The sequence below is a fragment of the Eucalyptus grandis genome, chromosome 9 (assembly GCF_016545825.1).
Source record: "Eucalyptus grandis isolate ANBG69807.140 chromosome 9, ASM1654582v1, whole genome shotgun sequence".
In the NCBI taxonomy this organism is placed as follows: Eukaryota; Viridiplantae; Streptophyta; class Magnoliopsida; order Myrtales; family Myrtaceae; genus Eucalyptus; species Eucalyptus grandis.
In genome coordinates, this window is record NC_052620.1 from 140,622 (window position 1) to 269,055 (window position 128,434).

Consider the following 128,434-nt stretch of genomic DNA (forward strand, 5'->3'; position numbering starts at 1 on the left):
GGTAGGATCCTTCAAGAAATGCAGCTTGGGTAGGTTAGAAACGTTTCCATCCTAGCATCTCTGAGTGTCTCTAGGCTCTGAACTAAAGGGCTGAGTGGTCTCCTACTAAAAGGCTGTCCTTGAAGGGCTTGAACGGAGTTGTTCGCCCACTGTGGGATGCATACCTGTAGGAAATTTACTCTCCTTCCCTAGTTCTAAGTCTAAGTCCATTCATGGTATCAGAGCAGGTGCGCAAACCACCAATTAAACACCCAAGTAAAGTAATAAATAAATTGCAAAACTTACCTAATGGCATCGAAAGTATCTACATTGTTAGCTTAGATTTCACATCGACGGTCTTAGATATGATTTCCAATTAACACGCAAACATTCAATTTTTGTTTTCACTTTATTTAATGAGAATCATGCGATGCATGCTAATAATCTAATATGACATGGTAACATAACCTAAGCTATATGACATGACAACACGACCTAAACTATATGACATTAGTAAAGTAAATCCTAAAGAAATGCAATAATTAAATGTAATCTAAATGACCTAATTCTATTGACAGACAATTTCAAATTAAATGGGCCTAAAGAAACTAAATGACGTGCATTTGATATTTCAATTCCTAAAAAATGCAAACTATCTTAGAGAATGAAATGAATTTATTCTAAGACAATTTCTTATGAAATTCGAAATTAAGAAAAATGCAAAAATTACCTAGCTAGATTAAAATTCTATCCAATTTAAACTAAGGATTAAGTCAGACTAAATCCCACTTTAAACTAAGATATTATCTTAACCTAGGAATCTCTAACTTAAGATGCAGTCTATCTAGAAAATCAATCTAAACTTAAAGTGAAACACATCCTAAGAATGCTTTAATTCTATACGATACATGCATGATGATTTTTTGTGTTTTTTTTATAAAATTCGAAATTAGACTTGCCAAATAATTAAGCGTGCCATTAAAAAACTAACGTCTTAAATGAATGCATTTTTTTGGATTTTTATTATTTTAAAAAATCGAAATAAACTTCTATTCTAAATATGCAAGATAACCCTAAGACGAGGAACATTCTAAAACAAACTTAATCCTAATTCGAATTTTTTTTTGGATTTTTTCTTTTACGAAAATAAAATTGATCCAAACACTACGACAGCAAATCAAACAAGATAAGATTAATATCCAAAAATCAACAATCCGATCTTATGCCCGAGATTCGACTCGCAATTTAATATCCAAACACTACGACAGCAAATCAAACAAGATAAGATTAATATCCAAAAATTGAAGAACCATTCTCACGCATGAGATCAGGTTGACTAATTTTAAAATTAAATTGCGAGTCGAATCTCGGGCATAAGATCGGATTGTTGATTTTTGCAAGAGATTGCGAGTCGAATTTCGGGCGCGAAACTCGGACTGTCAATCCCTAATTTGAGGGACTATTTCATGTTGGCATCTCAAAAATATATTAAGGAACAATTCCACTAAAACAGAATATTAAAAAATAAAATAAAATAAAATAAAAACTACCTAATCTGATTTTTCGTTTTTTCGTTTTTTTGTTTCATTTTCCCTGTTTCGAGCACGGCTTGCTCGCGGGTCTCCAAGGGGCAGCAGGTCGTCGATCCGGAGAAGGTGAACTCCGACAAAGGTGAACCGACAGCAGCAGCAACAGCACAAGGGCGGAGCTAGGAACGCTTAGGTCCTGTTCTGGCGATTTGCGTGCGGGCGGCATCCGGAGTCAAACAGGGCGTCACGGGTCCGCCTAGCTTGCGATCTAGGTCACTGATCGAAGATTACTGTGGACCAATCTAGCTGCAAGTGGCGTCGGCTCGGCGTCCGGTGGGGCAACAGCGGCTCGGCAGTAGGGGTGGCGAACGCACGAGCTTCGGATCTAGTGGCACAGCAACAGCATAGGGCGAAGTCGCAAGGGAAACTCACAGCCAACGCAGTGCAAGCGGTGGGCAGATCTGGCTTGGGTCCAGTCTCAGCAGAGCTTCGATGGGCCGTAGGAGTGGAAATGGTGACTCGTGCGATTGCAGATGCGGGGTCGTCAGCAGCAAACAAAAGGCAGAATTGGATCCGGCAAATGGAGGGCAAAGCGGAGACGATGAACATTAAGGTAGCGCATGGTAACGCTCCTGTTTCTCCCGATTCTGTTCTTTTGTTCTTCGAAAAAAAAAAAAAACAGAAAGCTATTTGGTAAAACATTTGTTTCTAGGAACAATTTCTCTAATTTTTTGTTCCGGAACAATTTTGAGAAGCAAAAAAAAAGTTGCTTCTTGTTCCCAAAACAATTTCTAGAAATAAGTTAATTTTTTTTTTTTATTTTTCTTTTATTTCTTTTTCTTGTCGCGCCACCGTCAACCACTCGGAGCCACCACCCACCGCCGGCCACCGCCGCCGCCATCGCCACCACCGCCGTCGGTGGTCGTCGGTCGCCGGTCGCCGCCGCCGGTCGATCGTCGGCCGCCGCCCGTCGCCGCCACCGCCGACCGCTAACCGTCATCGCCAACCGCCACTAGAAGCCCATCGGCCACCGAAAGGCAAGAGGCGGCCGAGTGGCCGATGGGCTTCTGGCGGCGATCGGTGGTGATGGTTAGCGGCCAACGGTCATGCAGCGACGGTGGTGATCTGTAAGCAAGAATAAAAAATGAATAAATACAAAAAAGAAATTGTTGCGATACCAAACGCATTTATATTCTTTTTCTATTCCAAGAGTAGAAATTTTATGTAGTTACCAAACAGGTTCTTTTACTTAAAAATTGTTCCTCGAAACAAAAATAGAAAAGAATTATTTCTAAAAAAAAAAAAAAAAAACTCTTCCCCGGAACAAAAGCATTGTTATGCGCAGCCTAAACGTCCCCTCACCTCTGTTGTTTTACTTTTTTACCTTTTGCCCTCTCTTTTTCTTTTTTTCGAAAACCCTCAAAAACCAAAAGAACCCCCAAACCTCTTGTACTTATATGGCTTTTATAGGTGAAGGACTAGGATTTTAATTTCTTATTTGAATCTACATCCGCAAAATTTCTTCACCAATTTATCCCATATTGATAAGGATCTAAGATTGCGATGGAGTTTTTCTTTAAATCCAAATCTTGCAAAGATAAATTGCAACATTTTATCACATCTGCCTTATCCAAAAAATTCATCATATCTCGGAAAAATTTTGAATTTCTAATTTCCCACAAGATAATTTCCGAAATGGGCTTGGGCCAATTTACTCATTTAATGGGCTTAGTCCAACTAATTTGAACCCATCCGCTACCGGTCCAATAAATAAAATGCAAAAAATGTAAATTAAAAATAAATGCACATAAATCTATATGCTATGCAATTAATTTGTTTTCAGGGATAACATTAACCCCTAATTTTCTATACAATTGAAAAAACGATTTTCTATGCAATTGAAAAAATGGGTTGCCAAAATTTAGGTGTCAACAGTAATTTATCTTTTTTTTATTTTTTGACAACTATAGTATTAACACGTTTAATAAGTTTAGAGAAGCCTTTCAAATCAAGTATCACTAAGTTCGAGCTTGATCAATTCCATACTTCAATTGCCTAAACTTGAGCCTCTCATGGCCATTGGTTTGTATCAATGTTCAATTCTAATCTATTTGAATTAGGAGTTCCATACTTTAGTGCATTTTCAAGGTTTTTGCTCTCAGGCCACATTCAGTCTAAAGCTATAAGTGCTACTCACACCTAGTGCTCCTCTTCTTAAGCAATGTCTGATATTAAAATGTGGGTACGTTATTTTTATGACGTCATCGATCATGTTTGTTTTTCCCCAAAAAATTAACAAGTTAAATAGAGAACAGAAAAGAGAGAGAGAGAGAACTTGTAAGATGCCTGAGAATGGTTTGTAATCCTCTCAGCGAAGTTGGTGTTGAGCAGAATGTCTTCCAATTAGTAGCCCAACTCATTAAAAAACAAACTTAGCCCAAACCAAATCATACTAAGCCAAGCCCAAGCTCACTTAAGACTGTTCAAGCCCAAAGTCCATTCAATCAAATTAAGCTCATCGTGAAGGACGACTGTACATAGCGGATGATGGATGAAGCCCTGAACCCACTCTAATTCTATTTTCCAATATAAAGCCCATCTTCTTATTCTCTATTCTTCCCCTTCGTTTTCTCCTTTAAACTCGATCAGTTCACAGAATCATTCCTAGGACATGAAGATATTATCTATTATTGATCAAACACGCGCATAATCTAAGGTGACAACTATGAACAACCATGATTCAACCAGAACCATTCATATACTACCAGCAACCGCCATTGACCGCCTTCCGGAATACCACTGCCATCTCCATTCACTGGCCTTCCAAGATTTGCAGAACATACTCAATATGTTGAGAAGACCACGGCCAATCCAAGCACTGAATGTACATTATTAGCGATTCGACAATATACATATCCGCGACTCTTGCTCATTTTCCTTGCCAATAATAAACCCTTGTTAATGGACCGAAACAAAACTGTGATTGGTAACTGTATCAGAAGCTTTAGTTGTTGTTGAGGATCAGAGTCACGGCCAACAAAAATATCTGACTTTCAGCAATGAACCCAAGCAGAGCGCGTTGGGCACCCTTTTGAAAATGCAAAATTGTCTAAAAAGTGCAATAGAAAAAGTTCTAAACCTATTGCACTTTTGCTAATTCAATCATAAACCTTTTGATTTTTCCAATTCAGTCCTAAACATTTTCCACTTCTTGTCAATTGAGTCCATTCAGCCAATTTTGGCCGGAAAATGCTGATGTGGACATCGATGGCGCAACACAGGATCACCGGCGCTAATGTGGACAAATTTTAATAATATTTTAATATTTTTTGAATTTTTATTATTGTTTTCTTTTTCCCCTTTTATTTTCCTTTATTTTCTTTCTTTTATTTTTGGCTTTCTTCTTTGCCTTTTCCGATCGGTTGGCCACTAGCCACAACTAACCGATTGGCCTTGCCCACCATAGGTGAGGCCCGGGGGAGCCCTCGCCCAAGCCAGGCGAGGCCAACTGCGCCCAAGCCAAGGCGAACTCACTGAGTGTCGGCCGGCCGGCACTCGCCTGGGCGAGGGCTCCCCTCGCCTAGGGCCATCACACAACCAATGCGTGGTGAGGCTGTCCTGGCCTAGGTGAGGGCCGACCTTGCCTAGGCGACCCTTGATGGGCCGCGCCTGGGCAAGGGCTCCCCTCCTTGGAGCTCCTCCTCACCTGTGACTGGCTAGCCACCAAAAAAGGCCAAGAAGAAAGCCAAAAAAAAAAAGAAGGAAAATTTTAAAATTAAAATATTATTAAATATAATCTATGTCAGCATCGGCAATCCTACGTGGCACCCCTAGCATTCACGTCATCATATTCCGATCAAAATTGATCGGATAGGCTCAATTGGTAAGAAGTGAAAATATTTATGACTAAATCAACAAAATTAAAATGCTTAAAATTGAATTGACAAAATTGTAATAGATTTAGAAGTTTTTGGACAATTCAATCTCATAGACAAATGGAGGACGTCGGGGACCGGTTTTGAGGAGGATTTCTCACGTGCTCTGAGAAAAGGTCTCACTTGGTTCTGTATTGGCCAGTGACTAGAGGCGTGTTGATCGGGGATGATGAACGGCGTACGGTGGCGTCGTTAGGTGGCTAACCCAAGGGAGGGAACTTTTTAAATGGGATTTCTTCTCACTTTTCTCTCTTACAAAAAAAAAAAAAAAATTGGCCTATTCGCCCACATGCTCATAAGAACCTCGACCAATAAAAGAGGGGTTGTTTACTTGTTTCTTCTTTTACACGTGCAGCTACCCCTCCAAAATGGGAAGAATGGATACATTTTATTTTTTCTTTAAGGTTTTGTGTGATCGCATCCAGTGGCTTGGAGTGTGAGATAATGGACATAATTTAAGTTTTTTCCGGTGATCTTAGACCCCCACACAGCGCTTTCAACTTAAAGTGAAAGTAAAAAATCTTTGTAATAATCAAAGCATGTTGAGTTAAAATGTTAATTTCGCAAACTCAAAAAAATGAAAATAGCAGTCCTTCCGTACGTCGGTTACTTCTTTATTCACCGACCATGTTCGGTAACCCTCACTTTCAGCCCACAATTACTATTGAAGTACTATTTTGGATATAGGGGTTATTTCAAGTGTAGTTTTTTTTTTTTAGGGTATTTGGATTTTGAGGTTAATTAGAGGTTAAGAGATTACTCAAGGTGTATTTACTAATCACGTATTACTTATGATATTGAGATTATTTAAGAGTTTCGTTGAGGACAATTCGGTGTCAATGAGTTATTAAGGGTTTAGGTATCATAATCGAGATTATTCGAGCTCATTTTTAAATCAATCAAGGTCTCTTTCAAGTTTAGAGGTTAATTCAAAAGTGGAGATTTTCACTTTGTGCCCTCTTTGCGGGCGTAGGTTAATTATCTCCTACCGAGAAGGTGGGGATTTGTTTTGAGTCATAGGTTAATTATCTCCTACCATTTTGAAGTCATATTTTTATTTTTTATTTCTTGAAGTTCAGGATTTTATTTGGTGCTCCTAGGTGGTATTTTGTATTTAGGGAATAATTGAAAATTATGTGGATTTTAGGGATAATTTCCCCACTGGCATGCGGGGTGGGGCATGTACGTGGTTATGGTTGGCCCCCGTCGCTATAAACACATGCCTCTACGCCATCGTACCTTTAAAATTTGCAAATTTCTTTGTATGAATTGTTTGACTTTAGTAACATATATCGTTGCGTTTGGCAACCACTTCACAAAGCCCTTTAGACCTCTAAAGGTCCTTGGACAAATACAAGTGTGTTTGGCAATTATTTTTAGGCTTACATTCCCCAAATGCCAGCCTTCACAAGGCTGAAGGGTGCGTTGGGGAAGACTTTTGGGAAAAGTCTTTAGGAAAATGCAAAGACCTTTGAGTTAAATGTGTTTTCTAAAATGCAAACTGTATTTGGTAAATTGTAATTTAAAAGGCCTTTGTGAAGTTTCTTTGAGTAAAATGGTGTTTGGGGGACAAAGGACTTTTGTGAAAAAAAAGAAATTATTAAAAGAAAATTAAAAAAATTAAAAAAATGAAAACCAAGAAGGGCAAGCGGCATCCGCGGCCGACGGCGACCTCCGGTGACCCCGGATCTGGGCCGGCGAGGTCGCGCTCGTCGTGCGACGCCGCCTCAACCTCCGAGAACCCCAATTGGCCGTCGCGAGACTACGCAACCCTCGCCTGAGATCGGGGGACCTCGGCGAGGGCCGCGCCTAAGGTCGGGGGACCTCGGCGAGGGCGCGCGCTGGGTCGCGCGACCCGTCGGCCGTCGCCGAGGCTATGCAACCCTCGCCCGAGGTCACGCGACCTCGGCGAGGGCGGCACTGGTCGCGCGACCTCGCCGGCGTCGCGCGACTCGAGCGGCGCCCGCCGGGGTCACCCTCGACAAAGAAGATGAATAGTACTCATCACAAGGGCAAAAACGGAAAAACAAAAAGTTCTTAAGGATAATTTCGGAAAAAAAAAAATGAACAGTACCCTCGAACTGCAGAAAGCTGAAATGCCCAAGGCAGGGTACCCCTTGCCTTGGGCTTTCGGCGTTCACAAGGGGCCTTCTCCAAAGGGGCTTCAAATGTTTTTGCCAAACACCCCGAAGCCCAAGGCAAGTGGGGAATTTGCCTTGGGCTTTCGGCCTTCTCAGCATGCCCCAGGAAGGTTTATTGTTCATTTTCTTCTTCGTGAGCGGTTGCCGACGAGAAGGGCAGGCAGTCACTAGCAATCGTCACGCCCGCCATGCCGAGACCACCGCGCAACCTACCGCCCCACAACCTCCGCCGCGGCCGCAGGACCCTTCAACGAGGGTCACATGACCCAAATCGAGAGGTCGTCGCGGAGGGTGTGACCTTCAAGCGACCTCCGCTAAGGTCGCGACCTTCGAGTGACTTGCGACCAGATGTGATCGTCGGCCGCGACCTTCGTCGCTGCGATCATATGGGTCGCCAGCCACCACCTTCAAGCGACCTCCGCGGAGGTTGGGACGCAGATCTGGTCGCGAAGGCCACGACCTTCGCGTTGCAACCAAATGGGTTGTCGGTCGCGACCTTCGCGGAGGTCGTGATACAAATTTGGTTGTGAAGGCCACGACTTTCGCGCGACCCATCTAGTTGCAGATCTGGTCGCGACCAGATGTGGTTGCCAACCGCGACCTTCGCGTTATGACCAGATGAGTCGCTGGCTGCGACCTTCAGGTGACCTCCGCGCAACCCATTTGGTCGTAGATCTGGTTGCCGCGACCCTTGTTGAAGGGTCGCACGCCCCTCGCCGAACTGGCTACCTACATTGGACCGCCCGCCGCCCTTCGCCAGATCGCTTGCTGCTCACTGGCGAATACTTGTTCTTGGCTGGCCAACTCTTATTTTTTCCAAATACTATTTTACTCAAAGCTACTTCATAATGGATTTTTACAATACAATTTACCAAATACAATTTGTATTTTGGAAAACACTTTTCACTCAATGGTCTTTACATTTCTCCCAGACTTTCCCCAAAAAGCTCTCCAAACGCACCCATAGTATTTCATTTTCTCCGCACTCTTCTATATTAATAATTAAAATAATACTCAAAATGTTTCATTCCCCTTTTATCATTAATTAACCAATGGGAATGTTTTTTCTAAATTGAATTCTTGCATTCAATTCTTCGTTCCTTGCTTCCTCTAATTTTCAGAGGAGTAATTTTACTCTTTTTGCGAAAAGGACTTTTTTGAAAAATGTTTCATTTCCACTGCACGGACTCTATATTAATAATTAACCTATATTAATAATTAGGTTAAGGTTACATGTCCTAAAGTCCCCGACTCTTTTCTTAGCCCACCGCGGGTCGCCGCCTCCGCCGCCGCCGCCCCCGCCCGCCCTCTCAACGCGAGGTCCGGTCGCCGTTTCTTCTCACCGTCCGGTTTGCTGTGGCAAATTCTCGTACTCTGAGAACCCATGTCTACAGTGATAAAGAACTCGGGCAATCCGAAACAGTAGAAGCAAGCGGCTCGTAGAACTTCGGTAAAAACCGCGGTGGTGTGTGAAGTGATGTCGCCTCGCCCTCGGTAGTAAAGTGGAAGGGCGAGGCATATTTTTGGCATTGCCACCCCCGGGCTAAACAGATGATGATACTGAGCTGGTCGGCTGCGAGTGCAAGGGTTCGCAGGCTTTCCTTGTCGCTGCTGAGTCTCAGTCGTCTTCCTCTGTCCGACGGCGATGCCGGCTGTTGCAGGAGGTTCTTGTCTCCTCCTCCTCCTCCTCCTCCTTCTAGTTCCGACCCTTATAGCTATTACCTCCGTGGTGTCGCCAACGCTGCCAATACCGCTTCGGGTCGGTTTTCTGCCTCGCGCTCCTTCTCGAGTGTTGCCAGTGTAGACGAGAGCACCGCATATTCGGGGATAGAAACGGCATTGGACTCGGTGGTCAAGATTTTCACTGTCTCCAGCAGCCCCAACTACTTGCTTCCCTGGCAGAACAAGCCCCCTCGCGATACTTGGGGTTCTGGTGGGTACTCCTCCTCATGTTCCCAATTGACCATTGTTGTCTCCCCTATCTAAAAATCTAATCTATTTCCCTGCTGACTGAACTGAAGGATTTGTCATTCCTGGCAGAAGAATTGTCACCAACGCTCATGTAGTTGCAGACCATACATTCGTTCTCGTGAGAAAGCACGGTTCGCCTAACAAGTATAGGGCACATGTCCTGTCTGTTGGTCATGAATGTGACTTGGCCATTCTGAGAGTGGACAGTGAAGAATTCTGGGCGGGCATGCGTTTCTTGGAGCTCGGAGACATTCCATTTCTACAAGAAGCTATAGCTGTTGTCGGGTATCCTCAAGGTACTTGCTGCTCAATTCCCAACCTATATTACACAATTAATGAGTGACAAATTAACGCTTATTTCTCTGTAGGTGGGGACAATATTTCCATAACCAAAGGCGTTGTCTCCAGAGTTGAGCCTACTCAATATGCGCATGGTGCGACTCAACTTATGGCAATCCAAATTGATGCAGCTATAAACCCGGGAAATAGTGGGGGCCCTGCTCTCATGGGTGATAAAGTTGTCGGTGTAGCTTTCCAGAACCTAACTGGTTCTGAGAATATTGGGTGAGTTCTTCTGTTCCTTTTATGATGAGAACATTGGTCACGCTCTACATACCAGACTTCTATTGCGCTGACCTTCTCATGTAGGCACTTATTCTGTTAGAACTTCCTCATACACTTAGAACTTAAAAATTATGCGAAACCTTTTTATCTTGTTAAATTCCAATCGACTCACTTCGTGTTCTCTGTAGAGCTATCATACATGAATAATTTCTTTTTGGACTTCCCCCTAGACACTATCAATTTAAGTTGAGTAGAATCAGCTGTTTGCTTATCGATGGATGTACTTACTCAAACCGGTCATTCCTCTTTGTCCAATTTGATTGTTATCTAGCATGTAGCAAGAATCCTAGTCAAAATGTGCTCGAGTTGTTGATTCAAGCTATTTTCTATCTTCAACGATCATGTGCATATCTGTCCTGTTTCATGGATGGAGAAAGCTATCACCTCAACAGCAAATCATCAACCTTCTTGTATCCTGCCAGTGTTCCTGTGGCTACTGTTCTGGCCAAAAAACCCTTCTCGGACTTCACTTAAGTAAAAAGTTCCGATACTGAGGCTTGGCTAGCAGGTCACTCTTTGCAACATTAAGGATGGTGCAACTTCTTAGCATGAGCTTCTTATAATATACCTGAGCGTTCAGATTTGCATTATAGAGTTGCCTTGGCCATTGCACTCCTTTTAGCTTCATATGCATGGTTGTGTACCTAGAAAGGCATCACATGGATACTTAATGAATTCCTTTCTTTTAATTGCCGTCACAAAACTATATCACTATCAGTACTTAATGCAGATCATCATCACTATATGCCATAGAATAAAGTATGCATATCTTCAAAATTGCATATTTATAGATTTCAACAATTGGATATGAGCGTGTTCAACAGATAATTCTTTCTGGCTTGGATTCATTTTGAAGTCACCATACTTCTAGAAGTCAATATAGTTAATTAAGGTGGTTGGAATTGCTAAGAAGTTGTAATCATTATTTGGAGGTATTTTCTCTTGTAATTCTCATAAATTATTTCTCTTAATTCTCCACTAATTTTTTATATATGGTTTGTAGATATATAATTCCGGTTCCAGTAATCAAACACTTCATATCTGGTGTTGAAGAAAGTGGAGAATACACAGGATTTTGCTCCCTTGGCTTGTCATGCCAGCCAACTGAAAATTCTCAACTGAGAAACCACTTCGGGATGCTACCAGAAATGACTGGAGTTCTTGTAAACAAAATCAACCCTCTTTCAGAGGCTTATAGGATCCTCAAGAAGGATGATATCATCCTTGCATTTGATGGTGTGCCCGTGGCAAATGATGGAACAAGTATGTTTATACAATTATAGCATTCAGCCGTAGTTTGCCATCATAGCAATAGCAGTGAATATATTCGTGTAAATATAATTCTTGCTAGTCAAAATACATGGATAGTACTAATTTCATAACCACCTTGGCTTTACTCGTAGCCACTCTCAATGGGTCATGCATTTTTTTGTCTTTGGCATCTCAGCAATTTCAGTGTTTTTGAGTTTGTAATAGTTAGGCACAAGTACCTGGCTTTCTGTCTGTGACGCTGGAATTTTCTAATGGTTTTGTTTTTGTACTTTTTCTGGCTTGTGTTTTGTTGAAACTAATGCTCTTTCTACGCTATGCATATTGCAGTTCCTTTCCGGAACAGAGAGCGCATTACATTTGATCATTTGGCATCCATGAAGAAGCCGAATGAAACGGCCTTAATCAGAGTCCTTCGGGATGGAGAAGTGAAAGAATTTAGCATAGCCCTCCGACCTGTGAGTCATTCTGACATTTGTTCTCTCTGATTTATGTCTCAGTTATGTTTGTATGATACCATAAATTTGTTAGCAGATATCGTTCTTGAATGGCAAAGAAGTTGCAATATCTCCTAACATGTAAAGCCAAATTGAAATATTTAATAGTTTCTTCACCTTAGAAGATTTCTCCAGCGAGAAATAACAAGCGGATTGATGATCCCCTATTTCATCTTCTGGATTGATGATTTTGAGTTGAGGATGGAGATCTAGTTTCTTTGATTGGCTAGGAGGTACAATTGTCAATGCTTATGATGGAATCATATCATTAACAAGTTTTATAAATAGAAATCATTCTTATGCAAATACTGAAAGGCAACTGTGAACGACAAGAGCACTATGCTTGGAACTAGAACATCGACAGATCTGGTACTTGCAAAATTTGTTACACTGCTGTTTAAAATGACCTTGGAGCACAGGCATGAATATGTTTAGTCGCATTATGGCATAATAAATAGCAAAGCTTTTACCACTGATGTGGTTGACTGAGGGGGACATGGCTTGCTTCTCCCAACTTGTCCTGTGGTGCACAGATGACGGCCTCACTCAAAATGAGGGAGAGTTATGACTCGCACTGAAAATTCTGATGGTGTTTTTCATGTTAAAGCCTCGTGATCTCTCTCTCCCTCTCTCACAGTGACAAAGGGTAGATGTTTGTTAAGCAACTATACTTGCATGTAGCATTCCCATTTTTCCAGTATTGATAAGGAAAGCTTTTGATATACAGCAGAAACCATTCGAAATAGAGTCAATCTCTTATTGGCTTGTATATTTGTGTTATGGGTCTTAGTAACGAGAGATTCAAAGGCACTAGTTAAGACCACTAAAAATAGTTATTATGTGTAAAAACACTTTAAAAATTGAGTATGTTTTCCAAGAACAACTGATGGCCTTAAGCAAGTGCCTTAGGGGCACTTTAAAACATTTTCCTTATGTTGTTATCTTGGCTGATTTTTCTTGCTCTAGAAATACATAGATGCTATTTTATCCTGGCAGCCTTAATGCTTATAGTTTATGAAGTTCTTGTTTCCATTCTTCTATAAAATTATATAATGTCACCCTGTGGATGGGTTCCACTATCCAGTTGCTCGACTAATTCAAAGCAGTTGCTTGTTGAAGAATTTTTAAGTTCTAGCCCTCATGCACCTTCAGGGTCACTTGAAACTTTGCACAAATATTTTGTTCTCACTTTCACGATATTTTCATCAATGTTTATAACAATTAGTGATCAGACATCAGTGAACTTGCATTTAACATCATCCTCTTTGATGTTTGAGAAGGATTCAATGTCAAGCCTGTTAATGGCAATTTGAACTCATCTAACTCTGGCCAAAAAAAATCATCAAACAATTGTCTGTAGAGTCTAGGGGAACTTATTTTCTTACTTGAAGCAAAAGATTAGGTACCCAATTCCCACAATTATTATTCGGTGATAAACCAGATGAGGCACAAACAACCATATTCCTACCTCCTTTTTAGGTGGGGGTAAATATGAGCCTACCTTCAACTAGATTCTAAAGTGTTTTACTGAGGACTTTTCTGGCTGGAAATTATGATAGGGCAAGCAAAGAATCTAGCTGTCACAAATTCTGAGTTGGTCAGAGAAAAAGATCAACTACCTTAATAAACGAAAAAGAAAAAATATATGAGCCATGTCTTTTTTTGTTGAGTAAGCGAGCATTCTTATTCACAAAATAGATTAGGGCAGTATGGCATTAGCTCGAACACAGCAACAACAAAATTACAACAACCTCCATCTACGACATAGTTGAGAGAAAGCAGCAGTATCACTTAATCTCTTATCACCCTATACATGACATCATGCTAAACAATAAAAAAAATATAACTATTTGAAACAACATAAGAGTCTTCATGTATCTATTAATTCCTCGCAGCCCATATGTGAGTAATTGTTGCACACCATGCTAACTTGAAAATCACAGTAGGAACGGTTGGCCTCTCCAATTCCTTTAAGCCCATTGCAGTTCTTAATTCCAACTCTGTAGAGATCTAACAACACATCTGCTATGAACTTGCTGCCGTTTAGATAACACACGTTCCATAATTGATGACCACTTGACTCAAAGTGAGATTCATAAAGAGCACGACACTCATTAATAGAAGAAAACACTTTTCTTATCCTATCCTTTGTGGATAGTGTGTGTTCAAAATGGCCAGTCAGCATATGAGGCTATGCTTTGGTACGTTAGTGGAGAACAAATCAGCTTGTACCATTCCACTTTCTTTGCTTCTTTGAAGATGACATAGTCTAATGGACCTTATCTGGCTGACCTTATCAGGCTGCCTTGATAGATAGAGTCACACAAAGATGATTGAATCAATACTGAATCATCTGATGTTGCAATAGGCTAGTTCCATATGCTATCTTCAATAACATCAGCAACTTTGGCTTGGAGAGGGAGACCAGAATCATGCACAATCCTTCTTCTGAAGATTTCCAACAAAGCGCCCAACGAATGCCATGGATCCTGTGACAGAAAAGTGCTCTTTCCACCCCAAACTACATACTGAATAAAAGGTCTAAACTTATGTCTAAGCTTAAGCAATTTCCTCCGAACATAAGAGGAATTAGCAGAAGAAGCAACCTGTCATATGCTATTATTCTTCAAGAAATAAACTTTAACACAAGCTGTCCAAAGGGATCCGGATTCAATCAATAGCAACCAAATTAACCTTGGCTACTGTTTTATTCCAGTGGTATATTTGCTTCAATCCCGATCCCCTTCTTTCGTTGGTAGATAAACAACCTCCCATTTCACTTTCAGTCCTCTCAACTTATCATCAGTACCAGTCCAAAGAACGAAATTACAATACCTGTCTATTGTTTTGATGACTTTTTTGGGCAAAATAAAGATAACACACCAATAAGAGACAGTGCCGTATAGGACTGAGCTTATGAGTTGTAACCTGCCAGCAAAAGACAACCTCCTAGCAGGCCAGCTTCTTAACTAAAAAGTCTCTCAATTAAGATCTCGCAATCAGCTTCAGATAGCTTCCATGGTATTAAAGGAAGCCCTAAATACTTAACAGGTGGAGAACCTCTTTTAAAACCACTCAGCTGAACCATCTCCTGCGGATACATTGCATTTTTCATTGGATTCAAAATTATGCTTGAAAGGTTATAGAAGCACTGAAATGTTTCCAATGTCTCCTTTGGAGCCCCAACAAGTCCATCAGTTAGTATCAAAATATCATCGGTAAAACAACGATGAGTGAGCTTTATTTTTAGCACAAATGATGAAACTTCAGATTTCCTTGCTTAGCAGCCTTACATAACACTTCAATCACCATAAGAAAAATTTGGGTCACCTTGCCTGAGATCCTTACCACCTTGAAATCAACAGTTAAGGCCACCATTAATAGTAACAGAGAAGCATGCAGAAGCAATGCAAAATTTTTAGGGTTTAGGAAACCCAACGCGGCCATGACATTGAAAATAAAAGGCTAATGCACTTAAGCAAAGGCCTTCATAAGATATGCCTTTATAAGACCCTTAGAAGACAACTTCTTTCTTGTGATAGTGCTTAACATCTTCAGGAGCAAGCAAGATATTATCAGCGATTTTCCTACCCTCGCCTCAATGAAATCTCATTGGTTCTTACTGACAAAATAACGGAGCACTATCGTCAATCAATTTGCCAGGATTTTACTTATGCATCTGAAGACAACGTCCAGTGGGAGATAGGCTTATAATCAGCCATCTCAGAGGTATTGTGGACTTTAGGGACCAAAGTGATACCAGTAATTCACCCATTCATTATCCTGAAAGAAGCTAAGTATAGCAACACTAAAATCCCTACCAGTGTTAGGCCGAGAATCTTTCAAAAAAAAAAAAAAAGTTGAGAGGAATACTCATCAGGTTTCAGACCAAAGAGATGCTTGGATTTCCTCAGCTGTAATATGAACACCCACGAGATCCTGTAGATCATGAGAAAGTTAATATTCAAGTAATCACTTCAGCTGAGAGATGATTCCACTGGAGCAATTAACATCTGGAGCACCCAATAAGTCTTAATGAAAGCCCGCAGTTTCTGCCACAATTTCATCATGCTTCTTATAAGATACTTCCATTACTTGCCACCGGAGATCTAATAGTGTTCCCCAAAGTTCTCACTTTCTCCACTTAATGAGAAAACAAGTATTTGGATCACCAAGCTTTAGCCAGGTAACTCTAGATTTTTGTTTATAGAAAGCTTCTCAGCTTGCCGCAGATGCCCCACTTACAAGTCTAATCGTCCGCTCTCCCTCAGTTAAACTCTCCAAGTGATTGCTCCTGAGAGCATGCTGGACAGCAGCAAGCTGAAGTTTTTTTGTTTCCACTTTCTCAGGCAAAGCACCAAAAAACCTCTTATATAATGAGCAATGAGCAATACATTGGATTTTCAGTCACTGCTTCGTTCCAACCAGAATGCACAATTCTCTTATACTCATCATGATCTGTCCAGAAGTACTTGAAATACTTCTTGCATTTAACTTCATCGATCTCTAGCTGAAGTAAAGCATAAGAATGATCAAAATAACTTGCTACCATCCAGGGCTCGCTTTCATGGGATAATTCTGTCATTCTTTGCCTTTCACTTGAGCCTGTTCTAACTGCATAGCATGGAGCAATGAAGGATGTATTCAGTGGCCCCTACATTTACCACCTGTTTGTGTACCAAGTATATGTTGTTTGATGTTAGTATATATGTGATTGCCTTGTCAGCAAAGAGAGAATTTTGGAAGACTGTTACCATTGTTAACATTTGAAAAATAATGGATTTTGCAGTTGCAACAGTTAGTTCCAGTACATCAGTTTGACAAGCTTCCTAGTTATTACATATTTGCGGGTCTGATATTCGTTCCACTCACCCAACCCTACCTTCATGAATATGGTGAAGACTGGTATAACACATCGCCTCGGCGGTTGTGTGAACGTTCACTAAGGGAACTCCCAAAAAATGCTGGCGAAGAACTCGTTATTCTTTCACAGGTTTGTATTCTTCCACATTCTACTAGAGACTATTGACTTCTTGTATCAGCAGTAAGTTTTTGTTGGATAGGATGATCAAGAACCTGTGTTTGATTAAAAGCTATGAGAGAGGTGTATGCTGAACTTAATGAATGTTGTAAGTGATATGAGAAGCCTTTCTTTGAGCCTGATACTTGGTCATTGTGACTGCAAGATGTGATATTGGTTGGGAACCATGCTTCTTTTCATCATGCGCAAGAGGTGTCAGAATAGCCAGATATCTCTAACTATTATGATGTCCCCAAAACTGAATCAGTTGAGATTATTATAGGACGTGAAAGAATTCTAAAAAGGTAAATCTAAAGGCTATATTCAAATTACTAACCAATTCTGACTGCTACAGGTCCTGATGGATGACATCAATGCGGGGTACGAACGTCTTGCAGAATTACAGGTACCTGCATCGCGGGATGGATGAATTTCATTATTGAACTTGTGTTTTAAAAAACAAAGAAAATTTCCAGGGGTCACTTCAAGAAATTGGAAGGATAGAATTCAACTATTATGGTTTCTTTGTAATGCATACAATCAATCTTGCCATTTTAATAGTTGCTACTGACGAATTGGAAAAAAATGAAGGTAGAAAGGAAAATCAAAACAAGCATTACGAAGTCAGTGCTGTCAATTTTTAGTCTGGCCAACTTACAAGCTGTCCCCGGCTATTAATTTTAAGCCAATATGCATCTGATCTCAGTGGGTTATGGCCGCTGGGTCTTTCTCCACTAGGAAGTTGTCCTGTTTTTTGTGGAACTAGAGTAATTAACTACTGCTCTTATTTTGTGATTGACAGGTGAGGAAGGTGAATGGAATTGAAATTGAAAATTTGAGGCATTTGTACCGGCTTGTGGAGCACTGCACTAGTGAAAGCGTACGATTTGATTTGGACGATGAAAGGGTAATTGTATTCAACTATCATACGGCTAAAATTGCCACCTCCACAATTTTGAAGCGCCATAGGATACCCTCTGTCGCATCGACTGATCTCATTGATGAACAGAACAGCCAGGAAGACTTGGCTTGCCCTGTCTAAACATTCTTTTAAGGCTTTATATAAGGCGGTAAAAGGCCTTCTGAGTCCTTTTATCCGAAAGCATTCACTTATGGTCCTGCTTGATATGTGATGAGCTAGTCAATTATTGAGTAAGCTAAAACTTTCCATTGCTTTCTTGTTTTTTGGCGCATGGACTGTTGATTGAATCACTTGAAAAGTTTAAGACTCAATTACATTCCTTGTGCAAATTTCCATCACTTTTCAAGATTACTAACTACTTGGCCAATAATTATTTATGAAGTTTAAGTTGTCAACTCCCATTTGAAATTACCAAATCTTATAGAAGTCCGTTATTGTCATTTGTTTGATTATTTTGGAATCATCAATTATAAAATTAAAAGGTTCAAATGTTGAAATATCTATCTTTATTTGGGATAATTGTAAAAAATATTATCAATTTCCTCTTCACAATTTGACATCCATATTCGCGCTTCTTTCCAATTTAAAAAGACGAATTTGCTCCCATGCGCACCAAAATTTACACCCAAAAAGCGAAATGCAAGTTTGAGGATGGGATAATTTGAGAATAATTGGTGACTTATAAATTATCTATGGATGAGAAATGCAATTTGAAATCTACTGCATAAAAGTGAGGAAGGTTATTATAAATTTTGAAATATGGAGAAGGGAATTCATATGCAACAAAGTGGGGACAGTAGCTCTAAGTTTCGAAACGTGGAGAAGGGAATTGATAGGGGGAGCAAAGTTATGGGTCATGTTTGTAATTTTCCCTATATAATTTCTTTGTTATGTTGTTTTATCAACATTATCTCTTCATCAAGCGTGTCTTGGTTTTATTTAATTGGTCAAATGTAAACTTTGTGTATTAATGCAACACGTGCGAATTTGCCAATTATTTCATGAATGAATCAAGAAAATATAAGTTAATCATAGATTGGAATAATGTACACAATCTATCTTAGATAACTAAAAAGATAAAAATATATCTCCACTACCACAATTTAAACAACCATATGCATTAGCCGATCATTTTAAGAATTGATCGGTGAGATAAAATAAATTGCCATTTCATTGTCATTTTGCGATATTCATGTAATAAACCCACAAATTAGCAACACTCATATTGGGAATCAAATTTTCCGTAAAAAATTTCAGTAAATGTAGGTAGAAAATAAAAGAACACTTGCTTCTCCAGTTAAAGGCACCGTTAAAGGTTCTCTACTGCTTTTATAAATCGCATTTTGATTTATTTGCCAATAAAATGTTAAATTTAATTTCATTCCTTGATATTGTAAAGGTTAAAGCTGCCTTCTGAGCAATTTATAAATGCAGTCATATGCTATCATTAGTTGGATGGGAATGGTGGAACTTTTGGTGGCAAGCAATTGACAGATATATCTTAAGGTGATACCATGTGCTTGTGATGTGTCTTATGCCTTCTCTTGGAAAATGTCACCAGCAACTCCGAGCCTGCGAAAGATATGACGAGCCTTTTTTATAGCTGCTAGACTTCATCAGATCTCAACACTTTCCCGTCTACTTCTAAATTTGAGGATACACTGCTATCGAGTTCAACTTTTTTCGAGACTATTTAGCTAATCTCTAGAGATCTTAATTCTTTGCCACAGCCATTTTATGCTGTTCAGCAGACCAAAATTTAGTAGTTTTATCAATAACTCGAAGGCTTCAATAGCTGACTTGGACAAGGAGAGTGAAATGAGTATTAAACAACCTGGAGGGGACACTCTCATTTCTGTAGTTCAAAAAGTAGCTCCTGCAGATGATACTTCGAATAGGTTCAAATCTTCTATGTATGTCCTCTAATTCCAATGATTAAATTGTTAGAAGTTACAATGCACTAAACTAAAAGCAAATGGCAAGTATTACGATATTTAAAGATCAGCAATATTCTTCTCCATCTCCTCCAGCCTTATAAAATTTCTTTTGATCAAACCTTTATTTTGTAATGAAAACTTCACTAAAAATATAAGTAATGTCTTTATTTGTAACTCGTCAATCAAAGGTATGGTTGGAAAAAGTTTCTTTCAACTAGGAACGAAGGAAATTGGGCCTGTTATTAGAGCAAATGAGATCTATACTTCATATATTTTGGTTTCTCAATCATATATTTCTACACTATGGTCTTAGCCAAAACTTCAATCTATGCATTGAGGAGAATGTTACAATATCTAAAAGTATTAAATTGTGCCCATTTTTAGCAATTTGGACTTTTAGAATAATTAGTAGTACTCTCACAAAATTACATAAAGTTAAACTTCATTCCTTTCATTTCTTGCTAACAACCTAGTTGTGATCCTAACCTATATACATTGGAATATTTCATGTTCCGCAATTGATGCGCAAGACCTTGCAATAATACTCATAAGTAAAGTCCCATCCAACTGGTCATTGCATTGGATGGTTATCTAAATACTCCCTTTGGGGGCTTAAAACATGTAAGCAGGTACAAATAGCATCAAAGCAGAAACCCCTTCTAATAAATGTACAGTTCAAGGATAGGTTAAGCTCAAGCCAATCTCTTGAGGTTGCAAACTAAAAGCACAAGAGTTTGGTTAAGGTGCGACTCACAATAAGCTTCTAGGAGGGTGAAGAGGTTAAGGTGCGACTCACAACAAGCTTCTAGGAGGGCAAAGAGGTGGGAATTGATCAAATGACCCATCCATTGGGGATCGATCTTAATGAATTGATCTATGGAGACTTAGCATGACTTTTAAAAAAGTGAACCTATGAAGGTCATTATGAATCTAGAGTAGAGAAGACCCTAGGAACCTTATGTAGATGCCTTCGGCTTGGAAAATAAGAGAATGGCGACAAATGGTTGATATGAAACTCCTTTGATACACACAAAAGAAAATAAAAAGGCAGCCTTTGATATAACACAGAGAAACTTCATTATGCTATCTTCCAATTCAAAATAGTGTCATCAAATCTTGCGATTTTCACATTTCCTTCTTCTTTCGCTAGTAATCTTCTTCAACCTTCGAACCAAAGCTCGGACACCAATTGCTATGAAACCAAGCTAATTGAACACAGTAAATAGGAAAAAAGAAAGGAAATTGACCAGACAGACATACAATATTTGATCATTTTGACATACGTCTATGAGAAGAATGAGAAAACACTTCACTAAAAATCAGGTGATACAAAAGATAGTAAAACCACTGTAATTACTCGAGCACAGTGTAATTGCATCTGATGAACTCATTTACAAGCTTTTCAGGCAATTCTCAAGAAACCTCCACTCTAGTCTGTTGAAGAGCCATCACAGACCCTCAACACAACTTAATCTCAATGTCATCTTTATCTTACATTATCCCGACACACAGCATCTATAATTATATAAGCCAGGCAGAAAACTATCACTTCCACTAATGTCCTGCCCTCAGTCAGACTTGAACTCGGGACATATTGATAACAGAACTAATATGATAACTATTCAACTAGAATCTAAGAATAAGATAACCCGCGTGAAGAGTAAACAATCATTGTTTCTGACTTTGCGCATGTTTAACTTACAATTAGTTATACCAATAAGCCAAAAGTATCGGAGAAAAATTACATAAAGCAATGTAAATAATCTATATACAACGCACATCAATCTCCTAATTGAATTGCTCGCATATTCATAATCGACCGTGTAAGCTAAAGTACAACCCCATGGCTTGGGGAAACATTCTGTATTGAACAGGGAAAAAAACAGACAGGAACCTACAAATCCGTATCTGCCTCTTCATCAGGTAATATCACGGTCAAAAGAGAATACTTGACTCGAAGTGATATCTTCCCTTTATCCACTTGGAGCCTTGCTCCTGATACAACCCAGTACCCGGGCGAATCCTGTGGCCCTCTGGTCATCTCTGTAGTGTCAACGAACCTCAACAATTTAGGCGTTTGAGCTGGCACAGGAGGACCTCCAGGATAGACTGCAGAGTTAATGTTCACATCAGATGGTTTGGGGGGAGGTTGTTTCTGACCATTCGAGAAACGAGTGCTAATCAAAGTCGAGATAATGCCAGATTTTTGGTGTGAGGCAGGGGAATCAGCCCATTCTGCTTGTCTCACAACTGTGGCACCGACAACTTTTGAGAAATGAAGCCTCAGGAACAAAACTTTCTTCAAGCCAGAATCTCCCACTTCAAAATGGGCCCCTGTGACGATTGAGAGATCTTCATCGGACTGAACAGGAGCTGTGCAAACATGTGAGAAGCTCTTCCATTGAACTTTCTCATAGTATCTACGGTCCGATGAAGGATTGGAGAAGTGACCGTTTGACTCATCCACTAGTTGGAAGGTCTGCGGCAACGATGAAAGGTGCTGCAAGTGGATCGCCAAGCAGTTGCCTCTTTTCCCCTCAAGATATAACCGAAGGCCAGTGACTGGCTTCATGCCTACATCAACCTGCACACACATCATATAGGATGGCATTATTTATTCGGCATTGATATTTGACACTCAGCTGGAACTGGGAAGATACGACTGCTGTGTAATAGAAGATTTGAAAGCAGCCACAGAAAGTGTAATTGCAGCTAAATCATCTATGCTGAATCTTCGATGAGTAGTCTGTCTATTGTATGAAGGATATCAAAGTCAATCTGCATCCCAAGCTCACCATTCTAGAATAAGATTTAGATGTTATTTCCAATCATTTTCTAATACAACAGAATTACTGTTCGGCTCTTATTCATTTCTTGCTGTGAATGAATTTTGAATAAGGACACTGATAAGCAAACAAAAATAAAAAGATTGCCCACTGCAACTTCGTTTACAATTTCACATGAGCTCAGGAAGAAAGCTTGAAACTGGCATTTTCATCCCTTTGGTCCTACCATTGCATGCAATATCAGCGGCGCCTGTCATCATGCTAAGATGTTGCTGATTTGACAATAATCATTGACAACTTTCAATTTCTTACCATATGATGTTCAGTGAGCTTGTTTTGAGGCAACTCTGATATGATTAATGTGAGAAGACACTCTCAGCCAAAATTCCAAATGGGACCGAAAAGATGGAGTTGCAAACTTCTAATGAGCCGATCAATGCTGCTTTTCCTAATAACTGATTACATTTGCATATCGTAATTATATTTTGTTGAAATATTATCTCACATTGATTGACAATAGGTCCTAAAATTCATGTGGTCTCCCTCCACCTATTAGCTTAAGCTTTTGGGTCGGACTTTCCAACATGGTATCAGAGCCATTTATCCCTTACACGAAGGTGCATGGTAAAAAATTCCACGTGAATGTGCATAGTCAAAATTCCACGTGCAGCTCGTAATCTAACTTGCACGTGAGGGAGTTTTGAAATATTATTCCACATCAATTGACAACGGGTCCTAAATGTTCTTTCTATTCATATGATCTCCCTCTACCTATTACCTTAAGCTTTTGGGTTTGACTTTCTAATATATTTACTTTGAAGCATCCAGTGCAAAGACATGTAAAAGCCTACTTCTTGAGGGTGTACTAGGAAATATTGATCCTGAAACAAGAAAAATCAAGTGGTAGTTTCAAAACAACTAGCCATTAAGCAACTATTCTCATTACTGGGCATTACCGGAGTTGTGTTAACATAGAGCTTTGGACCCATAAAGCTCAACTGAAGAGATGCACTGCTCTGTTGCTTCTTGTCAGGACCAAGGGCAAGCTCCCCAAATACAGGTGCCCACTGCTTCGGAAGTTGAAACTCTAAAAACTGATGTAGCTCTTCCATGGGTGGTTTATCTGCACTTAGAAGCACAAAGAGGATGATTTTTCTGCTCCTATCACAGACCAATTTCAGAGTACAGAGTATCAACAGTTTAGAAACTTCATCATAAAGAACTGCACAATAATTGGTTACAGAACAGACACTTAATTTCCAGTGACTCAGGTCATTCTAAAACCGGTGCTGAAATAACACTTATTTGTCATAACTTTCATTGATCACTTGAATGCCATAACTTGTTAATAGCGAGTACCCAAGTGCCAAAAATCCGATGTTAAATGGCACTTCTGGTAATTGATTTTAAAAATTTATGGCACTTCGGTGATCGGAAAAAAAAATTACGTCACTCGAGTGAGCTCCGTACACATATTATAGTATTCAAGTGATGAAAGAAAAAGTTATGATACTCAAGTGAGTGTCACACGAAAGTTATGGCACTTGAAATGACCTTTTTCCCAAAAACGCGTAACCAAGATTCATTGACAATGACAAGAGAAAAGCTAACCTCTGAGCAAAAAGGCAAAAGTAAGCCAAACCACTCAGAGCTGCATAAATATTAAGTGTCACTAGACAGGCAGCTCTTTTTCATCAAAATTCCACATTTTTCTAAGACGAGAGAATTTATTTTCTGATTGTTAGGTAGAGACCAGCCTTTCCACATCTTAATAGCATTGACACCATGTAGATCAGTGGATGAGGCCTTTAAAAGAGTCTTGCTTGTTAATAATTTACTAGGCTTAGATTGCCGTCCACCAAGTATCACATGGCCCAAGTCGTTCTCTGGACTGGGTCAAGTAGTTATGATTCAACCCGCGCATTTTGCAACAGATGTGGAACTCCTATGGTCCCTCCCCACCCTTCATCTCAAACCCCCATACGAAAAGGACTCTGTGTGGACCCTACACTGGTCTTATTTCCACATCTTCAGATTTCAGAAGTTAAGGTTGATTCTGTCAACCATGTCAATAATATTTGAGGCTTGTTCATTCATATTGTGGTTTGCCTTGTCATGGACACATGGTCATCAGAAGGAGCGCTAATACCATAATAACAAGTAATAGAAGCAATGCCAAAACTTGAGCTGCTAAATATTATTGAAGCATGTATCCTCTCATATTAACATTAGCAACGAACCCACTGCAAATCCGAAATCTCAAGGTCCCTCCAAATCAACATACCTCTTTCCCTACTCCATTTCACCTGAACCCCTACCATTAAGTCATATGTTTTAACTAGAGCATTGCAGGCATTTAATATGTCAACCACCTTTAAGAGGTCACACAAACATCTTCTTGCACCTAACAAATTTGTCCATATAGATTGAATACATGCAGAAAAGATAAAAGGAAAAGTAGAAATGATCTCTAATATTTCCTAGACCTTGCACACATCTATCCAAGCATTCCTATCCAAACTATAATGGCATTTTACAAAATTTGGTATTGAGCTACTCAGCCTCCAGCCAATAAAATGCCAACCTTACGACAGTGCCCTTCTCCAAATTCATGCATCCAAATAATATCCTCTCAGATGGCATCTTGATCTACTTCAACATGCAATGCAATATACAAAATTGCTAGCTTTTCATATTTCATTATCCAAAACTCCCACAAACATTTCCTTCATGCTTAGTCCTTCATTAATCTTGCACTACACCGGCTCCATCTTTTACCCGGTACAATGCATTTTCACCACCCATAAACTCAATTTAGAAGTTCCAAGCCACTTTCCAATAAGTCCAACCTAAAAGTCACTCAGGAGTAGAGAACCGATGGGAGATATTAAAGACTAGTACACACCATTGACATCAGTTTTTATCACTAAAATTCCAAGCAATTCCTAATTAGTGAGATTGTCCTTTCGCTATGCTTCAACCAGCCATGTTTAAGTGGTGGTTGGCAAACGTGTGTTTTCCACCAAAGGATTCTATAGGATGAGACTTAAAGTACCGAAAGGTAGAACTCAATAGTATAAGGACAACATCCTCCTTAGAAAAAGGCAAAATAAATTTTAGAAAAGTGGTTAACTAAGACATATGCCTCTCAAGAAAGCACCAAGACAATTCTGTGTCAAGGAGGAGATGTCAAATATCTATCTTAAATTGTCATGGTAAGGGAGGTCAGCATTAGCTAGGGAGAATTTGGAAATTCGATCATGAGACAATTTCTTATTGAAGCATGACATGCAATCGGCAGAAATTAGCTAATATATAATCCTCTGCATGTGGTTAGCTTGGAAATGTTCAAATAGGCAACTCTACATAGCATGCTGTTTCTGAATGCATCAATGTTTCAACAAAATGCAAGCTTTAAAGAAATAGAGGCAGGTCAATCCTTACAACGCAGATAGAGGTTAATCGCATGACTCAAATATCCACTTCCATGAATACCACTTAGCATTGATGCGATTGGGATCAATGTCATTGAGACAACATCAGGTTCGTATATAACAGTTTGACTCCACTCGCCATGAGGTAGATTTTTCTTAGTGCTTCCACCTCTACGTTTGCAATCAAATACGATGTCCTGCACCTGGAGATGACAAAGATTTTGGTGGCTCGAATTAATATCATATTTGACTTATCAGAAGTGCCAGCCCACAAACTTCAGAGGAAAAACTACACATTGGCCAGATACGAGGATGGATGCAAAGCTACTGCTAGCAACTATGCAGAACAGGTATGACATGATTTATGATAGGTTTAACAACTTAAAACTGACTTAGAGAGCTCCACAAAGGAGTTAAGAACATCACTGCCAACAAAAACAGATGACACTTCTCGCATTCATGCTTCAAGTAAAAAACACTGATCTGTACCTCCATTTGAGAGTAAGAACTGGATGGAAATGTATCCATGAGGTTTAGCCCACGTCCCTAGACAAAAAATCAAGATATACGAATAAAAGTTAGTATCATTTGACAGGACACTTCTCTTTCGACACTTAAGTGTTTCAAGAATAACAATATGACTTAGCAATCAAAGCCTGCAAACAGATGTATGAATTTTCAACTGAAGAAATCTGGCGTCTCAAGACCATGAAAAGAGCAAGAGGAACTTAGTTCACTTCTTCAAACAGCAGTTACTGCATCACATGCAAGAGGAATCCAAACTGCGCATTACCATAAAGTCTCCAACTTTACATAGATATCAAGGGATGCACAAACTGCATAATTTTCAGACATCCCCATAAAATTTATACCTTAAGTGAATCAGGATTCTAGATCAAGATGATAGTGATAAATTCTTAAAAATGAGAAATCTCTAATTAACAAGCCAAAAAAACAAGAAGGCTCAATATCCCTCTCATGTATCAAAAAAGATTGAATCTCCTTCGGATTGATCAAATGTTCTGCTTCAAATAGAGGTATCTTTTCCTTGATGATATCTTAAACCATACTTCTCCCAGTCTTTTCTGCACTGTTCTATTTCAAGCAATAGAATTCCAAAAATATGGCTCCACACATATAGAGAATCAAGTACTGTAATTGACAGTCAACATTATGTAGAAAGACATTCAAAGAGGGATTTCATCTGTGACTGAGAAAGAGGGAGCAGGGCCAGACTGGGAGATAGGCCATAGGTCATGCTGCAGTATGCGATAGCAATGGGTCCAGAAGATGCATAATTTATGTAAACGACATTCATCAATGAGGCCCTTTACTTATCACTTAATCATTCAAATGACATTGGGTCAGCATTTTCTACAACCATCAGGCCGAGTCGTCAACAGATTTGATATTCTTACGAGTACCATTGCATGTCCATATGGAAGCGAATAAAATGGATTTCACTTTTTTGTCTTTTTTCCAATGATTAAATCTCAGTGGAAAATCATCATCTCACCAATGTAGATCACTAATTGAAAGGTACCACCATTGCAGAACAATATCCCTCCCCCCTCCCCCCACCTTAAAGATGAAGAAAAACCTCCCTCTTCAGGTCTAGTAAAATTATGCATATCAATGAAAAAGCATATCAGAATAATTGTCAAACCTTTTCCCTGTACTGCACAGCTCCATCAATAAAAAGTTTGTCTGCCATTTCCTTCAATTTTTTTTGCACGTCTGCAGGTTGAAGAGGGGATGCATGCTGCTGCTTGGCATAAATTACATCCTTCCCACCCATTTTAACACCGACAATAACATGGGTACCATACTTTCGAATAAACCTGAAAATTAACCATCAATGAGAAACAATACCCTAAACGTTACGTATTGTCTCCAATAGTTTCAAATATATGCATCATACTTCAGATGATATCAGAAATAGTAAATAACCAATAACCTTCCAGTTTTGTAGGGTCACAAGAATAAGTGTCATGTTACTTACCCAGAATAACAAGCTTTTCTCCAGAACAATTCTCTTAAGCTAAGGAAAGTTGCAGAAAAAGCACACGAAGCTCAATGCAAATGAGTCAACTCACCTTTATCAATTCTCACTTGATGTTTCCATTGCCTTATTTATCAATCAACCAGACTAGCAAATTCAAAGGTAGAAATCCCACATTCCTACTGTGAAATATTTGCCGTATCTGAAATATCATTACTTCTACAGTTCAAATAATTCACAGAGTATCACTCTATTACTTTGTCTAATCAAGCGTTTCCAGATACATCACTTGATGTTTGCATTGCCTTCTTAACTAATCAACCAAACCAGCACATTTGAAGGTAGAAATCCCATATTCCTACTGTGAAATACTTGCTGTATCTGAAATATCATTGCCTCTACAATCCAAATAAGTCACAGGATATCACTGTATCACTACATTATTTTGTCTAATAAGTTGCAGGTGCTCTTTGGGGGTTTTAGAATAGGGAATACATGGGAAGTACTTCCATAAGTGTTTGAAGCTCAAAAGTCAGAATGGATTGATATTCCCAACTCTCTTCCTTCTAGCAGAGAAGATGGCCTGAGAGCTGATTTATTGGAACAACTAGACTAGATGGCAGACTAATCTGTAAGCTAACTTTTTGAGGAACTCCCTGGCCTGGAAAGAGGAGTTTTTGGAATAACAAGCCAAATGAATACCTTCAATTCAAAGTTTTATTAAATTTACCAAGAGTTTGGGGCAAAACAGAACGAAGAAAACACAAAGAAAGTGGAGATGAATTCAGCTTGCTTTGATCCGACAAACCAAAATCACTTATCTTTCTTACCAATTGTGACAAGATTAGTTTGGCTGATGTGTATAGATTGCAACAATATTTACTTTATTATGCCCTTTGCATTTGGACTAAGCGAAAGTTGTAGAAGAAGAGTATCCTCTTCTGCAGATGTAGAAATAGCAAATCAGCTCTTTTGGCCAAACGTCCTGATGTAAGATGGGATCATCCACCTCTTCTGGGGTTCTCATTCAGAGATTATTTGGCAAAGGGCACTGGAGGATGGGAGCATTGCCTAAGTTTACCTCCTGAGTGATTACGTCAACAGCCACTTGCGGTTGGATCCAACGACGGAAAGACTCATCAAATGCACTTGATGGTCATTATAGATGCAGCTGATGACGCAAATATCACTATCAACTTTGGTTTTTGTGGTAACTATGCAAAAGTTGCTAGGTCTCAGTTTGTTAAAGTTAGTACTAGAGAAACCCACCCGTTTCTTCCGGTCAAGACTTTTTAGAATACCACTCTTCATCACACAACGAGGTGTGGAGAGATAGAGGAAGTCCAAATTTGAGTTCCGGAAGTTACAACATTGTCTGCAAAGTGTATAAAAATGTGCAGAAGTTCCCCCTTTCTTATCCTTATTTTTTTGCCGTACCAACCAAATTGATATTTTCTTGCATATAGTCCAGATACCTCCTAATAACAAAATGCACATGCACTAATGGGACATGAAGACGGTGAGGGAAGGAACCAAATAACTGGAGATACCTGACAAGCTAAGGGAGTCATAGATCCACAGGAACAAATTAAGCTGCCGTCTATAGACATCCAACGCACTAATAATCCAAGAATTATGTGAGCTAAGGCTAATAAGGGAATGGGTACCGGGCGAGAGCTGCAGGATCCCAAGAAGAGGGGACGGCCTGTTTGACATGATCGGCGAGGAGGAGCTGAGACTTGCGCAACTGGATGTTGTAGAGGGTGATGAACACCCCATCGAAGGCCAGCGTCTTGGTGTTGGCCGCGTCTTTCTGCCATCCCTGCCTGAAGTCAAAGGCCGCGTTGAAATGGCCGGTGGGTATCTTCCCGGTCAGCGACAGCCCTTGGTTGAACTGCTCCGACATCTGCAAAGAAGATGTAGGCGGTGTTTCTCGGACGATCTCGATGGCGATGACTTTGTGAAGATCATCAGTAAAGAAGCAGAGGACCACACAGAAGAAGAACAAGTACCTGCTGGAACGAGAGGACGTCGGAGCTGAAGCGCATGCGCTCGCCCTTGTCGCAGTGGACGGTGGTGGGGACGTTGGGGATGGAGATGCCGACGCCGGGGATGGAGATGGTGTGGCGGCGGGCGGGGTCGTCGGTGATGCTGACCAGCCTCGACTTCTTGCAGTACCTGAGCCTGAGGTCGATGGCCAAGTCGCACCCCTGCCCCATCGCCTCCACGGCGGAGCGTGCGGCCTCCCTCGCCCCATCCAGCGCCTTGCTCCCCATCGCCTTACCCTATCAGGTGGTGGGACGCTTCTCGCTTCTCGCTTCTCGCTTCTGGGTAATCTCTGTTTCTCCGTCTCTCTCTGCCTCTCTCTGTTTTCGGCCTGCCCGCGTCAGTTGGTCATGTGCGAAAGCAAGAAAAGAAAGGCTTCCAAAAAGTCGCCGAGAAGAACGAGTCCAGCCTCCGCCTCTCTCGATGTATCAAAGTCAGCAGTCCCAATATCAAACGCTCAAATGCGGTGGTAAGCAGTAGAACCCTCCATTCTTTCTGCCCCTGCCTCGTCTTCTCCTTCTTCTTCTTCTTCTTCTTCTGCTGTTCTTTTATATTTTTTGTCGCATTAAAGAAAACGAAATTCTAGCTAACTGATGAGATGGGTGGGAGGTGTCCTCGCAATTTATTAGAATACAAACCTTACAAGGCCACCGGATGAGAATTATAAAGCAGAAGTGGGTGGAGGGCGGATGACAGATGGAAGAAGGGTCAAAACGTTTGACGGTCTTCGATTGGATGCTGCTCTCCGCCCCATTTATACAAGTCGTCCTTTTCCTCTCTAAAAAAAGGTTCTCGAATTCAAAGCCCGGACCAATTGATACTCTGAGACGTAAGGAAGAGGGGAGAGAGAGAGGGGTTAGGTGGGAAAGTGGGTCAGACTGGGTGGGAGCAACAGGAGGAGAGGACCGGGTGGAACGAGGGAAGTCAAAGCTTTGGTGCTCCTGCTTTGTTTCACGTTTCTTGGAAAGAACATGCCAAACGTGATTTGCAAACCCCACCTCCGCCTCCCCACCCCTGCCCTGTTTCTTTTCCCGCTCTCAACTCGAATCAAACAGACCCCGCCAGTCCCCCGCTGCGATCCATTCCGAGACCTCCAAAAATTTGAACCCAGCAAAGATGTTTTTCGACACGTCATCGTCAACTTTCTTGATGGCGATGGCTTTGCATCCTCCGCGGCAGCCGGGCAGAAGAACGGGCTCGGTCTTGCGTTGCCACCATCGTGCAAATGGCTATAGTGTGTGTCTTGCATCTTTTCCACCAATACGACACGACCCAACTACTCATTACTTTAAATTTTTGGCTTCTTTGTTTTTATCTCTCTCTCTCTCTCCACCCAAGCTGCCACGATGCCATGGATGGATGCGCTTCCATATCTTTCACGTTTCTTCAGAGTCTCTTGAAGGTAGGAATTTGCAGTCATCCGACTCCTCTCAACTGATCCTACACCGTATGCTATGCATCAGGCAACCCTTGCTTCCTCCCAAAATGAAAGCAACATTAAATGTGCAGATGGATCCCCCGTGAAGCGATGGCATTGTTGTTCCAACCAAGAAGAGTCTTCCCTCCGAAAATTAGAGAGAAATTTTACTGAAACAAGAACATCATGTTATGCCCCATGGCCTACAGCATTTACTCCTGTTGAAAGGGTACTGACAACATTAGTCATTTTCTGATTCAAATAGTTGATTTTGTCGACAAGATTTGAGTTATACCCATGCATTAAAGTGTATAAATGTAGACATAAATGACATGTTGACATCAAACGAAAAGTGTCGTAAATGAATTAAAAATGAAGGGTTAGAGAAAATGATTAATTTGGAAAATGTTTTTATAAAAAAATGATTGCTCATATTATTTGGAATAACGAATCAATGAAAAATATTTTCATTACCAACATTAATTTATGTTTTATCATTTTCGTTCAAGTGATTATTTTTTTAGGAAAATAATTTTCGAATGGGTTATTTTTCACAAAACAAATGGGAGGGTGTTGTTCTGTGCAGGCCCAAGCAGGAGGGCTAGAATGCAAAGCAGAGCCCAAATGTGGAAGAAGTAGGAAGCCCAAGCGGATGCAAATTCCCATAAAATATATAAATTATAAGTCCTTCCCCCAAGGCAGGAGGGGACGCAAGGAAGAGCGAGCGAAGAGAGAGAACGTGAGAACCTTCTCTCTCTCTCTCTCTTCCCCTTCTCTTTCGAAACAACACAACTCACCGCTCCCTCTCCCAACCCCCCCTCTCTCTCTCTCTAACTCTGCCCGCCGTCCTCTCCCTCCTTCTCCATCTCGCTCCCGCGTCGGCTCCTCCCCAGATTTCAACACCTCCACGCATTTCCGGCCGCCCCAGGTAACCGCCCTCTCGCCGCGTCTCCCACTGCAACCTCCTCCCGTTTTTTGGACTCCCATTCTGGCGGGAACGCCACGTTCTTGGACCGCCCCCCTCCCCTCGTCTTTTTGCTCCCGCTCCACCCGCCCCTCGCGCCTCGATCCTTCTCCTTTCGAATCTCTCCTCCCGGTTCGATGGGTCGCCGGCCGTTCCCATGCCCGATTCTCTGATTCCATGCCCGGTCGTCGGTTACGTGGCGCCGTCAATCGCGTGGTCTTGGGTCCAAAGTCTTCCGCTTTCGGGTTCCTCCCCCAAAAGGGGGGCCGCCTAGGGTTTCCGCCGTCGTCCTCCGTTTCTCGTCGTTGCTGGGTCTTTTCTTGATTGCGTCCATTGCGAACAAGTTTCCGTCTTTCGCCATTGCTTCTCTCGGGCGATCATCGAACTGGACATTGTTGGAAATGCTCTCCCAGTGGCGTTCTTGAAGCCAAACCCGTCGTTTCGCTCCTATATTGTTTCCCGGGTTCGAGTCGATTGTGAAATGTGTAGACAACTTAGCGTGACGTGTGCGAGACCGATATAGACTCCTGAAAGAACGTGGTTACGAGATTGTTACCACTTCTTGCGTTAGAGATTTTTTTTTTCCTTGCTTGCTTACTTGATGATGGTCGAGCAGATCTTTCTTTTGGGTCATATGGAACTCTCTGAGTTTTCTTTGACTGAATAATTTCATGAATTCAGCATCTCGTGGAAGTACCCCGTTATTCCTCTCCCGTTCGCGTGTTTTCATACTTGCAATTGAAGTGACAGCATTGGGGCTGATTTTTTGTGCATTTTCATCCCTGGGTTTTGTTAACTATTGTAATTACCCCTTTGCAGCGGTTTAAACTCGTCTTCACTAAATTTCCTTATGTTTTATTTGTTGCAGGATTCAATTTGCTTCCTTAATCATTGCCATTTCTGCTGCTTGTCACTATACTGGTGGGCTTGAATTCAAGAATGCCCCTCTACAAGAGAAAGCCTTTTTCCCTTGTAGAAGTGCCGAATGATTTGGATCCTAAGGAACTCGTATTCCAAATCCGTTTTACAAAGGAGATATTTCGTGATTATCAGTATCCTTCTTGGGAAATTTTTAGGAGTCCCTAGTTTTCTTAATATTTTATGGCAGAGATTTTAGTCTATGAAATGGCCAATGAAAGGAACCTGTTTGTGTGCCTGTTCTTCTTTTTTCATGCGGGTAGAGTGAATTGTTTATAATTTCCATCAACCAGGTTACTAGAATGTCTTTTCTTCTTTCCTTAACCTGATCAAGACAGTATTTGAACCGCATCAATTTGTATCGCCAAAGACTATGGAACTGTAAAGTCAGCGGAAAATCTAACTTGACCTACGAAGAGGCTCTGGTGTCCGAGAAACGTGCAATTGAGAAGGTTCAACAGTTCCCGCAAGAGCTAATGGCGCCTATGCTGACAAACATTCAATACAGTAAGTATTAGATCAGCATCCGGTTTTTAGGGCAACTGTCTTCCAGTTTAGAATGGCATCCTTCTATTTATCTTGGAGGCCTTGTAAACTTCTTGTTTCAAATACAAGGTTGTCTGGGAAACAAAGATGGTGGTACAGTTGAGCTGTGTATGTGCTCAATGGGCAAAATTTTTTGGAGTAGTGACTTATAAATTATGTCGAGTGGGGGCCCCGGCGGTGGGTTGCTAGGCCAGTCTCCCCCGAGGTATAGTCAGTGCTGTGCTCCCGTAAGGTGAGCTAGGCCGGATCCTCGGTATTGAAAAAATAAAAGAAAAAAAAACAACTATGTCAATGTATTGCTTTTTTATTTTTAACAGATTCTATCTTGTCATCATATAAAGGTGAAACATTAGAGTAGCTTTTAATCTTCTAATTGGGCAGAGTCCTCTTGTTTCTTCTTTCTCGGTGAACATCAAATTGGATGGATGGGTGTTGTGGGCCAGAGGGGAAGAGTGTACAAGCTATGGGTAGTATTTTTATGGATCTGGATTTGATAGTTTGAATGTGCATGTAATGCAAATTATTCTAAAAGTATGTACAATTTATGGGTGGTTTTTTATGAATCTGGATTGGAATTTTGAATGGGCATGTGCTGCAAATTATTCTAAAAGTTGGCTTCTTTTTCTTCATTCTAGCATTGATCGAAAAGTTTGCTCCTTACTCTTAGCTTGTGATAGATTCAATGTTTATCCAGCCTTTGGTGTGAAAGAATGAAACCTTGTTTTATTTTATTATTATTATTATTTTATTTATTTATTTATTTTATTTTTTTGTGGTGGGGGTGGGAAGAGGGGGAGCTAGAGATTTGAGATAAGGAAAACAGAAAAGCTAAACATTACTCCTTTTGTAATAAAAATTGGTGTGATTATCATAACTTGAATTCCAATTTTAGTTTTTAAGAGCTTGAGATTTGTGCTTGATTGCTTGAGTTTAAAAGGAAAATGATTGACAAAGAGAAGCATGCCATGGATGTGGGAAAAGCCCTGCTTATCAATCCCTTTCTATTCCCCTGCCCTAGGAGAATTTATTGCCATCTTGAAGGTTTAGTGCTCACAGTTAGTTCAAAACATTGCTTCTATAGCCCTCCACTAAAAGATTGATTCTCAATGAGATTGATCTCTAATGCACTAAGGTCTTTTTATTACACTAGGAATCAATTTGGCATATATCTGAAAGTTTCTTTGGTTATAATTTTTGCACACTCCTTTTGTTTGGGACCTTTTCATGTAGCATGTGCTGGAGTTCCATTATAAATTTATTTAGGAATAGATATATAAATGTATATGTATATAACCTGGCATTGATATTGAAAATATGACATTCAATGCTACATTGTTCTACTCTTTGGAGAATTAATCAAGATCATTGATAGATTGTAGTGAGTTAGGTTGTTAACATGGCCCGATTAGCAAAAGGTTAAAGTATAACTCAAATGTAAAACCCTATTGATTATGCCTTTATAGTTCATACATTATGTATTGATCTTCTCACTCCAGGTAAATCTCAAGTAAATTTCTTTCTAGTAAGAAAAGTTCAAGCAATGAAGGAGATCCCTGTATTTAGTAGAAATTGCAAGATATTATCGTATGGCACGAAACCTTTGGCTATATCGCCGATAGTTTCATAAATTTTATATTCCGTTGCTTAGTGGTTACAATTCTTGTGATAAAATATGCTCCCTAAAGGATGCTTGTTGCTATGAAATTGCTGTAGTTCATTACATTTGTTACAATCACGCCATACCTCATCTAATAACTTAAACTTATATAAGTGGTCCCATAAATAAAGCTCTACGTGGTATTAGAATAGGTGAGTGTAAGAGATATTCCAACCTATGCATATCAAACCATATATTTGTTTAATAGCTTAAACTTTCAGAACAATGGGTAGTGATCCTATTAAATATTACATTTTTATTGGTCATTGCTATGATGCAGCATCAGGTGCCTGAAGAAATCCAAAAGACCATTGATAATGAGGGAACTCGAACAATGTTTAAAAAATAAAACTGCTGGTCAATGGTAAAAAATTAAGTACGAATGCATTAGCAAACAAGAGAACGAGGCAGGGCTCAACAGAAAGAATGTACCATGTTTTGTGACCGTCCCTGGATCAAAGTATAACATTATCAGTCTGGCGACATTGCAAAGTTGACATTTGTTCAAGCCTGTTTGCTTTTTATCTTTTACAAATTTCAGGTCTCATTTGAAGCTAATTTGGGATGACATCGGGCTATGCTTCCTTTTGATTCCTTCATATGATGGGATAACTGTTTACATAGGGCAAACTGCAGCACTCCATGGTCATTGTTTTCTAGTTGCTGATGTTAACTAGATAGAGAAGCTGCAGTATGATTGAATCGCAACATCGTATGCTGAGAATGTTGAGATTTGCAAAATTAGAGTGGTGTGCACTGAAATGTTGATGTTTGATTTCTCTAAATTTTTTCATGACTTCTTGTAGACATAATGCTGTTGCATGGTGGTCAGTTGTATTGTACCATCTTGGCTTGTTGACTTTGATATAGACAATTGAAAAGAGTTGCCTTGTGTGTCTTTAGTACTGCGCACAAGGAATTGATTTATATAGCTGCTCTTGATGAGGTTACTACATTTTTTTATTTTTATGTGGCTTTTACTTATTACAACGTTTTGATCAGGCAGTAAATCTCCAGTTTGCATAATAACATTTACATTGGCAGGCATGCTTCCACTGAGAGATCTTGCAGACAAGATTGCTCTGAAATTGCAAGAGTGTTTGTTTGCTGGACAGGAATTATACGGACGAAAAGGAAATGAAGTGTTTCTATGCAGAATAATAAGGACATTGCATGATTCTGCTGGCAAAAAACAATACAAGATTGCTTGGTTGGGCAAAGATAAGGAAGTAGTGGGATGTGATGTAGTATATGATGAGGATCTAATTAACAGAAAACTCCCATTTAGTAGAAACATGGTGAAGTCTTTTATTCGAGAATCTACATACCGTAATGCACCTTGGGTGCTCCATGATAGGCTTGCAGAAAAGCATGGGATCTCGACCCATCTTCCAGATGAGTTGAAGAGCAAGTTTTACTTTCAGAATGGCACTCTCATCAGCTACAAGAAGAAAAGAAAAAATGGGGAAGAAGAAATGGTAATTGTCTAGTTTGGTATGGTCCTTCTTTGTCTGGATCCAGTAATGTCCTCCATATATTCACAACTCTTACATTCAGGAAGGGGAAGATGAATCTGGCAAGAACAAAGGAAAGAAGAGAACAGAGAGGGAGAAAGTCGGAGCTTCAGAGATGGAGGAGAGAAGTGAGAAAGGTAGTTTTAAGTACTGACGATTTACTTTTTCCTGATCATTTAATAACATATTCCCCTCAACATTTATCTGAGTTTGCAGAAGACGACCTAAAAAGGTTAGAAGCTATCAAGTATCCCATTGAAGACCTCTTAGTACAGCCTTGTCCAGACGATCCAGTATTTACTGAGAGACCTTCTCCATCAAGAGACTTTAAAGTTCCAATGGACTCTGTAGGGGAACTTTTGATGATTTGGGACTTCTGTTCATCCTTTAGCAGGCTGTTGCATTTGTCACCATTTTCTCTTGAGGATTTTGAAAATGCTGTCTGTCATAAAGACAGCAATTTGATTCTTATTGTTGAGTGTCATTCAGCCCTTCTTCGGTTGCTTATAAAAGAGAATGGTGAATATGCTTCAACGATAGAAAAAAGAAAGGGCAAGTCGAAGGTCAGTTCTGTGTGTCACATCTACTCCTTGTTTTAACCGGAAATTCTTTTTTCATTTGGTTGTATGGGATATTTTCTGCTGCTTCCATTTTAGCATTTTACTGATACAAATTTCCTTGCTTTTCTACTGCAGATAACATTAATCACTTGGACAGAGTACTTGTGTTCTTTCTTAGACTGGACTAACAGTTCCAAATTTCGCCCTTATATGGCTACAATTAAGCGAGGACACTATGGCCTTTTGGAAACGCGTGCTAAATTGGAAATCTTAGGGGAATTGCTGAATTGTGCCCTTGAGACTGATCTGGTCAGGGAGCAACTTGATGAGTTCATTGAACAGTGGCAGAAACTAGGAGCAACAAGAAGGGGCGAAGCATTGGAAGAAGCCAAGAGAAGGAGAGAAGAAAAGAAACGGTTGAAAGCTGAGTCCGACGTAAATGGATTCGTAAATGGCAACAGCTTGAACAGCTCAGGAAACAACCTAGGCGTGCAACAGAATGGCACTCACAATGAGCAGAATGGTGAAGCGGAATCGGAGAAAACAGACTCAAAGAAAAGGTTTGATTAAGGACACTAGAAGCTTAGATCTTATTTTTCAAATTACATGTGGTCTTTATTGTATTCTTTCCATTAGAGAGAGTAGCCAAACTGATGGTTCTTTCAGAAAGAGAACCAAGAAGCATAAGGGGGAAGATGAACACAAGCCCAAGGATGTACAGCGTGTATCTAAGAAGGAAGCACAGAAGATTGCCCTAAAACATGCGGAAACGGTTGAAAGGGAAGAAATTGAAAAGAGCAGCAAAGAACAAAGGGTTTGATCTCTCCTACTACTCTTTCAGTATTTGTTCATTAGTTGTATACTGTTGTTTCATAATAAGAGTCAATAAAAGGATCCTTTTGACACCTGCAGAAACGATATTATGAGACTGAAATGGAGAAAAGATTTATACGCACAAATCCGTTGGGGAAGGATAGGCATCATAATAGATACTGGTGGTTTCGGCGCGATGGGAGGATATTTATCGAGAGCTTGGACCACAAAATTTGGGGCTACTATAGTACCAAGGAAGAGGTATTTGAGTCATCATGCTTCTTATAATAATTATAACTGGACATGGTTGTGATCCCAGTTAATTTCTTGAGCAGCTTGATGCATTGATGGGTTCACTGAATCGCAAGGGTGAGAGGGAAAGGGCTCTTCAAACACAGCTAGACAAATTTTATGGCAAAATCTGGTAACTTGTTGAATCATTATCTTCTTTAAGGAATGAATGACTCTGGGAAACCTTCAGTGGTATATCCCTTGATAGCTTTTGGGAAATTTGCTTTGTTTTTTGTTATGCTTGGTTTGTGTAGATGTGACAACTGATAGGCATGACTTGTCTTTATATTTTTCGGAATTCCCTGATACTCTTTTTATCAAGACTTGACTGGCTAATACAATTTCACAGTTCTTGAGGTATCACCATGGTATGTTGAAATGCATGTGCACCTTCTGTGCATTAACTTGCATGGTTGGTATGTTTAAAAATGGACACAGAAATCAACATGCCATTTCTATTTTCCTTTTCTGTAGTTCCCTATTGGAAAGACAATCAGAAGGATTTCCTTTTCAACGTGGTAAATTGGAAATAAGTGTTGAGTCCATATCAAGTTGACTTTAGGAAACTTAATTTATACATTGCATACAGAAAGGGTTTCTTGTAAATATCAGGACTCTTTCTAGGACAGCCTCAAGCCTAATCAGATTAACTATTTTGCATGTATTTCATTTACCAGCATGGGGCTACAAAAAAGATCGAAGCTTTCAGCAGAGATTGCGATGGAGGAGGCAGTGCTTCGAAGATCAACACGTGTGCGGGCACCTCCTAGGGATAATCCTGCGGATGCTTTCCTTCGATATGTTAACAAATGGAAAGAAGATTAGTCGGTCTTAGTTTGCAATTGGAGGCTACCATAGAATTCTATTCATTATAGCTTCAGGCTTAGTCCTGCTATTTGCAGGTTTTTGGTGTATCCTTGATATTCTCAATGTCCTACCTTCATTTTGTTCTTCGGAGTTGGTGGGACCTAGCTTATGGGTGGCAGCAAGGATGAGGTACAGAATTATACGGCAACGGTGATGGTACATGATCTTTTCTTTCCGTTTAATTCATTAAAAGGCCAAGCATTTGTTTTGCTTGCTTTCTTGTAAATGACTAGGCATTTCCTGCCTCCGACAATTTTTCCCTTTTAGGGTCAATGACGCACTGTAAGTTTCAAGATAGCTGTGAATGAAATGTTCTCCCATTATTCTGTTTCTTTGGCTGTGTTTCGGAGGTTCCATTCCATCTTTTGTCTGGACATGGCATGCAACTGTCTCAGTCTCACTAGGGTCACTCCCTTCTAGCACCCAATTTTCATTAGGTTTTTGAGGGAATCACGATCGCTCTAACATGGAGGAATGGTTATGTTCCTCAATATCTGAAGTTCAACAATAAATCACTAAGACCAAAGTATTGACCTCATTTATACATGTTCCAAGATATAGGATAGAAATTTCTTTTTGCATGAGATTTTACGGACAATATCACAAAATCCTACTCTTCGCCTTTGATAAGAATCGGGTATGATGTAGAAGAAGCAATAAATTGTGATTTCTCAAGATCAAAGTATATGAGATCCGCTAGAAGGTTTTTTTAAGGTCGATAATGTCAAGATAGAACATTTTGTTTACAATGGCTCTGGTTGATTCTGATCAGTTTGCAAAATTCAGAACATTATAGCATTGGTGGATATCAAAATATGTTAGACAATAAAATTTTTGCCAGCTACTTTGTTAGTCGATAATGTGTTGGTAACTTACCAACACTTTTAGGGAATTACCAACAAGGACTTATTTACTTATAGTACTAACTATTTCAATAATTCACCAATATTTATTTACATAACTTTCGATAAGTTAAATTAAATAATGTTTATAGAAAATTATCAACCCTTATCTAAGTTCATTTACCAACGGTTTTATGATCATTTTTTAAACTACTAATTATTTCAACCGTATACCAATATTTATTTGTTAAAGTTACCAACGCATTAAAGTTACTAAGTCATACGAAATCATCAGCCTTGATTTGAGTGATTTAACAATTTTCACGGTTTAAACTATCAATTATTTTTAATTTTACTAACTCATATTTGAGTGTGTTATCAACATTTATTTGATGGTTCCGACATTACCAGCGAATATAATACTTTACCAACATTTTCTTGTGTACTTTGATAAGCTACACAAGTTACTATTGATACTTCAAAGAAATAGTAATGTAAAACCGTCAAATAAATTTTGGTACTTCCACAAAACTAGCAGTAACTCATTAAAATATGATGTATTGAATAAGGGTGCGTTTCTGTTTAAAAATTGTTCCAAGGAAGAAATAGAAAAAATGTTTCGTTCTAGAACAATTTCGAACAAAAAACACGTTTGGTAAACTTGTTCCAGGAACAAAAAATAAATAGAAACACGTTTGGTAAATTTGTATAATTTTTTTATTTCTTTTATTTTTCCTTTTTTATTTTTTTTTTTCTTTTTCCTTTTTCTTTTTCTTCTTTTGGCCGGTGTTGGCCTCGGCCATGGCCGATGGCCGACGAGGGGCCGGCCTCGCCCGTGCACGGCGAGGCTCGCCGGCCCCGCGAGGGTCGGCCTCGCCTTGGTCGGGCGTGCTCGGCCTCGCCGGATCGGGCGAGATCGAGCTCGCCCGGCCCGACGCGCCGACATCTCGCCGGCCGGGCGAGCTCGATCTCGCCCAGATCCGGCGAGGCCGAGCTCGCCCGGCCGGCCGGCGAGGCTCGGCGTCGCCCGGGCGGTGGCCCGATGAGGCCGAGCCTCGCCGGCCGCCGGGCGAGCTTGGCCTCGCCGTGCACGGGCGAGGCCGCCGGCCCTCGTCGGCAGTGGCCGCCGGCCATGGCCGAGGCCGGCGACCGGCGAAAGAAAAAAAGAAAGAAAATAAGAAGAAAAAGAAGAAAAATTTCAAAAGTGTTTTTGATTTGTGTTTCTTGTTTCTCTTTTGTTTCTGGGAACAAAAGAACAAAAAGGAACAAACGCGTCCAAACGTGTTTTGTTCCTTTTGTTCCGAGAACGAAGAAAAGTGTTTAAAAACAAAAAAAAGAAATACAAACAAACGCAGCCTAACTGTCCATAACTTACAACCTATTGCAGGTTAAATAACTTACCGGTCAAAAATTTAGTCACCATCAGACTTTTGAAGTTTACTTTGCGTTTTTTAGGAAATACCAACACTAACCGCATTTTCACACGCAGGATGCCAGAAATCTATCCATACTAAAGATATAAAAAGGGTGGGACATGTCATTGATTTTGTTTTTTATTTGAATCAGTAGCCAACCCAAGTTTCATGTGCGTTTTGGAAGAGTGAAGTTGCTCTGATCATTTAACTGCAAAAACCACAATTTGTAACAAGCATGGAGACCTGAGTGTAGAAGGGATGGACTACACTATCTCAACAACTGCTCTGCTGATGATTTTTCCTTGGTCAAGGTCTTGAAATGCTTTTGCAGCCTCTTCAAATGTGTATTTCCTTGATACTGCACTGGTGAGATTGAAGATCCCTGATTCCGCCAACTTGACCAACTTAGGAAGGTCCTGCCTTGTTCTTGCCCCGTATGAGCCAATGACTTTAATCTGATCGAGAACACATTGCTCAGAGTTAAATCGTCTCAATCTTAATGCAGCAAGTTGATACGAGACCATATTAATCCCTAATCATTCTTCACAATAGCCTAGGAATTAGAATAAATAGCTCTAGGTGCCACTTCAAAATTCATGATGATATGAACATCTGAACTCGGGTGTTGATGAGTGTACCTAAAGCACTTGTTGAGCAAGATGCAAGTATACTACAAGATTTCATTCCATTATAAGATGGGGGAATCACATCGATGCACTGTGTTTAGAGTGCCTTCAAATTCAAACATGCAGTTCAGAGATGATTACTTTAAGTAGTCCCGCCAACTTGGTCCAAAAAGGATGAAGGAACAGTCTGCTGTTACTTGCAAAACGTGTTTTACAGACTGTGCTCTTAAAACCATTTCTTCAGGAAGATTGAAGTCCCTAAAACTCAACAGCTTTTGAGTACAATGGCTGAACAAGTCAAACAGCTATTGTCCTTCAGTATACCTTCCCAATTTCCTAACTTTTCTACAAGAAAGTTTCAGTTAATAACAAGGGAACAGCAACTCAGAATGTCATTTAGTGACAACAAGATAACTCTGTAGCTACTGTCATGCAAATGGAAACATATACCACACATATGAGAAGTAGACTCAGATACTCACCTTTCTGCGGACAAGTCGATTTATGTCTACCTCCCCCACGGCACCAGATTTTGCAAGTCCTATCATCACGGCTTTTCCACCATCCTTAACACTTTGTACACACTGCAGGAACGTTTGTGGTTTTCCTAGGGCTTCTACAGCAATATCAACACCCATCCCTCCAGTTATTGTCTGCCAAGAGATGGGGAGAGCGCTTCGTCAAGAAAAGAGTATAATGATAATAACAATAATAGTAATAAGAAGAAAAGGAAGAAGAGATTGCACAGAGCAAATTGAGCCAATTCACAAAACACACTGAAAGTCAGTCACTAGACGAGCATGTCAAGGTCAAAGCAAAGAGCGGAAAGTGAAAATTGACGGGTATAAAGCATAAAATCATCCATGGGTTCAATGGCAATTTGCCTGCCAATCTATATCAAATCATCTAAAACACGCTATTTATCCATGTTAACCTCTTCCAGTAACCAAGTGCCAATAAATCTTCTTCCCCCTCCCCCCAGGATTAAGATGGTGTAGCCATGCAAAATAACAATCTAAAGTGCTGTAAAGAGGAGATGGTATGTCCAGGGCTGGTTTAAAGGATGGGTTACCCAAGAGACCATGGACAGACCTCTAAAAACGAATGTTTATTCTTTGAATAAATGGATCTTGCGGGCAGTGTATGAAATGAGCAATTATTACATGCTCCCAAATATTGCTCCGTGTGCGGTCAAACCATTGAATCTTGAGGATGCAATTAATGCATATCATGATCGTGCATCCAACTACTCAGATGCAATTTTCCTAGAGCACCAATAAGAAACCATATCAAATAGGACAACATGATGTGGAAAGATTCATACGGCAAACTTCATAGAGGGAGAAGACATATGCGGCTCATGCTTTTACAGCTCACTGTGACCCTGAAAGGGATAAGCACATACCTTAATCTTTTCAATAGCATCCTCTTTGATTGCATTCACGGTATGGGTGGCCCCAAAATTTTTAGCTTTCTCTAACTTTTCATCGCTGACATCCACAGCGATAATATCGGAGGCACCAAAAGCCTTAGCTATCTGCAAACAACTGAAACATCCAAAAGGTCATACTTATGTAGGGAGACAGGACTGTGGTATCAAAGGAGGTAAAGCATCAAGGATAGGATCGAACACCCAGCAGACCTCCCCTCATACCAAAATGACAAGTTCAGGTGACATAAATCTTGGTTGTTCTCACAATGCATAAAATGTCAGCCAAATAGGTTGAAGATATTGCACAATTTAACCATACCAGCTGAAGGAATATCTTTTATTTGTTAAAGGAGCTCCACTTTTCTTGGTTAGATTACATCTTAGAATGATACCTGGAAACCTTGTCTATAGAAATTTTAAACATGACATTTAGGGACTTTAGATGATGCCCAGAAAAATAATGTTGTTGGAAGTTATTGTTTGCAACAAGGACTTCCCCCAAAAAAAGAAAAAAAAATGTCAGTTCAATTGTGTTTTGAATCAGAGCATATTCAGATACTAAGATTGGTTTTTTTATGGGGCATATGCGGGGTCATCTAGGGACCCTTCAACAAGATTCAACAACAGCTGGCAAGGGAAGAAATTCTGAGAAAAGGGAAAGCATTTATTGTCCCAATTCCTCAATTCTATCTACTGATCGATGCCGAAAAGAAGAAATCAGAGAGCTCTCAAGGGCGAGAGATGAAAAGTTTTGAAATCAAATAAGAATGGCAAGAAAAGGTGAACTGTAGAAATTTCACAGATAGATATAACTGCCATGGAGTTCATCAATTACATTTCTAGCGCATGATTGAAGGGTGAAACTTTTTGCACAAATCAATGGAAAATATCATTCACCTTAGCTCCCAGGAGAGTTCAGATGATTCCATTCTACTAGTGCATATTCACCAGAAAAAAACATGTCCGTATTCAAGTGCAGTCGTATGCCATCCCATCTAAACTTATAGTCAGATCACTGTGCATTTTTCCATGCCATAACAAAATTCATGTTCATTTAGGCAAAGTCTATTCGGATGTGCGTAAGCGAAATACTAGATATCCATATGCATCATCAGCTGCAGCTTAGATGATGTAGGAGTGAGGTACCTTGATCCAACACCTCCAACACCGATAACGGCAATGGAATCCCCAGCACGCACCTCAGCCGCGTGGGTCATGGCACCATATGCAGTGAAAACCGCACAGCCCAGAATGGCAGATTCCGAGTAGGGCAACGAGCCAGGTAATACAGCTAATGCATTCGCGGGCACAACGCAGTATTCAGCCATCCCTCCCATACTATACATATAAACGGGTTCACCTGCAAACACATCCGAGATTCAGGCAGAGAGCGTCGGGCAAAAGAAGGAGAACCATCAAGCCAACAATACAGGGCGAATTCGAGATGAGAGTAACTCGCGCAACCATCAGGACATGAAACAGCATCAATAAAGAAGGGGCAAGGCCCAAGCGTGACATGCATCTCTACAAATATGGGGGAGGGCAGAAGAGAAGAACTTGCCGGAGCCGTGCAGGAAAAGGCGAGTCTTGCCGTCGTAAAGAGTGCCCTGCGCGCGGTTATAAGCGAAGAAATCCTCGCACAGATCATCATGACCCTGAAAAGTCAAATCAGCAAAAAAGCGAAGAATCGTGTTACGTAATCTCGAAAAGGACACGGTCCGAGGAAAGGCGCGGCGGCAACAAGAAAAGGAGGGGACCGACAGACCTTAGAGCAGTGGAAGCAGGAACCGCAGGGCATGATGAAGGCCCCGACGACGGCTGACCCGACGGGGAATCGGCGGACGATCTTGGGGTCGGAGAGGGGGTGGTGGTCGACGACCTCGCCGGTGATCTCGTGGCCGACGACGCAGGGGGAGGCGAAGGGGAGCTCGCCCTTGAGGACGTGGAGGTCGGAGTGGCAGACCCCGCAGGCCTTGGTGCGGATGAGGACCTCCCCGGGCTCGGGGCGGGGGATCTGGAGGAGCTCCAGGGAGAGGGGGCGGGCGGGGTCCCGGAACACCGCCCCCTTCATCGACGACGACGGGCTGACGTGGTACCCGGCGGCGGAGGAGGAGTAGCGTCGCCTGCCGATCTCCGCATCGGGGCGGGCGGGTTCAACGACGGGATGATGAGATAGCCATCTCCCGGAGAAGGAGGAGGAGGGACGAGGAGGAGGAGGAGGAGCGGCGGCGGCAGAATACGACCGGGAGAGCAACGCCACCCTCTTTGCCAGTCTGCTCATTCCTGCTTTTCTTGCTTGCAATTCGAGAGTTTACGGCAGCTTAAAGAACTGATCTTTCGGATTTCTCGGACGAGGACGACCAGCTCCCACTCAGACCAAGTAGCACTGGGATTACTAAAATACTAAATAGGACGATGATGAGGGTGACGCCTGACTGACTGACTCTTTGTCCCCATCCCACCCCGCCCCCGCCTCTCATCTCATCTCATCCCTGCCGTTGATTCTGGATTTACATTGCGGGGCCCACCCCCCTCTCTCTCTCTGTGACAGAGAGGGAGTGTAGCCAGTTCATTCGTCGTATCGTGTAAGCTCTTGTTTGTTTATTCAATTTCGACTGGAGCCAATGATTCTCTCTTCTTTCCTTGTTATTTTATGAAGGACGGGTGGGAGACTCTTGACGTTAGGATAACGATGCCCTCGGAAATCTTTAGAAAACACTACGGATTCCCAGCCGTCGCCGTCGCCGTCGCTTTTCATAGCATATTTAAATTCAGGAAATCTGTCCATCATGATAGAATGCATCCAGGAAGGGCTCGACCCACGTAAAATGATCGAGTCAATAGGTCCGAGCACAGGCCTAAGTGGATGGTGGGAGCGCGAGGAGGAGTAAAATCACGGTGCAAATGAAGTGTGCTGGATGACAATGCGTATGACCTTGGTTCTTTATACAGACATCAGCATGATCAAACTCACAAAGCCTCTGTTCTAAGCATCGACCACCACCTCGATGCCTACCCAACCCGGCCATGCATTTGACTCCGTTACTCTTCAATGTTGCTAATGATGCATTTTAATCTTATTCTAATAACGCTATTCGTTTCCTTACATTTCCCCTAAGAAGTTGGAGATACTATTCCCTTCTGATCATTCCCTTTTGATCAATATATTTCCCTTTTCATTTTTATTTAGCTCTATGTTGAAATCTAAAAATAGATAAAAGTACTATCTATAAGTTATCTAATTTTGTGATACATTGAGCATATCAAATTATTAAAAAAAAACTTTTACTTCTCAATGTATTGTTTTTCGTCATGTAGGTATAATTGATGTCTTTGTTCTTGTACCTCGATCCATGAACACTTAACCTCCACACCAAGACCAAGGACCTTGGAGCTTAAACTTGAACCTTGAGGTGGCTGCAAATGGGCTTAGGGTGTATAGTTATAATAAAATATAATTGTTTTTAAATATTTATTGATAGTGCAATGAACGTTATATTGGAGGATTAGATTAGTACTCGACAAAGAAAATCTCTATTTATTAAAGGGTGTGACGTGTATGATTTAGACACCTCAACCCAGAGATTATGCAAGACTATGTATTTCACAATTTTATGATATACCTATTTGACAAAGGCTTTTAATTCGTACGAAAAGTCGAATCCTACTATAAAATCATTTTTTAAGAATAATTTGCTGGCACATTCACTTCACAAACAATTAATGATCTATAAAATATATTTATATAGAGAATGGTTTGAATCTTCTAGAAGAATTGATCAACAAAAATTATATACATCCATTATAAAATATGTCAAAATGTTTTCATTGACAAGGAGAATATTTATTATTTGTTAGATATTATTTTTTTAAGGAGTATGAACGATAAAACTCAGGAAAAATTTATTTTCACGAGAAAAATCGGCCCGACTTTAAGGAGTGAGCATTCACATCCATCAAAAGGACAATCTCTCTCTACTCTCTGCCTCCTCTGATACTCGAAGATCGGAGGATTCCTGAATCTAACTTCTGCAAATCGATTTGATAGCAACGGTGCAAACAACGAGGCTCCACGATTGCGTGGGAACTAAGGGTGGGGAGGGAACGGGAGGGAAATGGTGTTTGCCCATAATCATCAAATCATTTGGTACGTCGGCGGAGCCTCCTGAGGTTCCATGCCCAACTTTACCTTTCTCTTCGTCTTCCATGGCGGGCGTTCAGATTGAGTACCCACTTTCCGCACTTTTGTCCTGACGCCGAACTCTCTCAGTGGCGAACTGGGTATCCGTGATTGATGGGTTTTGTCAAAGCCTTAATGAAAAGTTCTCGTTTTTTTCGCTCTCGTTTCAGAGTAGAAGCTGCACAGGGGAGTGTGATGCTGCCGTAGCGTCCGCGAAGACCAAGTCTTCTTTCGGGTTCGTGCTTCCTTTCCCTTTTGCTTTTCCGAGAATGGGCATGTCGTGTTTGGCCTGATTCTTCGGGTGTTTGCGATTACATCTCTATGAACCAATGTAATTTTGTACGATTTGGCGTCCTGAAATTGTACACCAATGGAGTACTGATTTCCCCTGATCAAACTACTCTATGAACCAATGTAATTTTGTACGATTTGGCGTCCTGAAATTGTACACCAATGGAGTACTGATTTCCCCTGATCAAACGCTAGTTTCTTTCTGGCTTTCCAAAGGATTATTATGCTTTTGTGCGCATAAGAGGAGTAAAAATCTACCCCCTTGCTGTAAGTTATGTCGCATGATCCGCCAGCTTGATTTTATTTTCTTGTTTCCCCCGTGGGTATCATTCTAGTTGTTATGAATTGGTGAACACTTTAAACCTGTACTTCACGTGTGTTGCATAACTTTTGACGACTTCTATGGCACTTAGGAGGATCGGCAGCTGCCTGCTGCGGTCTTCCTCGTCTCTGAAACCCACGTAATGCTTTGTCAGTAGTTGTCTCTGTTTGCCCTCCCGATTCTTGAGTGCAACTTTGGGTGTTTTCATAGTGAAGTGGAGAAGCCATGCACAGTCATAATTGAAAAGCAACCAATCTTGGCAATTCAAACAAATTTGAACATTGTAAGTAAAATCTTCATCTTCTTATGTGATATTCTTGGGTGGTTCTGTTGCTGCAAAATATGATCATCAATATAGCATGGTCGTGGTTTCTTTTGTCTACCTGGAGTTTGACTATATGCCCAATAATCTAGAGGGCTCTCTTGCAGCTCCTTCTCTTTTGAAGTCAACAAATAATTGAAAGATGGCTGCTGAGCTTGTCAACACGGCAACGAGTAATAAGTTGGCAGAAATGGATTGGACAAAGAACATTGAGATCTGTGAGTTAGTTGCTCGTGATCCAGGGTAAGTTTTCTCTGGCTTGGTTTTTGAGTGAAACACTGTGATTGTGAAATTAAGATTTATCATCTGATTACTGCTGTTTAAATGGACATTTTTGTTGAATTAAATAGAAAAATGTAAATTTTGGAACTTTTGCTTTTTAATGGCAAACTTTTGGTTTAACAGAAAAATTACAACCTTTCGAGCATATCCTCACTCGACTTCATTGCTGACAAAAAATGCAATTGAATTGTGAATAATTTAGAAATGTCATCCTTGCTTTGAAAACTTGCAATTTCTTGACTGTCTTTACATTTTCATCATCAGTGGGTATAACAATTTATACTAATTCCGTCTTAGTTTTTTGATTGAATGTTAAGTTTTTGCACTGAAAAATTGGTGGTGATGAGAATGCAATCCTAGCCTCACTTGGGATGTCATGGCGTAGAATTTTTGCCTGAAGAAGTTGGGCAAATAGGGGATAAAGGAATATTGTCATATTGTTTGAAAGTGAAGCATTATTTCATTCATCTAGTTCTCTTAGTGCGAGCAAGCTGAAGTTCTTCCACGACCATAAGTGCAAGCCACAAATAAGTTGAATCCCATAAGTGCCATCCCCACAAGGTGGTTTCTTATGCCGAACTTACCATGTCGCTTTAATAGGTTTTTGTAATTAGTGGACTAAATTGGTTAATATACACGTTATTGCCACAATGCTCTGTATTGGCCCATTGTCACGCTCATATTTCTGATTAGTATATACCCATATTCACTTTAAAAGCTTGTTCAATGACCTAGAAAACCTTTTAAATATCAAATATTTTGTAAGGGGTCTTGTTAAAGCTTCAAACACTCTCAGACAATGTGGGTCTAATTCCCTTTTGCTTGAACTTTTGGAAGAAAATTGGCCCCCTATCATATTACTAGAGCATCATTCAAGAGTTCAAATATTTACAAACTCTCTTCTTTCTTTTTCTCTGATACCACGTTCTTGTGTTCTTGCCTCCCTGTTCTGTTCAGTGTGGTTACGTCCATTTCACATGTCAAGCGCCACTTACATGTGAGATGGAGTGTCAAGAAATATGCCATGCTTACGTTCTGAAAACCATTTCATGACAACTCATGCATTTTCATAATTTTAAAAATAAAATAAAAAAATAAAAATAAAAATAATAAAAAAAAAAAATTTCTTCATATCACCTAGTTATCCACGGATCTTCTCAGTTTGATATAAGTACTGTCTTTTTCGTTTCCCTTTCTAGAAATATTGTACTTACCTCTTACCTTTCCGTCGGATCATTCTACTATAATATGCTTTTTGGTTACATTGTGATATGCCTTTGCATTTTTAAATTTAATGAATATCATGCCTTTATCATTCTTTTATAAATGTCAAAGGTAAATTTTCGTCCCTTGATCTTTACTTATTTATGTATTGAAAAGAAAAAAAATTCTCGAAGGTAAAAGAAGTACTCATTTTCTTGTACATTATCTTTGTTGACACGGCATATACATGTAACAGATAAAACATTTTGCCATCACCCTTTTCAACTAAAATGAAGGCAGAACAGAGTGCACTAAAGCTAGAATATTGAACCAATAAGTGATAGTATAATGAAAACCTCAAGCAATTGGTTCTCATATCTCTTTTAGGAGTTCCATTCTTTCTTTAAGAGCATATTCTCAATGTAAGTTGAATGTTCAATGAAGCCATCATGTATTCTTGGAGAAACCTCTATAAAACCTATTTTGAATTTGAACAAAAGGTGGCTTTTCTGTTTCAAATTGGATATATACATGATCTGAAGTCTTAATTAATTAGAAACGCTAAAATGTATGTATTAGCTATTTCAAATTTCTAGGAACATGGACTTCACTGTAATCCTTTTAGGAAAACTTGGGCCAAGGTCGAATTTCAAGAAGTTTGTGGGTTAGGGAAAGTGCTCTTTCCCCCCCAAAAAAAAAAAAAAAATAAAAAGTAAAATCCATCCCCTGCTTGTTTCTTCCTTTGCATTTCAATTTAGGTGTTACTCGTGCGGTGGTATAAGTAACCAATTCAATTGGTGCACGTCCTAATATCATGGTTCAGCTGCTGCTTACCGTCTAAGTACATCATGACTTATCAAAGCATTCGACATTGAATTAGAGCATGGTTATGCACATCCTGGTTCTAAACAGCATATGCTAATTCAGTATGCCAAATATTTGACCATATACCACATATACAGTATGTTGTCTCAGCTATAGTAAGTGATGAACACAGTATCTTCAATAACCATGCAGGGTATCGAAAGATATTATTAAGACCATCAAAAAACGACTGGGGAGTAAACATTCAAATGCACAACTCTATGCAGTCATGGTGAGTGTGATCTTTCGTTGCCATTCAGAGTTCTTCATTCTATAAATTTCTTCACTGTTCAATACAGTTGTCTAATTCTTTATTCATGTGCTTTTTTTCCTTGAATGCTGTTCAATTTTTTTTCTGTCAATAGTTTTAGCAGCAACAGCTGCCATAGTCCCGTCCTTTGCTGTTTCTTAACAACTCTCTGAAGGAGGTCTATTGCGTTGCAGCTGTTGGAGATGCTGATGAACAATATTGGAGAACCTATTCATAAGCAAGTCATTGAATTGGGGATTCTCCCTATTCTTTCGAAGATAGTTAAAAAAAAGGTTTGCATTTGATGTCACGTATTCTAAATGATTCAACAAAACTGAAATAATGCACTTTATGGAAAATTTCTTTCAGACTGACTTGCCCGTACGAGAGAGGATATTTCTTCTTCTAGATGCCACACAGACATCCTTCGGTGGTGCTTCTGGGAAGTTTCCTCAATATTATTCTGCATTCTATGACCTTGTAGTAAGTACAAGTCTTTAAAATTGGATCTCAGTTTGGATGTTATATTGAAAGCAGTTGTATTTCCAAACTTCTGATTTGCATTGGTCGGAAACTAAAGCATTGAAAATCTATTTGAATTACACTCAGAGTTCTGGAGTTCAGTTTCCTCAGAGGTCTCTATCCATATCGTCAGATAATGCTCCTGCAAAAGTTGTGAGGAGATCCACAGGTTATCCTGCTCCAGAAGCAATTAAAAAGAGTCCTTCTGACAGGGAGCCAGCATCTAGTAGACAGGATGGATTTTCTCAGCAATCAGACTCACATTCTGTCTCTGAATCGAGGTATGTTCCAACTTCCATCAGATAAGGTTATCTCCTCTTGGGCGATTGGCGCATCGGCTAGATGTCCTTTTCCTCCAGAAAACTCTCAAGCCATTTACATTGAGTCCCTTCAGTTATCATATTGTTAGAATATAACATAGCAATATAATAGCATTTTCCATGATCTGTGCAAGGTTTAAGGCTAATATGCTGAAAGTGTCAGGCACGTAACCTTTAAAGTTGAATTTCCTGTCAAAATCTTCCTTTCTTCTTGGCATCACAGAGCCCTCATGCCAAATTATTCTCTTGGAAGTTTTCTTACTTTAGTCAACCACTAAAGACTTTGTGCAATTAATATAATTAGCTTTTCTATACTTTTAGGACTTCAAACTTTCTTATGTGATGTTGTTTTCCTTCCTGGATTTAAGTAGTTCAGGCAAAAAAGAAGGTATAACGCCATTAATGGGATGAGATTGATTCTTGTTCAGTCTGTGTAAAGTCATAATCATCATTGTCCATGTCAGAAATCTCTACACTTGACTAAAAATCATAGATAGAGTAACCTCCGCAATTTTTGGTATTATGATGATGGGACCATCATTGACAGACAAGTCGTGATCAATTTAGGAAAGACAGAGGCCCGTCATTGTAATTTATTATTGTTATCTGCGAAAACAAGTAGTCCAAGTATCTTGTGGACTCTTTTTGCTATATCGGAAGAAATTGAAGTAAGTTTTCAGCTCTCAGGCATACAAAGCATGGCAGCTGGTGAATTTGCTATGTCATTGAGAAATTAATTGCTGGTGCAATCTATACAATAAATTGATTCATTCAGACCATCAGATTTCTTTATGTTTACAAACTGTCCACTTCTTAATAGCTAAGAGACATGCTTCTATAAACTGATTTTGCTATAAGTCAATTAGTCAGGTCAAAAAAAAAAAAAAAAAAAGTCAGGTCATCACAAGTGTAGGAGAGTGATTTTCGGATTTTCATCGACCCTCTCTCATACTTGTGAGGAGCATGGTAGAAACATGTGACAGATCCAAGTCCTCTGATGATTAAATGTGGTATGGTCATATGTTTTTTGTGTAGGAGGACCCAACCCTGCCTCAGTTGACACCCATGAGTGCCTCTGACAGTTGTGATCCTCCTTAGCTGATAGCAGTTGAATGCTTCTGTTGGTCATGGGATCCACACGGTTTGGAGTCAAGTTATAGATGGAATATCTGCTTCTTTTACCAAATGCATGAACTATGAATTGATGACTTCTACAGCCTCCACTGAAGGAAAGATGAGTAGTTCTATAATAATAGTATACTGGACGATGGCTCAATGTATTGTTAATCACCCCTCTTACCCTAATTGTCTACATCTTTATCAGTGAACTTGACATGCATGGCTCCACATGGATTTGAATGAATTTGGGATAAGCATGAAAGCCTTGCTTTGCCAGGCATTAAAGCGATGGTGGAATAGCATCAGTGAGGATGAGTGGTCATTTGTCTTTGATAGAATATAAGTGACAGGTGATTCGTAGTGAGTCATTTCTCTGAAGGGACACATTGGTTGGTGGTTTTTCAACATATTAATGTGAAACATATTAGCAAACTTTTTCCTGCTTGAAATAGATAAATTGAAGTCACAGTGCAGGAAGGAGTTCTAGAATCTCATGAATGGACTATGGAAATGAAAGAAGCTGCCCAAATTGTGGGGTTTAGATTATTGTAGCATTAGTATGACAGTATCTTTCACCTAAGTGGTTAAGAATATCGAAGCTAATAAGGCACTCCCACGTTTGATTTCTCCAAACTTGAAGCTAGAGCTGTGATCAAGCCATGCCGAGTCCAGATAGTTTTACTTAAGCCTGATTCTACGTGCATATATAAGGATCAATACTTGTTGAGTTCGATTTATTTTGATTTTTCTAGCTTGAATGTCACTTTATAAAGTTTTTCACGTGCTTGAACTGACTCAACTAAACTCTAGTGGAGCTTGAATCAAGCTCACGCAACATGCCAAAAAAAAAAAAAAAAAAAAGACAGTATCATATGTATGTTTCTTATTCTTTAATTTATGTAAATAAAGTTAAAACGTTGGAGAGCAGGTTGAAAATGTTAGGAGAATGCTTTTTTGTTGTTTTGGTTGGGCTTTTCAGCTACTATGTAATGCTCTCATAAATCATATATGCTCCTATTTACAAAGCAGACCTTTACATATGGAGATCCTTTGCTTTTTTTAAGGTTTCTACAAATGAGTCCCCCTCCTTGGTGCCTAAAATGAGATTTCTGTTTTAATCTTTAGAGAAAACGTCGGCCATCAACAGCCACTTTTTTCTTTTTAGTTTGATCTTCTTTGCATGTGTGGGTAAGGAAGAGGAAGTTGGTATCCTTTTTTCTGATAAGGCATTAAGCACTCGATCAATATTGTGCAGTATTGTTCAAAAGGCCCGTAATGCATTAGAGGTTCTGAAGGACGTACTTGATGCTGTTGATGCTCGACATCCTGAGGTAAGGTGAAGTCAAACTCTGGATTTTGTGATTTACATTGCACATAACACCAAGGCACTGCAGATTTGGCATATGGAAATAATGCTGTTGCGCTATTACATTAAAGCTTTGTACGCATGAAAAAACTAAATTGACATACTTTTTAATGAGATCATCCTAAGTAAGGATGAGTTACTGTAACTTGAGTTTGAATAGTATATTGCCATGTTGAAGTCCATTGATCAGAACCTGATGATGCAATGCTTTTTATTGTCAATGGCATGATAGATTGCAAAAGATGAGTTCACACTTGATCTCGTGGAGCAGTGTTCTTTCCAGAAACAACGAATAATGCAACTTGTGATGACTTCTAGGTGAGTATTTTTTCTAGTTTAAGTTTGAGTTGTATCTTTGGTCAATTATCTGTTGCACGAGGATTTCCTAAGTATACTGGGCCAAAATAATGTTTTTGATACTAGGCTTACCATGATGATTGCTGACTGTAATGATGCTGTTGAAACATCCTAGACTGTACCTAAAAGAATTTGCAAACTGAAATTGATCTTATTCTTGCTTGTTTAGGTCACGAATTTTTTAGTTGGTAACCTCCTTTTCTTGAGTTAGAAGATGTATATACAATTTGTCCTGCAAAGACACTAGATGATCAATTGGTTATTATTTAGACGAAACAGGAGATTCTCTATGGGCACACGACTGAATTTAGTGAGCTGATGGAAAGGTATATTTGATCATTACATGGTTTCACTGGACTATGAAGAAGGAGAATGATTGAAAGTTATCCAAATATGTTGTCAAAGACCTGCCAAACCTTCTGATGAGTTCAAGTTTTAAACTAGAACAAGGGGCTTTTGCATCATCATTTTTGCTGCACCAAAAAGTGTATATTTGGTGATGTTAATAGATTGAGATAGTCTCCACTCATTTGTATAAAGGTTGCGGTACTTCTTAATAATCCAGAAATTCCACCCATAATTCATGATTCCTGGATTTAAGGTTTATGTTGCCAGGTTGACTGGAGTAAGTTGAAGAGATCTTTTTGTACTTCCTAAAATGCGATACTAAACTGAATCAGAGATTCCTCTTGTCCAGGGATGAAAAGGTGGTTTCTCAAGCAATTGAGTTAAATGAGCAGCTTCAAAATGTTCTTACACAACATGATGCTCTGCTCTTGGGTAGGTCTGGCTCACCAGCCAGTCATGTTAATTATGAAGAGATCGAGGAAGAGGAAGATGAGCAGCTTTTTCGAAGGTTTGTTAGCAACCCTTCCTCAATTTCCCGAGTATTGCTTTAAAGAGGTTCCCGCAGGATTAATTCTCACACTGCATGGTTGGAATTAGGGAAGCAATTGAGTGAGTGAGCCCATGACTCGAAAAAATTTGAGCATACTAGTGTTCAGCTTGATTTATCTCAATTTAAAATTGAGCTTGGATCAGAGCTCAACTAATCACAAACAAAATAGGGGTGAATAAAGGTGAGAGGCCAAGCACAGTGAAGCTGAAGAGGAAGATTCTCCCAACAAATGCGTAAAAGAATTAAACAAGAACAAAATTTACAAATTCAAACCACAACTTGTGTAAGAAATATGTGGAACAAATATTAAGCACCATTTCTAACCCTACTCACAGCACAGACTAGAATCCAGCAGAAGGGAAAAAAAATTCAAGATAAGAACCCTAGCCAACATATACTGTAGAGGAGGCGATCCGTCTCTGAAGAGTGTTGTGACTTTGACTCATAAAATTTGATTCTCTTCCGATAATCTGTAACTAAATAACAGAGAGTCAACACCAGTTGGCAAAGCATAGAAACTTAACCAAACATGCTAGATAATACAGATCTCAAGGGACATCCCTCGGTAATATGTGATAGAATATTCATCTTCAGCCCAAGCTGGAAGGCATGGCTATTTTGTGTTCCTTGAGTTGCTTGTCAGATGCAAAACAACAAAGAGAGGGAGGCAGCGAATCAGGAAGGATGGAGGGGAAGATAGAGAGAGTCACACGAGTTTGAGTTGGGATGTTTGACTCCCATCGATGGCAAATGGGTAAGTGAAGGAAGGGTAAAAATACTAAAATATTATTAGCACTTTGAAGCATTAGAAGGGGTAAAAGGGTAAATTATGTAGGAAATTTTAACCTGAAGTGTAATCTATTAGGTGGAGAGAGAATGCATATGAGAGCCATTGAAAGTCGGTAGACAAGCAGAGAAGGAAACTTGCAAAATAGATTAAAGGTTTCCATGTTCATGAGCTTGATGTAGAATTATGGCAACAACGTTTGAAGACTTACAAAAGATGTGCCAAATTAAGATTCATTTCTCAGATGATCATCTTATTTTATTTAGAATGTCATGTTTCTTCTTTTATTTTAGGACAGAACATTATGTTTGCTAGTTTCTAGGATATTATGTTTCCTTTCTATGTGAAATGGAATATTATGTCTACTCGTTTTTAAAATATGAGATTTCTTAAGTTTCCTATCTAAGTGTTGCCTTTGGGCAATAGGGTTTAGTAGTCTATATATATGCTCCTCCTTTGGTTTTTGAAGTATGTGGAGTGAATAAAATGTCAGCATTTCTTTGCTAAGAGTTGCACGATGCAATTCTCCCCTGGGTGAGATCCTTAGGCGCTCTGCATGAGAAGCCTAAAGGTTTTTCCTTTTCTTTCCTAACCTTTCTTCCAACATCTCCCAAACTCATCAATTTCTCTATCAATCACTGATCAGCCCACTCCAACCCTGCATTACTGTTCAGGGGTGCTGTTTGCGGGTACTATCCACTATCCACAGCCCCAAAACAGTACTTTTAATTCTGATTTAACCCAATTAAATTGTCCTACATATTAAAACTAATCTTCTCAATACCACACCTGGACTTGCTGGTGGCATATGGTCCGCTTCACAGCCTCATGTTGTTGGTGGTCAGGACTGGTCTGCTTTTTCAGATAAAAGTGGAATAGACTGGCTATATTGACAGAATCTTGACTTTTCTGATAAATGAAAAGTGGATGAAAGGATGGTTCTTGAATCTCTAAGCTGATTCATATTAAGCAGGCGCTGCAACAACTGACTGAGGAAAACCTGTTGATATGAGAGCGGCAAACAATGTGTTTAAATTGATGCTGTAACCTTTTTTGAAGAGAGCTGTTTACAAGAGTTGAATTCTTGCTTTTTTTTTTTTAAAAGTTAGATAATTATGTCCTTATTTGGATATGGTAGATAGAACTCTGAAGAGACACCGGGTCTTCAAGTGCTGGTGCTAAAGCTGCGACTAACTGCTGTATCATTTGGTTTCCTATTTCATATGCATTCCGGTTACTTCTAATTGTAGCAGGTTACGAAAAGGAAAAGCTTGTGTGAGGCCTGAAGATGAAGAGGGGATAGTGCAAAGGCCATTAGAATTGTTTGGATCATATGTTCCTGGAGAAATAGCATACCGTCCACTTATCCGGTCTCCATCTACAGTGCTATCCAGGGAATCCAATGGGCAGGGTCCACCTGTGGCAATCCCTCCTCCACCAGCAAAACACGTCGAGAGGGTAAAATATTTTCAAGAAAACAATTCGGATGGCTCTGCTGTTGCTGGACACATGAGGGGCCTATCATTACATAGTCGCAATGGCAGCAGTTCACAAAGTGGAAGCATCTATAACAGTGACTGATTGGACATTGATCTTTTTCATGCTTTGGTCTGTGATGGGTGCAACCTCTGCCATCACCTGGTGTGGAGCTATATACTTCTTTCTGAACCTCAACTCATGGATGTAAGCAGGCAGCTCCTTTGTAATTGGCAACAAGAACACAATGACTTAGTGATAGGGGCTATGCATCAGTCAAGTTTCTCTCATTGTGTTGTGTCCACAATGCAGATAATTGCATTGGGGGAGAGCGACGGATGTCCCTGGTCCCAATATATATTCATAGATGGGAAGTTATATTATCAGCGTTTGCCTTTGTACTGTTTTTGTATGTAAATATGAGAAGATCATTAAGTCAATCAACAGAGTCCACAGAAGAGTCAGAAGCCCATGATTTAGGATGACAGAGTCCGTCTTTCATAGAAACCCTTGCCCCCCACCTAGCAAGAAGAAATAGAAGGGTGAATTGTATACCGAGGTGGAGTGTTCTACCTTGGCATCTGAAGCATGGCAAGGGCATAAGCTAGCAACCAATCCACATAATGGCAACAAACATGAGGGAAGAGTTATCCAACTAAAATCATTTTTTTGATGGTTTCATGGTGCTATGTTGTTGTCGAACTCGTGATCATTTTTGTTTAATGAGACCTTGATCAATCCAATGAACATAGAGAGAGCTGTGTAACATGTTAGCATCGTATAGCCGTGACCAGTTGTATTGCCAGATTGTAAGTCGTAGCACCGTGTTGGTAAACCATTGCAAAAAGTTCCACCATGATATCATGGTGTGGCAATTGATCATAGAAATAGCTTATGCTGGGAGCTACTGATGCTTTGGTATTTTTTATTAAAAGCAAGCATGAGATTGTTGCTTTGCCGTGATTTTTCGGCCAGTGCTAATCCCAGTTCTTTATACCAGCATATTAATCAGCTGACTTGGAGGAGATGCAACTTATAACGGCAGCATAAAAGTAACCATTGAAGTTGGATGAAATCTAATTTTGATCAACACATTCCTTAGTGATTCAACAAGGACCGAAATACCAATGATTAGGCGGACCGGACTTGCTACTACGCCTCGCCCAATAGCACCATGTACCGCTCTTCCCCCAGAAAATCCCCTTGCCTTACCTCTCACAATGTGCTACGACTGCAAGTCTGCAACCAATGAACATTACATCTACGTTGTCCAAGAACGCTGTAAGATAATGAAGCTCGTAGTGATAGGGCAAAGGAGGAAATACAGAAGTGTTACCTATTTGCCGTTTGCTGCATCAGATGCGGTAGGCAAACAACGAGAGTACCTGCATCGGACGAGGTGGGTCACCAACCTTCGGAAGATTCTCTCCCCTTTTCTTAATTCTCTTTCTTTTCATTTGATGTTAATTTTAATCTATTCCACAATCCCCAAATAGTACTTCAATTCGAAACCCTTCTAGAAGGCATGGATGGCCGTCTGTCTTTTTATATCAATTATATGCGAGGCGGGGTTGGTCGAACTGTGAATGCGACCGCAACCAATAAACAAACAGATTGAGCATCTCTGAATTACATCATCCTTGTTATCTTCATGCTTTGCTCCAAATTAATACCTTGTTTTATAGCAGACAATCTAGACGTGATGAGGTGAACCCTCCTATTAATTATGAACTAGTTAATTGGGTGTCTATTTTTCAACAAATCCTTAAGATGTGACTCAGATGAGGCAAACATTATAGAATTCAAATGGGAAGACTGGTTAGATCAAATTAACTTGCTTTTGACACCATGGACATTCAATCTTTGCTTACAAGTAACAAATGAAGTCTCTTTCTCCGGGGAAAACCCAACAAAAATTATAAAGCAAACACAAAATTAAATAATTTCAAGAATTAAGATCGGAATGGGATGCTCTTGAAAGAGTGCAATGGAGGGAGGATACCTGGTCCAATCAGCAAGCCGTGTCAGTGAGAGTAGGAATATCAGCAAATTAAAGTTAATGTCAATCATGGAAGGTAGGTAGGAGATTTTTTAGTTAATCTTTTCTCTGCTCATGAATTGACAAGAGTTAGTGGGAGCGAGTTGGAATCGGTCTTCTAGAACCTCAGCAATATAAAAATGGAAGAAATGTGGGGAGGTGGAAGACCATCCAAGAAAATATTTTTGTGTTGCAGAAAGAATATGGGTTTAGTAATGGTACACATCATGTCATGTATAAAATGTCTGTGAGGATGACCTTTTAGGAAATGGGGAGAGGGTACTGAAATTTAATGTCTTTATGTGATATGCAGAATGGGAAGTCGATGGTTGGTAGGTCCACTGAAATAATCTATTTTGTAACTCTTTGTTCTGTACGCCCTCCAAATCTGCAGTAATTACGCGGTTTCGGCACAAAACCATCAAAATATTTGCTTTCGAGTCCTTTTGAGTCGACCAAGGAGGCCGGCAACTCGGTGTTCTGTTCTTGACGGGTGTCTGTAAAAACCTCCACAATGTGAAGTATTTACAGTTGAGAGCCCGGTAGGTTTGGATGCTAAACGTTGACCACGAAAATGGGGAAAAGTAAGGGCATGGAAAGAGTGATCGTGAGTTCCATCCGCCAGAACCATTTTATAAAATGATTGATTTTTCTAATCCGTGAGAAATATAAGATTTGGAGGTAGGTAGTTGTGGGTGGAATTGGGAATAGAGGAAAACACGGGGGCCTACACAAGAACCAGTGAGCTTCAGCTCCGCAAAATAAGTAGGGCGGACTCCAAGAGGATACACCATAAAAAGTAGGGCTACCTACCAAACATCCATCCGTCCATCAGCTCTAAACTTTAATTGTAATCACATCGTCCTTTCTCGACACCAACTGGGTCAAATGCTTAAAAAAAGGAAAAGGAAAAGAGAAAGATGACGTTTCCTTCCTTCCTCTCCACCACCACTCTCTTCTATTTATCTCCTCTCTCTCTTTCTTCCTCCATGAGCGGTGCTCTTCATGTTGGATGCACCACTTCAACTCAACCTCAATACATAAACGTCGTGTTGGGAAAAGGATAAAGGCAGGGAGAAGGAGATGGGGAGGTCACCGTGTTGCGAGAGCGAGCACATGAACAAAGGGGCATGGAGCAAGGAGGAGGACGAGCGCCTCATCGCCTACATCAAGCGCCACGGCGAAGGCTGCTGGCGATCCCTTCCAAAGCAGCCGGCCTGCTGCGCTGCGGCAAGAGCTGTCGCTTGAGGTGGATCAACTACTTGAGGCCAGATTTGAAGCGTGGTAACTTCTCCGACGAAGAAGACGAGCTCATTATCACCCTCCACAGCCTCCTCGGCAACAAGTAAACGACTAATACATCACCTATTCTCTTTTCTTGATCGTGTCTCGGCCAAAGTCGACTAAGAGTTGTTTTTTGCGCATGTCACTCGCAGGTGGTCGCTGATAGCGGCACGGTTGCCGGGAAGGACAGACAACGAGATTAAGAACTACTGGAACACCCACATCAAGAGAAAGCTTCACGCACGCGGGATCGATCCCCAAACCCACCGTCCTCTCGACTACACCAGCACTGCTGGTGCTGGTGCTGCTGCCACTCACACTATCTGTTCTAACGCTAACAACAGCGGCAACAAGGCCACGCCTCACTCGACGACTTGTGAAGAATTATCATCATCATCAACACCACCACCGCTCCGTGCAGCCAAGAAAAGATTGAATTCATTAGCCAGCGCGGTGGTTACAGTGCGAGAAGAAGAAGAATCAACGAACAACAGCATGAGCAGTGACGTAACGACCACCACCACCACCGCGGAGGAAGTGCAAGTGCAACTCATCAATAACAAGAACGGCATAAATATGGATGAAGACGGAGATGCCAATGCAGACCTCGACCTTTCACTTTGCCTCTCCGTTCACCGCCCCAAGACTATCATCAGAAACAACAGCACTAGCAGCACGGCAAGTACTGAATTACTAAGGAGTCCTCCGCCTCTACCAGCTCATGGGCATCGTGAGGTTTTCCTGAGTCTAGGGTTTCATCCCGACGCCCGACATGCCTGCAGCGGCACCAGCTGCAGTGCACCCACAGCTACAACACTTGACTTGTTAAGCGACCCCTCTTCACACCCCATCTCTGGAGCCTCTTCTTACTGGTTTTGATGTTAATGAATTCTAGTCTTAGACTATGGCTAATTATGGCTAATTACGGTCCCCCTCTCTTCAAACCCTCGAAACCACTTTTTATGGGAGAGATACCACAGCTTAGTTCTTGCTCATTTGTTTCATGTGACAGATGCCTTCTCCTTTCCCTCTTCCTCCTCCACTAATTTCTCAAGACACGGGTAGATGATGACAGTCAATTGTAATTCTGGAGACTCCTGCGATGCTAACAATCTCCTCCCCCCCCCACACGCACACACCACAAAAGTAGGGCCGGGACAATTTAAAGTAGAAGGAGAGGTCAATGGATGGGCTGAATCTTTACCAACTTTCATGGTAATAATGCTCATATAAATTGACTTAGCAGAAGGATGGCCTTCCTTTTTTGCCAAGTTCACTACGCAAGTCTAATCTCTATGATGAAGCTAGATTTTTGACAAAATTTTAGGGGGAAAATTCCAAAAAAATCCCCCTAATATGTTGTTTATTTCTCAAAATTGCCCCATAAACAATGACTTTGTTCCATAATATCTCCAGAAATTTATCATGGTGAATCAACAACCTCTCTAAACCGGTGCCTATTTGTTGAAATTCCCCTCACATTCGATTTTATTCCGAAAGAAAAAGCCTTTTAAATTAGATCAATTTGACCTAAAAGCCTCCCTCAGCTCGTTGTTGATAAAAATAATTGTTGGCCAACAAACATGTGCTGGTCGTGTGCACAATTTGCGCCTTTCCAAGAGGCATTTCGTTTCAAATAACCTTACCCCGTACATCTCACACGTAAGAACATTCCTACGTCTACAGTCATCCTTGATCTCCAATTTCTTTGTCTATGCTCGAGAACCCTAATATTTTCTTTTTGACATGTGGGAGTTGGGGCGAAGTTGGGGCTTCTGGATGTTTTGTATGTACACCGACTGGGCACGGGAGAAACGTATTTTTCTCTAACAAAAATGCGCCGGAAAAGGGGACGGGACATACATATGATGAGCTCACAGGGTTATTAAGTCAAAATTTAAGACAAAGTCAAATGTAAGGAGGAATTTCGGAAGGACGGCACCATTTTAGGGGGGATTCTTGGGAATTTCACAAATTTAGGAATTCATGGGGAAGAAGCTAATGTCGTCTTTCATTCACACTGCCATAGCCAACTTGGAAAGGCCACAATTATGTTTAGACATCTATTGCTAAACCTATACCTCATAGCAGTTCACATCACAAGTACAACAAACACAAGCACCAACTAAATCTTACAGACACATATGCATATAACGAATGATTGAACATCGAAGCGTCCATTTGCAAAAGTCAGTAACATTATATGGTGGATCCAGAGGAATGGTATGGAAATACAAGCAAAAGGAGGAGGGAAGATGTATGACATCCTCCACTTCTTCCCATTCCCACCACGATTTGCAATGCGCTTTAGGCCTACTACACAAGATCCGATTATCCCGACTACTATTTTGACTAGAAGAAAAAATCAATGCCCGTCTGTGGCGGCCAAGGGTCGCCGGTAATGTTGGGGTGGCGGGTGGCGGTGACACCACTGATTTGTCAAACCCACCGGACCCCCCTCTCTCTCTCTCTCTCTCTCTCTCTCTCTAGGTTAGTTGATCTTTCATTTTAGTTTTCTATCTTTCCAAATGTATTGTCACATATGCTCAAAATGCTAAAAGGACACCACATTGAAATCCGATGTGCCACATCGCACATCGGCAAATCGACTGAACATTTGTCGAAATGACTTAATCACAACAAATAAAATACATTTAGGATTTGATTGCACTCATTTCAAATGTTTAAATTGTTATGCAATTTTCTGAATTTTTATCATTACCATGGTTTGTCACTTTGATGGCTTCTAGACGAACTTTGTTAGGAGACTTGTCTGTTCTCACAGAATCGCAATCCATCATCGACACATTGGTGGGATGACAATTCCAAACCCATCAATCCTGAATCTCTTTCAAGACGAATGATATAGAATAATTATAATTCGAATAGAATCTCTTTTAGCAAGTGCTTGAACTCCCATAGTCGCGCGCAAGGGAATTGCGATGATTTTACTAACTTCTTCATCAATTAAAAAAAAAAAAAAACACAAATGTTCGTCGATCGATTACCTCCAAAATGGTCAAAGTGGATTCGATTCTAATAAATGTGGTGTTTGATGCCACTGGCCGGCCATGTGACATTCATTGAATATCGAGTCACCTACATGTGTACTAAACCTGGAAAAATGTCCACCCATGGACAATTCAAAAGGTACCATCTCGTCTCTTTTTCTGTTTCTTAATTATTTTTTCATGCCCCAATGTCACCTAACTCTTTTGTCGTTGTCTAATTTTCTTTTATTTTCTTTTCTTCGACCGAAAACAATATTCAATTGGTAAATATCAACGGATGCTATTATGCCCACCAAACAACAGTAACGACCCTTTAAAATCCCCGAACCGTCCAATCGCATCTGTAGATACCTCCCTCCTCTCTCTCGTTCAAACGGCATGAGCGATGCCGTCCATCTAGGTTCTCCGAATCTGTATCGCAGAGGTCTAAAGTGATGTACAATCCTTACCAGTCTTCTAGAAACAATGCATGCGTTTCGTTGCAAAGTCATCATCTCGGTAGGTAACATGTCTTATAAGAACTAGGCCACTATCGATGAGCATATAAGGATCACATCGATGTCCCTGTGACATCAATCATCGCCGCAGTAATCACTGGCCAGCGAGTCATGAGGACCTAATATCGAAGGAGGCTCAAATCCGCTCGTTATCATCGGACCTTCCACTTCACACTGGAGTCGCCACTCGACAAAGCTAGGGTTTTTGCTGCTCTCCATTTAAGAAGTTGCATAGTCATACAAGGCCGGAAAATTCATCACGACCGAGACATATTCAAACTACCAAGGAGGGGATTGAGCTAGAAATATTTGGGGTACTCCATTTCCAATGCATTTGCGTGGAACCTCCCCTACTAAATGTTGCATACGAGGAGCATTCTGGTAGGATCCGGAGGATGAACAGAGATGAATGTAGCAATGCAGCCTAATATGCATTAAAATAGAGGATCACTCGCAATGGCATGTTTTGATCTGTTATATTATGAACGATGGTGTTCAGACTTGCTTTTACCTTCATTCTGATTTACCTAGCAATAAACGATCAACCCCCTCCAACTAATAAGAGATCTTAATGTTTACTGCTCTATATTGAATTAAGGGCACGAGTTTAGCTATTCCCCTACAGCAAAACCTGGGTCTGAAAGTGGTATTGCCCAGAAATCAGATTTTCAGTAGTTAAGATTCACAAATCGGTCTGAATCATGCTAAAGATCATAGGTTCGAGATCAGACCTCAACAGCAATTAGTGTGTATCCTCCAACTTGCAAATGTTTTTGTCAGTCACCAGACCTCCTCTCAGTTAAACTAATGTGGAATTTGTCTCTTAGTGATTGACATCACAGGAATACCTGATTTTTCTCCTAACTCTGAATAAAAGAAAAAACCTAAAAGCATCTATCAAACATCCAACTGATAAACGAGTCTGTTTCCTGGTACGCACATGACCAAATACACATACAAAATGCTACCAAATGAACTAAGAAGGAACATAAAATGCAAAAACGTTGATGTGAGACCTACTGCATAGTAGTATATACAACTTTTAGCCAGACTGTTAGGATTTACCATGACACGAGACCTATGGATGAGTCCCCCGGGTTGGACGACAAACATGATTTCTTTTCTGAGCATGTTCCTCATTGTGATGTTGCGTCCGACATGCATATCCATACCAACAATCTTCTCTCTTGCATGCATCTGGTGGTAGAAGCTGTGAACGTGCACATTGAGAGAAGATTAGACCATAAAGATTCTTGAAAACATCACACGAAGACCAAATGTCCCTTCAATTTTCTCAGGGATCTATTCTATTGCAGTCATTCTCATTCTAGTATCAAACATCTTATCAGCATCCACAACCGGCTGATTGTAGAACCCACCCTAACTCGATCATTCATATGGTTGATTTATCATTTTGATCATAGAATCCCTGTTCACCCGACCCTACACGATCTACTAGATGAACTGCTTTTGCCTTGTACAACCTTTACACAGTGAAACCAATTCTGTCTTCAAAAAGTACCATGGATGTGAGGGACTGCAACTCCGAGTGATAGGATGTACAGTTCTGACTTTCTGTACCTCCAGAATCTACTAATATTACCAAATTAATGGTAATTTATCTTTAAGCAAGGGTTCACAGAATTTCCCCTCAATAATCCAACTGAGAGATCAAGAGAATATTATGTACTTCATGGACATCTGAAACCTATATTCTATGATCGTGTGGCAAAACCTCACTCGTCAGATTTAGAATAGACTGTCCCTTGGATTAGTTATTTCTCCCAATGACATCTGATATACTGGTTATATTCTATAAGCTGTAAGCTAATATTGAAGTAATGAGCAACCCACCACAGTCGTGGAATCATCAAACATAGAACATTGACAATACAACCATCTATAATTTGGACATCAGCCATCACATTAACACAATACAGTCCACTCATCATGCATAGCATGGTAACAAACATAAAATCAAAAAAGAGATCATCTAATTAGTTGTAGATACTTACATGTCTAGGCATTGAAAAGCGAAACCAGTACAAGAGGAAGGATACCAATTTGTCGTAGCAATCGCTGCATTCACCACAAAGACTCAGGGGGAAAAACAACATATATGATAAAATGGGGCGACAGTAATTTGCTTTACACACATTATAATTATCAATAAAGGAGACCAGATTGATACATTATAGATGTATTAGGTCAGGAAACAGGCCAAACAATGTTGTGCTGTTCGCTCAACAGGTTAATGGCAAAATGCAGGAGGAACATTATTTCCACCAATAATGATATCAAAATAATAAGAACAATTAAGGACATTTTAATTCTTTATTTACCTTCATCTTAAAGCTAAAAAACTTTCTACTTTGAGATAAAATCCTGTTGATCAATGCCAAAATGTAAAGTTAAGCTTAGAAGCAACTACTGGCTCTTTAATATTCCCTGAATTATTGTGAAACAAAACTCAAGTAACCCTAGCTCTTCCACAAGATCTCTACCCCTAAATCAACTTGAAGTCTTCAATAGGCAATGAAAGGAACATCTTAATCCAATCAGCTGCAAGTTTACAGGCAAGTACAGAATGTACTTCATTAAAAGGTTATAGCTCTAAAAATCTAAAAAAACTCAAGACTCAGAGGATCTGACACTCTTGACACTTCTAAGCATGGGGACTACCTTCAGCAACTAATCACTAGCAGAACATAAGGAGCAATGTGCAGCCTTGAAACAAATGGTAAAGATATCATGCACTCAAGTTTAAAAATATACCATTTCAAGAAAAGATAACATCCAGTTCAGGAGAACATTCATGTTAAAAGCTTAGTGACAAAGAAAAGCCTCACAAAAAGTAGAAATGATAACTCACTTGCATATATGTGTTGCAGCAGTTATTGTCTCAGCATGATTAAGTGGCATCCTGGATCGATCTGGTCAGGAAATAAATATTCTAGAGATAAGGACACAGGTCAAGTGTGACTAAATAATTGATTCATCAAATGGTACTATGTTACACAGAAAATTTGATTTTGTGGGAAATGTGTTTCAAGTAAGTTCTCGCAAACTTAGTTCCATTTTTCAGTGCATGGATGGACATCTACAATGAATTGGAAACTATTTTATGGTGTTTGTCACCCAGAAACAATCCAGGTGCTATCCAGAACTAGCGTTAGATGATATATTGCAAAATGGCAATTATCTTGAACAAGATGACAGGATCCAGCATTGCGTTGTCCGGGGTCAGGCATTGGGGATCAATACAGACACCAAAAACTTGGTCTGGGTACCAGATCCTTGGCAGTGACACCACGGTCACTGATCCAAGTGCCCAAGTCCTGCATCCTAACCCCATGGTCGTGAATAAGGTTTCATCAATTTCTAGTGCGGTAGCTGAGGCAATAGCATCAATCATTTTTACGGCATTTTAGCAACTTCTACTGACCATGAAAAAAATTCCCTTGACTCGTCTTCCTAAGCTATGCCAAAGGACTGGAAATGAAGGAAATGCTTTCAGGTCTTTTTTCCACAAAACAAATACACCCTAAGTAAACAAATGACTCCATAGAGGGAACCACGCATAGTATTTACAGTAAAAGAATCATCTTTAGTCAGAGAGTCAAAGGACAAGTATTTTTCGGCATTAAGAAAAAACATGCAAAGGCACAAGACCTGAGATTTGCTTCTTCACTTTATCTACTAATGTTCATATCCTATGGATTACATCTACATCAATCTCTCCATCCTTTCACAGAAGTGACCCAAGATCACAAATTAAATCAGTCCTTGGTGCTATATTGACTACTCATCACCACTTCAATTAGACATCTTTCCTCTTCCCAGAAATTGCACTCCATGTACTCTACTTTGTATCTACTAAAACAAAATTTTTGGATTCAAAGTTTACTAAGATAGACTGAGTTTCCCATCTAAGATTATCCAAGCTTCATCTATTAAACAGAGTAGAGTTTATATAGGAACATCATGCTGACCAATACTAGTGATAGTGAATTCCTCCATTACCAAGAAAAGGGGTATAGTTTTAACAAAAAGTGGGATTTTCAAGTAGACTTAAGGCCTGTTTGATAACACTCCAAACAGTGCTTGATTCTATTCTTTTGTTCCCAAAAAAAAAAAAAAATTGTTTGGTAAATTATTCATTCTCGGAAACAAAAATCCTTCTTTTTTTTTTTTTTTGTTCCTGAAAATAGATTTGGAACCGATTCAAGAAGCAGAAAAAAGTTGCTTCTTGTTCTTGGGAACAATTTCAGAATCAAGCCAAATTTTCTTTTTTCTTTTTTTTTTCTCTTTTCTTTTCTTCTTTTCCTTTTCTCTTCTTCTTCCTCATTGCCGGTTGTCAGCCACAGCGATGGCCAGCAACTGGCTAGAGAAGCAAAGGAGGGATGGAAAAAGATAAAAAAAAAAAAAAAAAAAGAAAAAAAGAGAAAGAAAGAGAAAATAATAATAAAAGTACTAAAAATTAAAAGAAATTCTAATTCACAAAAGAATTTGAGATTTTACCAAACGTATTTCTATCCTGGGAATAGAAATTTTGGATAGTCACTAAATGCTTTCAAAAACTCATAACCTTGTCTAAGGAACAGAATTAGGAAAAACTATTTATGATAAAAAATTGTTCTTAGAAACAGAATGATTATCAAACGCACTTTTATAATTGTGGAAACTCATATTTTTCTTCCATGTGCTTCAACTGATGTGCAAACCACATCATACATGCCTTTATTGCTTGTACATGTGAAGCACAAACCCCTTCGTTCATCACTATACATGTCCTCAAGTTAGTATATTCGAATGACAAGGAAAATGAAGTACTCAACTGAAAGAGTCATTATTTTGGTTGAACATTAACACTCGAATTGACTCACCAATTTCACGATTGTCAAATTTTCCAATCCATTCAGAGATAACGTCTTGGAGTGTTCTTCCCAGTTGTCTAATTGACCTCTCTGTGATCTACCGAATGTTGAAAAAAGAAAGTTGAATAGACTTGCCTACTATGCAAAGACAGTAGAATTATCAATGATAGAGTTCATACATCTTGCTCATATCGATTTGTTTCATGTGCAGCAAATGGAATTCTTGCAATAGACCGCTCCATGATCTGCAACAAATGCAAAAGGTTGTATTTGTGGCTCAAGAAGCCAATTTATCATTAATATATTTGCATAGGAGATTAATGAGAAAATAATCCAAGATATCATCCAGCAAACAAGCAGCAAGTGGCCGCCTAGTCTCTAGACCACTCCACAATATGAACAGCATGACCAAAGTGACAATTTCATATTACAAAACACGAAGGACAGCAGAAAGATAAGTATTAAAGTAGCGGAAATATGTCGAACGAAGCAAGAGTCAATTGCAGAAAAACTATCCCAACAAGACAAAAATGGGAATCTAGAGAACTCCACATACAGGTTTAAAACTGTCATAAGAGCAGAGAGGGTGACCATCAATCCTTGCAACCCCTTGAGAGTGCCAATAAGCACCGCAAAATGCTCTATTGCATCCCAAACCTGCATAAGAGGCACAACATTCCAGCATGTCAAAAACAGTCATAACATATCTCAGTAAAAAGGAAACAAGCATTGAGTCATTCGCAAGATCTTTTAAAATGCTCCATTTTAAAATCTCTCTCTCCACATAAGTGCTCATTTGACAACTGCCCACTTCTCAATCTTGAACATTGGACGGCACTGCAATTCTGTGAAAATTGAATACAGCATTCCAATGTAACCACAGAAGAATCTTTAGATCATATCACTGCTCACTGTTCCATTATAGGACAATTACCAGCAGATGGCTACAACAATTAGATCCATCCTAAAGTTGCTAATTACATCCCTAATTAATTGTTTTTCTGTAGTACAGAGTAATAGCATCTGTTGAAATTCAGCTTAGCTGATGAAAAATAATTTGCGGAATCAACTGCCAAATTACAAAATGAACAAGAAATAACTATAATATCACCATAATAAAGTCTGATCCCTACGAATTAGTTAGAATATATCTGTCCTTTTATATCATTGCCTTCAATTCTATATCAAGTAACCAATTGGTCCTTTATATCATTGCCTTCAATTCTATATCAAGTAACCAATCAGTCCTGTTTTGCATACGAAAACTGGTCTGGCTTTTTATTTTCCCATGCATTTGAAAACAGAACTAAAAATAAAATCTGATCATAAACCAAAAACTATTCAGGTGAGCAGAGGGAAAATTGTTCACTTTTGTAACTACAAACTGAAAAGAAAAAATGAGTTGTTTTCATTTCAAAAGAGAACACATTAGTATTAAAATGAAAACTTGCATCTCATCCTTAAAAATCAATACAACCAATCATGATTTTAAAATCTTAATTCATGTTGAGAATTTTCTTTTCACGAACCAAACATGTTCACCCCCAGCCGGGTCTCCCCGGACTGGGCCTCTTCATTTTCCTGAACCTTGCCGGGAATGGTTACCCGGGATCGGCTTCACGGGAATCCGAGGGGGCGCCGCCAACCCCATGAAGGGGTTGTGTGCGCGGGCGCGCCAATGGGCCGGTATATTTATCGAGGCCCGGATCCCGGCCTCTATCCTGTCTTTCCGGGATGCCATAGCCTTTTAAGGTCTTGCTAAGGACCCAAGAACACATTAGTATTAAAATGAAAACTTGCATCTCATCCTTAAAAATCAATACAACCAATCATGATTTTAAAATCTTAATTCATGTTGAGAATTTTCTTTTCACAAACCAAACACGTTTAAAAAAAATGAAGAACTGGAAATACATAACAGTTTTCATTTTCTGTACCACTGAAAATAAAAGTTGAAAACATTTTTATGAACCAAATAGACCCTTAAGCTCTACGGCTCCATTGGTTTTAAGAAAAATGAACTTTGCTGGAAAAAAATTTCATGTGTGAGTTTGTTTCACAGAAAATCAAATATTTCAAAAACATTATACTAAAATGGATTACATACAAAAATAAATGAGCGAAAAAAATATCGACATAAATTATATAGACATAGTTTGTTCGGGACAATCAAAACCTTTTTTATTGACCCATTTTTTTAGCAATACGAACAATCATTGTTAGGACAATATTCCAAATCATTCACTTTCCATGAAACAAACGGATCTAAAGTATTACCAGAAGACTCAAACACACTTTTAAAAAGACTCGAGCACGATGACAGGACCTAGATCCAGGTGATGTTGTCTCAAGTCTCGACAACCAAGTCCCGCTGTTCAGGCTGCAAGGACCCAGGTCCCAGCATTGAGAATCTGAGTCTAGGTTGCAAAGACCCAGGGCCGAGGTGTGAGGACCCGGGGTCCAGGTGATGTGGTCGTAGGTCCAAGCCATGGAAATTTGCGTCTGGCTGTGCAGATCTGGGTCTAGGCGACAGGGACTGAGGTCACATGTCAGGGCTGTTGGTTCCAGGCACCAGGTCACATGTCAGGGCTGTTGGTTCCAGGCACCAGGTCCAAGTCAGTGCCATGAGGAACTAAGTTCAGGCCACCTGAGGACCCAGATTCAGGCACCGAGGTCCCGGGGTCTCAAGACAGCTTGTGGTTGTGGAGATCATATTGTACTCTGAGCAAAAATTTCTGATTTAAAAAATGGAGTCATTTTCTTGAATTTTAGATTTTTCATTGACTCATTTTCCTAAGCCATCCTAACACTAGAAAATAAGAAAAAGTTTTATAACAATTAATTTTCAGCAAAATAAAAGGAGCATTATTTCCAAAAATTGGCTAGAGTATTCAGAACTATTGAAAGTTTAGGAGGACAATTAACCACGGCGAAAGGCCTAGATGAGGATGAAACTAAAGCAAATACAAGAACTTTCTGGACTGAAATAAAGGAGGGGGATGGTGGATGGTTTGCTAGGTGCTTACAATGTTGTGGTACGCTAATGTTTGATCTGGAAGGCATCATTCCTCCACATGCGTGACATGGTATGTGGACAGTATCCCCATTGCAGCGAAACCCACCATATTCAGTGCCTTATTCATGCAGAAAACTAGTCAATCACATTGTGCATAATATATAAATCTAAATAAATAAAAAATATTGCAATGAAAACTCATCTCTTTTTGGGTACTAAGGGGACCTTGATGCAGTCAAAAGAGATGCATAGATAAAACATAATCTTCCTAGGGTAAAAAATTAACATTTAAAAGGCTCTTAACATGGGAAAAGGAAATATGCAGAACCTGAAACTAATGCAAGATACAGAAAAAGCTTCTCCAGCATAATACTTGGTTCTATCATGGAATATGCAAAAAAGCAATTGACGAAGGAAAAGTTGATTCTGTCACTAGTTTGTGCTGCAAGTGGAGAATCTAATTTTGCCTACCACATTGTGGGCATGAAAGATTAAGACCAGAAGTTTGCTCATCCACTGCCAAGTGAGGTCTTTTACGTTTTCTTCCGCTGCTTATAACCTGAAAAGTTGCAAAACAAAGACATAAATTGATAAAGCTATGATCATAGAAATACGCTAAGTAGGGTGTGCAAAAAAAACTCAAGGCCCCAAAACCGGGCAAGGCTCAATAATACTGGGCCGGGCAACAGGGCCAGAAAATATCTTTGAGTTTGGACCAGACTGGCCTGATTCATAAATAGAACAAAAAAGATATTTATACACCTAAGTCTACAACCCTAGAACATCAGGTCCCTCCCATTTTCTTCTCTCAGGGGGCTATGTCATTTCCCTCTCACACATGCACCCATCTCAATGTCTCCCATTCTTATGTCCCATGCTCGCTGAGTTGTCAAGACACAACCGAGCCACCGACGTATTGCCATCAAGCCCCACCACTCACCATATGCTCTCCCTCCCCAACACCCCCACCCCCGATGTGTCTCGCTCACTCCCTCATGCTCCCACATGCTCACTCTTGCAGTCTCTCTCTCTTTCTCATGTCTCACTCACACGTCAACGAGCTACAACGCCAGCGATAGACGCGCTATTTTGCTCATGTCTTGTTCTCCCTCACACTCCCTCACTCACTAACAATAGCAAAACAGGTTCTTATTAGCCTGTTCTGATGTCTTCAAGGTTTTTGGTTTTAGTACATGCTATTTGTTTTTATATAGAGTTTGCACATGAAAAGTACGGAAAAGGAAAAAAAGCATTTTTTAAATTTTAGGCTTTGGCCAACACCAGCCCGAAATGGCCCAATTTTGTTCAATCTGGGCCAAATGGCATGGCCTCGGACCCGGCCAGGTCCTTGGCAGAGAATGGGTTGTATTCCAGGCCAGGACAACAAATTGCCAAAACAAGCACCCGGCCCAGCCATGCTCCATCCTGGTGCTAAGAACCAAGGAAATGTCAAATCTATAAGTCCAAAAGAATTGAGGGAAGTGTGATCAACCTATATACAGCGAAATAGGGTATTATTTCGTTAGCCTGTAAGATAAGTGGATTCTCTTCAGCACTTCTATCTTTCAGTCACTAGGAACGTCTTTCTATACAAGTGGAAGAGAAAAAAGACCCACAAAGGAAACATTATTAGCATGCTACAAGAGAATAAAGACAATTAAGGATGGCAAGTTCAAATAAGAAAAAGAAGGATTAGTGCCTTCAAAAAACATGGTTCTAATTAGTTAGACTTTCAAAATTCTGTTGTCCAGAAAGAGGAGAGTGTGCCCCTTCCTTTCAATATCCAAGTGTGAAGAAATTCAAGGGAGCAAAGGACCAAATAAATGAAAAGATAATGGAAAGCATACAACTAAAGGAACGAAAAAAGAAGAGTCAGCCACAGAACTCCAGACATGAAATTCAATAATATCTTTTAGGATGTGTTATGATCTTTGAGGACAACAATAGGTAACCCAACACACCCCCACCCCCACTCTCAAAAACAAAACAAAAAAAATGTACACCCCAACATAGCAGCACATAAACATGCACTCAATACAGAGAGAGGAATGTGGAACATATTAAAGGCAGATCAGAAGAAAATAAATTATACCACTCTATTGAGAAGTGTTGTGGATACAGAAAAGGAATGGAAAATCCTTGGGGTCAAGAAAAGCAGTATGCAACATCCATGGTCAGGCTAATTTTATACAAAGCAGTTCCACAGTCCACAATCTATAGTGCCGCCAAAGCATGACCAAGAAGCTGAGACCACTCGAGCAAATGACTACAAGCTGAAGCAAACAATTCTGCCCCAATCAGCTCATACACATGTCAAGGTCCCTCTATTTTGCAAGTAATCTTCAAGTTATTCGATAAATTTCAGTTCTTGAGAAGTCAATCTCCCTCAGCTAGTGATGGAAATTTCTCTGTGAATGGATGCTAAGATGCTGCGAAGAAAATAACAACTGGCACACCATGACCACAAAAATACAGCAAAAGCTTTTTACTTCCAATAGATGGTTAACATGATGATTTTTCTATAGAAAGTATCATTTCTTCTGAATGCTTTCTAGCTCAAGATCCTTTATGTTATTTGCCTAAAACTTATTAGCCCGCCCTATCTCTTTTTTACCCCAACATGGACATCTTCTCATTGGGACATACTGTCTCTTAACATGTCCAAGCCACCAGGACTGGGCTTGTCCCACCATATCTTCAACTAAAGCCACTGGGACATTCTCACGTACTCATTTCTTGCTCTCAACTACGCTGATGTTGTATATGTTCTAACACTTGAGGCCCTGAAAACTGCTGATCATAAGCCTTTAATGGTTGTCTAAAATATATACTTACCACTCTTTAATCACACAAAAATAAATCCATTGACCCTTTTGCAAAATGGACCAGAGATACCGAAATTGTTCACTTTTTGGTACTTCTTCACCTTTGATTTTCACTACCGTCCCACTCCTACCTCATCCTTAACTAATCTTGCTTCCATGTACTTCATTCTTGACCTAATAGACAGATGCCCTTTGCTAAGGGTTCACTCCACAATTCCAGCTTCACACTCGCTCCTGTCCCAATATTAGTGGTGCATTGTATAAAGCACTCTATACCAGTACATCCATCAAGATGTACCAGTAAGCTCATCCACCAATGACGGAAAAATGAGAAATCAAAACAGCTCCTATAGACCGTATAATACGTACCAGATTTGACTGAATCAATGCGTGTGAATCTAAAATGGCAACATCTTCTTTAGACCGTCTTAGAGAACAATCAGCCTGCAGTATATCCTATACTCAGGAAGAATTGCAAAAAGCAAAGAAAGAGAAAAATCAGCAGTCAGTACAGGAGCTCTCAACTGTCATAAAGAGTGCACGACAAGCTCTAAAGAAAATATGGCATTTGATGTATTCAAAATTCAAGGAATGCCATGAGGAAACCCTTCAGAAGAGCTAGACACATTTATTTGATATATTCAGTTCTTATATTTGCCAGCATCCGAAAAGGCCAGACTGAAACATGTATCCAATCCCCTCATCAAAAGGTGCTTTTGGCAATAAGACCTGCTCATGGCTGGTAGAGCAAGTCCAATATATAAATTATGGCAAACAGTCTTAGACCATGTGATAACACCCAATTTTACATTGTGAAATACTCTTTCCGTTTCCCAACTTCAAGAAAAGTTACATTTTGTAGTCGTGAGTTCTCTACTATTTCAAAGGACAGACTTTTAACAGGAAAAAAGGGGCAAAAAAAAAATTTATTTGGCATCTCAATATGCTTAAACCAAGCAGTACCTCCACAACCTCACGTAAAAAGTGATTTTTCCCAGCAAACTGCACAAGTGCTCTACATTGGGGACAGAGTACTGTCACATGTCTTTCTTGAGATCTCCTTAACCACTCGGAGAAGCATCCATTGCTGCAATGCACAAGGTTAGGCCAATTGATGCCCAGGTATCAAACTATTGACCAGGAAGAGATTAAGTTCCAGACAAACCAGAAGTTATGGAGGCAAGGAGCAACAGAGATGACGTCGTGCCATATGTTCAAGCAAATGCCACATTTTGCATTTTCAATGTCTATAGAGATCTGGAAGACCAAAATACAAACATTAACTGATATTGATTTCTACAGACAGCCAAGCATTTATTTACACTCCCATAAAGACATGATTAAATATTTAATTACCTTTAACCGCTTCTCACACCGCTCTGCAGCAGGGATCATTTCAAGTCTATAGCTCAGATGCCCTGCATAAATAACACATTCGACAATGAAAAGAGCAAGCGAAAAGTAGTCCATACAAGGCATTTGAGAATTATACGCACCACACAAGTATAATTATGATAATTTAATGATCTGAGTCTGTAAATAAAACAACAATAGCATTTAATTAGAATATAGAAGATACATTAACACCCTCCATCTAATACTTATCATTCATTAAGCCCTCTGATCGCACCAAAGAAGAAGAATAAATTACCAACCTTGAGGAAAAAACGTTGTGAAGAAAATCATAGTAAGTTAGACAACTTGAAAGCAGATTTCAATGTAAAGATGACAAGGAGAAGTTACAGTCAAACACCCAGAAAAAAGGACACATGTCCCTATTTATTCTCAAAAGCATAAAGAAACCACTAAGCTGACCTTCTCTATCAGGCCCTGGAATAATTTCAGTTCCAGACTGTATGAGCATAATGTCTTCACTTTGAACAGTCGCTCCATCAATAAGAATCGCAGTTGAGCTACATGAGCCAAAACCCACCAGAGATGAACCCTCAAAATCAACAAAAGAAAAAATAGGGAAAGCAAACAAACTAATGCAGCAACTAACGTAATCAGTCAAAGGTTTCAACAATAGCAGCAGAAGCGCAAATATGGGAAAGGCTGCAGCAACAATGAAAGTAAAGATCCACAACAGCAAAAATCAAAATGAATCATTGTGAGAGCTACCTAAAGCAGATTGTTGACAAATTAACCCCAGTAAAACTAAACTTCCTGCGCGTATCTGCATTTCCCTAACTAAAAAATTTAGTGTAAGACATTCAAGGATTTAAGAGACGAGAAAAGTAATTATTTGGTTTGATGAAAGCCAGTAGGCTATTACTACTAGACAATTAAATTAGAAAGTAGAAAGGAGTTTACATGATGAAATGGACAGATTTCTCATTGTTCCATACACCCTTTGATTAAACAATGTCAATCAAATCCTTTGTTGGAACAATGTTTAGCATTACTAAGTCCCCAGAAAAGCAATTCGTAGAGGTGTATAATTATCCATCAGCTAGAATGAAGTATTCATTTCCATCCTCTCTCTTTCTTTGTACAGTGTCGGTGCCCATCAATTCAATGAAGAGTAACTTGGAACATAACCAATTTGAAGAAAACCACCCTCCAGGTTAAAAACAATTGATTTGCTTCTTCACTGCCTGTTCTTCGTGTTCCTTCTACCATTTTTAAAATACCCTCTCTTCTTTAGATATCTAATTATGAAGAGGATCTTTGTTAGGTACTTCCTTTGTGTCCACACCATGGTTTCTCCAAAAGCAATAATATCCCTCTCGATTCTATGGGAAGCCATAAGTTTGACAAAGGAATAAACAAGATGAACCAAAAGTGGAAATTGGTCTATGAAGAAACAATTGATTTAGCCACCTCACTAAAACATTAAAAAAAAAAAAAAAAGGAGGAGGAGGAAAACAATCTCTTGTTTAAAGGATAATATCAACATTGGCAAGACCACAAAATGCACATCATATTGAAGATAAAAGGGAGCAAAAACAACATAGCAAATAAATGAAGCAAGAAACTTTTGGTCACATGCCATGGATTTTACTATACCTCTTGTTCTGAATCATAGCAGAAGATTGATTTAAAATCCTAGTTATCTTGCACCACTCATGCTTGTTTCCAGAAGAGCATGAGATCTCTGAGTAGACAACCGTCTCATTTGATCCAATGTCAACAACTGAGTACCTTGAATCTGCTGGAACTGCAATTTGGAACAGAGCAAGTCAAATCTGGCATCTGGCATCAGATAAAGAGACCATACTCTGTAAGTAAATGACAAATGTCAAACAGACTATTTTTTTCAATTGGGTCTTTTACATTCAAGAGTCGCTTCTCAAAAGGCCTGAAGTTAAGAACGCCAAGGCTTTTCAAGTAGCATCTTAAATACCAAGATGCGGCACCTTTGCTTGACTGCAATCTCCAATTTGATTCTCATTCGAAGTTCTCATTATGGCTAAACAAGAATTCTATGGACAATTTCATGTGGTAACACGAATTCCTACAATTATTTGTCCCATTTTCCAGCTTGGCCTATTTGGAGAAGAGATGTTTCCCATAGTAAATTAGCGCCAAACTTGCTTTTCTCACAACTATGGCACAAATCATTTCCACAAGCGAGGTTAAGAAGTTGACTAATAATGCCCAATAGCAGACTTTCCACAGAATCCCCATCAAAGTGCCCACCTAAAACATACTTGAGGGCCATGGTGCTAGAAGAGTAGATATTTGAAATCCTTAGGTACAAAAAGTTTCCATATATAAGAGGTTTATGTAGCTCATCCCTTCAAAATTTCTGACAGAAAACAGTGAATAAGTAAACTTTCCAAAGGTCCCAGGTGACATTCAGCTGATAATGTCAATTTCTCTGAATCAGCTCCTCAATTCTCCTCCTCTCTTTTGTCAGTGGGCTTTCCTCCTCATCTAGGCAAATTTCTTTCCCTCAACGGTATGTTGACTAAGTTGCTTAAAAATCAAGATGTGTCAACTTCTCAAGTTTAGAAAAGTTCATTTGCTCCATCCTATTAAGTGGGCTTGCTCTCTTGGCTATGCTTGTAGCTCTTCCTCTTCTTTCGCTAGCTTAACTCAAACGACTATCTGTTCGGACTCTTGATCATATTCTCGAGACAAAAATAGATGTGGTGATAAAGCAAAGTGCCAAAAACTCAGAGCCCATGAATAAGCGTGGGCAGTTAACCAGTGTCACTTTCCTTGATTCCGACTACCATCTCGGTGGTACTTTCAATGAGCCTTTGGTTCCACTTAACCCACATTCCCTTTATGTCTGTAAGCTTTCTTTCGGAGGGCATGTGAAAGAGAATGATGAGTCGCATGACAACCCAGAAAACACACACGATTATACGGCACTACGCAGTTCATTCTTCATTACAGACAGATATCCCACAAAGACTGATACCCAATTAAACCATGAAAGGATCAGCCTTGGCAACTGACGGAAAAGAGGATTCCTTTTTTTTTTTTTTTTTTTTTTGTTCCCTATTCAATTTCAATAGACAATAATGGGTTCCATTGTCGCAAGGTCGGGGAACAATCACGGCATGCTATTGAAGTGAACAGAGGGTAAAAATGAAATCTTCAACAAGTACAGCATGCTCCATGGAATAAACTGGGAAAAGAAATGGAAGAAGAAGAATACCAAGCTTAGCCCAAATATCGGCGTCAAGACAGGGTTTTGAACCAGAGGATTCTCCCATTCCCACCGTATTACACTCGAGACCGATCCAATGGCTTTCCCCACCATAAAAGGCCGCACGAATGTTGCGTAGAGAGAGAAACTGCTTTATACTGCCGTTGGAAAAAGCACGAGGAAACGTGCCGAGGACTCCTCCACAAATCCAAATTGAATTTATAGGTTGGGGAGAGGGGCTGCAGCACTCCCGTCTTCTTCAGCGATTTCTTTTTGTTTTCGGAAAAAGCCAATCTGTCTTGGCCATACTTGCTCATTAACAAAAGGGATATCTTCAGCAGCAGAAATCCTAAAACTTATCGTTACGAAGAAAGTATAATTGAATCCTAAACCCTATAAATAGTTCAATTAAATCCTAATACTTATCAAGTTGATTCAATTGAGTCCTAAAGTTAATACCGTTAATATTTTTCGTTAAAAATGCTGACGTGGCATTTTAAATAATTTTTATTTTCCATGTAAATTTTTTAATTATTTTTATTCATTTTTGAAAAAAAAAAATTTATTGATTTTATCTTATTTTCACCAAAAACTAAAAAAAAAAAGTTAAAATTTACTTTTAAAAATTGTTTTGAAAAAATCAGCATTCTTGTCAAGGGTGGCCGCCACCCATCGCCGGGAGGAGAGGCCGTGACCGTCGCCCGCCACAGGCGAGGCCTCGTCGACCCTCGCTCGGGCGGCGAGGGCCGACAAGACCTCGCCCGGGGCGGGCGACGGTTGCTCGGCCCCACGCCGACCTCGAGCGAGGGCCGACAAGGCCTCACCCGGGCGGGCGATGGCCGCCGCCCCCACAAGGGTCGGAGTGCCCAAATTTGGGCGTCCTCGCCCAACTGGTGAGGGTGGTCGGCCTTCACCTGGAGGGCCGACCACCCCGCCTAGGGCGGCGACAGAACCGTCGCCGCCCCTCCGGCGATGGGCGCAGATAGAAGTCCACGGTGCCTTTTTTTTTCTTAAATAGTTTTGTTTTTTTAAATAAATTTAGGTTTTCCTTTTTAGTTTTTAATCTAATTTTTAAAGATTTTAAATAAAAATAATTTTAAAAAAAGCCATTTGAAAAATAAAAAATCATTTAAAATATCACGTCAACAATTTCCGTTAAATTTTTTACGGTGTTAATTTTAGGACTCGATTGAACCAACTTTGATAAGTTTTAGAATTTAATTGCACTTTTATAAGTTTTAGAACTGCACTTCCTTGACAAGTTTTAGGACTTCTGCTGAACATATCCTTAAAGAAAATTATCTCCGTATTAAGGACCCTTCTCTAAAACAATTTATTCATTCTCCATGTCTAGATATGAAGATTGATCATGATATGGTATATGTCGGATTAGCATATTAAGACCTAAAATGATACCATAAGATTTTCGTACAATCTTGTAAAACCTAATATCATTCACGATCTTTAAAATTTGATTTGTCAGATTTTCTTTATGTAAAATTAATTACTTTGAGAGAACTTTTTTGAAGAATAATTATTGTGCTGCTCCACGTTGCTTTGGTGTGAACAAGGTCTTGCGAATGGTGGGGACAATCTAGGACTCTTCTTTTGCATATGGGAACTGGAAACTCCCGTGACTAACCAAATGAATCGACACTCGTTGACGATGCCAAACAAGCGCCAACATGAATAGCTCGTAGTAAGATGACGAACCCTAGATAAGTATATGAATAACGCGACAAATGAGCATATAGATGCAGAAAAAGAACCAAGTGAAACCACTAATGGTGCCAGGATCTCGATAGAAGACCGAGAGCGAACTATCAAAACTTTAGGCTTTCTTCACACAATCTTCAAGAAATTGGTTGGATTGCCCGACTGATGATCTTATACCATAGTTCAAAACCTACTAAGAAACGGGCGTTCATTCTAGCCTCTATTGTCAAACAGCGAGCGCATCATTCAATCAGACATACAATCTCAAAAACTAAGTGAGGTTGCAGTGTAAAACGAGCAACCTGACCATTTGAGCCAAAAACGTCAGGTGAAGTTGGCCTAGCTCGATGAGACCTTAAAAAACTCAATAATATCGGTTCCTTTAAAGCTCGAAACGACTGATCATCTGTCAAACGTAGCAAAATCCCCCCACCTTTGCTCTGCTGATCACATTTAAATTACCGACTCCCTGTTCCATCCACGATAATGCATTGACATATAATTTTACCAAAGAACGCCATAAAATGTTCAGAAGAAGCACTAAATGAGTTCCAACATATCCAAATGATCCACATACTGTCATAGGGAAACATCGCGCCATTAACTGATCAGCTGATATGAAATACCTACATAAGTCTCAGAAGCTGAACGGTTACTTCTTAACTTTATAGCATCTGTAAGAAAGTTGCTCGAATCTGCACCAAACCCTCGCATCTATGTACCCTCAGGAGTTGGTGCAGCTCCTCCAACTGATCAGACTTGCAACTCCCAATATAAGTTAGATGTTGGTCCTATTGGCTAGCCACTTGTAACTGAGGCAGCTAGTAAGTCCTGTACAAAATCTAAATCCTAGAATTTCCTACTGTTCTATTTGCCAGTTAACTTCCATGGCCTAAAAGCATGATTCCAATTGCAGAGTCAGATTTCTTCACAGATAAAAGGTAGACGGTCCGAATGAAGTAAACTGCCTCGCAGTCTGCATATTACTAACAGCATTGGTAATCTCCGTCATTTGCTGCTCCACCTTGCCTTTCCATTTCGCCAGCTCTTTGAACATTTCCTTAATGACAAAAAAGATTGCTGCATTAGATTTGCATAAGCTAAAAGGCTGAATGAAAGTTGAATCATGTGCAAATAAACTACTTGCTTATGGGACCACATAATCCAATTGAAAGGCTTAAAGGTTTTATTACCTGCAACAGAAGGAATGAATTATCGAGCTCCATTTTGGAGTTCACGGTGAAAGCACCTTGTTTCCCGTTATCTACAGCTCCATCGTGCTTCCTGGGTACAATACCCCACGAATCTCTGACCACGAAAGATATATAGGGTGAATATCATGTAACATGTCGCTTTTGATCCATAAATCCCAGATTTTACCTGAACATGGCCATTCCTTCCTTTGCTATCTCCGACTCCCTAGCACACGCTGAATTCTGTGTGGGACCATCAATAGGCTTCGATCGAGGCAGAGAAGGGAATGGATTCTGTGTCAAAACGTCCCTCTGGAAATTTCCAACATCAGCACTCTCCAACCAAGGTGCAATATCATCTGCTTGAATGTTGTCCAGGTTAGTGCTCTCCAACCAATCTTCCCATCTTTCTGATGCCGGAGGACTAAGAGCTGTCTTATGCTGCTTCGCAGCCATGATGCTCAATGAATTAGAAAGTTCCGTGAGCTGTTGCTCAGTTTTTGCTTTCCATGCAATCAAATCCTTGTACATCCCCTGCTAGAATATCAAGATGCTAAACCCTGAGAATCTATGTTAATAAAAACTCCTAGCAACTAAACAAGTAGCCCACCTGCATGCCACTCAAAGAGCTAGATATTTCCATCAAACGCTGGCTGGTCTTTGCTTTCCAGTTCATCAATTCTTTGTACATCTCCTACAAACAGAAGAGCAGATAATAGAACAATAAGAGGCAAAGAGGGAAGGATATGGATACTTATATCAGCTAATGATTAACAGGAACCTCCACTAGATTAAATTGTCCCTGCCCCGGCTTCTTGTCCAACAGCTCTTCAAAATCTCTGGCACCACAACAAAAAGGAACCACCTGTTACAAAAAGGTAAGCTTCTTGGCTGAGTAAATCCTTCCAAACAAATTACCTCTTCATATTGGCCATTTCTTCTTTAAGCTGCTTGAATTCTGCAGCAGAAACAGACACCTCTGCAGGAGCATCCCCAGGTTTCCATCCTGATGGTGGAATCCAATAAGGATCCTGCACTCCTGCTTCACGGCGAATATCAGCTAAATCAGCACTTTCCAGCCAGTACTCCATGACTCCATCTGTATTATGCCATCGCCTAAATCGATCTTTCCCGCCTGGCGCCACTTTACCGTCAACATGCTTCAATAAGTGGTCAAGCAGCCCAGTATCACCAATTCGTTGACGACCAGCTAATCTGAGTTCTGGTCGTCTAATTGGAGTACCAAAAACAGCCCCTTCTGCCTTCAAGATCTCCAGCAAGCTTTGTTCCGCTAGCTTATACCTTCATAGTCCAAAAACAAAAAATAGATAAAATTTGTCAAAAATGGAAGAGCCAAACCATTAACTAAGATTTGTGATCTCACCTCTCTGCTGACCATCTGTCTACAGGATGATGACGCCTTTTTCCCTTGGATTTGACCTGTGTACTTTTCTTCCTTTGCTTTTCCTTTCCAGGTATATAAGGTTTGACATCTTGAAAAAGGTGCTTTCGTTTTGCATTTTCCTGCATTACAGGGGATTCTGATGTCGCAGCTTCCCCCTCATCATATCTCAGACCGTCCTTAGCGATGCAAGCAGATAGTATAGGCTTCCTATCTTCATCCTCTCCATCCTCACCGCTAAAAGGAGCTTGATGATCAGAAACCCACTGTGCCATCCCAATGCGTTGCAGTTCAAACCAACAGAGACCCTTTTTAGAAGCCGCTTCCCATTCTACAGAGGTATCTCCTGAAGAGCACAAACATACAAGGAGTTCAAAACACCGCAATAGAAGTCCAACTTAACCTAGGACATAAGATCTGGAAAAAGACAAGCAAAAAGATAATGTTCAAAACAGGGTGACACGAGTGAATGTTCCTTGAACTAGCACTGACTTTCAAGAGGTAAAACACACCCTTTGTTAATTGAACAAGCACCAAAGCACCCAAAAGGAATAGAAAGCAACATAAGAGAACACACCCATGAATGTGTTATGACACCACAAGCACACATGACATATACTCAAGGCAAGAAAAAAAATGAACACGCTTTCTACTCTGACAGCATACACCTGTCCTAACGAAAGGAACCAGTCTTGACGGATATCTCACTTCATAAAAGTGAGAAAAGATTTACTTGATCAAGCAAAAAGATATGAATGCCCGACTACCACAGTTAATTTGCTTCAACAAAGAGCTTGCATAAAATGCATTTCCTCACAAGCCAGATCGAAACAGTTTGGTCAATGAAAATGAGTCCCCTTGTAGAAATAAGGCCAAACTACATAAGTCACAGCAAGATCCTGCTTTAAAAGCATGCCTCACAAGCCATATCGAAACATGTTTGGTACATGAAAACAAGTCCCTTTCTAGAAAAGAAGTCAAACTACATATAGCTGACGATAAAAGAATAAGAGTGCACTTCATGACAACTAGTCGACAAACGCCGCATCATCGTGTCAACCAAACAACCAGAGAATGAAAAATTGACGTTCTTTATAAGCCACTTCCATCACAAGGCCCACGGCCAAGGTCAAACAAGCAGCACAGAGGACAACGGCAGGAAATATAGGGTGGAAACCCTTTCCTACTTTTTCTAAAGCTTAAACGGCCATATATCTAGAAGAAGAGGCAATTATGAACAATTCCTGCACACAAAGAAACCAGGACTAGCATGGAATCTTCCTCATACGGTGGACCACACCTTCAAGTTTGCAAGCAACGATATGATCGAAGTGGCTGTCTTCACACGACCTGAGCATCAGATGAGCAAAGAAGTTTTAGTATAAAAACCACAGTTTTAAATATGCTCCAGCACTCCTTCCTCTCATTTAGCAAAGAGGATTGAGGAAACCATGTAGCACTTCAAGTCCTTCAGACAACTCAAAAGAAAGATGACCAATGAATCGGATGCATGGTTAATGCATAAAATGATCAAACGTTTTCGTGCTGAGTGGGTTCAACATTAAGGAAGAAAGTGTACTGGGGGAAGGAGATGGCGAAAGAGGATGAGAATTGTTAGCTGAAATTCTGTAAAATCGGATGCTTTCTGGCAGACCAAAAGTTTTCGCAAGCACTTTCGAGAGTCCCAAGTAGGTCGTTATCAAATTTTTCCTATTTTCATAGCGTCAGCGACTTCTCCTACGCAAGATTAATCGCACAGGGAGAGGATCAACTGAGGCCGTCATCAATTATTCGATTTCCATGGAAATCCCTATGATTAAAGGCAGGTTACAGAAACAACGGCGCAACAACGTCTACAACGACAAATTAAGAGCAACAAGTTGGAAACAGTTGTGATAGCCTCAGTGACAAGCAAGCTTCCAAAGATGCGGAGATTACCGAAGATACCAAAACCGTTGTAATAGGCGACATAACTTCAAAAAACAAGAAAACCGACAACATGTCCACCGACCAAGAAAGTCGATATAACGTATATATCAAAGCATCATGGTTCTGTTTTCCTTTTAGAGAGCAAAGGCACAGCCTCTGCGACATCCGGGTCAAGCTCCAAACGTACCAACAACAACCTTCCGAAACCCACAACACAAAGGATCCCACAAACCAACATGGCCAGCAGACGAAGCACACACAAACCTCCCTCCCTCTCTCTCTCTCCCACACACACACACACACACACAAAAACAATGCCAACCAGAGACGCGGGTGCACGTGAGGACCCATCGATCATCAGCATAACGAGGAGAACAGGCGCGCAGATGCAAAAAAGAAGGCCAACCGCGTGCAACTCTCAACAAGGCACGAAGACCCACAAACACAGAGGAACGAGAGACTGCGGAACAAAGGAAGAGAAACCCCAAAAGGGAAGAGGACACAACCGAACCGCCGATCGCACCTCTGCGTCCTTCCTCGCGCGGGGCTGCATTATCGCGGGCCAAACACAAAGACAAAAAAAACCAATGACGACGACGACGACGATACCAAGCAAGGGGGTGAAGAAGATAGAGAGAGAGAGAGAGAGAGAGAGAGAGGGGCAACGGAACAGTAACCTGGAGGCGCAATGCGAGGCCTTCAACATCCAAAGCAATGGCGGCAACTATATGTGTCTGCGCAAATCAACAACATAAAAAAGATAAAAAGAAAAAAACCCTAACTCCTCCCCCTCCCCCTTCCCACCGTGAAATCGGCGAAGGGTGAAATCCTCCTCCTCCTCTCGCTTCCCTCGCCTCCTGCTGCTGCTGCTGTAGCCGAAGAAGACAAAGACAGAGAAAGTGAGAGACTGCCTCGTTTTTTTTTTTTTTTTTTTGTTCTTTTTCTTTTTATTTTCTTGCGTTACCTTTTAGGGTTTTACGGTGAGCTATCGAGACGACTTCTTTCTCTCTCTTTTTTTATGTAATCGGAGCGAACAAGGAAATAAGTAAAAAAAAACGAAAAAGGCGTGAGACAAAACGGACAAAAATTCCACATTATATTATACGATGGAAATTACAAGTGGTTTAAATGAGGCGATCCGAATTAGGAAAACCAAATGCGGAATAAAATATCCACAGCTCGAATATTAGGAAACACCCTTTGCTTTTTTGGTAGTGCCTCCTCATCCCTTACTCACACCCCACCATCACTTATCCTAATCCCAGTCATTGTGATTTTCCCTTGCATCCCTATTGCCGATTAAGCTTTAGGCTTGTTGAAAATTTTAATTGAACTAAGCTCGCTCGAGTTTAAGAGGTCGAGATCGACCGGGCCTCGGGCTCGGGGAGTGAAGTTAGGAATATCGGAGAATCAAGTTTAAGCTAAGGTGCAAAGTCGTGACCAAGTCGTGACCCCTCAGCTCATCCCGATCGCGCTATTTAATGTGTCGATCGTTTTCCCAAAATGAGCGACGGTTATTCTTTTTGTACAAAGCGACGATTCTTTGATCGGTCGTTACGCTTTTGTTTTTGGAGGAATGCCATTAGATAACATTACTTTGATCCTAAAAATGGAATTCTCGAGGATTTCTTAATAGCCCGTTTAATTTGTGTTATACCTATGTCGTCGCGAGTTAAAAGGCCCTTTTCCACTCAAAACACGATAACGATATCCTTTTCTACGACCTTCTTACACTCGATGACGACCAATCATTCTAAGGTTCTGAATCACTTTTACGGCGTACTTTCACGCTTCAATAACGATTTCAAATGGTGACAATGTAGGTCGCCGTCGGCAATGTATTGCGGCCTCCCGCGGTGTTTCCTTACTACACTCTTCAGTCCTCTTCCTCCTGCCATTCAACTCTCTCTCTCCCCCTCTCACTATACATACACAGCCATGCAAACAGTAAGAGTAATGTCAGAACGTGCTCAGGCTTCTCCCCATAATACTTTGCTATGGCTAATTCAACAGCCGACCAACTTTCCAATTAGGATTCCGTAACGCAACCGCCCAATGTCCTATACGGCTCTGAATTTTACATAAATACATGAGGAAACGATAACGTAATCCTCCTAATCTATATTGAAACATTAAGGACGTGTACATTTAACAGCATGGTCAGAAAGGTAGGAAAGAAAATGTCCATATACTTGGAGGAAGACACTACTCTTTCGTTCCCTAAAATCCAAAAAGTGTGCAGAAGGCATTTTTACAACCTTAAAGAAGAACTGAACCACTTGAATGGAGCTGCATGACAAATGAACTGAACTACTGCAAGAAACACGGATCCAATATCAGTCCCATTCCCACTGCTAGAGGATGGGACTGAATTGGCAAGTATGGCCGAGTTAATTCAGGTGGTCGAAAAATCTTTGCTGCACACAAATAGAACATGACTACCATCTCCGATTGTTCCACTGCGTAATACCCGGATTCACTGCATTTATCGGAGCAATCTTTCAACATCCAACTCTGTTGGGAATTAAACTCTACCCGAGTTCATCCCCACAAAATCCAGCTTCAAGTTTCAGCCCCACTTATAGTGATCATATCCCGAATTGAGATGAGCAAGCTAACCTGAAAGCCCCTCAGTAAAGACTGGTTTCCCCAACTAGTAGTAAATCTTAACGAAAAAAGATGTTCGCATTGTTAGTCATAATGGCCTCCACAGAAAGCTGCAAGTCGTAGTATCCTTAAACAACAACAATAACAACAAGCATGAACCGAATAAACAGACAATTAATCCTGCGCATTGGAGTTTTCCATATTCGGCCTAAACCCCCAAAAGTTGATTGAACTGGAAAACACTAGCAGATTAAATGAAATGCTTAGACCCTTTCGCTATCCTTTTCAGCTGAGATAGGCAGAAATACTGCATAAAAACTTTCCTCAACATACCATGATTATCAATAAGCTACATTCATGATTGCACGCAGCTGTCCCCGGGCAGTTGCAGCATCTTAGATTCTAAATCATGAGTGATCATCTGTTCAGGCACACTTTAAAAAGCCACTTACTTCACACTTATTTCGTGTATAGACAAAATAAAAGGATAGATTTGACTTTTTGATAATTAGCCAAGAAAATATAGCATCTACCAAATCCAGAACCATATTAAGGAGCATAAGCTTCTGAAATCTTTCGTTATATACATTATAAGAGGCAAAAGTATACAATTCCAATAAGTGAAATTGATAATAAAGGACATGCTCCGCGCATTATGAAGCTGCTCACATTTTACTAGGCACAGCAAGATACTTAGTATGACGCCCCTGAGCAATGATTTTCCCACTACTCTTCTTTCTGAACTCTACGCTGCTGACACCAACAGCCTTCCCAACACGCAAAACCTTCGCCTCAATCTCCACTTCCTCCTGAATACAGTCAGAGCAATTTTTCATGTCTAATCATCACCTACAGTACCCAAAAAAGCTCACAACACAGCATACATGATAGCACGAAGTAAAACCAAACCATGTGTTGCAGCATTTTGTTCTAATGTAACCAGACGAATTTAAGAGACGAGATGGTAAGTGCAATGCCCTGGAGGAGAACACTTATCCTAACTAGAGAATTTAGAATATCAGAGGAACTGCCCATTTAAAACCCACCATTTCGCCAATGAACAGCCCATCCCTTCATTGTATGCCAACAGCTCACTTCATCCAACAAAATTTGCGTTCTAGAGTATGAAGAATAGCTCAAACATTTCTTGAAATTTGCAGCATCTAGGTTCATGCTTTAACATGTTAGGTGGTTTTATTTGTCTATCTGTGGCTTGGCAAACTAATTTGCTTAGGTACAATGCCAATCAAGTTTGTTTTCTTCGGGCTTCCATAGGAATAATAACCATTGGCAAGTAAGAAATCCAGCACTCGGGTATTTCCAGATTAAGTAGTTCATTTTCCTGGGACAAGTAATGTGTAGAACCAACTTTTTGGACCCCAAATCTTAAGCACAATAGAGTAGCATCTCCAGCAGGAGACTATTAGCTGAAGACCTCGTCCAGATGTTGTAATGCCCCTAGTTCTTAATCAGTGTTTGTATTTTGCTGGGCAAACTAATCTTTAAAAAATCAATCTGGCCAACCTAGTTTCTATGTGGGTACATCTTTGCAAGGGCGAAGGTAAGAACTTTAAAGAAATCTGCTTGAGGGTCTTGCTTATCAAGCACGAAACGATACTGTAATTTTAGGATGAATGCTTCCATTTGGATATCTGGTTCCATCTGTTACCTATCATTCGACAGAAAGCCAAATAGACAATGAAGAACCATTTGTTTCAGCTTAAATCCGTCATCACAGTCACAAGTGCCGCATGTATTCTTCGCTTCTTGCATATCAGATTTAGTCAACCAAACTAGAACAGACGCATCAATGCTCAGAAAAGCGGCATGTTCTAAGAGATGCATTCTTCGAGCGGAGCAAGAAGACAAGAATTGGGAAGCGGCAGGGGAGGGAAACGGGGAGAGAGAGAGAGGGAGGCTCACATTGAGAAAAGCAGCGTCCAAGTAGGAGACGTTGATCTCCACGGAGACACCCGTGAGGGGAGCTCCGACGGTGAACATGACGGCGGAGCCCACCACGTCCACCAGCGTTGCCGTCGCTCCGCCGTGCAAGAAGTTGCCCGCGTTCTGCAAAACCCAGAAGAGATCACGAGGAGATAATTCCCCCAAGAACCCTAAATGAAGCACCAAACAGGACGATCCCACATACCCAAAAGAGCGCCGAAATCAGAGAGGATTGAGGGGGAGAGAGGTTACCAGCAAACGAGGGGGCACGTTCATGGAGCAGACGATGCGGCCGCGCTCGACAAGGTCGAGGCGGAGGCCGGACATGACGAGGCTCTCGAAGAGCTTCGGGGGCAGCTTGTCATCTCCATCTCCGTCTCCGCCCGCCACCGCCTTCTCCAAGTATCTTCTCACTTGATCCTCCATTTTCTCCCCAATTCAGCTGTTTCTCTGTGAAAAAGATGAAGCTTTTGATATGCTTCCTGGATTCGTTGATCCTTCTTCTCACGAACTGATCCAAATAGATACAACCAGTATATGGTAAAATGAAATATGGGTGATGAGAGATAAATTTGCAAAATTGGGTTCTACATTTTTTTTTTAAATTATGTGGTTTTGACATTGAATTTGCATAATTTGCACATGGATAATGAATATGAATACGCGACAATGAATAAAAACAAAGAACTTACATACAAAAGTCGATGTTTTGATGTTTTCACCAATAAGTTTGAAGAAGGAGACAGAGATGATTTTTGAGATATAATGTATTCGCATTTGTCCCTACTTGTTATTTGATGAAGTTGTCCACCGGGGATAGGTTGCGTTTTTGTCAAAAAGACCATCTTTTTTCAGTCGATAACCGATAGGGAAAGCCCTTGGAGTCCTCATCTTGCAGCAACAAGGGATTGAACTCGGCTTGCAAACACAGAAACGAAAGAGCGCCACGAAACGAGCACAGGATGCGGCGATAATGTGATGGCATTAGGTAGGGTACCAGCGGGGTAACGATGTTGGCACTTTTTCCAGAACGGTGTCTGCTTCAATAACCGTAGGATAAAAAAGGATCAGTGACTGCTATCTTTAGGATGGGTAGAGTTGAAAGAGGCATGTGAACTGTAAAGTTTGACTCTAGTGCCATTCAACCAATGATGCCAACCAAGGAGAGAGAGAGGAAGTTGGGGTGGTTTTGCTTTTCTGTGTAATGAGGGGTTACATTTGGTCTGTCCTAACTGGCTTTTGAGTGTACGCCAAAGACCTCTTCATATTTAGTTACGAAGACAAAACCATCTGTCTCTCTTTTTTCTTTTGGTTAAGGCATTCACACATGGTTGAAGGGATGCATGACTGCATCCACGCCCTTTAAACACTTCCCTTTCTCACGGCTCTCCCCGCCATCGATCCTCAGAGTCCATCCCTCCCAAGGTACGATTCATTCACTTCCATTTTCTGTTTGTCTTCAATGTGTCACATTTAACTCCGTCTTCGGATCACATTTTGAGTTGCATTGCTGTATCCACCGTGCCCGTAGATCGTCGATACTTTGTGATTGCCCAGTTGATGGAAGATGTGCAGGGTCTCGATGCATCACCAACTGGGATGCTAGAGCTGCTAATAATTGATTAACAAGAAGAGAAAAATGTCACCAGAGTCTTTCTTCCCAGACTTTTTCCCCAATATGCTCTTTATTTCATCTGCACAACTCAATGTTTCTCCTTCTGCACCCTCAATGCCAACCTTCATTATTTTAGGAAGCCTACCTTCATGCCACTAATTTAACTGAAATGATTTTGAATTTTGCTCTGCCTAATTCCATGTGCTAGTTCATGGCCTTCATGTTGATCCCACTGTTCAGATGCCGGTGAAGTCAAGAAATACCAACTCCACTATAATACTAAGTCAATTGTCCGATCTGATCTTGATGGTATCCAATCAAAAAGATCAGAGATTATAGTGGTAGTGAAACAATGCATTCCTACATTTTTTAGGTCTCTTCACCAGCTTTCAACACAACCCAATCTGCATATGACACTTGACAGATGTTGACAACAGGAGGGCAATTAAATATGAAAACCAAAGCTTCCTTGACTTCAGAATGATAGTTTTTGCTGGTGCTTCTGGTATAAAGGTTCCAAATTTAAAGCCATTAGAATACACGTCAGGCTAATAAACTATTAATAGAGAGATGATCAGCATGTTTTTCACATCTAACATTCTGATGGAGTCGACAAGAATTTTTATTAGTACTTTTAAAGTTCACAGACCTTACTGGACAAATTGAACTACCAGGAAACAATATATTAGGCCACGTATTAGCATAACAATTCATCTTACTACTTGCTGACCATCTATCAGAGGCAGCTGGCAATTTCTCTTGCTTGATAGTTATCACATTATGTAAGGCAAAGGATAACAAGAGGGTGACTCTTCTATTCATGAGTACACAAAATACTATGCATAGAGATTTGCAACTTGACGCATTTTCAGTAATTCATTAGGATGAACTCTGACTTTGATTGCAGGCTGAAGACCATACCCTTAGCACGGTGAAAAAGCCTCAACTGGAGATAGGGAGAAGACTTCTGTTTCCATTCCAGAAGTGAACTTCCATGGAGAAGCCAGCAACACCAGGTGCAGCTGTTTCTAGGCCTGCAACCACATTTGTACAAACCGACACAAACACTTTCCGAGAGATTGTACAGCGCTTAACAGGTCCATCAGAAACTGATGCATCACAGGAAGGCTCTCTCGACAGAGTTGGGAGCATGAAGACAAAGAGGCCAACAGTTTCACTGCATGAGAGAAGGCAGTGCTGCACAAGGCAGAAGCTTAAGATAGTTAAACCCACCATCCACTTCAAACCTGGTTCATCAACAGACCAACATTCCTCACTCTCCAAATCAATCACCAATTCTGATGCCATCTTAAGTCCGCTGGGAACCCCTACTTCAAATTTCTCGAAGCTTTCCATAATTGAGCTACAAAACAAGGAACACACACCTCCACAGTTAAATAGTCAAGAAGAAGAAAGAGCCATAAGAGAAAGGAGATTCTATCTGCATCCGTCTCCCCACTCTGGGCCAGGGTCTACTGAACCAGAGTTATTAAATTTATTCCCTTTAACTTCTCCTCAGGCAAGTGAAGGATCATAAATCCAGCAGTAAACCTTGCTCTTTATTTGTAACTTTAGTCAGTAGTGCATGTGTGCAAACCCCACTAAACAAACCCCCCCCCCAAAAAAAAAAAAAAAAAAAAAAAAGAGGGATAGATCTTCACCATCTCATTTTCAGGCTATGACACACCCAATATGTTGTATACCTGCAATTTGTATTGAATATGAGTTTCAGTCCACAAACACAAGGGACTTCAAGACTGTCCAAGCTTCTTCAGATAAGCATTTTCTGCTTCCCTATTTTAAGATTGAGGGACTGTTTGTTTGTGATTTAAGAAGCAAAAGGCCACTTTTTTGCTTTCCTGCCAAAATTGAAAATATCATCAAAATATCAAAAGGTCTGGAAAATTTATGTGTGAATTTTCATATCAACATTTGTCTATTGTGAAAGCCTCAAATAATACAAGGAATTGCCAAAGTGCATACATCAGAAGTTTTAGATTAAGCAAAAGGTAAAAATTAAAAGCCTATCTGCTTTAAATCTATGTAAGGTCTTCAAAAGTGTAAATGGCAAATAAATTAAAATGCTGAAAATTTGAGATGCTCCTTTTAAAGGATTGATACCACTCATGCAAAAGTCATTACAATGTGGTTACGAAAAGCACAAATGCTCACAAACAAAAAAACATGACGAAAGTTGTGCAATAACATAAAATCCGTTTTTTTCTACTTCTTACATATAATCCCCCCAAACATATGTGACATATTTATGCAGCTCCAATAAGACTTCAAAGCCACATTAGTTACATTTTCACAAATTGAAGTAGGAGGTTTATGTGGGCAACATCATATATTTCATCTCAGTTTATGTTGCACATGCATGAGTGGGCTCGCACGATCACGTGCAAGAGAGAGAGAGAGAGAAGGTCGATATACTACTTGTGTGTCAATATGGCCACAACTGTGGACGCCTAAGTGCCAGTCTGCCAATGACATGGTAGTTGTCCAACTTGAATTTAAGTTATTCCACTGAAGACAACTATATTGCACATATGGACACAAGGATAAAAGAAAAAAAGTAGAAGATTTACCTGTCAAACTAGGATCACTCATATTCTCAACATCCAATAAATGTATTGTTGAGAATCAATCATCACTGCAAGCGTTGAAATTATTAATTAATCATAACGGTACAAAACTGTACTATCAAGACAAATAGAACAGGAGTTAAGGAACACTGATGGGTCTACCCATGACAATTCCTTCCATCCAGTGGGAGTAAAGGAACAATGGAGTGACCAACTTAGCCAAGAGAAACAAATGGCATGAAGTGTCCTTGAGGATTCAAATTTACCTACAAAAGGAACATAGAGCAGTACAGTCAACTACTATCAAGTTGCGAACTTGGAAACGTGTTTCAATTTGAAGACCAAACATTATATAGGCCGCTAGTCACACCAATGTGTGCATGGTTAATGAGTTGCAAATTAAAGGCTTCTTGAGAAGTAAAAATTCGAACAGATCATACATCTGCAACACCCAAGCAAGACAAGGATATCTTACTCAAGGCATTCAAATTAAGTTTGCTCAACAATGTTAGGCATTAAGTGGGATTGAGTAGCATGTCAACAGAGGAGCCAGCAAGCCTCTCCTTGATTTGTTGATCCATGGTACTTAAAATGCCGAATATAATGCTTCTTTCCGGATGAGAGTAGTCTCCAGCTATAAACACATTTTTTCTCCTATCCACTTCAATCCAGCTGCATCCAGCAGGCTTTCTCAGATCTCTTGTTTTCATGAGCTTTCTCATCTCCAAAACACCATCCCACCTGGCATTTGCAGCATAAATATTTGACAGCACAATGTAGTTCCCCACGTCATTGGCTTCAATTTTAAAAAGATGGTCTGCCACAGCTCGACCCAATTCCACTTCATGGTGAGTCCTACATGCACCCAACAAGGTCGCCCAAACATTCGCATTAGCTTTAACAGGCATCTGAGTCACGAAAGAGTACGCATCATTCACTCGACCTCCCCGAGCAAGGAGATCCACTAGGCAAGCATACTGTTCCATAGTTGGCGTCATTCTGTGAACGTTCTGTATGGAGTCAAATATCTCTAATCCTTCATTCACGAGGCCAGCATGACTGCAGGCAGACAACACACAAGTGATGACAACATGATCCGGTTTTACACCCAATGAAATCATGTGATGGAAAATTTTAAGTGCTTCTTCCCCCATACCATGCATAGCAAAACCACCAACCATTGCGGTGAACATCACCAGATCCTTATGCGGACTCAACTGGAAAAGATTATAAGCATACGCTATGCTTCCACATTTCGCATACACATCTAAAAGAGAAGCATTTAGTATAACATCCTCAAAGCAAGTTCTGACTGTATATCCATGACACTGCCTCAACAAATGAATGGAGGCAATCTGAGCACATACAGGGAGGAGGCTCATGACTGTCAGCTCGTTGGGCTTCGTTCCTCGAGCTTGTAACTGATAAAAGAGAGCTAGAGCTTCATCAAAGCATTCATTTTCAGCATAAACTCGGATCATTGAATTCCAAGCAATGAGATCCGTTTCAAGCATTCGGTCTATTATCTTATACGCGTCATCATGTGATCCATGGTTTACATATCCAGACACCATTGAGTTGTATGAGACTAAATTTTGTTTGTTGAATAAACTATTAAAAATCTTTGAGGCACCATCCACGTCACCGCATTTACCATATGCATCAAGCATTGCGTTTCCAATAGTGGACACTTTCTCCCCTAGCAAAACACCAGACCTGACAATGTATCCGTGTAATTCTTTGACAAATTGTAATCTCGAGACTGAAATGGAGAAATTTACTAAGATAAGCATGGTGACAGAGTCAGGTTTAGTTCCTTCTTTGAGCATCCAGCTCAAAAGGTCCAGAAACTGGCTATGAAATCCTCTCTCACTGAAGGCATCGAGCATCGTGTTCCAAGATACCACATCTCTACTTGAAATCATCAAAAATGACACAAAAGCTGCCTCCACTTCATCGCATTTTGCATAAAAATGAACCAAGTTATTCATCACCGTTGTATCCCCAAATAAGTGAGGTCGTCGAAGTACGTATCCATGGATTTGTTTGCCCCACTGAATCTGTCTTAATTGTGCACAAACAGGGAGAACACTAGCAAGAGTGACACTATCTAGGGTAAATCTCTCAGTCAAGACTAGTTCGTGAAAAAGCTGCAGTGCTCTTGACCATTCATCATTTGATGCATATCCTGCTATGACTGAATTCCATGAAACTAAATCTCTCACTTTCATATGTCTGAATAAGGTCTCTGCCTCTTGCACCAGTCCAATCCTTAAGTAGAATGTCATAAGTGCATTGCAGACAGAGACCTCTGCTGCAAGCTCAGTTCGTTGCAACACAAAAGAATGTATCTGTCTTCCAATGTAGTAGGCGGTGCTCTTTTCCAGAGAACCACAAACAGGCAAAACATTTGCAATCGTCGCATAATTGGGTGCCACTGATCCTTTCAGCATCCAACGAAACATTCTGAAGGCATCATTCATCAACTTATTCTCTGCAAAGCCAGCGATGACTGCATTCCATGAAACAACATCTTTGTCAGGGATGCAGGTGAATGCAGCGTAAGCATCAGTCATAACTCGCCCACATTTTGCGTACATAGAGATCAGTGCATTTCTCACGAGGGTGTGCGAGTCCAAGCCAGATTTAATGACAAATGAATGCGCCCTCTTCCCTGCATCCAGATCACCTAATCGAGCACATAAAGGAAGGACGATGCAAACGGTGACAGAGCTCATCTTGGGGTCCTGGACAAGATGCAATTTACTAAACATCCTCATTGTCTCAGCCTCAAGCCCCTTGGACCCAGCAAACCCAGACAATACAATGTTCCACAGGACGATATCGGGGCTACGGATCTGACCGAACATCTTCCGGCAGTCATCCAAAGCTCCGGACTTTGCATACAAGTTAAGCAGCGCTTTCGATATACACAAGCAAGCAAGATGGCCCAGCTTCAACGAATGGCCATGAAGAGTCTTTCCCAAGTGGAGGGCCGAGAGGCCGGCACAGGATTTGAGAACAGACGAAAGGACTTGGTAATTGGGTTTGAAAACAGAGGAAGACCGGACCTTTTGAAGGAAGAATGAGACGGCTTCCTTGTGCCGGGCGTTGGCGCAGTAGTCCCTGATCACGTCGCCCCATCCTTGGAAATCCGGTTCGTGCATGTCGCGAGAGAAGTGGGGTACCCAAGTGTCCTCGAAAGGCGGCAACACACGTGGCGACTACCCACATGGAGACTGCCTAAGCGGCATTTCGACAAACAGATTATGGGCGAGAGGCCCAGCACCGAACCCAACACGGGAAGGAAAAATGCGGTTCATTGCGATGGTGGGTTGCCGCGACTGCCACGAGGAATGCTGCTTGGCGCCGAGAGAAGGTGGAAGAACGAGGAAGTCGCCCTCTCTCGGTCTCCCGCTGCGACTTTCTTGACGCTGGAACCGTCGAGAGCTGAGATCATTTGATTGCGTTCGATTCTGCTGAGGATGAGCTCAAAAACACCCGCCGCACGAGGCTCTCCGATTCCTCGTCGACCGAGACGTTTGATCTGAACCGAAGCTGATGGTTCACGTCCGGGTCCGACAATGCCCGCCAAATCGAGGGCATGCTGTGCTAGTATCGTTGATCTAATCAATATATCTGATTCCTTTCGTGAAATAATTTCTATCCATTGAAATCAGAAATGATTTCGATATCAACGATAATTAATACTTCAATATTTTCATAAGTGATTAAAATATTTTTCATTTTTGAACGTGATATAAACAATTATTTTTAGAAATATATTTTCAAAATCATTAATTTTCATGAAACAAACAAAATCATATTCATATTTGATTTTCGGCATTTGGCTGTTCACCCTTTAACTAACTTTGAAAGTCATAAATGTAAAAGCTACTCGTGGAAACTCACTCTTTCTATTGCCGTCGGTATATTATAATTACTCTTATAAAATCAATTTAGTGAAATAATTTGTAAAGTAATGTGTTGAACTTATTGACAGTTGAATTTGGTCCGCTTATTTAAAATCTCACTTACGGTTAACGGGCTAATTCTATAGACTAATTTTAGGGTACTTAGCATTGCTCATTTTAGTTTGGGTTTTAGTGTATCTTTACTCTGTTTGCTCGTTTTCACAAAACTGAGATGAAAGTATTAGAAACTTTAAGTAGTGAATTTAAGAGTTATCGCTTTTAAATGTAGTAGATCTTAGCAACACAATTGGTGAGATTTAATCCAATAAATAGATTTTTGCTATATAAATTAACTCCTTCGTCACGTAACACATTATGTGATTTTTTTACTCTAGTCAATAAATTAATATGTTTCGACCAAAAAAATTAATTAATATGTGAATGGTTAAAGGTTATCAAACGCACTTACTAATATTATACACTAAGAATACTACTTTTCAACATCTAACGATGTTATCAAATACATCCTTAGTGTTCAAATTGTTTATTTATTCAATGTAATCCTTCAGCTATACAAATTGCGCAATATTGTCCTTCACTCTATTGAATAATTTGAAAAATCAATATCGAAAGTCCTTATATTATTTTTGATGATCACAAAACCTTAGCACGGTATGTGATGGGTTCTTAGAGTGAATGCCATTTTGAGGTGATTGGAATCTGTGAAGATGTCAAATTGGGATATTGTCATTTTTTAGAAGATTCTTCATAGGCTTGTCCATTGGATTGGGGGTGAGATTGCTTTTGCATTTAGGCGAAGCTCCCTTAAATTGATATATTTTTTTGATAATGAGTAATTAGAACATTTTTGTACAGCATTTTCAAAAAAATAAAGAAGATATTAGGAAAAAAAGAAGAAAAAGACAAAGAAATAGAGAAGAGGGAGAAGAGGTGTGAAGCATCACATAGCGCCATCAGACTACACAGCAATGTTGTGAAGGCTTTGTAGGGGTTAGGCGACCTAGACAACTCTTTGTCTTTGGACTTGCTGCATATTGGGCATCATAAAAAAATTTCGATGGTAGGGTGAAAAAGTCTATTGTAATTTGTCAGCATTGTAAAGCCAAATTTCCTGTAATGGGTTTTGAAAGTAATTCAAGGTGCCCTGGAGGATCCAAACCGCATTTGACAATGCAGCCTTTATACCTCAATCAAGAAAACCCAACATCGATGCAATAGATACTCCCGCTTGGCATACTGAAGCTAAGAGACTAGAATAGGCACAAGCAAAGCCGAACTCTTATAAATCTCGTTTTGATAATTCTCTATCCCTGTCTATCTTTGTCATTGCTTGCATAAATCCCCTTTGTTGTTACCACACATACGCAATTATTTGTAGAAATTACTAAGCTCACATCGGTAGAAATTTTAAAATATGCACTTTTCATGAGAAGAGTTGCAAGATCTCTATTTAGTGCAACCCATCTCGGTATAGATCCCATTTTCAAGTTAGCTCATGTTCTTTTCTGTTTGTAAGACATGTTAACTCCCATCACTCACCCAGATGTAGAGAGAAATTTTTAGAGAATCCTTGGAGAGAGAATGCTTTGTATTTTTAAATGACTTCAATGATTCCAAATGAGGGGGAAAGCTCCCCTTTTATACAAGGAATCCCTCATTACAACTGTTGATAAAAGACGATATGGCAATTTCCCATCTACCATCTTCCGGCATTAAAGCCAAGAATGTTCTAGAACTCGAAGACAATTACCGTCTCGCCCTTCTTTGAGAATGTTCCCTTGGTTGTAGGAAACCTCAAGACCGCGAGACATGAGTGGTGATTTGTACTCCATAGAAACAAATCGAATAGCCACAAATCACGCCTAAGGCCAAAGTTAGCATTGGGGATTGAAACTAGCCACCTTCTTCAAGATGCAAAGCCTAAAAAGTTTGAAATCATGGTGTTTCTACTTTGTAGGCTAATCCAGCCTCTTTTTTTTTCTTAACCTCTCTTCACGTTATCACCACATCTCTAATCATTGCATCTAACCTATAAGATCGTTGAAATGACGAGGGATTAATTTAACGAGCAAACTCGTTTTAAAAAATGATCATCATTGATATGACAAACACACAATGAATCAATTAGATGACATTGCCGCCGATGTTCTACTTATGTAATCTTCTTAACTATATAAACTAGAGGGGTATGTCTTCTATTTGCCATAGAATAATTAGAAATATCTCTTCCGGATACTTCTCATTCCGGCTTAGGAAACTTCCTTGAAGCTTCACGGGGGTTAAAAAAATGCAAAGAAAACATCGCAAAATTTAGAAGTTTCCTTGGTGAGAGGGAGGACGGATAATCTATTTTATGGAATTCCTCCTGAACTGTCATCCATTTCTTAGGTATGACCTTTGTCTCAATAGTTGGGAGCCAGCTAGGTGAAGAAAATGCAAAGAGAACATCCCAAAATTTTCAAGTTTCCCGCTGTCCCACGATTTCTTTTTTTTTTATTTTCTCACCTTTTATCCCCTAACGTCATGTATGTATATATATATATATTGAGAATGAGAAACACCAAAAATATTAAGCACTTAATTTCGCTATGTCTTTTCTGTTTGAGATATACAAATTACAGAAAAAATTATTCTTTAACAATGCAAGGGTATGAGTGCAAAATTTCGAGTATGTAGGGATCAACGAAGCATTGTGCATGCTTGTTGATACCAAAGACTCATAAACTGGTTAAATCCACGTTTTTTTTTTTTCGTAGGTTGTCGTGATTCAGAGCAAGTCTGTACATAACTATAAAGAGTGGGAAATTCTTTGGAGACGAAATAAGAAAACATTTTAGTCATGTTTCTCATTCGAGGCATTAATTAACTAAATATTATATTATCCATGGGGAAATTGTGGGTTAGAACTAGGGGTGAGCGGTTCCAGGTTCCGGTTCGGTTCCGTCCGGAACCTGGAACCTACCCTGTCACAGGTTCCAGGGTCGGTTCCAGGTTTTTTTTTTTTTTTTTTGTTATTTTCAGATTTGAACTATAACATATGCGCACGTTACCCAAAAAAACTATAATGTACGTGCACGTTACAAAAAAAAAAAAAACTATAACATATGCGCACGTTACCAAAAAAAATATAACGTATGCGCACGTTACAAAAAAAAAAACTATAATGTATGCGTATACTACACGGTAACTTTCCATTGACATGTTATCTTGATACATTAACTTCGCACTGCACAACAATAATAGAATATAATTAGAAATTTCAAAACAAATAGCAAACTAGAAAGTAGAAAAAAAACACCACTAGAACAAGAATGTCTAGAGATACAAGTTTTGAAAACAATTTCGATTAAACCCTTAAATGAACTCAGAAAATTCTGAAATTTGGACACGTTGTATTTAAGACCTAGAGGTACAAGTTTCATGAAGAAACCGTAGTCCAATTCGTTCTGGATTAAAAGATAAAATCGATTTACTTTTCCTATTCTCTACTTGCACAGTTTTTTGAAACATTTTTGGTTAAATAGGCAAATGAACTACAAAAATTACGAAATTTAAATATGTTGTAGGGAAGACATGAAGAGAGATATTTTATGCAGAACACATTTCCAAAAGAACCTCATACAAAATGATATAGTCCACACATTGCAACTTACAAGATCCGAACACATCAGATTGCACAGTTTTAGAAACATTTCCGATTAAATACCCAAATGACCTTAAAAAATTATGAAATTAGACTATGTGATAGCCAAGACCATAAGGTAGATACTTCATGAAAACATCGAAGTCAAATTCGTCCTAGATAATTAAATATGGACGGTTAAAATCCCTGTTCGTAGTACCGTAATTCCAGATCTAACCATCTCCAAAGGACCACGATTTCACCTACCTATTCTTGTTTTTTTTTCTCTAAATTTTTGATATGTTGTACCTCAGGATGTCCTTTACAACTTTTGTTAAGAAACCGAAGTGAAATTTCGACAAAAAGGTTGCCTTACAGTCCATGCATTCATCAAGGATCGGTCCCAAAATCTCCAGATCCAGTCTTTCCAAAGAATAACGATTTCACCCACTTATACTTGTTTGTTTTGTCCCAAATTTGAGTATGTTATACTCCAAGAAGTCCTTTACAACTTTCATTTAGAGGCCGAAGCCAAACTTCAACTAGAACATCACATACAAGTCACTAGAACATCCAAGGTCGAGCTTTTTCTGCCCTAAGTAACCGGTTCCGATTCTGGTTCAAACAGGTTCGGTTCGAAACCAGTTCGGGACGGTTCGGTTCGGTTCTGGTTCCGGTTCCTAGAAAAAGGAACCGGAACGGAACCGGTCCCCTTGACCGGAACCGCGCTCAGCCCTAGTTAGAACTTAAGGTGAAAGATTAAGAGGATGTGTTTAACCAAATAGCTCACTTTGGGTGAAAAATGAAGGTATTTGGTAATTCTTTGATGATATTTTATATTTCAGCAAATAAACAAGGAACTTGATATTCATTATAAAAGTCAATAGATTTGAAAATATTTGGAAATCACTACAATTATTAGCAAAATCTATAGAACGCTAGCAAGTCATGCCATAAAATTAATATTTTTTATTTTTATTTTTCGAGCATCTTAAATTCAATGACAAAGTTGAAGTTTCACTAATTTCCTCCAAAGTTGAAGTCATCCATTTATTATCTTGATACTCTAGAAAGTATCAACAAATGTAGAAAACTCTGAATATCATAGACGATGCTAAAGTCCCCTAGGAGACTGTATTGTGGAGTCTAAATGTTTGAAAAGTAGCATCAAAACAATTAGATTAGGTGAGTCTCAAGGAGCCAACCATCCTTGATTGTTATGGACTCAATTCACGGGAAAATGATTTTGGACTAAGTATTTAGTTCAATTTGAGTTCACGGCAACTAACCAATGGAGCAAGCAACACTCCATGATCATCAATTTGTAATCGATCAATTTATGCTAATAAGGTGCACAAAAATCCATACGTCGAACAATATGTCATGGTTAACATGAAGCGTGTGATAGAGATTATTCGAACATCGTGACTCATGCTTGATCTCCATCTCTTATGATTATCTTTGACACGAAACCAAAAACACTCAAAACATTGAGAATATCCAAATATTGAGAGGTGTATGATTGTACACGACTCTCAGAAGCTTAGAAATTTAAATAACATTTCTTAAATTCTTAATTTTGGGAGGGAAACTCATAGAAGTAAAGGGGACATTGATTGAGGTACCTATCATTGCTATTAATTTATTAAAAAAATGCCATTTATATTCAGATATTTGTTCGCGAAAATATGCTCACGCGTGTCCTCACGTGTCCACTTGGCTGTCACATCATTGCAATGTCGACTGCTAAAGTGTTAAGTTTCTCTTTTTCCTTTTCCTTTTTTTCTAATATATAAAAATTCGCAACGAAATAAATAATTAGATAAAAACCACAAAAAAATCCTAAATTATGCCTTCCATGACGTGTTTACTCCAAACTTTAATCCCAAAATTTTATTTCGTGACACCAAAAACTCTAATTTTTTTCTATAATGATAAATGTGTTTCGTGAATATAGGTTCACTAAGTTTCTAGTCATATCTATAAATTTAATTTTTTCAAATGTTAAAAAAAAAGAAGTTCGAGATAAATATATTATAATCATAAAAATTAAGTTCCTTAAAATAATATTAAATTTTGAAAGTATCGATCTCCCCACTACATCCCAACATATAAAAAATCGAATCGTGCGCTATTTATTTAGGTCTGGAATCTCCATTCCGTCACCCCCCACTCTCTCCTTTCTCTTCAGATCTCTCTCTCTCTCTCTCTCCGGCTTCGTCGATCGATCGTTCGCTCGCCACCGGCAAGAAGAGCAGGAGATGGCGCCGCCGGCGGCCGCGGGAGGCGGCGGCGGAGGAGGAGAAGCGGGAGGAGGAGGAGGGGAGCAGCCGCAGCGGAGGGAGCAGGGCGGGTTCAGCCTGACGGGGATCATCAGGATCGCCGTCTTCTGGTACTTCGCCTCCAAGTTCTTCTCCCCCAAGAAGCCCTCCGATCCTTCCCTCCTCACCTCCAACCTCTTCCAGAAAGGCGAATCCCTGGTACTCTCTCTGTCTCTCTGTCTCTCTCTCTCTCTTGTTGTGTTGCGGCTCCTCAATGCTTGGGGCGTCTTTTGTTGCGCAGGACATGTGGGTGTACCTCTCCGAGCAGGAGAGATTCAACGACTTCGGTAGCGAGGGCGCGCTCGTCTGGCACGAGACCGGCATTCCGTACGCCGATTGGGGGCCGCGCAGCACTCGCTCTCTTTCCTCGACCTACCGTCCTTCCGAGGTAACGGCGGATGATTTCATTCGCCATCCGCTCAAGACCTAATTTTGGAATGCGATTGAACGTAGTTTAATGTTGGGAGGAAACATTCGTTGCAGGCTCTGAAGCAGAATGGGAGCCTCTACGCGCATGTCTTCTTTGCGCGATCCGGCTACTCTCCTGACCCCAGTGATCCCGAGTACCAGCCGCTTTCCGCTTTCGGGAAGACGCACCGTATGTTGCTATTGCTTTACTTTTTCCTCTTTTTATTGCTTGAGCTACGTGGCTCGTTATCTCAAGGAACTTGCTTTTCTCTCTTTGATCTCTCAGCTGTTGTGACGCACTTACCCAAGTCGAGGGCAGATAAAAAAAAGCGCTTGTTGGGTGGTCAGGAAGAATCTGATGGAGCTGGAAGCGTCTCTGAGGTTTCCCTGCCCTCTCTCTTTTTTTGTTTTTTTTTGGGTTACTTCTTGTATGTGTGCAATTATTGGTTTAGTAGTATACGCTATGTATCCTTCCAGAAATTTAATATTCACTGTGTGGCTATAGCCTACCCTTTTGATAGCTTTTTTGTTTAACAACCTATGTTTTGGGTCCAGGTTACTGAGGAAGATAAGGATGAGGGCCCTGTGGAATGGGTTCCATATTGGAAGCCCAACATCACAATTAATCTCGTTGAGGACTTCACGCGGTAATGATGTCTTTGTCATGTTTTCTCAATTTCGGAATCAAGTAATGGAATATCTTTGTTCTAGCTGGCATGTTAACAAGCTTTATGCCACTAGTTCTCTGGTGATGTTTGATGTGAAGGCTCCATTGAATTTGATTCCACTTTTCTTGATGAAAGTGTGAAAGCTATCCTTTTGAGGTGTTTGTCTGCGTGTCCATGACTCTGTGCGTGTATGGGTGCACTTTTGTGTCATCATTGTCTGTACTTTGTGTTGATATGATAAGGTAACTATGTTTTAGTGTGTCTTGTCCACTCTATTTAGGTATTGAACGGACGTTACACCAAATAGCTAACTGATAGAGATGCTTTTGTTGGCCCTCTTCCACCTTTACAACTTCAGCATTTAGTCAAGTGGAGCTTGTCATTTTTCTTGCATATATTTGTTTCCTGCCTCATGAGTTTGAGGTGTTTCTATATCTGTCAAACTTGTAAAACCATAGACCTGCTCACGTCTATTGTCATCTGCCATGTGAGTGGTAATTTGATTTTCTTCTGGAAGCTACATGAATGCAAGAGTGTTTCTCAGTTTGTTCCCCTTTTCCAAATCCTTACTAACAAATTTGCTTCTTCGTGTGGAGTTTGTTGGGCATTGGAATCCCTAGTTAGTTTCTGATTGTGAAAATGTCCTAGTTCTTTCCTAAGGAAGAAGAACAAACAATATAGTAGAAGTGAATGGTCCGAACCATTTAAAGTTTTGTCTCTGCCAATTTTATTCTAATCTTTCCATTCAATCAAATCTTCTCATCATCAAATACTTTTTCAGTATTAGGAAGAAGTCGTAATGTTATCAATCTCTGTCTTCATCTGCTTCTCGTATTACTTGGGTTGCTTCCCTTAACATCTTATTTAGCCTTTAAAACTAAATTGTTCATGATCTATTGGCAGGTATCCTCGCAATGCTGTACCGCCAAATGTTGCTCCTTGTATCCTTGATAATTACCGTGCTTTTACCTTTCAATTTTTGATAAAAATGCAGTTGGCTGCCATGATTTTCATTGGGTTTTTTTTATCACGTGGGCTATTTGTGTTTGTTCATTGGACAGCTAGAACTGTGCTTGTACTCCATTTTGTGGAGCAATAATGCTTGTGCATGCACCATACCTGTGTGGAATGTTGTAAAGCGCTTCTCTATCAATTTTTAAGAAAATTTGGTTGATATTCTGATGATGGAGATGTTTATTATTATCATGGTGCGGAATGGGCCTTAATGATGAGATAATGTTGACGCCATTGCCTATTAAAACTTAAAGAACCTTTAGACTGTTTTTGTTGTTATTTCACTTTATCTGTCATGAAATCATAAACTTTTTGTTGTAATGGCTTTTTAAAGTGCACTCTCAGTTCTGATGGACTTCTCTAAACACATCTATCCAGATTTTTTTTTTTTGCTCTGTAACTCTTTAGCAGCCAGGCTTGGTAAAATAGCACAGCAAATCAAAATATTAATCAGTAGCATAGCAAAAATGCATTCCTCATCATAAATATGTTTGCTCGCGGTAATTGTGGCCTCTTGGGAGAATCAATAACTGCATCTTTTCGATATTCGATTATATTAATATTTCTCAAGTTACTTTAGCCGGGTGGCTAGATGAATTCTTTGATCCACATGCTTCTCAAGCTGCAAAAAGGAAGAAATTTCTTCAAAGATTTGCACTTTATGATTTACTTTTTTCTGTTTGTGATTTATTCATTTGTCATAAATGGAACATCTATTTTTTGTAGAGATATTTATGCAGGCTTTCATTTTTAATCTCCTAATCATAAAGTATTTTGCTTTTGGGATAAACTAGCTTTCCTACTATCTTGAAGGAATCAATACTGCTAAACATTGATCTTCTTAACTCGATATATCCAGACTTGAATGTTGAACCTAGTACAGAAAGTTATTATCCAACTATCTTCTTCAACGAATTTTGGTTGCTTAAAGATAAGTTCATACCCATTAATGAGACGGTGGATGAAGTGCCACTAAATCTGGACGTGGGTCCAATCAGCATGACTAAGTGGCAGTTATTTTTACAAATTGATCAATCATTTCAAGTCCATCGCAGTTATGGAAGTATGCTTGAAGGGGAGTCTGATGAACTTAAGGTACTCATCTGTTCATGTGTGCTCACTCTTTTTTACTTGCCATGTTTTCTTGGTTTTGTGATTTTGATCTCTTATTTAAATTCCAGAGGGTATTCTTGGAAGGAAATCCTTATCTGTTGGGAATCACAATGGTTGTTTCATTACTTCATTCAGTGTTTGACTTCCTGGCGTTCAAGAATGGTATGTTATTTCCAGTAGCACTCTTCCCTACAAATTCTGTAGGCATTGACTCACTGCTTGGACAGGATGATGGCTAATCAATATTCATTTGATTTCTCTGTAGATATCCAATTTTGGAACAAAAACAAGTCTATGGAGGGTCTTTCTGCAAAGTCTGTCGTTGTGAACTTCATATGCCAGCTCATTGTATTCCTTTATTTGCTTGACAATGACACATCATGGATGATATTGGCAAGTTCTGGAATTGGTTGCTGCATAGAGTTCTGGAAGATTGGGAAGGCAATGCACATTGAGGTATTGTTAAGAAAGCATGCATGAGCTTTTCTTGTAGGCATCTCTGTGTGTAGGGCTGCACAGGAGTAAGCATGTGTCCACTCTTGTGAATTTCTTATGTGTCCATGCTTGTGAATTTCTTAAGTTTACTATTTGAATCTAACACAAGGAGAAATTTGTCCAATAGTAACAAAATGATGTTATGCTCTGTGGTTGTATTAATACTTCTCAATTGTCCAGTTTTTCCAGTGTCTTAACTCTTGAACTCTTCTCTTTCATCTCTAGATTGATAGGAGTGGCAAGATACCCATGTTGAAGTTTCGTGATCGGGAATCATATGCAGGGAACAAAACAAAAGAATATGATGATCTTGCTATGAAGTATCTCTCCTATGTTCTTTTCTTGCTTGTAGCATGCTCTTCTGTTTACTCCCTTATGTATGAGCGCCACAAGAGCTGGTATTCATGGATTCTCTCTTCATTCACAAGCTGTGTTTACATGTTTGGTAAGTCTTCTCACCTACACTCCACTCATATAAGGATATGAAGATAGGAGCAAGTAAAAAAAGTGGTTGGGTGTTTCTGTTGGGCATTTCTATTTGCCATGATACTATGACATTCTTGAGCCGCTTAATTTTATCACAAGTTGAGGTCACAACCACTACTTTAACTACGTACTAATCCACTCAATATACTAAGGGGGGGGGGGGGGAATCTGTTGTACTTTCCAAAATATGAAGAGCAAAAGTTATGGTGACTCTAAAAAGTACTCTTTATATGCTTTTTAAAATTATGAGGTGTTCAACATTAAGTAAAAGTGTGATAGTCTAAGATGGAGCCCGAAGCCACACCAGACACCCACGAAACTTATTTTAATACCTATCAAAATTAAACATGAGTAGCAGAATGTGGATGTAGCATTTCTTGAAGTCTCTCTTTGCTATCACCTAAATATATGCTTCTTACTGCTCTATCACGATTTCCTTGCCCAACCTTTGTCTTGTTATAATTCTTTTGGGAGTTAAACTTTTACTTGGAAAAGAATCATTGTTCGTATGCACTAGTAACTAGTAATTAAATTGATTTGAATGTTGAGCATACTTCCTGCGAATTCTTCCAACTTTAAAGTTCAACCTAGAGTTTGGGTAATGGATTAATATGCTCGTTTCTTGGTCGTTTACTATAGCTGATTAAGTTCATACATAGTTATTAGGCCAAGTTTAGCACATGTTTGTCAGTAATCCTTTTGGAATTTTGAAGTATTGATGCTAAACCTTCTTACCCTGAAATTCTTCAAAGGTATTTATTACTTTTTTTTGCTTTTGTTTTTGGACTTTCAGTTTTACTATTTATGTCCTTGTGAAGGATGTCTGTCTCTCTTGATCTACCTTTGTTATTCATGATAGTGGTCTCTTTTCAAATGACACAGAGTAGAACTGCTGTAAATTCTGGATTAACTGCCATTGTTGCCAACAATAAAGATTGTCGTCATGTTGCTCTAGTTTCTAAATTTCCCATCACTCTGTGGTTGCAGGCTTCATCACAATGTGCCCTCAGTTATTTATAAACTATAAACTGAAGTCAGTAGCACATCTACCCTGGAGACAGATGACATACAAGTTTCTGAACACCATCATTGATGATCTCTTTGCCTTCGTCATAAAAATGCCAACACTTCATCGACTTTCTGTCTTTCGTGATGGTAATCTAATCATTTGTATCCAACTTATCTTCTTGCTTGCTCTTTGCATCTAGACTTTGTGGCTAGTCTCCCAATGACTATCAAACTGAGTAAATTTTATCTGTAGAGGCTTATTGTCATTGACGCACTAGTGCACTTAAGTTTTGGTCCTTTTCCTCGGTCTTGTTGAAATAATCACATTTAAGTTTGTTGTCTGATCTACTATATTGTGCTGAATTATTCTGTACTGCCGTCTGAATCTGCCGTTCTAGTCTTTTTGTCTGGTTATCAGCAATTCTCATATATGTTCCGTGGTGGTATTGTGCAGACATCATTTTCCTGATTTATGTGTACCAAAGATGGAAGTACCCTGTTGACAAGACACGTGTCAATGAATATGGATTCTCGGGTGAAGATGCTCAAGCATCACCCCCCCAGGGTGCAGAGGTGGCTTCCTTGACAGAAGGGGATAAGAAAACAAACTGAGCCGCCATTGATCCATTTGAGACAATGACAAGATCAGGAGTGTCTCTGGCTTGCTTCCCATTTTTCTTATGTTTAAATTTATTAACTTCGACAAATTTTGGCTTGTTTAGCATTTGTAGGATATATATATACACATATTTAAAGAAGGCTTGTAGGCAGGGTAGCATCCTACAGAATAGCAGGGCGTGGCAGCATGCAAGGAGTGCTGAGCTTATTAAGGAGCTTTGCAGTCTCTTCTTGCACACCATGTCCATGACCGTGATATGAATTTGGCTTTTCTATTCTTCAATGACGGGTCTACATTCCTGAAGAAAATGTTTAGATAGGCTGCTTGGTCTTTCTCTTGATTATTGTTTGGTTTTTGTTTTTTAGCAGTTTGCAGTTTGAACTCACGTTCATGTGATCTTATTATTGTAACCATACATTTTTGCTAGTTAGGTGTTTCAGAGAAAAAAAAACTGCCTTAATTTCTCTTGAGTACTTAAAACGACACGATGCAAATATACCACGTTCTTGTCTCATTTCGAGGAGTGGGCGTCGCACTTGGTTGAGGCGGACCTCTTTAGCAGTTGCTAGCTTTTACAGTGTTTCTGCTCTCTGATTCTGGGTCAGCCTTCTTGTGGGGAGGCTCAACTAGACATGTTTTTTTCGTTGAGTCTTGTTCCACACTATGCCTTTTCCCTACCACTCGAGGCCATTGACTCGTAGCAAATGGAATGCAATTGTCTTTGGGTACGAGAGGACTTGATATGTCTGGTATGAAATATTGTGATTAACTTTTTCTGAGCTACAGTTCATCTTCTTCCCTAGAGAGCTTCTGTTCATCGTTCATGGCAGCTCCATCTTGTTATGAGGTTATGGGTCCGTTTGGGAACCACTTCCCAAAATCCTTTGGAGGCCTAAAGATACTTGGGCAAATGCTAGCCCGTTTGGCAAAAAAATTTCAACCCACCTTCTCCAAATGCTAGCCTGCCAGCCTTGCGAAGGTTGAAAGCCCAAGGCAGGGAGATTTGCCTTGGGCTTTCGGCTTTTTCGACATGCCACGCCCTGCACTGTTCACATCTTTTTTTTTTTTTTTTCCCGAAATTATCCTCACGAATTTTTTGATTTTCCGGGTGCTTGCCCTTGTCGAGCACTGTTCATCTTCTCTGGGCGTAGGGCCCGTTTGGTTCGGCTTTGGGGGAATGTCTTTGACAAAATGCAAACATCTTTGGGGTAAATGAGTTTTCGGGAATGCTTGGACGTTTGGCAAATTGGGCATTGGAAATTGAATTTGGTGTAAATACCATTTGGTAAATCCAACATTTTCAAAGGGCTTTTATTATTTTTTTAAAAAAAAAACATTGAAACTCCGATCAATGGTGGGCCAACTACCGGCGACTAGATCTGGCCGTTAATGAGGCTTAGCCAAAGGTCTAGGGAACCTATATCTGGCCGTTGGCCAGGCTGCTTGAGGTCGCGCAACCTTAGGCGGCGCCGCTTGGGCCTTGCCGGCAGCCAGATTTGGGTCCGTGCGACCCAAGCCGGCGTCGCCTGGGTCGTGCGGTTGCGGGTCCCACCACCCCAGGCGGTGGTCACTAGAGATGCGGGACTCCCATGTGGCGGTGGCGGCTGCCGGAGAAGCCGAACTCTCGGCTTGCGGGGAAGACGAAGAACAATAGTCAATGAACAAACAGAGAAGGAGGAGGAAGAAGATGAACAATAGTCGATGAACAGTGAACGGACATTTCCAAAATGCCCAATGCTCAAAGCTGGTCCTCCCCAACATTGGGCTTTCAGCATTGAGAATGCTAACATTTTGCCAAGTAGCTTTCGAAAATAGTTGCCAAACGCCAAATATTTTTCCCAAGGGGCTTTCGGGGCTGAAAGCCCTTTGGGAAAGCCCAACCAAACGGGTCTGTAGAGAGACATCGCGACCTAGGCGATCTTCGTCGGAGATTCGGGTGACCTCTGCGACTTGCAGATCTGGTGGCCAAACGCACGCGGTCGCCGGCGACCGTTGCCTGCCGCACCGCGACCTCCACACGGAGCTCGTCGGGGCCGCGCGACCCATCTAGTCGCAGGTCTGGTCGTGACCAGATCTGGGTCGCGGCTGCGCCGTGCGACCTCTCGCGACCCAGATCCGGGGTGGCGTGGTCCTCCCGCAACCTCGACACCTCGGATCGAGGTCGCCGGAGGTTGAGGCGGCGTCGCGCGACCTCCAGATCCGGGGTCGCCTGAGGTCGAGGCGACGTTGCGCGACCTCGCTGCCCCAGATCCGAGGTCGCTGGAGGTCGCGACGGCGTCGCGCGACCTCACCGCCTCAGATTCGGGGTCGTCAGAGGTCGTCGGAGGTCGCCGGAGGTTGCCGGCGGTCGCTGCCCTTGCCGGTTAATTGTTTAAAATTTTTCTTTTGCCAAATTTTTTTTATCACAAAAATCCTTTGTAAATGTAATTGCCCAAACACTATTTTATTCAAAGTACTTCTCAAAAAGCTTTCAAAGTGCAATTTACCAAACACGGTTGCATTTTGGAAAACACCTTTAACTTTAAAGGTCTTTGCATTTTCCCAAGGGCTTTCCCCAAAAATAGTTCCCAAACACACCCTATCACCGTGATCCCAATCTTGTTCTGAGGTTACTTACGATAACGGTGACCGTGGGGTTGTAAGATCTTTTGGCAATGCCAATCACTCGATCTATGTGTCACAGCTCGAAAGAAAGCCCATCCAAGAGGGTTCTAAGGGACGGATGTGACACATCTGTGTATCAAGCGATCCTTGGCTTGTATCTCTGAGTCCTAGGATTTAGGGTTTTCTTGAGTCTACTAGAATACTCTTGGGTCTCTGAGTCCTAGGGTCTAGGGTTTTTTTGAGTCTACTAGAATACTCCTGGGGCGGGCGATATAATAATTGTATTTGTTTGTAATAAATGCGGGTAGTTGATAGTTGGGTAGATGTGATCTCCATTGTTAGATTGAGAAGAGATCGAGGAGAGATCTACGGATATGGTTTGTTTTGTATTTATATATATGGTCTCCTACTCTCATTTGTAATCGTAATACAATCCAGAGCTAGGGAACACTACTAGATTATTAGCCTGTAACATATGCTATGAGGTGAGGTGGTGAACCTCTAGATATGGAGGCTTGGTCCATGGCCATTGTGTTCATCGAGATCTCGATGGCTAGGCCATGGAGGAGGAGCGGTCGGTCGCTGCGTTTTTTGGTGCCAACACCAAATTGGCTGGTCGCTGCGTTTTCTCGTGCCTCCACCAAATTGGCCCTAGTTGTGGCAAAATGGGTTGACTGGGTTCGTTGGGATCCACTAACTTTGTGCTTGGAGCCCCTCGAAATTAACGACATTCTCATCATATCGGGCAATGCTTGTTCTTGACTTGTGGCGATGAGAAAAATGGCAAAGCAACTACTGATCAAGAAAAAGCAGCAAACTGAAGCTTTGGGTTGCGATAGTGAATATGATCTGGATGTGAATGAGTCGAATTACTTATCCCTCGGTCTATTAGTGAACTATCTCTTCAGGGATTGTGAAAGATGTTCCACTCAAAATATTCTTGTTATTGCTTCGACTCATATTCTCCAAAAAGTGGATCCTGCTCTAATAGCTCCAAATAAATTAAATACATGCATTAAGATACGAAGGCTTCTTATTCCACAACAACGAAAGCACTTTTTCACCCTTTCATATACTAGGGGATTTCACTTGGAAAAGAAGATGTTCCATACTAATGGATTCGGGTCCATAACCATGGGTTCCAGTGATCAAGAAAGCTAGGCACCAAACTTTCACCTCTTTAGTTAATGCCAGCATCTCTAGGGCCAATGTTGTGAGTAAATCGATGGAGTTTGAGCAAGCATCTACATGATGAGCTTGCGTCGCTACATCTAGAGTTGGATCTTGATGAGCTCGTAAGTTTGGCCAATATCTTGAAGGCTTTTAGGAATTATCTAGGAAGAAGATGATGAACAATAAAAAAGAAAGAAAAGAAAAAAGCAGAAAAACGAAACAAATGCAAATGACATGGTTGGGGTAGAGTTGTACTTCTTGAGTACCCAAAAAAGTCGTAAACCTTTCAATTTTCAACCTTTCAATTTGATTAATTTACTCTTAAATCTTTTCATATAAGTACAAATTGAGTCTATCCGATCAATTTAGATGAAAACTGTTGATGTGAATGCCAACTATCCAATGTGGCAAGACTAGCGTTAACGTTGATTTTTTTTTTTTAATATTTTTTTTTCTTTTTCATTCTTTACTTTTTCTTATTTCCCTGCTAGTCACCACCTCCATGATGGTCGAGGGAGGTTGCCGACGAGGGTAAGGGTTAGGCTAGGCTGTCCCTTGTTAGAGGCTGGGAAGGTTCGATGAGGTTGGAGGATGGACCTCCCCCGAGAGTAAGGGTTAGGCCAGGCCGTCTCTCATTAGAGGCTGGGAAGGGCTGGTGAGGTTGGAGGATGGACCTCCCCCGAGGGTAAGGGTTAGGCCAGGCCGTCCCTTGTTAGAGGCTGGGAAGGGCTAGTAGGCTGGGAAGGGCTAGTGAGGTTGGAGGATGGTAAGCGGGAGTTGCTGGGCCCAACCAGTGGCCTGCAAGTAAATTTTATAATAGTAATGATTATTTCTTAGTTTTTATAGATGATTTGATGATAACAAGATGTAATATAGAATTTTTGCAAAAAATCCTAGGAGCTCTTGTGGGTAAATTTTCGTTAAAGGATACACATTACTTCTTGGGAAATTGAGGTGATATGCACAAAGCTTGATCTCTTTATCATACAACACATAATGAACATTCTTGATCGAGCAAGCATGCTTGGAGCCAAGGAGATTGCTACCCAATGGCCACCAATAGCTCCCTCACTCTTGTTGATAGGTCATCTCTTGCATATGCCGCTAAATATAGAAACATTGTTGGTGCTCTTCAATATTTTGCATTCATAAGATCCAATAATGCCTTTGTGTTAAACAAACTTTCTCAGTTAATGTATTAACCAACTGAATTTAATTAGAGTGCTATTAAATGTGTTTTACATTATCTCAATCTGGCCTGTACTTAAAAAGTGGTACCTCCCATTGCTTCATGCATTTCTCTGATTGTTTGGGCATGCAATCCGGATGATTGTAAGATTACAATTGCCTACATTGTTATATGGGACAAAATTTTATGTCGTGATGCTCTTGAAAACAATGATTTATTGCTCATTCATCCACAAAAGCTGAGTATTGCAGTGTTGTGTTGACACATTCTAAGGTTACATGGATTCAATTTCTCTTGCATGACATGGTTAACAAAGGTTTATGGCTGAGTATGTGTCCACTCGTAATCAACTCGTGAATGCACTACAACACGTTGTTCATTTATGGCTTTTTTTTTTTTTTTTTTTGGGTCAGAATGTTCATTTATGGTTGAAAGGTGGCAATCGTGTGAGGGTTTATTGGAGAAGATATATCTCGACAATTAAACAATTTCAGAAAATTGCTTTCAATTAGGTCAAGATCAGTCAAGCAAGTCTTGCATTCTTGGTAAGTGCAGCAAGAATTTCCGAAGTTCAGAAATTCATTTTTATCTTTCCTCGAATAGAGAATTGTGTCTTTCGTTATGTGGAGGCAATAGCTTAGGAAGGTTACGATATTGCATTGATTCTAGCTGATGTCTTTCCATATATCATTAGCTATCCGGTATGATAAATACATTTACTAAATAACAGTAAAGATCACTTTGTCCAATTCTTTAGCAATAAAATCGGAATCCCTTATGTTAGTCTTCATCTATACAAAGAGAAATCCCCACCTCCCCTACTATCGTCATGACAATAATTAGCTTACTGTTTACATATCATGAATTGTGAACAAGATTACCATTTCCCGTGTTGTATTCTAATTATTTCGGTAGATATAACTATAAACATAAAGTCTCTGATTTACTATTATAAATAATTAATTATATTATATGAAAGTAGTTTAGAGATGAATAAATTTGTAGTACTTGTCTTTTGTCAATCATGTTTGAATAAAATTGATAATTAGCACTGCAAGTGTATATGTATAAGGTTCAAATTTGGAGAAACAAAGTTAAGGTATTCTAAGTTACATGAAATAGATATTCCGATGAGACCCATAATTAAGCGAAAATTCCAAATAAAGGATTTAAATTGCTCTCATTTCTCCAAATAAAAGTCTGAAGTGAATATTATTTTAAATAAGAACATTAAGTGACCTCATTTTTTTGAATAAGGATTTGAAGTGAACATTGTTTCAAATAAAGACTTAAAGTAACTATATCATTCTCGAAGAAAGGCCTAACTCACCGATTGATAAATGTGTTTTTATCCTTTATATTTTTGCCTTTTTTCCTTTTCTGTATTAGATAAAATAAATAAATTTAAAAAAATGGAAGGGAAGGTAAGTGCCGAGGGCTTTGTAGGTCCTCGTCGCCCGCCCTCGCCGCCCCACCACCATCGCTGGAAAGGGCCAGTAATAGTGGTGGATGGCTAGCTAAGGGTCGAGTGTGAGTGGCGGCCCTCGACCAAATTTAGGCGAAGCCCGGTGACCTTCGCCCGAGCAAGTGGAGGGCTAGGACCCTTGCCTAGATTTGGGTGAAGACCTCTAAGTTGTCACTTGCAACTGGCAGGGGTCACTGATCACTAGCTAGGGCCTAGCAACCCTCGCCATTGGTCATCCCCCACCACCGTTAGCCCTTCTTGGTAGCGGCAGTAGCAACAAGGGCTGATTTCATTTTTTTAAATTAAATTAATTTTAATCTAATTTAAATAATACTCAAAATATAAAATTATATTGAACAAAAATGCCCTTGGTTGGCTGGTGAATCACATACTTAGTTCAAAATTTCATGGCTACTTCATACGTTTTATTTAAAACCGTCATAACCACCTTAGACCCTTATATGGAATTTTCCTCATAATTAATTATTCTCGATTTTGAATTGTCGCTAAATCTTTAAGTCAAGAAGTGGAATAACTATTCCATGCATAATATAATCGGATATCGATCTGCCGTGGTTGCTTTCACCGTCTTTCTTATAAATAAAAGGAAAATATATGCAAATGTGAATGAGAACAATCAAAATTGTGAAAAATCCTCACAGAGTAGATCAGAATTGGAACTTTATATTAAAAAAGAAAGACATCATTAACCGAGAGGTTGATTGCGACTTGTCATTGCCAAACATCATGGGTTGATCATAAACCCCCACTTCCACTTATCCAAAGATGATAGGAGTTTGATTCACCATAATGGATTTCCAAATGAATACAAGAGGACAAGAAAACCGAGGATATTCTCGTAAATATGAAGTGGGTAGCTATTCCAAAAAAGCTTGTTTTCCAATTATTATAGACAGGGTGTGGATTGAATATTCCGGCGAATCGCATTCCAAGTCAAAGATTCCCGTCATGTTACATGCACGAAGTTGGAAGAAAAAAAAGGAAAGAATAGGATTAGGGCTTCCAAAGTAGATAACTCTTCTCATCCTAAAAACCAGGGAAGAAGGAAACCCTGACATAATTGTTTTAGCTGATACGTATAAGTCAGAACAACAAAACTGAGCAAATATCCACTCAATAATCGATTCTTTTCTTCTTCTTTTTTTTAAATCTGACCCAAAAAAAGAAATTTGATTATTTTTTGGCCTTATTGTTTAGAAGAAAGGTCAAATAGGTAATTACGGTGCATGTCGACGCTCTGTCCGAGGTAGCCGAGTCATCATCGACACGTGCGACGTGGAGGACTCCCCCTCGCCCCCACCCTCCTCAGAACGACGTCGCAGGTTTCCTAGAAACTTCCTGAGATGGGCACTCCCGTAATTTCGCCCCCAAACGCCGGCCCCGCCTTAAATATATAACAGCAAAGCAAAGCAAATTGCAAAAATAAAAATAAAATTTAAAAATTTAAAAAGGGGAAAAAAGAGGAAAAACCACGCATTGTTTTCCGGCCGCTCCAAAAGCAGTCTCCCCCCCTCTCTCTCTCTCTCTCTCTAAACCGACTCAAACAAAGGAGAAGAAGAACAAATTTCTCGCGATTTCCCAAAAACACTTTCCTCTTTATTAAAATAATAAAAAAAGAGCAGCAAAATTAAGAATTTCCTTTCTCCTTTATTTTTTTTTTATTTTTTCAAGAGTTTCGCCATGGAAATCGACGAATAAGCAACCGAAGAAAGAAAGAAAGAAAGAAAGAGAAGAGAAGAAGAAGAAGAAGAAGCAACAGATCGTCATCCTCACTCCCCCAACACCCCAAAACGAATCTCGCTACCTCGAACACCCTCTCTCTCTCTCTCTCTCTCTAGAGCAGATCGCGAACCCTTCCACCTTCTCTCCTCTCCTTCCCAACCTCCCAAAGTTCCCACCTTCCGATCTCCGCCCCCCAGATCCGCCCAGATCTGACCCCCCACCCCCCACCATAGCAGCCGCCGGCACCATGGTCGTCGTCTCCGGGAGGCCCATGAAGCGCTTGAAGCGGCGCGTCACCGCCGACCTCCTCGACCTCCTCACCTTCCCCTCCTCCGGCGTCGCCGCGGGGGGCCCGTTCAGGGCGAAGGTGAGGGAGTTCCCTCCAGGCACGCGATGCCGCCGCCGCCGTCCTCGCTCTTCCCCCACCTGACGACGTGGCAGGTGCTGTTCCGGGTGGGGGACGTGGCCGTGACGGGGGGGCCCGACCCGCTGTCGCCGGCGGCGGTGTGCCTCGACGTCGTGGTGGAGGAGGAGGTCTCCAGATCCAGATCCGTGTACTGCGACCAGTGCCGAGTCGTCGGTGAGTTCACTCGCTGAGTCACGATTCCTCGGCTTTCCGGTATTCTTGTGTTTGGTAAATACTGCTACCGCTATCCGGCGGATGGTTTTCCGGTCCGGTGCCGAGCCGCCCCTCGCGAATGACGTCGAGCGGCTGGCGTTGGTTTCAATATGTCGCGCCGATCTGAACTGAAACATCATATCGCGATACGAGATAGGATAAAAACGGCGAGATATTGATGGCGGTGTGGACTAAGCAACGGTCAGGATCTATTGGGACCCCTCGAAATTAGTGGGATTTGCCACGGAGAAATTTGCTTTTTTTTTTTTTTAAATAATAAATAAATAAATGCGGTAAAATTAGGGAAAAGAAGGGACGGCCGGTCACTCTGGTCGAGCGACACGTGGCGGATGCTGATGAAGCGATGGTGAGCTGGCGGGGGCCCACCATCTTGGACAGCTGTGGTCCATCATCGGACACCATTATGGCGACGACTTTTATTATTTATCTAAAAGACTTGTACCGAGACAGCTCAGCTAATTGCCTTTGCCACGTCACGCTCGGTCCCCCGACAACGTTTCTTGGATTGGATTTGCGGACGGATAAAAATCGTTTCTTTTTCTCTTTGATTTTCCTTGCCGGGTGGGACGCAGTGAAAATGTCGATTTACTGTTACTGGTAGAGTCTCTTCCTGTCGTTTCTTGGTCGGTCTTGGATTCATGGTTCATACGATGATTGCTTTGACTTGAATCATGGGTTATCTGAGGTAGCAGGTGTTGATTTCTATTCTATCCGCACGATCTTGATCCTGAATTCTTGATTTTTGAAAGGGTGGAGCGGGCATCCGGTGTGCGGGAAGCGGTACCATTTCATAATCAAGGCCGACGGGAGCTCCATCGGCGGACACCACAAGCCCTGCATCTGCTGCGGCGATCTCTTGCACTTCTCCGAGTCCAGGTGAACACCCCCTTCCTGCCCATTTGATCGTCGCCGGTCGCCGTGTTCCGTCTTGTTCCGCCGTCGTGACCGCTTTGTTGGGTTTTGCTCGCTTTCGCAGGTGCAAGACTTGCAACCATGTGATGACCGAGGGGGATGTGGAGGATTGGGTGTTCCACCAGCTGGAGAACACTACCCACCTCTTGCACGCCGTGGTCCACTCCAATGGGTTCGGCCATCTGCTTCGGGTCAACGGCCGGGAAGGGGGTTCCAGGTTCCTTTCCGGCTGTCACATCATGGATTTCTGGGATCGCCTCTGTAAAGCGCTTGGAGTGAGGTTAGCGTTCTCTCAATTCATTTTATACCCCCTGAAGATAGACTTGCATCGAGTTAGAAGATTAGGGTAGGATTAGCTTATTGTGCTACCTTATTCTTGTCCTGGCTCATAGTTTCGATGTACTCACTGATCCCCAGTCCTCTCCAGGGGAAGGGTTCAATGTGGATTATAGCTTTCCTTTTCTCTGCTCCTCCCCCTACTCCTCCCATAAAAAGAGTCGAACATTTTACTAAACGAGAAGAGAAGTTGGTAATCGATAATAGGTTAGGGAAAGGCGGAGAAAAAGATGTACGTAGGCAACTATTAATTCTAGACATCTGAAATGAAGCGTGCTATAGTAGAAGCTAGGGTGAGATATCATCTTATTGCAAGAATATTGGCATGAGATTAGTTGTCACTTCCATCTATTGAATCTCTTTGGTGTTTCGTGTATTCGTTTCTTGGTTCCAAATTGTGCTTACTGATTCTATCAGTGGCACCTCATATTTTCTGACGAGCTGTCTGTTAACCTGGGACATTTTTCTTTTCCATGCATGAGCAGAAAGGTTAGTGTTATGGATGTATCAAAAAAGTTTGAGATGCAATATCGACTGCTGCATGCTGTCACCAAGGGACACCCATGGTATGGTGAGTGGGGTTATGAATTCGGCACTGGTAGCTTCGGTATCACACGGGATGTCTATAATAGGTCCGTGGAAAGCCTCTCCAGCCTGCCTCTGTCGACCTTACTCTCTCAAGGATGGAACCCTTCTTCTCGCTTGCTGGAAGTTATCTCATTCTACCAATCCTTGTCCAAGCGCGAGCTTGTAAATATAAGGGATCTCTTTTGCTTTTTATTGAGTTTGATCCATGGAGCTCGGAAATCCTTTTCCAGAGATGGTGATGCCATCTTTAACAAGGTTAGTTCCCGTGATCGTGGGGTCTTGGGTTCTTGGACAAGAAGTGAGGTTGAACGAGTGGAAGAAGCCATAGTGAGGGTGCTACGGGCTGTATCCAGTTCTAACTGGGTGAGCAGGCGAGCGCTTAGGGGTGCTGCTTACAGAGTAGCATCTGCGGAGCTTCTTGATCACTGTCTTCGGGAGCTCGGGGATCAATCCGTCTATTGTGCGATGGTCATTAGCTCTCGGTGGAATCCTGATTCTGGTGATTTTGAATACAGGTCAGTTATCTGTCGCTTTTAGGTTCTTCTTTGTTTGATAGATACTTTCAGATGGACAATGACCATTTGACTCGGTATTGACAACCATTATCTGTTTACTTAAGCCAGACCTTTTTAGATTTCCAAAGTCCCATAGATGCCAAGTTCTTTCTGACTATCTTCTCCTTATAGCTTGCTTCGCTCCTCTACTCTGTCTGTCTGTCTGTCTGTCTGTCTCTGTTAGTGCTTTATTCTTTGTGTATGTCAAGTCTCTGTTTCTCAAAGCGCTTAACTCATATCACAGGCTTGAGCCTGGAGGCACTGCATCCACTGTGAACACATCCGGCAAAAAGTCTTCCTTCATCAGTCATCCATCAAAGGATAATCTCATACGGGATCTGAGATATTTGTATAACTCTATTCTTCATCCTCGTACAATGTTGAATGAAGGAACTCACGCAACGGATTATGTGGAGGCAGCCCAGAGACTCCTTGATTGCAAGCAGTTCATGAAAGACTACAGGGCAGAAGAAGCGGCATCAACTGCGAACCCATTTTCAATCTCTCTTCTGTGTCAGGTGGAAGTGGCAGATCATGCGATGTCAAGTACAATATGTCCTCCAGAAATAATTAATTTGTCGCCAGATGCTACAGTTTCTGACCTTAAGCATGAAGTGTCGAGAGCTTTTCAAGATGTATATCTGATGTATAGGAGACTTCAAGCTGATGACCTACTTGACCATAGAGGTGTTGATGATTCCACCCTGGTCAAGCATCTAACGGGTGTGACTAACTTAGTTCGTGTTCGGGGAAGATGCTTCGTGAAAAATGGGGTTAGCAAGTACAGAATGGAGAGAGGTCTGGAAAACTGGACGGTGGATTGCAAGTGTGGAGCCAAAGATGATGATGGGGAGAGAATGTTAGCATGCGATGTGTGCGGTGTGTGGCAGCATACGAGGTGCTCAGGCATAGACGACTCGGAGTCGGTTCCAGCAAGTTTCATTTGCGGGGGTTGCGGGGGGTGCAGGAGCTCAGGCAAGACGACGATCAAGGCTAGTGAGGGTGACAAGGACGAGGCCAAAGCTTCCGTTGTCGATATCCGTGTTAATCAGATGCTAACCGATGGTGTTTTTATGTTGTAAATGCCCTCTACACTTAAATTATTCTAGTGAAGTTGACCCTTAGGAGGACCGCTTGTACATAACTGAACAGCTGGACAGAAGATGCTTCGACGCTTAATTTTGCGCTACGTTTTCTTCGAACTTGTAAATGTTTGTTTCTCTCTCCCGAATGGAAAAGTGAAAAGGAAAAGATTACCTCGGTTATGGATGCTCTCTCTCTCTCTCTCTCTCTCTCTCTCTCTCTTCTTTACTCCCTCTCGTGTGATCTGACGATAGAATTGCCTTTGTTGGATCAGCGTGGTTCAGGCACTTGATGCACATATGGCTACTCGAATGCGTGCTCTCGCTTTGATACAATCTGGGCCATATCTCAGAGAGGGCAAAGGGCCCGCTTCTCTCAGACATGTACTGAAACATATTCAAAGTTCCATTCTGTATATGGCGCATGCTGTCTTCATGCATGGTGGGCTCTTCTGTGATGTGTTTGGAACAATCAAGAAGAAAGGCACAAAATTGAATGTCCAGGAAAGATCGAAAGATGGATGAGTTTCGAAGGAGCTCATTATGTTTGTTTGCTTGTCCTTTTCTTTGTGGAAATCTTTTGTCTCGGGTTGTGGACCTAATTTTTAGGCTCAAGAGGACCCGCATGCGCACATAACACAGGCCCTATTTGGTGGATAAATTCAAGTGCTCTTTCTCCTTTTGGCTTTATTGATTTAACAATTATTTTCATGATATAACTCGTGCCGGCGTGGAGAGTGGGGAGGGTAATTATTGTCATTGATTTCATTTGTTTTGTGGAAATCTTCCCCCTCTTTTTCTTTCGTCATTTAGCATCTTTTGAAAGATGGGTTGACGAAAAATGTGCTCATCATAGATTTAGGCCGGTCATGGCGGTGATATGTCAAATGGTTGCAATGGAAGCTAATGACGTGGATGAATGTAATCTAAAAGAAGTCAGCAGTTTTTGTGAAGTGCATGGTGCGTAAACCTCTCCCTAGATTGGTGCTAGTGTTTGGGGTCACTGGATGGCACAAGCAAAATCTCAATCATGAACAGCAATGCGTCAACATGAAGGAAAGCAATATTCTAATGTTATGTCAGGGAGAAGAATGCGCGTGAGGAGCACTCACGATGACAAACAATTGTACCCTCCCACGCGCAAATTTTGCCATCTTTTTTCCAAGGCACTATCGACTTCTCCACTCCCACGTAACAACAGGAGTAGGTATACTTATTGGAGAACAGCTGCAATGTAAATGGGCGTCATGCACTTTCACTCTCTCCAGACCCACATGGTCCAACCCAGCGGCCGCCATGCATGAATGGATACATGTGTGGTTATCATTTGCTTACCCAACATTACTCTTCTGTGAAGTTTTATCTACATGTTGTGCTACTCATTGCTGAGAAACATCGATCACTCTTTCTCTAGAAACACTTTGGTCAACTCTCTGTAACCTTCTGTAAGCTTCCGATGAATGGTCACTACCACCTTTTGTAGGGTTTAAAACAGAGATCAGCAAACTTCTAGAAACCCCAATTTTTGCAGAGTTCTTTCACTGCGTCGTAATCGCCACAGCTGTTAAAATTATTATTGCTAAATTATGCATAAGGTTTGATTAGTAAACTACAATTTTGGCAAGTGATGTTAGAATCAATGATTGCCTTGGCAAAACCAAACACGGCATGAAAGCCAAAACACCACTGGCCTATATATGACTCTTGTAAGAATATATAGGGTTAAGCTTGTTGTAAACTTTCATGTCCTACCATCCTTTACATGCTGCACGCGTTCAAGACCATAAGATATGATCTCTTCATTGTCTAACGAATTAGAACAAGCGTTTTTACTCTATTCACACATCATATTACCTTTGGGAAGAGCAGAGAGAAGATATGGCCATATAAGTTGTCATTATGGAGTTGCACTTTTTGGCTGAATCATCAGAATGTTATGACTTTTGTGTTGCGATGTGTTGCATGGTGTTGATTGATCTAAAAATGTTACCACTAAGATAATCCATTGTGCAGCAGAGAGTAATGGTGATTACTATATTGCCGCAATGGATATCTTTGGAAATCTTATCAGTTTAACGCCAAACCTGCTTTATTAAAGTCAACTGTGTATATTGCTGAATGAACACAGCATTTCCAATCTCTTAATGGGTGCATGAAAGCAATGAGCATCGAGGCTATTGCATGATTGGGTGGTGACTCGTTACGTGTCGAGGACAGCCTGTCGAGGTGGATCAATCAAAACAATTAAGAAAGTGGTTAATTTTGTCAAAGGTGGTCATGCACATATCATCACATCGTGGAGGAGGAGATAGACCCCACTATCTTCGACTTTTCCCACGTGTGTGAGCGTGTTTTGGTCGTTTTATGACTTTATATTATTCACTCTTAACTCTAGGCATCGTATATGGAAGGTAAACCTTTGCAATCATGCAAGTTTCTGTTCACATTGTTCATCTATTTAAGCAGAACGCTTGGACTTACTTTTGAAGTAGCTGGACATCTTCTTCAAGATACCCATTACCTTAGCATTCCAATATATTTGTATCTCCGGTGGCAGCGGCGGTAGTGATGGCGAGGGTGAAGAATAGAGCTGCGGCGGACGTGATGTGGGGGGTGATGTTGTTGATGCAGATGATGGGGTTGATCAGGTCGTTCAATTTCGGGATAGGAGGAGTCGACGGGCTGAGAATGGACTACTACTTCATGTCCTGCCCCTTCGCCGAGCAGATTGTCTGGAACTCCGTCACCTCCGCCCTCCAGTCCGACCCTACGCTTGCTGCCGGCCTCCTTCGCATGCATTTCCACGACTGCTTCATTCAGGTATTCCACTCCAACCCTCGAGTTACCGCATGTATGCGTACACACACATAGTTTAACTATACACAAAACGAGCTCATCACGTGGATCAATATATGTAGGCAATGACTTTCTGTGCTGCTTGTTGAGCCTGAACATGGACTTTATGCGCGTGTACAGGGATGCGATGGGTCGGTGTTGCTAGATTCGACCAAGGACAACACCGCAGAGAAAGACTCGCCCGCGAACTTAAGCTTGAGAGGGTACGAAGTGATCGACGATGCGAAGGAGCAGATCGAAGAGCAATGCCCGGGCGTCGTCTCCTGCGCCGATATCTTGGCCATGGCCGCCAGAGATGCTGTGTTCTGGGTAATATTTTCAGCCTACATCCGTCATGAGCGCAAGCCTCAGTCACCCCCCTCCTCTCACTCTCCTCTTTCAACTCCCCTGACGTAACCATATGAATTACAGGCGGGAGGTCCAAGATACGAAATACCGAAAGGGAGGAAGGACGGAGCGAGATCGAGGATAGAGGACACCATCAACCTCCCGTCTCCCACCTTCAACGCCTCCGAACTCATTCGCATGTTCGGCCAGCACGGCTTCTCCGCCCAAGAGATGGTCGCTCTGTCCGGTATTCGATCGCTTCTCTCTTTTTCTCAGCCCGAGTTATCCTATACCTAACATGCATCTATATTCAAGGAATATGTTTACATGGTCTAATGTAACAAGAAACCTTCACATCAATCCAAATCAATCCTCGCATGCAGAAAGCTATTCAATGAAAACATCACGCACTAAGTCGTAAATCATCTCTCGAGCATCCAATGCTATCTTCAGGAGTGACCGACACTCTAGAACATAGATGGCATGACCCACAAAGACCAATTAAATGTATTAGTTAAGGGTCGATGAAAGGTGCAGACAAGCTAATTTGTCTTGTTTTAGGTCACGCAAATCTTTGATCTAGGATCGCCTTCCCTTTACATCAATAATTTATCAAAGGCACTGCTCCCATAAATCATTCAAAAACATGTACAAGCAAATCATGGAGCGGATCGTGTCTTTTGCTAATTTGCAATCAATTGGGTCCGATAGGTGGACACACGTTGGGAGTGGCAAGGTGCTCGTCGTTCAAGCAAAGGCTGAGCAACTCCGACCCGACCCTCGACTCCAGCTTCGCCAAGACGCTGTCCAAGACGTGCAGCGCCGGGGACAACGCAGAGCAGCCCTTCGACGCCACGCGGAACACCTTCGACGGCGCCTACTACTACGGCCTTGTCAACAAGGTGGGCGTGCTGACGTCGGACCAGACCCTGTTCGCCAGCGCCCGGACCAAAGGGATTGTGAACGGGTACGCCATGAACCAGGCCATGTTCTTCTTCGACTTCCAGCAGGCCATGCTCAAGATGAGCCTGCTCGACGTCAAGGAAGGCTCCGCCGGCCAGGTCCGTCTCAATTGTCGCAAGATCAACTGATCCGTCCCTCATTCCTGGGGAGCCTCTGAATTTTGCCCGGAGATATGTACGACGGACATGACTTGCTCATCATATGTAACATCTGCACTAGTTCATGTTGCCACATACATGGCTGTAACTTTTTCTGTAAGATCATGTATTGTTGTGTGTCACAAATGATACGAATATGGGTGCTTGTCAGTTTGTTTTTTGTGTAATTAAGGAAATAAAATGATGTCTAGTGGGAGATTAGACTATGAACACGAATGCTTGTCAATCGCATCCACGTGTCATATTTTAGTGATATCGTACTAACCGACACATTGACATTTTTTTATTAAGATAAGTTAATTTGTCTAAAGTTGAAATTAACCCTTTTGAAATGGATCTTGCGTGTAAAGGTGGATTAGGGTAAGAGAAATCTCTAAAACTAAGCTCTAGACTGATGTAATTAATTGACATATTGGAAGATTTCCAATTCAAATGCTCTTTAAAATCGTCTATTTGACATCAATCACGTGTAGACAAATTATCTTTGCACTAATACATTG

General features: G+C 40.6%; 14 protein-coding genes and 1 long non-coding RNA gene across 35 annotated transcripts; 9 read left to right on the forward strand and 6 right to left on the reverse strand.

Moving 5' to 3' along the window:
• The first annotated feature begins 8,837 nt into the window (after positions 1–8,837).
• LOC104417975 (protease Do-like 10, mitochondrial) lies at positions 8,838–18,201 on the forward strand. The gene is made up of 8 exons (XM_010029155.3): positions 8,838–9,517; positions 9,606–9,851; positions 9,924–10,119; positions 11,183–11,442; positions 11,779–11,906; positions 16,735–16,938; positions 17,321–17,371; positions 17,768–18,201. The coding sequence occupies exons 1-8, from the start codon at positions 9,136–9,138 to the stop codon at positions 18,005–18,007; spliced, it is 1,707 nt and encodes a 568-aa protein (XP_010027457.2). The 5' UTR covers positions 8,838–9,135; the 3' UTR covers positions 18,008–18,201.
• Positions 11,915–16,355, forward strand: LOC120288283. The gene is made up of 2 exons (XR_005546601.1): positions 11,915–16,131; positions 16,217–16,355. It is a non-coding gene; the product is annotated as an uncharacterized LOC120288283 (long non-coding RNA).
• Positions 18,202–21,478: 3,277 nt separating the features above from the next.
• LOC104417976 (MACPF domain-containing protein At4g24290) lies at positions 21,479–30,789 on the reverse strand. The gene is made up of 7 exons (XM_010029156.3): positions 30,059–30,789; positions 29,714–29,952; positions 27,711–27,885; positions 26,534–26,590; positions 26,055–26,247; positions 23,567–23,733; positions 21,479–22,408 (listed from the first exon to the last, which is right to left on the reverse strand). Exons 1-7 carry the CDS (start codon positions 30,320–30,322, stop codon positions 21,719–21,721), a joined length of 1,785 nt encoding a protein of 594 aa, XP_010027458.2. The 5' UTR covers positions 30,323–30,789; the 3' UTR covers positions 21,479–21,718.
• Positions 30,790–32,218: 1,429 nt separating this feature from the next.
• On the forward strand, positions 32,219–39,971 carry LOC104417977 (DDT domain-containing protein DDB_G0282237). Of its 4 annotated transcripts, none has more exons than XM_039301993.1 (11): positions 32,219–32,437; positions 33,342–33,525; positions 33,726–33,898; positions 36,639–37,072; positions 37,152–37,245; positions 37,325–37,671; positions 37,804–38,228; positions 38,305–38,482; positions 38,581–38,742; positions 38,817–38,905; positions 39,450–39,971. In XM_039301993.1, the coding sequence occupies exons 2-11, from the start codon at positions 33,413–33,415 to the stop codon at positions 39,595–39,597; spliced, it is 2,163 nt and encodes a 720-aa protein (XP_039157927.1). In that variant the 5' UTR covers positions 32,219–32,437; positions 33,342–33,412; the 3' UTR covers positions 39,598–39,971. The 4 variants fall into 4 exon arrangements, with proteins under 4 accessions (XP_039157927.1, XP_039157928.1, XP_010027461.2 ...); XM_039301994.1 differs by having other exon boundaries at positions 37,152–37,236; XM_010029159.3 differs by having other exon boundaries at positions 32,220–32,437; positions 38,335–38,482.
• A 2,027-nt stretch (positions 39,972–41,998) lies between these two features.
• Positions 41,999–46,334, reverse strand: LOC104417979 (alcohol dehydrogenase). Its single transcript, XM_010029161.3, has 6 exons — positions 45,720–46,334; positions 45,516–45,609; positions 45,101–45,314; positions 43,928–44,069; positions 43,005–43,175; positions 41,999–42,351 (listed from the first exon to the last, which is right to left on the reverse strand). Exons 1-6 carry the CDS (start codon positions 46,233–46,235, stop codon positions 42,160–42,162), a joined length of 1,329 nt encoding a protein of 442 aa, XP_010027463.2. The 5' UTR covers positions 46,236–46,334; the 3' UTR covers positions 41,999–42,159.
• A 1,552-nt stretch (positions 46,335–47,886) lies between these two features.
• Positions 47,887–58,953, forward strand: LOC104417980 (TOM1-like protein 5). Of its 12 annotated transcripts, none has more exons than XM_039301736.1 (12): positions 47,887–48,101; positions 48,305–48,369; positions 48,839–49,030; positions 49,162–49,312; positions 51,572–51,650; positions 51,863–51,961; positions 52,038–52,151; positions 52,278–52,471; positions 54,885–54,960; positions 55,228–55,313; positions 56,050–56,208; positions 58,291–58,953. In XM_039301736.1, the coding sequence occupies exons 4-12, from the start codon at positions 49,212–49,214 to the stop codon at positions 58,616–58,618; spliced, it is 1,236 nt and encodes a 411-aa protein (XP_039157670.1). In that variant the 5' UTR covers positions 47,887–48,101; positions 48,305–48,369; positions 48,839–49,030; positions 49,162–49,211; the 3' UTR covers positions 58,619–58,953. The 12 variants fall into 12 exon arrangements, with proteins under 12 accessions (XP_039157670.1, XP_010027478.2, XP_039157672.1 ...); XM_010029176.3 differs by having other exon boundaries at positions 49,177–49,312; XM_039301738.1 differs by having other exon boundaries at positions 48,902–49,030.
• A 2,409-nt stretch (positions 58,954–61,362) lies between these two features.
• Positions 61,363–62,927, forward strand: LOC104417982 (myb-related protein 308). Its single transcript, XM_010029177.3, is given in 3 exon segments — positions 61,363–61,761; positions 61,764–61,896; positions 61,988–62,927. Coding segments are annotated over 3 exon segments (987 nt in total). The 5' UTR covers positions 61,363–61,634; the 3' UTR covers positions 62,715–62,927.
• Positions 62,928–66,093: 3,166 nt separating this feature from the next.
• Positions 66,094–80,962, reverse strand: LOC104417983 (E3 ubiquitin-protein ligase CHFR). 2 transcript variants are annotated; one of them, XM_010029178.3, is made up of 15 exons: positions 80,674–80,961; positions 79,071–79,221; positions 77,877–77,974; positions 77,418–77,479; positions 77,227–77,318; positions 77,025–77,148; positions 76,431–76,517; positions 73,708–73,795; positions 73,247–73,354; positions 70,777–70,877; positions 70,400–70,465; positions 70,230–70,317; positions 68,216–68,276; positions 67,359–67,422; positions 66,094–66,553 (listed from the first exon to the last, which is right to left on the reverse strand). In XM_010029178.3, exons 1-15 carry the CDS (start codon positions 80,729–80,731, stop codon positions 66,422–66,424), a joined length of 1,380 nt encoding a protein of 459 aa, XP_010027480.2. In that variant the 5' UTR covers positions 80,732–80,961; the 3' UTR covers positions 66,094–66,421. The 2 variants fall into 2 exon arrangements, with proteins under 2 accessions (XP_010027480.2, XP_018718340.2); XM_018862795.2 differs by lacking the exon at positions 76,431–76,517 and having other exon boundaries at positions 80,674–80,962.
• A 1,917-nt stretch (positions 80,963–82,879) lies between these two features.
• On the reverse strand, positions 82,880–87,738 carry LOC104417984 (protein DYAD). 2 transcript variants are annotated; one of them, XM_010029179.3, is made up of 9 exons: positions 87,582–87,738; positions 86,276–86,325; positions 84,958–85,321; positions 84,492–84,875; positions 84,355–84,412; positions 84,184–84,267; positions 83,761–84,107; positions 83,574–83,688; positions 82,880–83,440 (listed from the first exon to the last, which is right to left on the reverse strand). In XM_010029179.3, exons 1-9 carry the CDS (start codon positions 87,608–87,610, stop codon positions 83,309–83,311), a joined length of 1,563 nt encoding a protein of 520 aa, XP_010027481.2. In that variant the 5' UTR covers positions 87,611–87,738; the 3' UTR covers positions 82,880–83,308. The 2 variants fall into 2 exon arrangements, with proteins under 2 accessions (XP_010027481.2, XP_010027482.2); XM_010029180.3 differs by lacking the exon at positions 86,276–86,325 and having other exon boundaries at positions 87,582–87,724.
• Positions 87,739–90,041: 2,303 nt separating this feature from the next.
• On the reverse strand, positions 90,042–92,026 carry LOC104417985 (acyl-coenzyme A thioesterase 13). Its single transcript, XM_018863082.2, has 3 exons — positions 91,708–92,026; positions 91,435–91,578; positions 90,042–90,320 (listed from the first exon to the last, which is right to left on the reverse strand). Exons 1-3 carry the CDS (start codon positions 91,879–91,881, stop codon positions 90,177–90,179), a joined length of 462 nt encoding a protein of 153 aa, XP_018718627.2. The 5' UTR covers positions 91,882–92,026; the 3' UTR covers positions 90,042–90,176.
• A 735-nt stretch (positions 92,027–92,761) lies between these two features.
• LOC104417987 (putative pentatricopeptide repeat-containing protein At5g08490) lies at positions 92,762–99,284 on the reverse strand. 5 transcript variants are annotated; one of them, XM_039301827.1, is made up of 6 exons: positions 96,131–99,284; positions 95,818–95,921; positions 95,659–95,723; positions 94,774–94,929; positions 93,992–94,433; positions 92,762–93,572 (listed from the first exon to the last, which is right to left on the reverse strand). In XM_039301827.1, the coding sequence occupies exon 1, from the start codon at positions 98,820–98,822 to the stop codon at positions 96,171–96,173; it is 2,652 nt and encodes an 883-aa protein (XP_039157761.1). In that variant the 5' UTR covers positions 98,823–99,284; the 3' UTR covers positions 92,762–93,572; positions 93,992–94,433; positions 94,774–94,929; positions 95,659–95,723; positions 95,818–95,921; positions 96,131–96,170. The 5 variants fall into 5 exon arrangements, with proteins under 5 accessions (XP_039157761.1, XP_039157763.1, XP_018718626.2 ...); XM_039301829.1 differs by lacking the exons at positions 92,762–93,572; positions 94,774–94,929 and adding an exon at positions 94,732–94,773 and having other exon boundaries at positions 93,653–94,433; XM_018863081.2 differs by lacking the exon at positions 92,762–93,572 and having other exon boundaries at positions 93,653–94,433.
• On the forward strand, positions 94,027–94,684 carry LOC104417988 (VQ motif-containing protein 31). Its single transcript, XM_010029184.3, has one exon. The coding sequence runs from the start codon at positions 94,065–94,067 to the stop codon at positions 94,605–94,607; it is 543 nt and encodes a 180-aa protein (XP_010027486.2). The 5' UTR covers positions 94,027–94,064; the 3' UTR covers positions 94,608–94,684.
• Positions 99,285–105,357: 6,073 nt separating the features above from the next.
• On the forward strand, positions 105,358–111,808 carry LOC104417989 (cleft lip and palate transmembrane protein 1 homolog). The gene is made up of 12 exons (XM_010029187.3): positions 105,358–105,692; positions 105,775–105,921; positions 106,017–106,131; positions 106,228–106,322; positions 106,497–106,588; positions 107,513–107,550; positions 108,483–108,718; positions 108,805–108,898; positions 109,002–109,192; positions 109,457–109,676; positions 110,705–110,872; positions 111,180–111,808. The coding sequence occupies exons 1-12, from the start codon at positions 105,474–105,476 to the stop codon at positions 111,335–111,337; spliced, it is 1,773 nt and encodes a 590-aa protein (XP_010027489.2). The 5' UTR covers positions 105,358–105,473; the 3' UTR covers positions 111,338–111,808.
• A 7,720-nt stretch (positions 111,809–119,528) lies between these two features.
• LOC104417990 (PHD finger protein At1g33420) lies at positions 119,529–123,813 on the forward strand. The gene is given in 6 exon segments (XM_010029188.3): positions 119,529–119,895; positions 119,898–120,098; positions 120,908–121,034; positions 121,135–121,350; positions 121,892–122,509; positions 122,793–123,813. Coding segments are annotated over 6 exon segments (2,130 nt in total). The 5' UTR covers positions 119,529–119,765; the 3' UTR covers positions 123,631–123,813.
• A 2,252-nt stretch (positions 123,814–126,065) lies between these two features.
• Positions 126,066–128,160, forward strand: LOC104417991 (peroxidase 47). Its single transcript, XM_010029189.3, has 4 exons — positions 126,066–126,450; positions 126,607–126,795; positions 126,898–127,060; positions 127,525–128,160. Exons 1-4 carry the CDS (start codon positions 126,199–126,201, stop codon positions 127,902–127,904), a joined length of 984 nt encoding a protein of 327 aa, XP_010027491.2. The 5' UTR covers positions 126,066–126,198; the 3' UTR covers positions 127,905–128,160.
• Positions 128,161–128,434: the final 274 nt, after the last annotated feature.

Coding starts and splice junctions, on each gene's coding strand:
- LOC104417975 (XM_010029155.3), top strand. CDS start 9,136: ATGATGATACTGAGCTGGTCGGCTGCGAGTGCAAGGGTTCGCAGGCTT. Junction 11,907..16,734: donor TTAGCATAGCCCTCCGACCT/GTGAGTCATTCT, acceptor TGGATTTTGCAG/TTGCAACAGTTAGTTCCAGT. Junction 16,939..17,320: donor AACTCGTTATTCTTTCACAG/GTTTGTATTCTT, acceptor TGACTGCTACAG/GTCCTGATGGATGACATCAA.
- LOC104417976 (XM_010029156.3), bottom strand. CDS start 30,322: ATGGGGAGCAAGGCGCTGGATGGGGCGAGGGAGGCCGCACGCTCCGCC. Junction 26,248..26,533: donor GTTCTTACTCTCAAATGGAG/GTACAGATCAGT, acceptor TGTCATCTCCAG/GTGCAGGACATCGTATTTGA. Junction 23,734..26,054: donor GATTAACCTCTATCTGCGTT/GTAAGGATTGAC, acceptor TTCTAAGTGCAG/ATAAACCACCCATGGAAGAG.
- LOC104417977 (XM_039301993.1), top strand. CDS start 33,413: ATGCCCCTCTACAAGAGAAAGCCTTTTTCCCTTGTAGAAGTGCCGAAT. Junction 33,899..36,638: donor GCTGACAAACATTCAATACA/GTAAGTATTAGA, acceptor TTACATTGGCAG/GCATGCTTCCACTGAGAGAT. Junction 38,229..38,304: donor AAAACAGACTCAAAGAAAAG/GTTTGATTAAGG, acceptor TCTTTCCATTAG/AGAGAGTAGCCAAACTGATG.
- LOC104417979 (XM_010029161.3), bottom strand. CDS start 46,235: ATGAGCAGACTGGCAAAGAGGGTGGCGTTGCTCTCCCGGTCGTATTCT. Junction 45,610..45,719: donor CCTGCTTCCACTGCTCTAAG/GTCTGTCGGTCC, acceptor TTGACTTTTCAG/GGTCATGATGATCTGTGCGA. Junction 45,315..45,515: donor CCTTTTCCTGCACGGCTCCG/GCAAGTTCTTCT, acceptor ATGTGTTTGCAG/GTGAACCCGTTTATATGTAT.
- LOC104417980 (XM_039301736.1), top strand. CDS start 49,212: ATGGCTGCTGAGCTTGTCAACACGGCAACGAGTAATAAGTTGGCAGAA. Junction 49,313..51,571: donor TTAGTTGCTCGTGATCCAGG/GTAAGTTTTCTC, acceptor ATAACCATGCAG/GGTATCGAAAGATATTATTA. Junction 52,472..54,884: donor CATTCTGTCTCTGAATCGAG/GTATGTTCCAAC, acceptor AATATTGTGCAG/TATTGTTCAAAAGGCCCGTA.
- LOC104417983 (XM_010029178.3), bottom strand. CDS start 80,731: ATGGGAGAATCCTCTGGTTCAAAACCCTGTCTTGACGCCGATATTTGG. Junction 77,319..77,417: donor GGTGTGAGAAGCGGTTAAAG/GTAATTAAATAT, acceptor TTGGTCTTCCAG/ATCTCTATAGACATTGAAAA. Junction 70,878..73,246: donor CATTAGCGTACCACAACATT/GTAAGCACCTAG, acceptor CCTCTTATGCAG/GTTTGGGATGCAATAGAGCA.
- LOC104417984 (XM_010029179.3), bottom strand. CDS start 87,610: ATGTTGAAGGCCTCGCATTGCGCCTCCAG. Junction 86,326..87,581: donor GCCTCGCATTGCGCCTCCAG/GTTACTGTTCCG, acceptor TCTGATGCTCAG/GTCGTGTGAAGACAGCCACT. Junction 84,108..84,183: donor GCTCTTTGAGTGGCATGCAG/GTGGGCTACTTG, acceptor ATATTCTAGCAG/GGGATGTACAAGGATTTGAT.
- LOC104417985 (XM_018863082.2), bottom strand. CDS start 91,881: ATGGAGGATCAAGTGAGAAGATACTTGGAGAAGGCGGTGGCGGGCGGA. Junction 91,579..91,707: donor ACGTGCCCCCTCGTTTGCTG/GTAACCTCTCTC, acceptor TGGGTTTTGCAG/AACGCGGGCAACTTCTTGCA. Junction 90,321..91,434: donor TGGACGCTGCTTTTCTCAAT/GTGAGCCTCCCT, acceptor GACTGTATTCAG/GAGGAAGTGGAGATTGAGGC.
- LOC104417988 (XM_010029184.3), top strand. CDS start 94,065: ATGGAGAAGCCAGCAACACCAGGTGCAGCTGTTTCTAGGCCTGCAACC.
- LOC104417987 (XM_039301827.1), bottom strand. CDS start 98,822: ATGCACGAACCGGATTTCCAAGGATGGGGCGACGTGATCAGGGACTAC.
- LOC104417989 (XM_010029187.3), top strand. CDS start 105,474: ATGGCGCCGCCGGCGGCCGCGGGAGGCGGCGGCGGAGGAGGAGAAGCG. Junction 105,693..105,774: donor TCCAGAAAGGCGAATCCCTG/GTACTCTCTCTG, acceptor TTTGTTGCGCAG/GACATGTGGGTGTACCTCTC. Junction 105,922..106,016: donor CGACCTACCGTCCTTCCGAG/GTAACGGCGGAT, acceptor CATTCGTTGCAG/GCTCTGAAGCAGAATGGGAG.
- LOC104417991 (XM_010029189.3), top strand. CDS start 126,199: ATGGCGAGGGTGAAGAATAGAGCTGCGGCGGACGTGATGTGGGGGGTG. Junction 126,451..126,606: donor TCCACGACTGCTTCATTCAG/GTATTCCACTCC, acceptor GCGCGTGTACAG/GGATGCGATGGGTCGGTGTT. Junction 127,061..127,524: donor AGAGATGGTCGCTCTGTCCG/GTATTCGATCGC, acceptor TGGGTCCGATAG/GTGGACACACGTTGGGAGTG.